Genomic DNA, 144,179 nt, shown 5'->3' on the forward strand with positions numbered 1-144,179 from the left:
TAAGTGAATGGTTAAGGAGACAGAAAAGGACCAATAATTTCCAAAGTATTTTATCTTGATATTTTTCCAGAAAAAAAATCATGAGTGATATTAACTTAATTAATGTAAAGATAGGTTCTTGAATCCATGTTACAAACCAATGAAGAGCAATTAGATTTGCAAAGCCATACACCTCAAACCCTTCTGAAATTGCTTGGAGTTCCAGATGCTTATTGTTTGCATGCCTGTACATGACAAAAGAAGACCATGAAAACTGGCAAAAGAAAATATCCAGAGCAACATTCATTTAAGTGAGCTTAAGGACTTGAAGAGCTAAATTTCTAACACTTTGATTCGAAAATTTTAGTTCTCGCAGTAAGTAGACAAAGCCAGCTTTTTCTTCATGTTGCTGATTCAAATTCAGTCTGTGTAGACTCTAGCAAAGTTTGTGTACCCTTTTCCATAACCTTAATGTATCAGTCAACACTTTACATACAGTCAGCTTTCCATTTTCATCCAGGGCAATAATTACAGGCCAGTTTGTTTTCAGCTTGGTTTTAGTCACCAGGAGAAGCTGAAGTAGGCAACAGATTTTTGTTTCAATAGCTTAAGATCATTCAGCTACAGTGGGAAAAAACCTTCTGCAACAAAGAACTCTAAAGCTATGAGTTTCTAAATGTTTCTCTCAAAAGTAATCTAACTATTTTTAACACAGAAATTCATTCAACTTGCACAGTGCAGTGTTTTAATTCAGAAATCAATTATTTCCAGAGGAAAAAACAGAAACAATAATAAAAGCAGGAAAGTACTGTGAACCATGAATCTTTATATTCCGCTGTATAAAAGATATATTTTCATTATATAAAGCTGCTTTTAACCCTGGACAATAAATATCCCATTACAAGCACAATCATCTTCTTTTCTACAAGAATATACTATTTTATGTAACTTGACATCTGAAATATTCAAGAAAAATTTTTAAGAACATTTTTTTAAAGGATACTTCCTTCTCTAATACTAAAAACTTACTGGGAGGCTGCAGGACAGAGGTGGTAAGAACTCAGGACTTTTGTCTTCTGAAGACTGATACTTATTTCCAGAAAATTAAGTTTGCAACAAAACAGAATGCAATCAAATTTTGGAATAAAGGTAAGGAGAGGGAACATTACAGATATAATTATTTCTCTTCTGAAAATTAAAAACCATAAAAAGAGTAAATTCAAAGTTCTGTATTTGCTCTCAGTTTAATACTTTATAGTACAAAATACACAGTTATATGGCATAAGATATCTCTATTCTGTTTTTCATCTTATCGAATTTATACTCAAGCCATTTTAACATCTGCATTACATTCCCTTTTATACTATTTGTATCTTATTTTCTTCCTTGGAGCATCAGAACTGCTTGAGCTACTCTCTCTAATTTGTTGCTAACACACATTAAAGCCCTATCAACATAACACTAAAGCACACACCAGCTGAGAACAGTCTCCTTCCCATCTATTTTATGTTATTGCATTGTACTAGCCAAACACTACCAAAGTAGTGCTGCTTAGGCCCAAGAGGGCAGTAAAGCAAGAGAAAAAAAGGCACTTGAGTAAGGGATTACCCTGGACTATGGCCCCAGTTTCACCAACAACAGCATAGCAAATATGTAGAGAACTCTGGGTCTCTGGGAAGCCCTACCAAATGAAGTCCTGCAACTGTTTATGTTCAAATTATTGTAAGACTATAAAATAAACCATAAAAAAGAGCAGAAATAATTAACTTGCTTTGTAAGAACAGATTTTTGTTAGGAGTTCACTCTATCACTCCACCAATTCACTATGCTAAGGAGAGTCAGAAGTTGTAATCTACGCACAGAACAATAAGGACCATTTCTTCAAACCATCCCTCTCCAAGAGTAACCCAAGGTTACTGAACAACTTCACAGTCTAGGATCAAAGAAATTAATAGCATAGTATAAATTAATACACAACTGTTTTTTAGATTTCAGTATGTCACATTTTTAGGAAGCTTAGAATTATCCATCACGTCTCCTGAATCCATGCAAACACTCTGATGCTGCAATACATGGAATGCAATAAAGTGATGCTCATGAAATCCCTAAAAACAACACAGAGCTTCTCCCTAACTACTCCATACCCTTGCAGTTATCCAGGGAGTTAGCTACTGTGGGTATATCTGTGTAACAGTACACTGCTATCACTTATTGTTTTAAGTGCTAAGGCTATTCATTTCATACATTTCAACTTTAAAAAAATCTACTTAAATCTCAAAACTTGGGATATAGGGAATATGTCCCCAGTTAAGCATACAATAGGCAAACCTGTTTCAAGTAAAAGCACAGTTCAAAACACAGTGCAAAGCCACAAACCCAAGAAATATTAAATAGGAAATGAAGACTCCATTCAAGCACAGTTTAACACATCAAAAAACTAAGCATTTTGAAAAAGCTGAAATTATCTTTCTTAAGTTACACATAAAACTGTGACTTATGACTACTGTTTTGTTGCATAAGTGTCAAAAAATACCTACACATTCTCTAGTTCTTCAGTCTTCCAGCCAAACTAATTTATTTCACAATTGTACCAAAGGTTCAGTATTTTCTACAATCCAAATATGTATCTATTAGCGCAAACAAAAACTAGAAACAGAACTAGCTGTATTTTTTCCACCCCAAGCAGAAATGCAAATGCATTATTCCTCGAGTACTTGCACAGACAGCAACTCTCCAAGACAGGAGGCCTGCAGCAGGCCTATTTAACTACAGGTGTATTAAGAGAATGGACATGGCATAAATATTACTGGCCTGTAGAAAAGAGGGGTTGGGCCCTCACAGAGAAAGGGCACAAGAATTTTTTAAGGGGAAGTCAGTTTCCCTGACTAAAGCATATTCTGCAATGAACTTCTTTAATGCAGTAACGCACTCCACAAGAAAAAAAACATTGTGTTCCAAACTAAGATGATTTTGAAAATATAGGAAGACAAAAATAAAAAGAGGCCACAAAGACGTACTCAAAGTACCCTCACATCACAGAAGCATCATCCTCTGCATCTCTCAAAACCCCGTTGTTTCGCAAAGGCTTTTTTCTTAAGCTAACGGGTTGGCATGGGGTAGTTGTTTTCTAAGAGAAGTTGGAACCATGAGGCAAAGAGAGTGTAAAAAGCAGTTCGAAGAACAATGAAAGCGAATAAAGTTTGCGGGTTTGGTAATGCTTTTCTTAAAGTCAAGTTCTTAAGTGGTGTCTGTCACAGAAAAGAGCCTCTCTCGCTCGCCCCTTCGGAAAGCCTTGGTGCAACCTCACCTCTCAACAACCCGGGGTTCCTTCACAGCACAAACCCCGGCACGGGCTGCCCAAATCGCCACCTCCGGACACCCGTCCCGCCGGAGACGGGGACGCACAAGCCTCAACTGAAGGCGGGTTTCACGGCGGGGTACAGGGAAATCAGCCCAATTCCGCCGCCCCCCATAATGGCACCAGCAGGCGCGGGGTGCATTCGGCCAGCGGCCCAGGCAAGCAGCACAGGAACCCGGCTGGCCCCGCTGCAGCGAATGGCGGGGGCGAGAGACTGCCCTGGACCCCCTCCTGTCACGGCGGGGGCTGGGCAGCGCCTCGCCGCCCCGGGCCCGGCACTCCTTCCCGCCCGCCCGCCTCGCAGGCCGCGCCGCGGCCCCGGTGCGTCCGCAGGGCCTGGCACCGCCGCGGGCTCGGGGAGCCCAGCAAACAAAGGGAGCGGAGGCCGGGGCCGCGGCTCGGGAAGAGGGCGGCGGGCAAGTAGCGAACAGGACCGGCCCCATCCACCGGTTCCGCCTGCACCGCACCAGCCCTCCGCGGCCAGCGGTGAAGGGAGAGGGGAGCCGGGCCGCAGTGCGCCCGCTGCCCCGGGGACGCTCACCCAGCGGAGGCCGCGGTGTCCCGCTCCCGGCGCGGGCCTCTTCCCGGGCACCTCAGCGCTGCGGCCCGGCCTGCGCCGGCGCCCGGGCTCGGCGGGGAGCAACCTCCGGGGGTGGCGGAGCGGCACTCACCGAGGAGGAGGAGAAGGAGGAGCTGGCTCTGCTGTTGCTTTCGCGGGGCCCGGCCCGGCTTCGGCTCTGGCTCCCTCCCTCGCCGAGCCGCCGCCTCCCTGTTCCTGGCGCCGCCGCCGCCGCCGATTCCTCCGCCTCCTCTGCCCCCACCCCTCCGTCCTCGGAGGGGCGCACGGGGGCGGCGAGCTCGCGATGGCCGCCTCCTGCAGCAGGCACGGCTACGGCTGCGGCGCCCGCACACAGCCCGGCGGCGGCAGGAGGGCCGCGGGCATCCCCGCTCCGTCCTCCGTCTGCCCGGCCGCCCCCGCCGCCCGGCGGACTCTACCAGCCCTCTGCGGCCCGTCTGCCCCGCAGCAGCCGGGCCCCCTCCCTTACTCGGGTCTGGGCGCCTCGCCCCGGGCCCGTTCCCTCTTGGCGGCCGCGGGAAACCCGCGGGGGGCGGCCGGGAGCCGCGCTGGAACGGAGGCAGGAAGGCGGTGTGGCTTTGTTAGCCCTGGCCCTTTGCTCGCTTCCCCGCGATCTCCGGTGTGTGACCGCCCCGCTGGGCTACAGGAGCTCATCGGCGAAGTTCAGGGGGAGCTACCTCCCGTCCTCGTTCCGGCGGGGGCAGCCCCTCCCTGGTAGCGCCCGGCCGGAGGGGTCCCTCAGCCTTCCCTCCCTGCCCCGCCGCCGGCCATGGGCGCTCCCCCCTCGGGCCGCGCTGCTCTGGAGAGGAAGCGAGAGAGGGAGAGAGGGGATTTCTCCTCCGCTTCACCTTCCCTCACACCTCCTTTTCCTTGGCGTGAAAGCGACGCGCCAGAACAGGCATTACTTTTGTGCTTAACTCTGCTTCACAGATCTCCCCGAGAAAAGTGACACTAAACTTCAGGCATATCAGCTGTGCTGCAGCAACTTCAGCCAAGCAGACTGCTTTGATTGCTTGTTCTCTGGTCTGTTTAAAAATAAAATGCTAACTCGAGAGCAAGAAAACAATTCTTAATTTAGGTAGGATGTGTGAGACTGATGGCAGCGACTGGCAGGGGACAAAGAATTAAAATTTGTGGACAATACAGCTCTTAAAAGTTGTCGCAAGTCATGTTTGCCGACTGATGTGGAGCTAGTAAAATACTATGTTTTTTTCCTGCTTCTGGTATATATAACTGATGTAAATCAACAACCCAATTTGCACAGATAAGCATAATTTGCTTACCTATGTAGTCGCATGACAGTCAGTAAATTATTCATATGACTTATTATGAAACTACTGATCTCAAGGTTAAAAAGAATCCGTTGAAACACAAGATTGTGAGAATGTTCATGCACATTCTGCTTGAATTCTTCTATGAGATCAGAGGTGTTTGTGAGTTGAAGTCAGTGACTTGTTTAATTGCCAAGGTTATTTGAGGTCAGACTGCCCTGATTGCATTCACATTCTTATATCTCAGGCATTTATATAGTTAAAGACTTTCCTTGAGTCTCATCCAAAGGTTGTATGCGTCCTTATGTATCTTATCAACCTCAGTTTCTGGCAGGCCAGGACCATTTCAGGAGATGATGACTCTAATCAGAATTGCAGAAAGAAATTTTTTTTTCAAATATAAAGTTTGACTTTTTCATTTATGTATATAATGACTTATGTTTTTGTTAAGTGATTTTAGATTAAAACTGTTTGTTTTACAATTATGATTACGTGTTATCAGTGGGATAACAAAGCTAAGAATCGCTTCAAGTGGATCACAAGAAACCTTATGGATTTTAACTTTTGTTTGCAAAACCAATGTTGTTGATATGAAAAATACAAATGACTTTCTAGGCTGGCAGTAGTGTTCAAAGAAAGAAAATTAAACAAGTAAAAAAAATATGTACTTTTTTTTTACAACATAGAGTGTTCCTTTTTTCCCTAGATGAACTGTTGTAAATTTAACAACCTAGTTAAAAAGGAGAATAAGAGAAAGCAAGAAAGACTCTGATTGAGAAAGTTTCAGTTTAATTTCTGTGCAGTTTTATCATTTTCTCAAACAAGGAGTTTTTCTTTGTGTGTGTATGTTCTTACCTTCTTTTCAGGCCTCCTCCTTTGGATACAAGCATTTGAACAAGTAATTATTTTCAGGATCTTGCTTTTGTTCATGCTTGACATACATACATAGTGTGAAGTTAAGCTGTGTTTTCAGCAGCAGCTGCAGGACAATAGCAGGTGTATGTGAAGAAGCCAACTGGATTTAAAATGCTTGTCCTTCATGTTGCTTTCAGGGTCCATTTACCATAGGCAACTTTTCCCATCATCTACATTGCATGTGAGACAATTTTTTTAAATTGTCTAAGAATTTTTATTCTTCGGTCTCCCAAACTATTAAAAAACAGTTTAATCTCGATGATGAGTTTTCAACAGCCCATGTGTTGACCAAAGTTTTCCACGTGTCTGAAACTGCCTCCTTGTCAGTTTTATGAATCAAAGGACTTAGTTTTTTTACAGCAATGGGACTGATAGACAACAGGAAGGTTGAAGAAAAGTAATGCAAAACACTTGGTGACTTTTTCCCCCCACGTCTTCCATACCTTAATTTTCTTCTCACTAGGGATGGTGTTAAATATGGCTTAAATTAGCATCACTATTCCAAGTACTCACCTTTCTCATTTTCTCTCCATCTCCTTCCCACCTCCTGCCCATGCACACCCTTCACTTTTTTCATGGTGGCTTCAGGCCTCATTGGTCCTCTCTAAGGCAGCTCTGATGGCAAAATCTCTTGGGGTTCATTTTCCTAACAATAAATCATGACATAAAGAAGAACCAGTGTTTTATTTCTCACATCACATTCTTTTCCATAGGCTACCAGTGTGCTTTCGGCTTGTCTTAGCCTAACATATAGCTTCAAATTTAGGATAGACATTTCCCATCAAAATGTGGCAGCTAACAGCTGTATCTTAGTGAGAGCAACAGTTTATCACCAAGTCTGAAATTATGTGTGCTACTGATGTTGCATCTTGGATGGCAGACAAGGAGAATGCAAACAGAATCACTCAGGTGAGGTTTTTTGGGGGTTTCAAAACACATATTGAACTAAATTGGGCTGTTTGTACTTTGAGGCATCTTGTTTTAATGTTCTCTGTATGTATCACCTATCAGACTTGTCTCACAGTTGCTAGCTTTTTTGAAATTATGAGAACTAGAAATTTGGTCCTAGTAGTAGAAAATCCAAATCTTTCATATCTGATTTCCTTATATTTGGGAGCTTCTAAAATCAGGAACTGATTAAAACCCCAGTTTTAATTACTTTTGGGTTACATGTTGATGTGCTCTCTATTTTGATATGTTTATATATTTTTTCTCATTATACTCAAAACTATAATTACAAACTATTTCATTATTTTTGAGATCAAAATATTGAGATCAAAATACAAATCTGTAGTTCAGAGGGACAGGTCAGAAACTTATGAACTCAAATTAATTCATTGGCAACAAAGCCAATGTTATGTCCACTATAACTATTTTTTTGTCATTGCTACCTGCCTGCCTCACTTAGGTTATCATCATCTTGTAACAACTTCCCCAGCCCTAGCTCTTTGGCCTGAATTGTGGTGGGAGGTTAGTGCCTTTGTCTTATTGCTCTTGCAGGCACATAACTGTGATTATATCTTAAGGACCCAGGTGCCTTCCTTTCCTGTTCTGTTCAGTAGATTTAAGAAAGGGAATTTGTTGTCATTTTGCTGGAATGTTCAAATTATTGTAATACTTTGCAGGAACTTGATCTTGTAAATGGTAAGTGTTCAGATGGCCTTGAAAAAACTTATGCTTGTAAGGAAAACCATATATACAAAATCACAAAATTGTTGGTAATTTTTTGTAACTGTGGACTAATTTTCTGATTTTTAATTCCTGGACTCCTTTTTTATTATATGCACTTTATGTATTCCTTTCTTTGTATTTTAAATAATACTATATTATCTATATATTATATTATTATATATCACATCATCACATATAGTTTTCAGACAGTGTAGGTTGTTCCATTTCATTTTCTCATAGAGTCTTGCATATTTTCTGTTGATAAATTCAATTTCTATTATAAAAGTTAACTTATGTAAATATTTTCAAAGTCTTTTTGTTGTTGTTGTTTTTGTTTTCTTTCCTTTTTTTGGAGGGACTTTCCCCTCCATCGAGTTTAATAGTATTGTTATGAAAAAAAAAAACCACCAAAATGAGGTGAAGTGTACAGGAAGTTCTTTCACACAGACAAACCTTTTGTCTCAGATTGGAGTTAATCATATTCTGACACTGCTGGAATTAGTTTAAGGTATAGATGGAATTAAGACCTCTTACAGTTATCAAAGAACTGTCACACATAAAAATAATGTGCTATATTTTAATCAGAGTACTGCTATTGCTTCTGCTTCATGCCATGGTTATGTCATGATACACTGTATCTCTAAAGATTATGTATAAAAACCAGTCCTTATTTACATGGGTATTTTTCTAAAATACACCTATTTTTGAATGCCAATCTCCCCTCTCAATTAATGTCATTTCAAGAGTAAATATACTTAAAAATTATTGATAAGTACTTCTGAAATTAAGATTCTTAATTTCATAGCAAAGTTTTCTACTGATGATAGGTGTTCTTTTTTTAGTAAGAGCACAGCTCAGTGTTTTCTTACATTGAAGTTTTCTAACAATTATATTCCAGTAGAAAACAGCATTAAGCAAAATGACATCTCTAGTAACAAATCACACCACAAGGTGACTAACTTCTAATCTGTTGAGTAATGGAGAAAAGGAGGAGTCATTTTAATTGTTTATGTATCAAAAACTGAATAGTCAGGAAAAATTTGGCCCCACAAATTGATTCCTTTTAAAGTCAAAGAAATAAAATACCGCTTTTCTTGTCGACAAAGATGCACAGTAAATCATGACTATAGCTGGCAGCAAATAGCACTATACAGTGAGGTTAGCTTATGTATCTTATTCATTGATCGTCCATATCGCCTGTACATTCACTTGTAATCTATTTCAGGTCTGCAGTGAGTCATGTAGATTTAGAGATTCAGAAAGATAGGCAAGGTGGAGAACTTGCCCCAGCTCAGACCTCATCTGTATAATCACTGTTAACACAGTCTGAACTTCTTGGCACAGAGGACTTTGACCTGGAGCAGGACATTGCTAACAAAGACAATATATATGAAGCCTATACTCTCAAAGCTAATGCATTGGTGCACATATGTTGTGTTTCATCTGTTTCCCCATACTAGTTCATCAAAATAATATATCTAGAAAGTTACAGTCATGTATTTTTCTTATAACAGTAATGCAGAAACTTCACAAGGACTTCCTTGTAGTGTTTCTTCCATTAAAAAGTAAGAATTTTTACACCTACTAGTGTCATGCTTTTTTTTTTTTTTTTAAAGAAAAAAGAATTACATTTGAACATTCTTCCCTGTATCTGGATTTATTATATTCAATATCTTAATTGTTTTCTACAATGCAGCTCATGAGTTTGGCTTTTTAGGCCTTACTTCAGTATTCACAGCTGGCACAAGGAGTTCACATAAAGACAATCATTTTGGAAAGCAAGTGCCAAAGACAAATAAAAACAAATCCAAATATCAGTTTACTAAAACATTCTGAGTTTTGGATCATGTTTTTGCCATAGCTCTGGAGGGTCAAATGAGATTTGTGGGATTTGACAGATTGTGTCAAGGGTGTGTTGTTCTGTTTTCTGGTTTCTCTGTCTGAGGAAGTGAAACTGGTCCAAAAAATACTGCGTTTGAACTGCTTTTTCAGAGTAGAGTTCACGAAATAAGTGTGCCCCAAAATTTTCAAATCTAAAACTGGAAATTTAAAAATAAACAATTTTATTTTTCAGATGATTATTGTCCTTAAGCAGAATACTTAAAAGGAAAAGAAGCTGTTGTTTATTTTGTTGTTTTAAGGGGACATATAGGAAGGAATAAAAAAGGAAATGTATTTAGATGACTTACTCTTTCCTTTTACAGGCATAAATATTTTTCAAAACTTATAATGTAATATTATTTTTATATTTTTTCTTCAGCTCGCTCCTGTTAGAGTTATATGAGGACTAAGCATACAGCTGTAGCTAGAATTTTATTGAAAAACCTATATATGAAAATTTGTTGACATTGAGAATCATACTTAATTCATTAGATCACATAAAAGGATGCCAAGTGTAGATGCCAGGTCAGAATGCTCACTGCAGAGGATTATAATAAATTTGAAAATGTCTGAAAACAGTAGTACAGGTGTGCATTGAAATTAATGTTCTACTTGCTGTGTAACAACTAATTGTTCCTTTTGGCTTTAAGTGTATGCAGCCATTTCCTTAGTTACGAAAAAGAAGGTCAAACAGGTTCTTTTCCATCCTCCTCTTAAGAATATCCTTTTAAAAACATGCATAAAAGCACAATAAATACTTAGTTCATTGGCAGAAGCATATTAAAAACCAAGAAACAGACAAGCCTGCCTCTCAAATAGAGGTGGGGTTGCAGGAAGTCATTTCACAATACCAGCTGAGCAGTTCTTGCCGAGCCCTGATTGTCCTTCCCTTCCAGTTCACAGAAAAGATCCACATTTACCCCAACACTGTAAGGCTCTGCCTGTGATGCCACAAGCAATTTCCCCTGATTTCTGAACTCCCTTTGACTTCAGTTAGATCCATCGCTCCTCCAGTATTCTCATTTCTCGTGTGCTTAACTTTGCACACTTAGCTAGATCAAGAATGACTCTGATATTCTTGTTTCTCAAGATCTTATCATTAGAGGGTATAACTGCAGCTGCTAGTTTTAATTGATCATAGTTTTTAAATAATTAAAATCCCTATTTTTTATATTTATAAAGTGCAAATAAAATAAATTTTAAAAGAAGACTTCAGGCTGTATCAATCAAGCAAAAAAATCCACAGCCTTCTGGAATAAAATTTACATTTGTTGAAGAAACAATGTTTAAATCTAGATGGCTTACAGAGGTACATATGGAACTTCTCACATTTAGGTCACAAGTTCAAACATGTTCTTCATTAGCTGCAAATTAAAACTATCAATAACTGACATCTGTTACATAGCCAAAAGGGAATGAGCTGCTTTCTGAAGTGGATAGCTCAGAAGGTATAATAGGCGAACTTGTTTCTAAATGCACTCTAAACATGCACATTTAAAGATGTTTGTTCTCAAAAATGAAAGATCTTATCTCTCAGAAAGAAGTCAGCAGTACCTGTCACCCAGAAAACTCAGTTTTTTGGTCTTGTTGACACAGTTTCTAAAGACTTTCCCAGGACAGTGACTGTAAACATAGATATGTATACATTCTTTCTGATACACAACTTTTGATGGACATCTCTCACAGCCAGTGCAGTTGGAAAGGTGTTAACCTGACTATCCAATCATTGGCCATGGTCAGAAACTTATAAATACTGAGAAAAGAAAATAAAGCTCTTTTTTCTTTCACCACACCTTGAGCTGTGTCTGTGTGACTCATTTCGTGTCCAGCAGCAACAGTACCAACCTCTACAACTTGGCACAACACATTTATTACTTTGGTAATTGCAATAAGTAATAAAATACTGATGTTAAGAGCTCTGTTGTACCTGCAACCTACTACTTTCCCAATGAAGTCAGAGTTTTCATTACAGTTATTTACATATATGCTGATGCTGATCTCTCAGTAGAGGTGAAGCTGACTGGTAACACAGAGTGGAAAAGCCCCTTGCCTGCACTAGGCATTTTCAATAGACCTTGGTCACAAGTCAGATCACTGTACAGTCCTGAAATGGCATTGTGTGCATTAGAGCCTACTGTGCCTTTACATACCATTTTCGAAAACATCCCAAGAATGTTTGTGAAGGTGACTATGCAAGTGTAGACCACACTGAGCCAGTTCACTCAATTTGGGTTGTTCTCCAGAAGTTTGTCAAATTAATCACATGAAACAAGATGAACATTTGAAAAATATGAGAATAAGATTCAGAAAAGGCAAAAAAATTTCATATGACGATTGGGTGTCTAGGTTGTTTTCAGTATGTAAAACAGTCAGCTGATCTGTCTGCAACTCGGTGATCCAAGACAGAGTTGCAGTAGTAAGTGTATGATCTTCTGTATAATCCTACTTCTTCCACAAAAGCTTTTTGGATTCCTTAAAGATATTGCTGGTTTTTATTTATGAAACAGTAAATTTTGTCACAATTGATTATAATGTAGCAAAACTTATTTTAGTCACACCATTCTGTTCTAGGTTTATGTAACTGGAGGCATCTTTTGGAAAACAATTGAAATAAAGACTCAGTTACTTCCACCTGGACATGCTGAAGATCATATAACAGCTCCCTTCCTTTCATGCAGGAACTTTATGAAAGAAAAGAACAGCACTGAATATGCAGCGTGTTCTTCCAAAGCTGGAAATTATTACTGATGTAAATAATGCTGCAGCATCTTCTTTTCACCAGATATGTTGTGTACTCAAATGTGTGTCTTCGTACACCACAAAAATCAACGTCGGTAAAGGCACCACAAAGAATGATATAATCCTAAACTCCAGGATTAAAGTATGTCAGCTGAAATTGATAAATAAGGCTATTCCTTAATAAAAAAAATTTAAAAAGAGAGATTAATATGTTTGCTAAATGTGCTCACACAGTGAATACACAAATGGAGTCTCTTTTGTGGACAAAAATCATATTTTAGCTGGATATCAAATTTTGCTGCAGAAAAGAAAATACTTTGATGGAAGCAATGGCATTCTACTAAATAGCATGCATTCAGGGCAGATTTTCAAAGACAGGGCACTTAGATACATCAGTTAGGTGGCTCATGGATCTTCATGCCTTTGAAAAACAATCCTCTCTTGTTCTGTTAGGATTTTCTTAATGTGGAATTTCTCTTCTTTTATGACTCATCTCTATCGTGTCTTTGCTGTAAATAAAACATATTCTTGGCTTTATAAATATGTTGATAGGCAGCACAGAAAACATTAATCATTGTAAAGCTGAAGGATACTTAGCAAAAGTGAAGTGCATGAATTGAGAAATGTTGATTTAAATAGTATTCAACAGCTACAAAAAGCTTTATGCAATCTCACTATTTTCATACCAGAAAGGCCATTTTATCATACAGGAAAAATAACAAAATTTCTATTTTTCTTGTCTAAAAGTAAAAAAGAAAAAGACAGTGAAACAAAGATATTTAAAAATATATTATTTAGCACTAACATTAAGAAGTTATAGAACACATTCCATTGACAAATGTAGAGTACTACCTTTTTCATAACGATACCCATTTTTCATAAAAATAAGAAAATGCTTAAATACTGGTAACATGTAAGTATATACCTTGTGGGAGCAATTTTCATATGTAGATAAGTAAAGATAGATGCTTACATATCAATCAGAATTTAATTTTTTTATTGGTGAAAATTTGAGACCGAGTTATTATTCTATGTAATCCTTAGTAAAATTGGTGTTCATTTCAGAATGGCTGTGGCGTCCCCACTCCTGTTTAAATGCTAAATAGAACAGCATTTTTACATGTACTGCCGAATTCTAAATCATTCCTGTAGCAATGAAAAGACAAAAGTAATGGGATTTCATTTTAAAACTTTCCACCTTCAGATTCAAAGGAAGTCAAACTACTTCTTTTTTATGTTATTAAAAACAAAATTAAAAATCAAAATTAGATAAATGGAATATTAATAGCAAATGAATGTAAATGGAAGTGACTGGTTTTGTTGTACTAGAAGAAGAAATTGCTCAAAATTGCTCTTGTAAAAATGTTCTATTTAATACTTTAAGTTTTTGAGAACTGTTTAACTATTATTGATCATTACATCAAGTTTTTGCTGGCTGTTTCTCATTCTTGGTTGTACTGGTACCCATAAATATGAATTGTACAATTCCACTTTTTTGTCCGCAGCATTCAGCTTCAACACTCTAAATGAAAAACTGCCCTTAAATATATAATTTCAATGGATTTAATATACTCATTATCACCACATTTTATTTTAAGTGTATTTAATCTTAATCAAGGACTTTTTTTTTAGATCAGTACTATTACATTAATATTATTTCACTTAGCAGGCAAACTTGAGACACAAAAAAAAGTTCAGTTGGTTTGATGAGACCTATGTGTCATTAAGATGTTTGGGAATTGACTACATTTCTCTCTTTTGAGTCTTCATTACCAAAACTCAGGCTAGTAATTTTCTACTTTTTTTTCCAGTCTTACTGAATACAGAGAGAAGCTCTATGCCTGATAAGACGCAGCATGTATGGCAGTCAGGAAGAGGAAACTTTTCAGTTTTCAGTTAGTGATGAAGGCAGAATTTTAGGATTATCTTTTAAGTGACATGAAATCTAATTTTTTTATATTTGACAAAAATACTACTCTAACTATGCCTGGGCGGTGTCTGTGATGTGAAGTCTGCAGTGCCTTCTTGAGCTTGCACTTGTCTAGCTGGGAGGAGGGCACCCTTCAGGAGATGTGGTTAATTTAACTTCCTGCCCAATCCATACTTTGTGTAATCAAATCCAAGACCCATCAGCAGGGCTGTAATTTTAGACTGCTGAGTGTGATTTGATTTGTCAAATATATTTCAATTGGCCAAATCCACAAACATCTCTTCATCCTCCTCTTCAGGTAGTATGTCCCTGACCTCCCCTTGCACTAAGCCTGAAGATTACGCGGCTGCAGGGGAGAATCAGCTCCCTGATTCATACTCAGGGCCTGCCAGAGAAGGAGGTGGGATAGTTTTCCAACGGTTTGACAAACTGATCCAGCTCATGTTGATGTATTTTCTAGGTCAAATACAAGGCTGGGAAGGAAAAGGCAGGTGCAGGACCACTGTGCCTCAAGAGTCCAGTCACACCAGGTGGGTGTGAGCTAAAACCACATCCTTAGTGCATGAAACCCTGCTTTACTGATACTACAATGTGAATAGATAGGTAAGACAACCAGAGGATGAGTGGAAGGCTTTGTGCTTTGACCAAAATTCAGTAGGACTGAGGCAGCAGCAGACAACTTTTCAAAGTATTTTTTTCAGCTGACTGTTGTTCTACTTCTTGAACTTATCTTCAGTTAAGAGCTCTAAAATATTTACGAGAAAAATCCTATAAAGATTCTAGAAGGAACCTCATTCATAAATATCAAAATAATTACTCTAGATGTCTCACTTTACGCCAGAGGAAGACACTTCTGGGAATGCTCAGTGATTTCAGATTTTCTAGTCTGCTTGTGGAGCTATGCTAAGTGGCTGATCTTCTACAAAAATGGATTAATTTCAGTGAAATTACAGTAATTGGTACTACAAATTTCTAGTCTGTTTCTAGCCAATCATTTACTAATTGCTCACTGGTGCAACAGAAAGTGAAAGTATGCCTTGCCATGAAAACTTTCAGGTTACCGTCACATAAGATAATCACTATGGTGACTTTATTTCTCTGTGGTAAGTCATACTGTTTTACATATCACTACCCTGTGAGTAACTAGGTTCTTTCATACCATATTGTGATTATTTATATGCAGAGAGTTCTCACCAGCTCTCTAAGGACCTCCTTCATATCAAAGTTTAATTTGTATATGATAATTCACCATTAGGTCTCTTAGCAAGATTGCCCTAAGCAAATAGGCAATGCATCTGAAAAGGGTCATTTTTCTCTGAGAAATTTAATAGAGCATTACTTACAATTTAACATTCATCTGATAATCAAAACATATTTCATTCTCCTTATTTTTAGATATCATTAATTCAAAGGAGAAACTTGGATGCTTTCTCCAGTCTGTAACTCTCTTACGCAGATTCAAAAGACAAAAGCTGTATTGTCTGCTTCCAAGGAAAAACTGCTGGAGGCACTTCTTTTGTTTTTCTAATGAACGCCATATGAAAACAGGCATAGAATAACTATTTACTTACACATAGTGGTCCGCTAGGGTCTCTTACATGGTCTACTTTCCTCATCATGACACTGGTCAGTCTATTTACAAGATTATTCTCTTTTTCCCTATTTTTTTTGCTATGCAGCAATTTGTTTATTATTTTGACCTGAATTTTTAATAATGCTGCTCTCCGTAAGGGTGAATGATACTATTGTATACAGTTTACCAGACTTGAACACATCAAAGAGCAATAATATTTAATAGTTTTAAATGTTACAGAGTCAGTCTTACTCATTTCCTTATTTCAAAGTTCAGATTTACTGTTCAATAACACCACAACTTTTATTGTTCCTCATCCTAGAAGTTTCTCATTTTTCTGGTTAAGGATGATTTGGAGGGCATGTTGGAAGAGGAATGGATGTTTTTATAGGCTTTCCGGTACTAAACATTGATGGCTGAATGTGGTTTTGGTGATCAGATATAATGATTTACACATTTGCTTTCCAGCCCAGCATTTTCTGCTGTATCAGTTCCATACCAGGCAGTTTGTGTGTTTTCCTGAGTCTATTGATATAACAGCACCAGCCACGTTGTGAAATCTTTTGGAGCTTGGTATCCACTCTTCTGCTGCCGAGCAGAGGTAAACAGTATCTGTATGCTAGGATACTGTTAGATGGGGCTTTTATCCCTTCACCTGTGTATGCTGATGCACACAATGAGGTGATACAGCACTCTAAAGAACAGCATTTCTTTGCAAACACAATACATGTACAGATATATATATATATATTTCTCTGTACAAGTTATTTTCTTCTTAATGCATCCCTAATTTTCATATAGAAAAATACCTGATCTACTCATATTAGTAATTTTTTTTTTTTTTTAATGAAGAGTAACTTTTCAAAAATTTTTGGCACATAAAATAGTTCCCTATATTAAACTTTACTTGAGAAATAAGAATACACAGTGCAGGACAGATAGGCTGAACAAAAGCAAAAGTATAGAAAATGACCTGCAATTTTCCAGTTTCTTTGAAAGTTTCAGAAAAACTAACCACTACTAAAGATATATAGCATTCATTCCGTGAAGAATGACCTGTAGAAAACGTGCATCAAAAGCCAATGAAGTGAGGCAATGATTTATGTGCATCCCAGTAACAAAAGTGACTTTCAAAGGTAAGAGAGGTGTTCTTAAAAAATTATTGCCCCTGATTGGAAAAAAAAAAAAACAACTTTCTATTGAACCCATTATATTAAAGTGAAATGGATAACAAATATATCTAAAAGTGATTGCATAAATATTCAGTTCAAAGAAATCATAGGTCACTGCTATGATCTGATGTGGTCAAAGGCTTTTTTCTTGTGAAAAGCTTGATAATTAAAAACATAGTTTGTGTGGGATAAATAGGCTACAGTTTTTCTCAACTATAAATTAGGTTAAATACTTAATTTCTGTTAAATAAAAATACTGAGACTCATCTAACACTATGAAATAAGAAATAGCATTTACACTGTTGGAAGAACATTGGCAGAAAAAACATTACACGAAGAGTTGTTTGAAGTGTTTCTTCTCCCTACTTATACCTATTCTGTCCAAGACTGTAACTAATGGTGTGACATCTGGCAACCATATTACCTCAGGCTGTGACCTTGTCAGTTCTTACAAAACTGTGGGAAAAGCTTCACAGTGTAGACCAAATCAGATTTGGATTTTTTTTTTAACTGTCTAGAAGCAAAGAATCAAATATAGATACAAGCTACTCAGCTCTTTCATTTCAAAATAGCTATACCTGCTTTCCTCACAACAGATTCTTTCAAGAGTTGCAGTTAGGTCTTTTGTAGGCAAAGAAATTGAGTGGTTGGCAGCTTTTGGTGCAGAGCAGTTCCTAAACCTTTGCAGGAAATCTACTTTATTCCTAATTAATTTATATAATCCATCTTAAAGAAATGAGAGCTGATTCTGCAAAACTGTAAAATATTATCACAAAAATTTGTAGACAGAAACTTTGCAAAGTTGTGTGTTTTTCCCATCTGTTTGAAAAGGATGCTGTTTTTGTTACAAAGGTGGTAATATTAAGAATTTAAATGCATTGTTATCTAATCATGTTCAAAATCATATTTTTAGTAATAATCATAAATATTTTCTTTTCCACCTGCTGTCATATAGTAATGAAAAGAAGATAAACCAACATCTTCAGTCTGCTTTCTGGCAGAGGTCACTTTCTGTTAGATGATGCTGTTGGAGAGTGAGTTTCTTTGTTCAGTCCCTGAGGAGTTTGCCACAGTATTTTCACATTGCACGGCAATGATCACTGCAGAGCAGTTTTTAGTTTCAGAGACCATGACGTTGCATTAAGCACTGTGGGGAGCAGAATCTGGAGAAAGTCCATCAGTGTAAAAAGGAAAGTAAGGAGGAACACTAGCATTAGACACAAGTACGAAATCAGTGGTGCCACAGAACAGAAAAGAAGTCTTGGCTGAGTTGGTAATCTCCAGTTACCCAGAGGCCATTTGCTTTCCCAGTTCATCAGCTGGTTATTTTATAGTTTTGGGTTGTTTTGTTGGGGTTTTTTTGGTTTGTTTTGTTTTTTTTTTTAAGAGAACTTCTCATGGCTTTTTCAAAATTTCCAGAGAAAATTGCTCTTTTGCTGAAGAAGCTTTCTTAATTTCTTTTTCACCCCACTGATGAAGTGCCTGAGGCACCAAGTGAGGATACAGCTTTGGAAGAATTTCAAGACAGGAACCATCAGTCATACAGGAGAAATCCTGTACCTCTATACTTGCTCCAGTGTTGAGAACACAGCATCATGCCTTTTCCTTCTGAAAATTTGTATAAGTTATGACTGTCTGTACTGTTTGTTCTTCGTCAAAGCCATCTAAATGTTTAATCCTTCTACTCACATCTTCACCAATTTTATTGAAAATTGCTGCCAAACACTGATACTTTCAGTACTCTTGTGGTTTTTTAAAATAAATTGGGTGAGACTAAACACTGAAACAAATAAAGCAATTCTCTCTGTTTCTTAGGATCACATATAAAGGAAAGATAGGTCTTGAACAGAATTTGCAATTCTCCATATTGAGAAAACCCACAGTTTCATCCATTTGGGTAATAACTTTAATGTTTGGAAGCTACCAAAACGCTTCCTGCATTTTTTGGTTTCTACCGGCCCATTTAAGCTCTGCATGCTATTTTTGCTGTAATCATAGGACTGGGTTAAGAAGCTGTACGCATAATGAAAGATGCAAGTTACTGAAATAATGTTAGTATTTTGAAAATATATACCACTTTCAGGTAATGCAAAAAACATCAGAAATATGTGTACCTGGAACCTGGGTATTTCCTCAGAAGACATGTATCTTAGCAAAGAAATTACCTTATATCTAGTAACTCTAATCCATTCCTGGTTTAGGAATCCCATCATCCCATCATCTGTGGGATGTTTGTACAAGATATACAGAGAAGTCTAGCACTGAGGTACTCCAAAGGAAAACTGCAATGGCAAAGTAATAACCAGCATTCCTGCAAGAAATAATTCTTAAATGAAAGTTAATCAGATGAATTACTGGGGATACAGACTTCTCTGACTGCCTGTGGTGACTTCACCTTGGCAGGCTGCTAGGTATCTCCTCACTCCCTCTCCTGGAGAGGACAGGAAGAGAGAATTACATGGAAAAGTTTGTGGGCTTGGGTAAATACAGAGAGATTGCTTGCCAATAATTACTATGAGCAAAACAAAAACAACTTGGATATTACTGCTTTATTTTTATTACCCTATAAGACTAGAGTAGAATTGTGAGAAACAAATTGGAAAATGTCCGCGTAGAAAGTAACTTATATAAAGTAGGTTGAGGGCAGAGTTTGGGGGCAAGGAATCAGTAAGAACTGGGGATTAGGAATATGTAAAATAATGCCCCAAATTCTAACCAATAACATAGAAATCATAGAATATTTTAGCAACATTTATATACAACTATTCAGGGGGAAGTGTGGGTAATATTTTGCACTTCATGACTGAGGGGATTTTTCCCATGGCCTTAAGACAAAGTTTTCATCAACCCCCCCAACACATACCCCTCCCCCTTTCTTCCCAGGTTCAACTCCTTGAGTCATCATTCTTCCCCTCTTGTCAGAGGGGAGGGAGGTCATCCATAACAGCTCCTCTGCTGCCCCTCCTTCCTCCCACTCTTTCCTATTCCAGCATGGGGACCCTTCCATCTGACATAGCCCTTCAGGAACTATGGCAGCATAGGTCCTCTCCACAGAATACAATCTTCAGGAAGATATTGCTCCGGCATGAGTCCCCCACCCCAGGCTACAGCTCCTGCTAGGAGCCTGCTCCTGTGTGGATTCTCTCAGCATCCTTCAGGGCATGGCTGTCTTCTGAAGGGGGAGATCAACCATGGGCTGCAGGAGGACAATCTGCATCATCATGGTCTTCTTGGACTGCAAGGAACCTCTGACCTGGCATTGGGGCACCTCTTCCCCCTCCTTTTCTGGCCTGGTTGTCTGCAGAGCTGGCTCTCTCACATTTTCTCTTATCTCTCTCACAGCTGCTGTACAGCATCTTTAACCTTTCCTAAATACACTTTCCCAGAGGAGCCACTATTGTGGCTGTGGGGCTGAGCCATGCCCTGCGGTGGGTGGGCTGCAGCCACCTGGAACTGTGTGTGTTGTGGGGCAGCCTCTGTTCTGTTCTCACAGAGGCCACCGCTGCAGCCCCCAGCTGCCAAAACCTGGACACCTACACCCAACACTCTGCTTCAGTGCTCCCTTAGCTGAAACCAAGCACAAACTGGGCCCTGATGCACAGGGGGGTCAGCAGCACACGAGTGAACAGATCAGCACTATGACTAAAGGAGCACAGCCATTGCTGGCATCAGCTCTACAGATCTCACACAAGTAATGAATGCACAGTATTTGATAAGGGACTCCTCAGTTTGGGCATGACCATCTTTGAATTCGCATAGTACTTGTGACCAGATTTTGAGGCACCCCTGAGCATTTCCATCCTCAGGTGAAGACAAGGGGAAGGATGTACAGATGTTCAACACCTGAAATTCAGACACAGGGAAAGTCAGGATAATCACTCAGACTCACTCCCATTTGAATGCGCTTATAAAAATGTTGCCTTGGAAGAGGTGCAAAACAGCAACAAGAAAAAGGCTCAAGTCATAATACCTGCATGTTTTCTGTAGGCCTGTTTGGGATGGCAGAGAAGCAGCCAAAGGCCCATTCAGTCCAAACTAGAGCATGAGCCAGCCTTTTGCCTTCAACCAGCTCGTTTGTCATTCTGTGTGTATGAAATAACTCATGTACCTCACCTGCCTCTCAGCACTCTGGAGCAACTTTAATAAAAAGGGCAGCAAATTCATGCGGTGTGTTACACCCCTCGCTATGATGCAAGTGCTCAAGTACCTGCTGGAAAACAGTGCCAAGGGAATCAGTGCCTGTGGTCTGGGTACCATTTCTGTTACTAAACACTGATTTACTTAATGTCAACATCAAATAGGCTGCTAGTAGCCAAAATTTGCCCAGTCATTTTTAGCATATTAAAAGGAGATAAGCTTCCCTGTTGTTATCCTTAAATCCAAAGGATTTATCCCATAAATTCAAAGTAAACTGAAAAGCTTCTTGGCAAAAGCAGCTTTCATATTGAGGGATTTAAATGCTGAATAGACTTGACAAGTCTTCTCTCTCTCTGTCCAATCTATATGCTCTGTAAGAAAACAGGAAAGTAAAGGAGTGTTCATGTACCCTAACACGCATAATAGAAAAAGCTAAATCAAAGACCCTGGTAAAATCTTTGTAGTAGTAATGTACAAAATAAAGTCCAGCACTATCCATATGAAACAGAGACATCTGTTATTATATTAAATCAAAGATGTAATCTATATAATCATACAGATGATAAGCAAAATGGTATTCTATTTCACTTATACAGAAAAAATAAGGACTAAATGAACCAAGTTAAAATAAAAACATGCAATTTTACAAGCCTTGTTATTAAAATTTATTTTTTTTTTTTATAACTGGTGATTCTTACCTAAAAATTAGAGTAATGGCCTGTAAAATCTTCAGGTTAAAACAAAAATTCTTGAAAAAAATCCACAAATTTCAAGATACCTTAAAGGCAATGTATGAAAATGAAACAACCTTTTTTTCTATCAGCAAATCAAGAACTATAAATTCAGTGCAGTTCACCAATAAACTTGCAAATGTTTAAAAATTCAAATAATCTTTAGATTTGTTCTGAGTTTTAAGTGACTCTCAATCAACTTTGGTGTTAAGTAGCTTAAAGTTAGCTTTGTAAAACTTGAAAAAAAATTTCTTTTTTTCAGTATTGATACACTTTGATAATTACAGTTATGTCACTGATTATGTCCTCTGATGTTCAAATTCTATAAACAATTCTTTAAACTGCAAATAGTTGGCTATGCTTTGAGTAATAGCATTTCGGTTAGTATCAATTCAAACTAAAAAGTATTTTCCCAAAGCTGGCCTGTATAAATTCCTCTAACAATTTTTCCCATTTTTTTCGTTGTTTTCTTTTTTTTTTGACTCTTGGTTAAGACAGAGGTTTCAAGTTGGAGCAGATCTTGGTTGCAATTTGCACCAATGTAACCAAGTTTTGAGAAAATGGCTTACAGAACAAACAAAGACATAAAGAATCAAGTGTTCTCCATGTAACAGCGGGCTAACAATAGTTTCACTTTATGTGTAGAGCTTTTGTTTCTGGATCTGGGAACAGCATATGGGCAATTCCTCTTACCCTCGGAGGTCAGATTCCATTATATCTGACCTCCACATTACAAATTAGCAAACAAAGCCATTTGTGAGCCTTCACTGCTTGTTACTGTTATTCATGCAAATCTGCTGCAATGTGCCATTTAGGAGAGTCCTTGTTGTAGCCTAACTACACCACTATCTATGCCAATGGCCAATAGACTGAGATAACAAAGAAAGAAACAAGAAGTTAGCATCGATTTTCCCATCTGTCCACACCTGCCAGCATTAATAGCAGAAGTATCTAAAAATAAATGGTGGAGGAATGAGAGTCTTGACCCCAAGAAAAAAACAGAGAGAAGCCTGCAGAGAAAAAGGAGGAAAAGGTGTGAATTCACTTTATCAGGAGACTCAGTGCTGTAAAAGCCCCAGGTGGGAGGCAAGAAAAGAAAAAAATAAAGGTTACATTGAGAAGTAGGTATATTTCAATTCAGCCTTCTTAGATGCTTATTCACATTTTATTTTTTTTCATACGGCATACTTAGAGACAATTAAATATGATTAAAATAACAGCATTGATTTATTTTGGTGTAGCATTTTATTCAGAGTATTTTTGGTTCAAATGCTGTAAAATCCCAGGTTCCTCAGAAAGGGTATGTGCTATGCCATGAAGATATCCATTTAAACTATATTAAATTGGGGGAAGCAGGTAGGAGGACACTAGTTGTTTTGGAGTTAACTTCAAATAGCAAAATTTTAAGGGCGATTGTTATATCCATTTAAATGCAAAATCTGTAGTAGGGGCAGTAAGACTACATTAACTCCTCTTTTTGAAGATAACCAAGTGGCCTGTACTAAAGACTGTAAAAAACAGTCATGTAACAGCCAAGAGAGGGCTGTTTGATCTCATAAATTCATTCTGCATATAATTTACATAATTTTCTGTGACTCAGCAGTTGTTTATAAAATAGCTTTCATTATATAAAACTTCTTGGATTCTGAGCCAAGCATCTTTGCAGCATTTATCCATTCAAGTCTGGCTTTAAATTATGGACATTTCCATGTAAAAGAAAAATTAATCTACTTTACGTTGTTAATCATAGAGGAAAAAAATCCAAAATTTGGTGTGTATGTGTGGGACATGGAGCACTTTTGCAAAAAAAATGAGTTACATAATGTGTAAGGAAACAAATAAAGATAACCGCATTTCCATTTTCCTTGTTCTTCCTGTCCCCAAGTTTCGATGTCTTTTCACTACATCTGTATGGGAATTAATATATGCAATATGTAGTGGAGTACAGGTAATAAGTCTCCACTGAAAGGCTTATAACCAGTTTCCTTACTACCAGTGTTTTTATGTCCCCTTCTCTTTTGCTGGAAAAAATTAAGGTGAAAATCAATGGGAACTTTTTCCTTTTTCAGTTATATAAATGTAGTTCAATATAGTAATTAGGATTTACTATTTAGGATCTTCTCATAGGTTTAGGATTTCTAATGGAGATTTTACAAACCATAAAATCACAGGAATTTTAGAGTATTAATTTCTATGTAAAAATTAGGAAAAGGAAGAAGAAATACTGGGACATTAGATTTTTTAAATATATTATATACAACTAATAATGAAATAAGTGTACTATAATAAATATGATTGACCATATTTTTATCTTCTTTTCCTCTTTCATAACAAGTTTAATGGCCAACCAGTGTCTCAAGTGTTTCAAGTCACAGCCCCAGGAATTTCAGTGATGCATGAGCATAAACCTGTGCACATAATTATAAATCTACCTCAGTATTTTGGTAATATATGAATCTATAAAAGTACTGTATTTTTTACCTTCACTGAGGGCCAAGGGTCAGACTTTCTTTAAAAATTTGACCTTCTTTAAAAATGTCATCTGCTCCTCTGTATGCAAATAAAATAGCAATGTAGGCATAGGCATTTTTTATCTGTTTTAGCTGTAATTAGATCACTCATAATTCCTAAGAGGATATTTATTTTTTTCTTTAATTGTTATAATGTTATAGCCAAACTACAAGTTACAGTTGTGTAACTTATTACTATAATATAGTAATCTGAAAATCCACAATACCTTGTTTTATCTTTCTAAATTTTACAAGAATTTTTTCCATGCCATTTGCCAGGAACAAGTACTAAAATGCATCCTGAAATGCTGCACTATTCATTGTAGCTGTTCTGATACACTGCTGAGTTTAAACTATCTCTAATATCAATACCTTTTATTTCCAAAACTAGTCACATCCGGGCACTTTAAGAGTGTTTACTTCATCTGGGCCAGTACTTTTTTTTTGAAGTTGTGAACAATTTTCTCAAACAAGGAAGTTCTATTAATATAAGTTTACAGGCAAGAAGCCCATGTCTACGTTCTTCTCTGACTCATCCGTTATCAAAAGAATGAACGTCAGCTTTAGAAAACTCTATTTTACAACTGCAGCCTGAAACTTCAAAACTGTTTAGAATCTTTCAAAGTCAAAAATTTACAATGTTAACATCTCAGATTAAAGAAAAAGTAACACAGAGAGAAAAATACACTAGCTTTTTTTGTGTCATGGAAAGGTACAAAGATGGGATTTATCATACCTGATCAACATCTGTGTGAACACCCTATCTAAACCTGGTAATCTATTTAAAGCTCTGCCCAGCGTGGGATGCTTCATCAAAAGAGGAAGTCTCGCTATTCTCTCAAATTCCAAGTTAATTGTGTAATGCTGTTGAAAGCTTAGGCGATGGAAGTATTTCCTAAATTGACCAAATACTAAGCTGAGCCCTTAAGGCTTCCTTAAAGCTCCGGATTCTGCCTGAGACCATAGCAAAGATGTGGTTCTCTGGCATCCCCGTCTGTACTTGCTCTGTGTCACACAGGCCAACAGCTGTATTCAACTCTTCTCAACCAGCTTAAAGCAGAGGAAACTACTAAAATGAGTCTTTAAAAAAAGTGAAAACTAGAGACAGGAGGCTTTTAATGAAAAGCCAAACTTAAGGCTGGAGGATAAGCAGTGTTGCTAGTTAAAAACACCTGTAACTCTGTGTCTGCACTGTCATTCCTGCAAGTTTTGCTTTAATATCTTTCACACTTGAGGACTGGGTCTCTTCTAGAAAGGGACATTTTAGTGCTGCTGAATGAGATAGCTTGCCGTGCTAACTATGAAAACTGTCACATCCTAGCAAATAACTTGTGATGAAATATTTAAGTAACAGGATCTTTTTGGATTTCTAGTGGCACTCTTTCAGAGAGCACACAAGCCTGAACAGATTATAGTCAGTGGAATTTCTTCAGTAGTGAATTACTGCTCATTTTTTCAGAAAGAATTATAAATGTAGCTGTATATTTTATTGTAATATACCATTTTATCTTAGAAGTAGCAGAACAGCTGGGGTTATCTCAGTGTCACCCTACTTATCTTCACTTTTTGAAGCTGGTAATTGCCAAACAATTTCAGCATGAATGTTTACCATGTAAGACCTCAGATCTGAAAAACATTCTTAAAATTAGTTATAAACTATTGATTAAATTATTTATGACTTGATCTGAATAAAATATAAACCAAAACAAATTTGGGACTGAGTTGTACCCTTGGTTCTGAGTCCTAGCATTTTGATATCAAGATATGACAGTTCTATTTTTCTGAAAGGCCAGAAAAATGTTAAAGAGGAAAACTAAGATCCTAAGAGTAAAAAAAATTGGTTCTTTTTGAAAAATAACCAATATACACCTTAGGCTGGTATGCAATTTGCAATGATGTCAGTGGGCTTGAATTTTTATGCACTACAGCTTGAAAATCACATTGATTAATCCTGAATTTCCTTAGAGACAGAAAAGCACTTAGAAACTGATGTTTTAAGACAATGAATAAAAATTAATACATATAGAAATTGCATAGGGGAAGAAGGCTTGAGACAAACAACATGCTACCCAGTGATAAATATATAGAGGATGTTAGAATCAGAGTCTATTGTCTGTCAGGAATGTAAGCATGTAAAATGGAATGCAGAGAAAAAGATTTATCTTTACTAAAAATATATAATTAAAAAAAAAAGTTCAGAATATTTACAGAAGTCAAACAGTTGAAATAGGCTAAATAAAACCTTCATAAATACTAGACAGTACATTTTTCTCTTTAATGCAAAAATGAGCTGGAAGACTTTCTATACTTTAATTCATTTGTAATTTCTAGATGTGGATATTGCAAAACTGCCTAGCAACACTGAATGTCCAGTCCCTTATTGTTAACAGGATTGAAATATTTAACTCTATTAGCTTCTTATGAAAACTCTGAGCCCTAATCTGTCATATTGTGTTTAAAAAGACGCTTTGTAAAAAATCTACAGACTTTGAGGAGTTAAAGGATGTTTCTATCCTCTCTTTTGTCAATGTTACAGGTCATGCATTGCTTTCTTTAGTACTTTGTCTTAGGACAAAGTTACTATACCAGTGATTTACTTCATTAAATTTTCTCCTTATATTTCTCAAGAGGACATGCAGGAAATTAATTTTCCTTCTTACTATGGTCTGGGAATAAATTCTATGCTGCTCTTTACTAGGTGTCCCAGGTTTTGCTACTTGCATCAGTGATGGCTGGGTGTAGAAGGAAAAGCAGGAGTCTGGAGTATGCATCAGGTATTTTGAAAAACTATTTTGAAACATTGCAGAATGAATGAACTAAAGACAATTGTTGGCTTAATAGATAAGAAAATTTTTTCAAGGGATAATGACCAGCTTCTTGGGGTTTGGGGTTTCTTTGTTGTTTTTTTCATTTTTCCCCTCCCCACTGAAGACAGTCAGTTGTACTAACATGCCTAGTGACCAAAAAGATGTTGATAACATTTCCTCTGTTTCTGAGAATCTTCTGATGTGACTGCTAAATCACACTTCCATCTTTGACACATCTGAGTCTTCCATTTTCGCAAGTTGTGCTTCTGCTGTACTTCAGTCCTCAAGGCAAAGAAAAGAAGTCTTGTCCTGCATTTCAAGTCCTTTGTGTAGTGGTTTGGCTGCCCAGAGGGGTCCCTTACATCTCTCCATTTTTAGAACATTACCTTTAAAAACATAACCAATGACACAAAGCAAAACAAAAAATTACAGATTTTTAATGAAAGCCCATTTTCATTAGTTGGCATGCACTGAAAACCATGTGTCAGCTAGTGAGTGTGTATAAACACACAGCAGTGAGGCTGCAGCTGGTCTTCAGACAGAAATATGCTGCTGCTAAAGCAGAGCAGGATCATGCCATTTTGGAGTGTACAACCCATCAAGCAGTGATTTGGGGCTAGATTGAAGTTTTGACCTCATGCTAGCAGTGAGAAAGATGAGCTGTATGCTAATAGCAGTTCCCAGTGCTGCTCCCTGTTGTGGGAGTGCACACAGAGCAGCTGCTGCTGCCCTCACCAGAGCTGTGAACACCCTGTCCCACACCAGCCCATCACCACTGACATCTGGGTACAAACAGCATCATTGCTTGAACTGTGTCAAGGCTGCTGCCTACCATTAATCAAGTTTCTCTCATCACTTTTGTCAGGTCCTGATGAAACAGATGAAGTTCTGAACAGAGCAAAATAAGGAAACAGAAGAATATGTTATTCTTCGTCATTCCTCTGAACACATTTAAGGAGAAATGCTAGCCAACAGCTTGTCATTTCACTGAGACATAGCTACGCAGTGATACAGCTTTCAGACAGTTAAATGAGTGGCTTGCAGCTAAAAGAGAAAGCTGGGAAGAACAATCTGAGACCAAATCTCTCACTTTGAAGCATCGCCACCTAAATGCTCTTTAATCCATAAGCAGCAAGGTGATATGAACTCACAGCCATCCTTCTACTAAAGTGAGAGCCAGTAATAGACCCCTGACCTTCGAGAATTACAAGACTGAGATCTAAGAAAGTGATTTGTGGCTCATATTGGACAAACAATTATCTAGCACTAGTCCCAAAAAATCTACATGCTGTTTTCTGAAAGGGTAATACAGCTCAAATGGATTCTTAGTGAAATTAGCTATTTTCTAATTGTAGAGCTAATTAAATTGTAAAGAGAGACCTGTTGGCATTGGAAACAGTATTCACATTCATCAGATACAGCCTTCTTATTAAAAGAGCTGTTAAACTACTTTAGGCTGGCTGAACCTTGCTACACCTGCCCAATCCAGGTTTCTTCCAGTATCTGTGGAGAATATTTGCCTAGTGGAAATGAGATAATTTTAAGGCATGTTTTTGTGACAAATGTCTCTCAGAGATAAGTATACATCTGCTTCCTTCAGGCAGTGAACAAAGCAATAGACAGATACTGGGACACTTTTTCATCTGCTCACGGCATTAGCAATGGGAAGGTATATATAGCTAGGTGGACCTTTTGCTACATCCTACATTTAACATACAGGATTTACATCACTAAAAAAATACAACCAAGAAAAAAATAAACCAAACCAAATCAAACAAAAAGAACTCTGAGATAAATAACCTTCAAAAATATCGTGTAAGGAAATGCAGATTTCTGTTCCATAAAAGGAAGAAGAGAAACATTGTCCAACAAAATAAGTGCTTGCTTTCCTAGCAGCCACCATTACCTTATTCATTAAAATGTCATTGTGTCCTTCTTCTCTAAATACAAGGGTTTGGAACATTTAAATACTACCTGTAAACAGAATGACTTTTCTGTGAAAAAGCAGAAGTTAAAACATCATATAGTTTTATCAATATCATCCAAATATGCATATTTTACCAGAAATTTGCTACTAGTTATAGATGAATGTGTGAATTAAGATGGTAAAGAATTCAGTACTGAATAAAAATATTTTTAGCCCAGCATGTGTCATATATCTTGTATCTTTAGGCTGCTATTAATAAAGTGTTCCTATATGAAACAAGAAAAGGCATTGGCAAGGATTGAAAAAATATAATTTTATGTCATTTCCACTTTGAAAACCAATTCATTGATAATAGCAGAAAGCTTTCCATATTTTCCTGTTCATGAATACTTCAGATTATTAAATCCCTTAAAAGTGCCTATATTTGAAAACAAATCCTTGGATAATGCATGCCATCAGACAATTCCTTCAATGCCACAACAACTCCTTCAGGCAGCCTTGGCAAAATTAAGAGTTAAAAGAAGGTAGAAATCAGAGACTAGTGAAGACAGACTTAGTTGAAATCTTATATTACTTATTGTAGTTCTTACTTCTTCCCCAAATGTCAATCAGTGCAATACCAGCACACTTATACAGATGTGTATACATGTATAATAATAAAATTAAAGTAAATAGATATATCAACCCATAATGCTGGTGAAACATAGGTGTTAGGTTGGTTTTGCCTTTTTAAGTAGCGTTGATAACGTTTCAATGTTCTAACATATGACTCTTCACTGAGTGAGACTGAAGTTGCTGTGGTTTCTATTTACCATGTTAACCTGGTGAAATTATGATCAGAAAAAAATAATAAAAGTGGCAGGTTGGCAGCTCTGCTGGGTGTCACTCTATCAATATCTCATTTATTCTCTCAGGCTACACATGCCAGTACATTAACAGAGTGCATTCAGCTACCTGCAAATGAGCTCATTTCCTCCCTGCTCTCTGTCATTCATTGCCCACTGCCACTGAAGACCGCAGAGATTTGATCTTGCTAATAATCAGCTCTGTTGTTAATTCTGGAGACAGAATACAGTTCATCCAGCTCACTGCTTGGCAGCTATTCTGACTTAGCAGTGTGACATTAGCTAAAACTTATTTTTCTTAGCTCACTAAGAAAATATCACTAGGTGAAGGCATACATATGGTTACATTTTCAAATTGACTTCTGAAAAATGTTCTCAGCATATTTGGAAACATGCCTGTTTTAAAGACAGAACTGAAGTTTAGTACAGAAAACAGGCTTTTCCATACACTATACAAGTGCTACAGGTGAACTTGAGTGTGGTGCTTTTAAAAAAGTGCTTACAGGTTCAAAAAAAAGAAATCTAAGAGTTGCCATTCAAAACACACCAGCAGACAGTCTTCAATTTTTAGCAATTCAAAGCGGGATATGAGGCTGAGTAGGAAAACGTGTAGGGAATAAAACAGAATGACAATTACATAAAACAAGTTAGATCAATTTGTACAATATAAAATAGATGAAATTATTAGCAACAAAAATCTTTAAGAACTGTAGTCATTAAAAGTACTTATTTTTCCAAGACTGTTTAATTGTCTTAACAAGCTCTGAAAGCTTGCCAAAAAATTGAGAAGTCTCACATTGTTCATGTTACTGTCCAAGAACATTCAAGCAATTACAGCTCTTGCAGATGTCATGATGTCAGATTTGTGGGCAATGACAAGCCACGTGATTTTCTGCTGCCTTCACAAACACCAACTGATCAATGTGCAGTACTAATCTCCAAAAGTTACTGTGGCAATATAAAACATGCAGTAACAAATGAAACAGCAACAGCAAAACTTAGCGGTCAAAGAATGGCATTGCAATATACCTGGAGTCCAAGATCAGTTCTAAAGCCTAGGAAAGTCACACGAGACACCGAGAAATCAAATCTGTGTTAGGGACAATATTTATAAGTATATAAAGTTATCAAAAATAAGTCTAAATCTGCAATCCATGCATATACCACTTCAAAACTGTGTTTAAGATAGAAATACAAATATACTTTTTAAGACCTTGATTACAGAAATTTTTTCCAGAATATTTCTTTTGAATTGATCATAAGATGGAGAGCATCTAACTCCACTGTCAAATATTTCAACATATGACTATTGTGTTTTCAACATTTTTTCAAAAGCTGAAAAAGTTGAGAACATAAAGTATATAATTCCAACTACATCTCCAATCAAATCACTGCTGTTCTAGTACTTCTTTTGAGAAATTGTGCCCTACTCAAGCCAGGACACAATTTACACAATAGTTGGTTCAGTAATTTTCTCCCGCTTGTCATTTCTGCCTGATGTGAATCTACAGCATTCAAAGCATGCAAGCCCCATGCATGAAGAGCAAGCCACATCTCTTCTGTATGGTGAGAACCATAATTTTGAGAAATGCGGTAGATTCTTCAAAAGACAAGGATCTTGGTTGGAAATAAAACATCATTTCCTGTTTCTTTGGCAACATTTTTGGTTATTTATTAATTCTAAAGGAAGAATAACATTGGGGAAAGGCAATAAATGTGAGGCACTAAACACTGGCTTCTTTTTCTTCTCAAGTTAAATAATGGCCAAACTTATGAAAATAACTAGGTGGCTGTGATGTGTAGGGTAATGATATGAGTTTGCAAAACTCACTTTCTGAAATAAAGAGTATCACTTAGCTTGCGGATACTATTATTACTAATTAACAGTGATAATATTCAAAATTATACTGAGCTTTATTAATGTCATCCAAAGTTTTTATGAGTCCATAAATTAATGATACAAAATGACTACTCCATCAGTATTTTAAGAAATTATTTCCTGTTTTGACTTAGTCTTGGTAATTTAATTACACTTACATCAGAATAAAAACAATATGTCATAATGTGGGCTAAAATGTGAATATCTTCCAAATCCAAAAACTTATTTCTTAAATGTTTTTATCCTTTGCAATGATGTACAGCATTAGTATTAAAGGGAAACCTCTTTGACAGTTTTAGAGTTCTCAAGAACACACTATTTCCCAGAAATGTAGAGCATCTTCAGGTGTTTCATATAATCCAAGCAATAAACTACAGAAGAAGGTCCCTTTAAAATCAACTGTCTTTATGAAGCAAGTGCAGTAAATCTTGTGGTAAATTATATAAAAGTAGTAGAGAAGCGCTCTGATACAAACTAAAATGCTAGATGTTTTAATAACATCAAAGATTTTATCAGTGGTTTATTAATTTTAAATGACATAACCATAAACTTGTTCATAAAAAGGAAAATATATGTGGCAATTATGTGTCCTGAGCCAAAACTCCTGTGCAGTACACTGTGCCTTCAAGTGAAGCAAAGCAGTTATGAACATTAGGCATTGCATTGCCAGCTCTTTCTGTGAAGTGGATGCAGATTCAATTCATGGCCATTTAATCCAGCCTTTTCATTTAGGAAAAGATAAAACAAAACAAATCCAAACCATGACAATATTTGGATTAATTTGGCATTATATTTCTGAGGGTAGAAGATGCTTACTACTTGTGAAAAGGTAATTAAAAAATCAGATCAGAGTAAGAAATGCCTTTCCAAGGGGCACTGATCTTGTTGCCCCCAAGTGATGACCAGAGCCACTGCGGGGGGGAGAGCTGTTTTCCCCTGTCCGAGTGCCCTGTCCTGCCCAGAGACCGCAGCCTTGGTGGCTCAGTGGGCACATCCCTGCCTGTGCTTCCAGCGTCTATGGGCCTGTTCCCCATTCATTTGCCTAACCCTTTTTTTTCTTGGGTTTTCTGGCACTGTCAGCATTGACAACCTCCTCTGCCAACAAATTCTGCAAGTTCATCACCTGTAAAAATGTGCTTTTACATGTTTTAAACAAACATCATGGAAGAAAGATTTTCTTACTTGGGTATCTTGAAGGCCTTTTGTTTTGCAGTTTATGGTAGACATTCATATTGATATTGACTGACTCACCAAATACAATAATCTGTAGAAAATTAAATTATCTTGCTATTATTTAGATGCAACTGTTTTTTCTGCACCACTCTATAAGTCAATTGCTTATCTGCATATGCAATTTAGCACAGAAGATAGATCCAGTTAAATGGAAAATTAAATAGGAAATTAGAGAAATTAGAAAGTCTCACTAGGGAAGAAAGTATAAACAATAAATTAATAATATCATAAATGAGCTTCCAAATTTACATCTGCTCTGCTGCAAATACAAACATTTGTAACCCATATTTCAGTTCGGTACTTCGTACCTGATTTAGAAGCAGTAAAATTCAGGAATTTACATTAAAACATCTGTTGAGATCATGTCATGAACTATAAAATAATGCAATAATTACATACTATTCCTGGATGCAGAAAGCACAAAGACAAAAAGGAAGATTTATACATGAGGCTTCACTGGCATTAAACTGAAAGGAAACCCTTACAAAACTGCTATCATCCTGCTGATTTAGAATATTAATTTCAGGAACTTGGTAGTCAGTTAAAGCAATAAACACACAGCTACTTGTGTATGTCCAGGTTATCTTTACTGTGCATGTACAATAGGTCCACTACAGACTGCATGCATTGGTAACCAAAAGCTGCGGGGTTTTTTGGTTTTTGTTTGTGTTTTTGTTGTTTTTTGGTTTTTTGGTTTTTTTTTTAAATTTAAGGTACTGATGTATTTTTTTCCAATACTAGTTACTGGAAAGGATGAGAAAGCTTGGGGTGAGACCAAGCAAGGAAGGCCTTCAGGGCCAGAAATGATACTTTTAAGTAGACTCTGAAACAAATTGAGAGGCAGATTGAGAAATAGATTAACATAGAATGATAATTTTCTTATGTGGGGAAGATCTCATCATAACTCTCTTGTCCGTTTCTGCTCCCTTCCATTTCCAATACTCTGATCTCTTTGCTTTCTCTCCTTTTGGCAATCCTCTTTCAGTTGGTACATCACAAGGTTAATTTTAACTAGAGCAGTCAGTGATATTTGGGCATTGTAGTCCCTATTTGCTGTTTCTATCAGAGAGGTACTGTGAATTTATTTTTTTTTTTGCATCTGACATGCCCTGATGTTTCCTTGTTTGGTTGCTACTCCTTGAGATAGGTGAAAAGCCAGACAGCAGGAAATTCCCAGAGAACTGGAAGTTGCAACAGTTAAGCTCAGAAGTACAATAAAGATATTATCACTAATGGTATCAAGTCCCTGTCAGATAGAGTCTTTGATATGTTGATCTTCAGAGAACTTTTGGAATGTAAAAGGACAGAAGTCAGAGCAGTAAAGAAGGAAAAAGAATGTTACAAATAGACAGCTTTGAAAATAGGATGCAGAGATAGTAAGACTTCATCCTGTAATGAATGAGTCACAGAAATAATAAATAAAAAGAAGATTTAAAACTCCTTAAAAAAACCTCAGAAAAAGTTTTTTCAAGATCCTCTCTCTGTATGACATTTGAAAGAAGGGAAATTTAAAATTACAGCGCATCCTATATTGAAAGCACTAAAAGATGGCTTTTGTAAAAGAACCTCTACAAAACTGTAAGAATTACAAAACCATCTTCATTTGTCCACCTGCAGTTACATGCTAAAATGTCATGCACATAGATGCACAGCAACATCCACTGCTTGTCCTTTCATCAGTTTATTAGAGTAGAACACAGAAGATATTAGGAAAAAAAAAAAAGTTATTTGAATTATAGAAAGCAAGCTTGTGAAGAGTCAGGAGTAGGCAGCTCTTTAAAGTTCATCTTATTCAGAGTGCAGTAAGGAAGGAACAAGGGACAATGTAAATGAGATCAGTGACTAATTTTCCCAGTGGTGGAACTCCTACACATTTTAACTGCAGATCAGTAAGAATATACTAGGAAGAAGAGATACCCATGTTAAATGATGCCAATGGAGAGGAAGAAGTCAAACTGGCTTCAGAAACAGTCATGGGAATATACAGGCTAAAGGGAACAAGCAGGCAAGAGGGAAAGCAGAGCTGCTAGTGTGAGTCCAAAACAGGAGATGCAGACAGAGGGAGTCAGTGCTCCCAATAACGAGGGACTAATCTTCCCCTATTTTGGTTGTCTTATAATGCCAACAATAATTATTGAGCCCATCCACCACTTCTTTTCATTATTAATGTCCAGTCAAGTTTTTTCTGTGTGTGTGGTGTTTTTAGTTACTATTTTATGGAAATATCCATTTTTCCCTTAATATATCACACATCTATTTGTAACAATAAAAATATTTAAATTGAATACCAGTCTTGAGCTATGATAGTGTAAAATGTATCAGCACCAGCTGATACAACATGCCCCTGGATCAGTTTTGGGTAAACAATAATCTCTTTTCTGGTCTAAAACAAGAGCAGCAAAACTGAAGCTGCTGTTCCAGGTTAGGAATATTTCTTAAAGTTTAACCTAATTAGAGCTTCATTTAAGAAAATATGACCAAAATGGCCAAAATTACAGTGTAGGAGTATATTGGCAATAAAGAGTGCATGTGTCTCCTTTATGAAATGCTTTTGTAGTCACTAACACCAACACTTAGGACACTGTAAGAAAACTTTTGTTCAATGTAGACTGACCATATTTAAAGATGTGAGAAGGACCTGGATTGAACACTCCTATAGTGGTGAATGATGTAGCTCTTCCTCCTGAAGATTTATTTTGGGAAATGCCTGATTCCTTATTTCCTTCTTTTTGCTGTAGAAAAAATAGATACAAATCCATTTTATTATTATCACAAGTGTCACATGGGGTCACATGAAGTTCCCACCAGTCCTATTTGGGGAAATGTGAATAGCCCAGTGTTCATCTGGTTAAAGCTCTTCATATTTCATTGAGCGAGCATACCATGCACAGCTAAAAGGAATTTTTACTCAGTAGGTGATGCTTCTCTTGTAATTGCTCTTGAAAAAGCACTGATGGATCCGTGTGAGTTCAGCCTCCCGTGCTAAACAAACCCTTGTTGCAGAAATCACATTTATAATACATTTATAATTAGCTTAATAAAGTCCATTTGTTATATTGTTCTACAGATAGGAATACTGCCCTGAAAAATGACAGACAGTTTTGAGTTGCAATTAAAAATTTAGTAAAATTTTGATAGAGCAGATGGAGGATATTAATATGAGTTTACTGTGAAAGAGTAGCACAGCGATGGCAACCACATGGAGAAACAATTAGCCATAAACTGAGAGAGCAGTGGCATATATCCTTTGGAAAGCATTTGCATTGCACCTTTACATTTTTGTTGGGTGCTGATAAAAATGCAGTTTCTCGAGCAATACATGGTATAACTCCACCCTCTCTGACTATTATAAGGCCATCTTGTTTTGTGCACCTGCAGTTATGTGCAAAAAAAAAAAAAAAATCAGGAGCAAATAAACACAACTTCTATCATTTGTCCACCTATCATCAATTTATTTTTTCCAATTATGATGGCAAGCACAAATTTTCAAAAATAAGATCAGCCCTCAGATGACCAACAATATACCATGCATCTTTTGTACATGTACTCCTTTGTGAAACCGCCTTGCATTATAGACAAAACAGTGTAGTCCTAGAGTCTAGGTTACACAAAAAAGAAAACCCAAACCCTCTAATGATTCACCTCCTACTTCACCCCCTCATCACTTTGCTTTACACCAGTCAGCAAGAGCTGTTTCTCGAGTGCTGTCAGACACATCCAAGTGTCATCAGCAAACACTCCATTGTTACTATAAATGTAAAATTGTACAGTGGTTTGGGTTGGAAGGGACCTTAAATATCATCTAGTTCCAACCTCTCTGCCATGGGCACGGCGCCTTCTACTAAAACAGGTTCCTCAAAGCCCAATCCAGCCTGTCCTTGAACACTTCTAGGGATGGGACATCCACAACACCTCTGGACAACCTGTTCCAGCATCCCTCCACCCTCACAGTAAAGAATTTCTTCCTAACGTTTGATCTAAATCCAACATCTATCAGTTTGAAGTCATTCTCCCTTGTCCGATCACTACACGCACTTGCAAAAAGTCCCTCGCCATCCTTCTAGTAGTCTCCCTTCCGTACAGGGATGAATAAATCATCTCCTGGTGTAATTTAAGGCTGTCCCCTCTCATCCTGTCACTGGTTAGCTGCCTGAGAGGAGAGGCGTCCGCCACCTGGCGACACGCTCCCCGCCGGTTCACACAGACGCTCGGAGCTTCAGGGGCCCCCGCCTCAGCCGGCCGGCGGGCTCCGCTCCCGCGGCGGGCGAGGAAGGGCCCGGCGCGGGGCCTCATGGGAACTGTAGTTCTCTGCGCTCCCGCCGGAGCGCCGCGGGGCGATGATTGCTCCCGGCGTGCTTCGCGCGCAGCGCCCGGCGGCGGGCCCGGGGCGGAGGCGGACAGACTACATTTCCCGATGTGCCCTGCGGCCGCCTCCAGGCGGGCGGGCGGCGGGTCCGCGCGGCGGTTGAATGCGGGCGGGCGGAGCGGCGCGATGGAGCTGTCGGCGCTCGTCAGGAAGCTGGGTAATGGCTCCTCTCCCTGCGGCCCCGCCGCCTGCGGGGCTGTGGGCAGCGGCAGCGTGCGGCCCGGCGCTGCTCCGCGGGAGCCCGGCCGCCCCTGCCCGGCCTCCGCCGCTCTTCTGCCTGCTGCTCTTCCACTCCGCTCCCCGTGGCAGGCGTGGAGGAGGCGGTGGCGCTCCCCTAGGGGGGCGTGCTTCCATTAGGAAATGCCAAAGGCTTCCCCTTCAGACACGGTGCCTTTCGGTTCAGTGGGCTTGGGTAGATTTTTGTCCGGTTGGTGAGTCCGAGGCAGCTTTCCGTACCCACAACACACTCTGCTCGAGGTTCCGGCACCAGGTTGTATCAGTAGTGGCGCGTTTGGCACCGGATTATATCAGTATATCTCATAATGTCTCACCGCTTTATAATCATGCAAACACACTTGATTAGGTTATTGCTGGTGAGTGTAATCGTATTTGTCTTCCTGGTAGGCATAATACTGGAAGTTTATAAGCCGGCTTTTTTTCACTGCATCTCTGGCAGTGTTTTGTTTCTCCAAATAAGAAAAAAGTTATGTTAAATAATTTTATGGGTTTCTTAATCCCCTTTTTTTGGGCAGGTCATGAACTGACAGAGATAAGAGAGCGATCTTTGAAGACTATTCTATTTAAACTGGACCACAACTTGATTTCCTATGCTGACTTGGTCCACGAAAAAGCACTTTTTCGTAACCTTTTGGAGTGGTTCAATTTCCCAGTCGTACCAATAAAAGAAGAAGTATTAAATTTTGTGAACAGTTTGATCAAGGTATGACATACTAACATTCGTTTATTTTAAAACTATATGTTTTTATAATGCTGAAGTTAAGTATTGCACCAGCTGGATATTACTTGATTTTGTAGCTCCATGTAACAAGATTTTTAGAGTGTTTTACAAAGACAGGAATAATAAAGCCACTGTGTTTAGACCAGAATTAAAACAATTTCAGTGACTTCAAAAGGTCAGAGAGATAGCCGAGAAAAATAGTATTTTCTGAGTTTCTACTTTAGTTTCTCTGCTTCTTCAGTTTCTCATTTAGTGCTTCATTTTTAACGTGGAGCATTATTTGCTGTTAAGCATTTGCATTGTTCCTGGAAAGCAAAGGTTTGAACATTGTTGCAACTAATTTGAGGAAATGTTACAGAAATTTCATCTAGCTCAGATTTTTACATTCTTGTGTTCTAATCACTAAACTGTAACTATGCAGAGTTAAAAAACAACCCATCCTTAATACTGATGGATGGATGTCATGTCAACCCCAACCCCACACAGCTGCTCGCTCAGTGGGACTGGGGAGGGAATCGGATTGGTAAAAAGGAGAAGACTCATGGGTTGAGACAAAGGCAGTTTCATAGGAAAAGCAAAAGCTGCATGCACGAGCAAAGCAAAACAAGGGATTAATTCACCTCTTCCCATGGGCAGGTGTCCAGCCATTTCCATGAGAGCGCAGCACCCTCACACGTAGTGGTGGCTTGAGAAGACAAATGCCATCACTCCCAATGTCTCCCAGTTCCTCTTTGTTTCACCTCCTTTATTGATTCAGCATGCTGTTGGAACTAGATGAGCTTTAAGGTCTCTTGCAACCCGGCCTTTTTGTGATTCTGTGATATGGAATATTCCTCTGATCAGCTGGGGTTACCAGTCCTGGCTGTGTCTCTTCCCAACCTCCCAGGTACTGCTAGATCCCTTTTCAGGATAGCAGAAAAGCCTTTGGTTCTGTGTAGGTCCTGCTTAGTAACAAAAATATCTGAACTTTGTGTTCAGTACAAATCCAAAACACATCCCCATGCCAGCTACTGGGACGAAAATGAACTAACTTTACCTCAGCACAATGGTCTAAATGAATAAAGGCAAAATATTACTTAAGAATTTAAGTTCTTTTCCTTCTTCCCCCTGCTGCTCTCTCTTCCCTGCTCCCATCCAAAGACCTTGAGACTCTTCAAACTAACTTTGTCAGTTATTTGTCTTAATATAGCATCCACCTGCTGCTCAGAAAATGATTGGAATTGGTGCAGTGGAATTCTTCTCTCAGCTTCGCTCTGACGTGGATCCAAACTTGCAGGCCATAATTGATGGGATTGTGGATGGACTGTTCTTTCTTCCTTCTGAACTCCCTTCTAGTTCTTCAGTATGTTATCAAGCTCAGTCTCAGCCTTCAGTAGATCAATCAGGTAAAATTACGTATTTTAAACTGTAATTTATTTTATATTAAAATAAAGCAAATGAAAAGGCTATTGAGAAGCTGATGTTTTCATGTATAGTAGGCAAATTATTCCTGAGAAATCAGTGAAGTGTGTGCTAATCAGATTTTGCCAGAGACAGTGTGACCTTAGCTAAATCAGCTGGTGGCATTCCTGTAATGGAATTCCCTATCAATTTCCTCGATGTATAATATCTGTTTTCTGTAATGTACAAAGAGCATGACATGACATAACTTGCAAGGAAAGCTTTATGGCAGCAAGTGTGTAGCAACTTCCAATAAATCTGTAATTTAGCCAGTATGCTTTGCTGCTGTGCTTTGTATAGTAGGCTTTAGTTTGGAAACCAATTCAAATCCTATGAGAAAAATATGGAAAAGAAAAAAACAGTAGTTAATCCTAATAGAATGATTTTTGAGACTATAGTAGTTGTATGCACTATCTAATTAGTATTGGATAAGTATTTGTCATAGAAAAATACATAAACTTTCTTAAAAATGTCACATTATGTGTGGAGTGCTATTGCTTGCATCTGTTACCTAGCTCATTATGTCTGTTGCAATGATTTACATTTCCTCCTAGATGCAATCTAACCCATTTAGTTCTCCTCTTCTGCCTTAAAAAAATTAGAACAGAATTTGGAGGAGAAAATTACATATTATGTTACATTACCTCGTGCTCATTGTGGGAAAGACATTGCAGTTACACAGTGCATGTAGCAGTAGTGACCACAGCTCTGTCATTCATACTGTGTAGTCACAGAGATAAAAGTAATTTTTTGGTGGTTTCAGCCACCTTTCTAATACTTGGAGATTTAGTTCACTAGAAATATGTGCCTGATGGTTAATTTTTAATTTCTATTTTCCTTCCTGTGCCCATATATGGGCATATTTTTACCTAATGTTTCTACTGTACGGAGAAGAATAACCTTCTGTATGTTCATTCTTAAATTATATTTTTCTGAAACTATTCAGTTGAGGTTATTTATACTGTAAATTGTATGCAAGTGTGGATGGAATAATCCTAATGCTTCCTAACAGGACTGTTTGTATTTTTCTTTCTGCTACTGGAAAAAATTGTAAACTAATAACCTGGCATTATCTAGTTTGATCCTTTGGACCAAGTATTATGGTCTGGAGAGGTTGCTTTTAGTGTTAACATTTCTTGTGTATATTTTTATACAGTTTGTATATGAATGACATCTAGCAACATACATATATACAAGAGGGGAACTTTTCAGGTGACCTCAGAAGACAGCAGTTTGGTAGAAAAAAGTTTTAAGTAATTAATTTGAAAAGTTAATTTTATTATTACAGATGTAGATTAAAAGAAAACCATTTATTTGGCTGACAGTCCTCCATCAGGCAATACATTTTGTGTAGCTGGTTTTGCTATTGTTTGTATGGTATGCAAGTTAGTGTAAAAAAAATGGAGAAAAATGCACCCTTTACAGTTGCAGAATATGACTATAAAAAAAATAAACATTGACACACTCTTTTTTACTTCGTTTTTCTGATCATCTGAGGCTATTTTAACGTATTAAGGAAACTGATTTAAAACTCAAGGGCAAGAGGGAAGAAGTTAAGGAGAAGCACAAAAATAAATTGAGCTTTTCTTTTCTGTGCATGTGCATTTTTTTAACTTACCCCTTTTTTTTATTTTAGTTCTGCCTCAGGAGGAATTATTCACTGGATATTTTTGTCAAAGTAGAAGTCATCTGCCGCAGTTAGAAATATCTCCCAAAAGAACAGTTGGTATGTGTAGTTATAAAAGAATATGTTAATTACAGAAAGAGCTTAGAGTTGTAATTTAGTTGGAATTCCATTACAAATGTGGATAGCAAAATTGGCTCTTCTTTTTCCTTTTGTTATTCTGTGAAAGCTAACACCACAGAAGCCACAATTATAATGCTTATAAAAATGACAGTCATCTTAATAGATATTTCTCTTTTCTAGTAAATAGTGTAACTCTTTGGAATCTCTAAAGTACATTAGAAAGTGCTGCAATTTAAAAAATTATTTAAATTGCCAGTATTTTCCAGATGATCTGTGTTTCATAAACAGAAGTTGTTTAAAGAATGAAGTACCTTTTATTTCAACAAAACTTAGTTTGAAGTATCTTTCTACTTTTTAGACAATTGGTTTAGGTGCCAGGGGAATCTTTGCTTGGTACTTAAATGAAAACCAGTGTTATGCTTTGTTTTGTTTTTTTTTGTCAAATTATACAAAGTGTTTCACTGACAAGCACAGATCTATAATATTTTGGCAAGTCTTTGCCTGTAGCAGTTCACAGGAAAGTGTCTTATTTAAAATACAGTATGAATCTGAGATCTAAATTTTAAAATACGACTTTCCAGTTACTGTAGGCAGATCACCAGTTGCATTTTTAGTAATCAACTGTTCTAGGAATTGCACAATAATTTTTATGAATTTTTAAGTTAAAAATAGCTTTAAAGTTATTTTCATTACAAATTTATTATGTGTCATAATTTTGTAAGAACAATAATTTCTACTGCTTTAAGAGTAAAACCATGAGGTGAATTTTCCATTTTTAGAGATCATACTAATGGATAAAATATTCTTTAGTAGCAGATAAAAATTAAAATTTGTTTAAAAGCATGATGTGACAGATTGAGTATTCTTCCACTAATGCTGTGTTTGTTATTTCCTAAAGCTTTCTTCAATAAACATATTTCATTTGGATTTGGTATGACCTTAGTGATGATTTGGTATTGCTGAAGACTCACATTAAAAGCATTTGAATTTTTGCAAGCCTATATTTACTAAAAGATATTTCTGTATAAGATAGTATATTGTTTATATGTTTTTTACTTTGCCTTGGATGTATACAACATAATATTTCTATAAAATGTATTTCAAGACATCCGCTCTGTTGTTGTTTTTTTTTGCAGTGAAATGCCTGAAATTTTCCACATTTCCTTGGCTAACTCTGACTTCAACAGATAGACATGTTCTTTCATCAAATGAGAGGTGCAGTAATAGAAACATTACAATTTCCTTGTAGTTTTTCTTTTCTATGAATAGCAGCTGTAAATTTCTGTCCTTCTGCATCATGAGGTTGTTCCTGTAAATAACCCAATGAGCTAATTTTTGATAAGTGGTTGTAAAAACTGGGCTGAAGCTGGGCAGTGCCACTCTCCATTTTTTGTGTTTAAATCAGGGTGTATTTGGGTCTTTTGTTCATGACACTTCAGCCTGTGCTTTAAATTTCTTAAGTGGATCAAAGATTTTTTTCAGCTAATAATAGAATAGGCTGGAAAAAAATCATTATTTGCTTTACTCCCATGACCAGCTGGTAGGAAAATCCCTACTTTCAGTAGTAGCTTAACTAAGTTTAGGCCACTAAGTTTAGGTACAGAGCCCTATCCAGGCATTGAGTCATTCAAACTGTCTTCCTGCAGTGACGTTTTGCTGTTTTTTTAAATTTAGAAAAAGTGTTTGAAGTGCCCCAAGGGAGTATTCTGTAGTTGGGATTCCTTATGAATTGTCACAGAGCTCTGATAGATTTCTAGCATAGTTGTTTTTTGGTTTTTTTTTTGTTTTTTGGGGTTTTTTAGTGTTTGTTTGTTTTTTTCCTTTTTAAAGATTTCTGAAGCTGGAGAACCTGTTTAATATTTAATTTCCTTTATGTCAGAGTATAGAAAAGGAACACAGATTTGTAACACTGGACTTATTTGATTTTTGATTTGATATGACAATAGAATTACAGGGATATTTTTCTTTAGATTCTTCAGTGTTGTGATTATAACTTTCTTGTAAAGACTTGATCAGGCTAATAATTACTGGTTGGTTTTCTTTTCATTTTAACACATATTTAAATGAACTTTTAGCTCTTTGGGAAGTAACAACCAAAGTTTAATTTGGAGTACCTGTGAGCTTCTTCAGGATGTGATTATGCAAGATTTTCCTGCAGAGATCTTCCTTCAAAGACCAAAGATTGTACAGGTAAGAATTCACCTAAAGTTTAAAGATTATAGTAGTATAAGCTTTGCTATTGGATGAATTGATGCAAATGATTCAATTTGGTTTTAAATTGAGTAGTTAAACAGAAGTACCTTTATGCTAACTCCAGGTGCCATAGGAAAGGGGACATTGGCTGTATATCCTGGTTTTAAAGTTTTTTGCTTGTAACAACGTACGTTGCTACTCAATAATGAAGTTCATTCTGAACTACTTTGTTTCTTCTGGATAAGATAAATTTGTGTGGTTGTTGTCTGCACACCCTCTAATGGGCTCCCATAATGAAAGTAGTGACTTTATGGGAAATACAATGTGAAACTTGTCTCCTTCCTTAGGCATGATAGTCTTGCATTCAGTCATAAAACAGTAGTTGAGCCTATTCTTTGCTGTGATTTTGAAAAACACTTGGAAATGTTTTTGAACTATATTTAGTGCAAGATTTGCTGGCATGGTTGTTCATGAAGGTGGTTAATGTTCAGGTCTCATTGTTGGTGGTTTTGTCTTTGCAGAGTCTTTTGTCTCTTCTAAACCTGGCTTTTGGAGGAGACGGAAGACACCAGTTGGCTTTGCAGGCTGTGTCATGCTTGCAACAGCTCTGCATCTTCTTGAGAAACAGACTTAACTTCCATAGAGATCCAAGTTTTAATTCCTCAGAGCATGGTAGGTATTTTTAAGTATGTGAGATACTGTTGTTTTTACTACACATAAAATTGTCTAAAATGACGGAAAAAAAACAAAACCTGAACGTTATAGAAAATGTAATCTTGTGAAACTGTTTTGCTAAAGGAATGGTGTTCAGTACTATAAATGTTAATTAAAAACTTTGAATACTTGCATCATTTTAATTTACTAATTCAGTTTTACTTTTCTGTGATTTCCCATTCATCAACTTCTCCCAATATCCAATTGTCTCTATGTCAGTAGGGAAGGGATTTTTAACTAAAACTAAATTAAATATGTAAAATAAAAGTGGGCAAAGTTTCAGAAAAGCTTTCAAACTATTAGTAGTTGACAATGTAGTTATTAATTTCATGGGATATGTGAACTTTTTTTTTTATGCTGATAGCTAAAAATAGTTCTATCATTGTTTTGAAGTCATGAGGGCTGCTTCACAATGTTCTTAATACTTAAATGTTGTGGCTTTAATGGTGTAGATTACTTATGATGGTTTCTTGTTTCCATCTTGTCACCTGAATTGAATCAAAACTTTGTTTCTGTAAATTTGTAGTCTGGTTCCCTTCATAAGATTGCCACTATATTTGGTGTCTTAATAAATGGTACTGGCTGCTAATTCAGTTATAACATCACCAAGTCCAATAGCCTTACCCAGACACTGTGTTTCTATTTTTACAATTCCAAATTTGTAGTTCTGTTGGAATCCTCAGTGGTTTTTGCCTTGGAATTTGGCTTCCAAACTCTGCTACTTGCCAGTGATCAGTTGTTCTAGGTCATCAGTATTTACGTGTTTTTTTGCCATATCCTACCTTAGTTACTTTTGCTGTTTACTATGTAGTATCTTTCAGAATAATGGCTACTTCTAAGGGAAAATATATTCTTTGTGTTGCATAAAGGCACAGCTTCCCAGAATTCATCTATATCTTACTGTCAAGAAGCAAGAGGTGCTCCTCGTTCTCAGAATCCATCACCTGGGGGTAGTAGTCCTCGGCCCTCTGTAATTGGACGGACAGTTCAGCGTCCTAGAGGAGATGGTCAAGATTGGGATGCAGTATCTTCTAGGTGAATGAAACAAAAAATAATTTATACCTCAGTTAAAAACATTTTAATATAGGATTATATTATCAGCTCCTTGTCAGTGTGTGGATTGATGCAATGTCTTTGGTCACTTGTGAAGGTTCAAACCATGTTTATGAATTAAACCATTCTTAAAGTGGTGTTCAGAATACTTAAAATCATTGCTACATTTTGTACCCAACTATCATTTTAAACAAAGTCTCTTCCTTTTAATTGTTATTGCTTATGTGCATGTATTTGTAAGATGCAGAAAAGCATTTATTCAGTCTATTTCTGGAAAGTCAGGGATTTTTCTTTTTTTCAGCAGATGACCTCATAAGTTCTTTTAAGTGGAATGGCCATCCTGTAGGTAACAGTATATAGTATTGTCAAAAATGCTATGCTGCATAAAGATTTCTATTGAAGTCTTTAAAATTTGTTGTTAAATGTGACAACAAATTTGAGTTCTATGACATGTAAATATTTGAATCTTATATGAAATTATAAATTGTCTGTATACCCTCCAAATGTAGAGGTTTTTGTGTGTGGTTTTGTTGCTTGTCTTGACACAACTTAAAGCTTCTGTTCAAGTACCAATGTCTTCTAGTATGTGGGATTTTAAAAGTCCTTGTAAATCTCTACTGTGTGCTTGTTAGTAGCTTTTTTGAGTCTCTGTGATGTGTGGGCTTAGGGATTGAGTACCTCCTAGGTATTCAAATAGATTGTAATGAGAATAGCTCAATTGTAAATACATCTTGACAGTCATATTAAAAACTTATTTAAGTGTAATATATTAATTTTTAGCATGTAACTAATATGGCACTATCAAAGAATTCCAGGCTTTATGTGTTCTGGGCCCTGGCCATTTTCCAGAGCTGAACAGTTAACAGTGTAATAGCAGCTGGTGTATATTGTGCAAGAGAATGATGGCCTGGCTGTCAGTCTAGAAATGAAAGCTGCATAAGAATAAGTACCAGTTCAGGCAGTGATGAGACTTCTAGAAACCAGGGAGTGCTAATGGGGTCAGTTTATGAGCTGTTCATGACTGCACACCTTTATCTTGCATCCTGTGTGCTGCTGTACACCTGCTCACTGTCCATGAATCTTTTCTTACAAAAATATAATTTAACTCAGAGGTAGCATAAAGAACAACGTGGTGTTGAATAGAAGGTGTGATAGAGGGAAATGACAGTTGTGTTGCTCTGACATTTCTGATTTTGATAAGGAAGAGCTGCTTTGAGTGAATCTTGTCTTTTTCTACACAAATTTAATGTAAATTTGTTTATTGCTATTCTATATGTAACTCTTCTTTTCCTTCTTCTTTAATCTTGAGATTCTTCAATCTATCTGTTTGTCTGTTTCAATTTCTGCCTGGAAACTTAACCTTTCCTCTTCTGAATTGTTTTTATGATTGATACCTCTCCTTCCTTTTCCCCTGGTAAGTATAGAAAAACCCCAACTACTTATTGGTGAACTCTTCTATGTAACACATAATGTAACACAGTCATGCCACAATTCAGTTTCTTCGGCTAATTTAATTATAAAAAAGGGAACCAATCAAAACCCAGTTATAAGTCATACAGGTTTTTAAAGCAAATCAAGATTGCTAAACATTGTTTGGGATAAGAAAACATAAAAATTATGTTCTGATTTTTATGAATTATAATGCTTACAGTAGAATTAGGTTATTATTGAAAACAGTTGAAAACTAATACAGTTATGAACTATATATTGCTCATAATTTATGAACCATATCTACTATATTTAATGATGTATTCATGTATCACAGATAAAATATTTAATAATTAAAGATACATCTATAATTTAATAACATTCTTTATACTTTGTAATATATATTTGGTTACATTTAAAGCTTTCTTGGACAAGGGAATAGTTCCTGTTTTATAGTGGACAAGGTAGTCCTAAGGAGTGAACATAGCTCATGCTTCTTAATTTTCTTCTAAGGATTTTTGTGGCTAGCTATATAGAATGGTTTTAATACAGTAAGTATAATTCAGGCTGAAATTTGATTTAGTAAATGGTCTTGCTTCAAGCAACTGATAAATTTTGTTCATAAAAAAAAAAAAGAATTTCCAATCAACTGATATTTCTCATACAGTATTGTATTCATTGCATGTGCAATGTTTCTTACAGTACACAGTGCTAAGTGATTTAGATGATGAGTGCTGAGACATCAGGCATTCACTTGTGATGTACCTGTTCTGACATTTAAAAAAAAACAACCAACCAAAATCCCCCTCTTCCTGCAACACTGGTAGATAGCAGAGAAAGATTGGGATGGGAGGAGGGATATGTTTAAGACAGGAGTCCTGAAAATACTTGATGCTATTTTTAACATCTGTACATATGTGTTTTCTCTTTGCAGGAGCTAACTATGTTGCTTTATTGAAAATTTTTGTTTGCTTTTTGTTTTAAGTGGAAACAGTACTCAAGCAAATGCACACTCCAGAATCTCTCTGCATTCCCCATTTGACGCAGGACATATTGACCTACCAGATACTGAAAATGAGGACACTTTGGAATTACAGATGAAGCAGCTTAGCCTTCCTCAGTTCTGTGTTTCCATCTTGGAAAATGCAATACCTCTACTAAGAACAGGTGAGAAAGTTTTGAGTTAAATACTTAACTTATATATCTTTCCCATCCTTAATACAAGATACTCTAAAGAATAGTTAGTCAATGAGGTGAGTACCTCAAATAAATAAGATACAGATGATTACTGATGTATTGTGGCTAGTTGCAACAGATCTTTTCTAGGCACTTTGTTCAGGTTACAAAACTTGAATCTTCTGATTGATTTTCAGAATTGCTGCAGAAATTTTAAGTGCTTTTTACGGACAGTGGCAGGAAGTGAGTGTATGGTAGAAAAATGGTGTGGCAGGATAAAATGTCCTTCAGGAAGATGAAAAAATAACCACTCTTAACCAAAGATGTTCTCTAAAGGATCTCTTTAAGCATAGAGTTTTCCTCCTGTTCAAGAAATAATAAACGAAAATTCTTGTGAAAGGCTTATTTTTGTTCTGACAAATGCAGTTAGAAATGGTTTAAGGAACATAAGTATGATAGTCTAATTGCAAATGTTAATTTACAGAGGTTCTAAATTAACAAGCCCTTTTGGAGGATAGTCTTTTTGCTCTTAGGCTGTCTAAAATGGTATTTGGCTGTAAAATGTAATGCAATTCAAAACAGGTATTGGTAATTGTCAGAGTTTCAAGTGCAGGAGCTGGAAATGTACATCTATCTATGACTAGGATACTAGAAGTTAGAGACTTCAACTCAAAAATTCTATGAAATGTGTATGAAAATTATTCAGATTTTTTTTTGTTATAAAACAACTAAAATGAATTAAAGTGTTTTTTTTTTTTTTTCTTTTTCAGAATAGTGGTATTTAAATATTAATTAGTCACAAGCATGTTCATGACTTCTAGCATCTTTTATTTATAATGTAAAATTGCAAGAAGTGTATTTTCTATCTTTTCCATTTCTGGTGCCTGTCACTTCAAATCTGCAGAGTTAAAAGACAGTTTTTCCTATGTTTCAAGGTTCTTTCTTTCAGATGGACCTGTCTTTGACTCTTCCCCTTAGGTTTTTTATGCTTTTTAAACTCTCCTTGGTGATATTTCTTCATTCTTCCACTGTGGTGTGATGAGACACAGATTGTAAGGAAACTAATATTTTTATCCTGTTCCTGTTGATCTGAAAGCCTGTGATCTGACGGCACACTGTGAGACAGTGTGATATTGTGAGACAGTAACACACAGTTTCTCATGTGGTTATATTTTGGGTTGTTATCTTTAGTAAAATCAACAGGCATTTTTATGAACATTATTATCAACATATAGGGTATAGAGTAGGTTTTATTCTAGATGGTTAAATTTTACTGGGTAAAGGAAAAAACAGTAAGCTTATTGCAAAATTTTCTGCCTCTTATTTTGAAATATGATCTGTATTTTAGTTAAGCTTAAATTCTGTTTCTAGTGGAGATGTTAATTGGAACTTTTCCTCCTTTGTGCTAACTTGCCTTGTGAACAAAGTCATGGAAGAAATCATTAGTGCTGTGGGCTTGTTTTGGTTTTGTGAGGGTTGTTTTGGGTTTTGTTTTCTTTTGTAAAAATGGAGAAATTTCTTTAGTTAAATTGGTCTAAAATCAATGGAAAACAGTACTTCTGTGAGACAGGTAAAAACAAGGTTTCAGAAAGGCCTTGTGACAGATTCTCTGTCATTTCTCACCCAAAGCAGATCACTGAAGCTGCAAATTGCAGAAGCTATGGTCATTATCACTATATATCTAGTCACATACAGAGATAAAAAAATTTTCCTCAAGCATATCAACAAGGCTTCTGCAATGTGTAAAATTCACAAGAGATAGAGAAAACCATAAAGCACTTAATGTTTAATTACAATGAACAAGTAGATCTTCATCTTTTTTAAACAGATTTTGTTTTGAGGATTTTGAAGGATGCAGAATTTTTATCTTAGTTAAAAGATATATTGAAAATTCAATGGTATTGTGTGAAATCCATCTATGATTTTAAATAGAAACATACCATCAACAAGTAACTAAGCCAACTGTTGCACTACATTGAATATTTAAGGGAAACTGTCACCGTATGGTTCCTTAGGATGTCAGACAGTTTTGGCATTCTCACTTGTGTGAGGCTGAAAATATTTGGTCTGGCTCCAGATACTCTGCCTTGTTCTTCGTGAAACCTAACTCCTGTGTTTTCTCATTATCTGGAGACATTAGGAGGAGGTTTATATTCGTAGTAAATGTAGGCTGTAGATTTCTAAGCTCAGACCAAGTTTCTTTGTGGCCACATATTCAAGCTTAAAATTGTACAAAGGATGAAAGTGACTAATAGACTGGATTAGCTTTGTTATTAAGGGACACTCTGAAGAAGAAATGAAAATTAATAAATACCAGCCTAAAAGCAAAGTGAAAACTGTTATGGAGAACTGTGCAAGTAGCTCAAGGGTATTCATCTCTTTGTCTTTTAAAAGATGTCAAACATAATAATATGTGAAGAAAGACACTCCTATATCAAAAATGCAGATTAGGGGGAATAGGTAATATATACAGAAGATTTGTAACACAGCTGTCTAGACAGGAGAAATTAGTGACTTTATTATGAACTTTAAAAAGGTTCAGTAATCAGATTTACAGTTGTAGTAAAGTTCACAGTTATTTTCTTAAATAATTTTTCTATAGTTTTAAGGAAATTAATATTTTTTTTCTAAGCCTACAATTGCTTTAATCTGTTGTGACTTTGGTTGTTGTCTCCTCTGATTCAGAGCTATTAGTGGTTGAGGACAGTTAGCCTTAGTTTTGTAGAAGCATATAGGAAAATACCGGCATTTCATATGAGGAATAGTCCCTTGTTTATAGTGGTGTCTTCTGAATATCAAAATATAATGTTTTGTCTATTTGAATTTATCCTCTCATTTGTGTTTGTAGGCAGTAGGAGAGTAACAATGGAAGTTCTTAAGTTGCTTGTTGAAGATCTGTCCCTTATTGGTGATGCTATTTCTGAAAATGTTTGGGAAGATGACAGCCTTTTTGCATTGGAATTGGTAAGGTTCTTCAGGTTTTCATCAGATATTTGTCTCCTTTTATAAGCTTCTGACATTTTCTGCAGTGATTCATATATCTAAGCTTCTGCTGAGCTGTGCTTTTGAAAATTTTAAGTTGTTTATTATTAGTTTTGTTGATGGCACCTTTTAAAATGTAAGTTATTTTACCAGACAATACTTGAAGTTTCACCTTAAGAAAATAAGCAGCAATTGAGAGAAACACATGTAGGGAGAGGAATTTTAGGGAAACAAACTGACTATAAATGCTGGACACCAATTTGATGTCCATAACAACTTACCCTTTCTTTACTCCTTATAAACAATCTATCTAAAAGTAGGGAGATAACTGTTCAGGTCCAGGACTGGAATTCTAAGATACATACATGCTATCCATTTCCTACCCTGCACAAATTTCTTAACAATGTTGCTTAGCTGGGAAAGAAAGGAGAGGCCTTTCTGGACCAGCAGAGATTTAAAGCATTAAGGTGCTGTTGACCAAATAATTTAAATTGCTCAGCACAATTGAGAGTTGTTATATACATGAATTATACAATTAGTGAATAACAGATAAAATGATTGACTTGCTTTTTTGAAAACTAAGTGAAAGCTGAAGCATAAGCTGGCGTGGCTCAGGCATGTAACAAACATACCGGAGCTGCAGACTGAAACTTGTCTAAGGATTTGAATTAAGTGTAATCTTAAATGCACCTGGCTTGAGTTGGAATTTGTGAAAATACTACTGAATATGAAACAATAACAGCTACAATATTAATTAATTAATTAAAATATTGCTTTAGGCTTTCCTATTCCTTATTTTATAAATGTTAGTACTTATATTTATAGGATCTATTAGCGAATGAGAACTTTTTCTTTGAATTTAGTCTACCAATCTGTGGAAATCTGTTATAATTGATCAATATCACATCAGTGCTGAACATTCAAACTCAAAAGCTTACTATCTCTTTGTCTACTTGTTTTATGATCTGGATCAGTGTATTTCGTTGTTAAAATGAATGAATTTCATTGTTAAAATGTTAGAATATGTCTGTTAAACTACAGTAGAATATAACGTGTACCATACTGATTATTATTAATAGGATGTTTTTTTCTAGGCTACTAACAAACAAACCTTTGCAAATAAGCTGGGTAATGGTATACAGTAATATTTATTTTTTTTTAAATAGGGAGAGGAAGAAAAAAGTTTTGTGGTTTCCTTTGAGAATCAATAGGGATAAAAACTCTTTGATGTTTTCAAATTTACTGTGAATTGGTTTGGGAAGGCTTTTTTAAATTACTTTTTTAATTTAAGGTAAAGCTTTATTAGCAGGTTCAAACCAGGTCTTAATATTTCCTTATTAAGACTGAACTTCAAAATAGATAAAATTTCAGAAGTTCAAAAGTGTAGTGTGTTGAAAGTAAGGTTGTGGGGGAAGAGACAAAAGTAGGAGAGGGAAGGGGAGGGAGCAACCAGGAATGGGTAATTATTGAGCAAAGTATTCAGAACTAATAGTGAAAACAGACTGAGATCTAGGACTAATGCATAGGTGACAAACACAATGCTATGTATTTTGTACCATTTATGCAATTTTAATTTATGTGGCATAACTGTGCTAATGATACTGCAGGTGCTGTGTAAACACTGTAAATATGTAGTGATGTTTCATTTTTTTCTAATTATTGTATTTCTGGTTTTGTTTTCAGAAAGACAAATTGCTTCTAGTCTTGGGTTTGCTTGGAGAGACTATATTATATCACAAAAGCAATATAAGTGCAGAACAGCCCAAGGTGATGCTGGTGCATCACAGAATGGCATTTATTAGCATTTCACTCTTCACTGTTAGATTGCTCCAAATACTTCTCCCTGTAGAAAAGGTATGTCATCACTAATTATAAGGGATTTTCTCTTGGTTTTGCATTTTAAAAGGGCAGTAAGAGATACCTTCTTCAGGGATTAATGCTGAGAAAATAGCCCCTTGGACAGAGAAATTAATCTGATTTGTATTGGGTGCTGTATGCTGTATACAGATGGCAACTTTGTCCATTCTTCAGTTACCAGTGTATTCTGCAGATTACAAATCTTAAAAAAAAAGATACAGTTTTTAAATAGATTTTTGAAATGCAGTGTTCTTTTTTTCTGATATGATATATGGTTTGCAAAACTCTGCTGCCCCCTGCTCGTTTATAATACACATGCAAGTAAGAGTAGAACTATGTAACATGTAAAATTATCATTTAATCTGATGGAATGTAGTAAGCAATTATGTTTTGTAAATTGGAGTGATTTTAATTGTTCTTTGCTTCCAGTGCTCTTTAAAAGAAATTCTGTAGTTGTTCTTGGGGTTGGTATTTTTCTGTTGGTTTGTTTTTTTAGGGTAACTTTTTTTTTTATTATTTCAGCTGGAAAGGTCTGATGAATTTTTTGTATGATAAGAAAGTATTAGATGTTTAAACCTGAATGGGTTTTAATTTTTTGAACCAATTTTAAGTGGAATGTAACTTTCCCTAGACATTAATCAATCGTAGTAGAAGATTTTCAGTTTTTGTCACAAATGTTAAGTCTTGTTCCTGAAAATAAGTGTAGACATACTAATCTAATGACTTTTCATAATTTTTGTCTTTAATGGTCTTTTCTACATAATGCCAAGTTTCCATTCCATGTATAACAGTTGGAACAGTTCACCTGTTTGAGGTCAAAATTTAAGTTGAAAGAATGTGTACTTGCAATTAAAAATAAAAGAAAAACTCAAAACAACAAGAAAAATATCCAGTCCTTAGTTTGCAATATGACCACGTGGAATTGTAGACAGCTTTTTTAAATACAGAAATAATTATGGTTTGTGTATTCTCTGCCATCTCGTGGTCAGACAGTGAATTGACTCCGGCCAGCAGTGTTTGTGCCGTGCAAGGATCACGCGCAACTTTTGTGTGTGTTTGCAGGTCTGATGTTAGGAGTGACATCTAATTAACTATCACTGTTAATGAAAAAGAAACCAAACACTTCTTCATGTAGAACTCATTTAATGAAATGTGTTTCTCTTTCAAGTAGCAGCAACAGTGGTTGCATTTGTTGAATGACTGCAAATGCTATTGGTGGTTTTTACTGTATTTTCAGGCTGTTATTCTGACAGTTGTTTTTTTTTTCAAAGGCAAGTAAAGTTACACCAAAGAGTTTGCTGAATGCTTTGTTCCTTCTCTCGCTGGATATGTCCTTCTCCTTGGAATACCCAAGCATGCATGAATCTGTTGCAGCCTATCTGGAGCAGATGAGTACTGAGAACTACAGTATTTATAAGCAAGTTTCAGAAGCTGCGTATTCGATTGAATGCACTTGTAGCTTTATGGCTGAAGTTCATAAGGAGGTGTGAAACTTTGTCATATCATATATTTCCTGTAGGCAAATTTCTTTCCTCACTTTGTTTTCTCTCTGGTAAAAAATTAAAGTCTAGCAAAGAAGAGGAAGATTCTCAAGTATGAGTATTCTGTATGATCCAAAGTGTACTTACTTTATATGTTTTTGTTAATGCTGGTCATGATGTTGGTAAAAAAAAACTTAATATTAAGTAAAAGCAAAGAAATAAACAATTTAAAATTGGAAGGATGCACAGGACCTTTTATGGTCAAAGAAAGAAGAAGCAGCAAATACTCTGCTTATTCATGCAAACATATACATGTATATAAAAATATGTCTTTATATATAATATTTATACATTTATATAATACACTATTTATTTTATATCTATTAAAATATATAGTGTAGGTGTATGTGTGCTGTCCAGGAGCTAAATATGTTGTTCAGAAAATTTTAAATCCCAAGTACTTTAGCAATTGCAGCTTTGATAAACAACTACTAGACTGGCTGAGATTTGTGTTTCACTTTGTTATGAAGATAACCGCTTTATTAGTTAAGAGATTCTAGCACAGTACTGAAATGTTCTTCTCCATTATGCTAATGGATAAGCAATTTTGCACAATACTGGTTCTATTGATACTAACATAAATTAATAACATACAGAATATAAATATAGTGCTGTCTTAAATCAGAGTTAATCTAGCCTTTGTCTAGGCAGGTTCTGAAGTTAATAAAAGCAATATTTTGCTCATAAAATGCTCTTTACAATTAAGTTAACTCCATCAAATTTAAATGGTTCATGTTTAATGTATTTGGTAACCAAATATGATGAAGACATGTGTACTTAAATTTAAAAAAAAAATCTAACTTGCTCTTTAATAGTGATATGTTAAGTTTAATAGTTAAATCTTTTATTATACTCCTCTCACATAAAATGCATATCGATAAAAACATAGTAATTTGAATAGTGTTATAGTGTTCATGCTGTGAAATGTTAGACATACATTATTCCTGCTGAGTTTAATGGAAGTTTATTTAAACTCGGCATCTGAAGGCCTTTCAGCTCCCCCGAACAGGTTCTAATTTATTTTTTTTTGTTGAAATGTATTGAATTAGTTAATTATAAATTTCTCTGTAAAATACTGAACAAAATACTGCTTAGTATTCAATATGATAAATTTGGAAAGATTATGCAGTAATACTGGATACTGTTAATTTTACTAATTTTGTTAGTTTCATTGTTTCTCTTCATTTTACTTTACAGGGGGACAAGAATCTACCTGAATTACTAGAATTGGCAGATCAGGCTTTGAGTAGTCTACCCTTCCACCTACACTTTCCCTTGCTTCAAGAATGCATTTACATATGTTCAAATATGTAAGTACTGTACTATTTAAAACTCTGCTTGAGAAAACATGGTTTTTTAATTTTTTTTTTTTTTTGTGGATAAGGTTTCTCAAATAGGAGCTCACGTCTTTATTCCATGTAGGAACAATTATTGCGTTTTAGCCATTGAACAGTCTCTTCTAACTGATTTTGTGCCATTCTGTGGTGGTGGATTTCTTAAAAACTAAATTTCAGTTGCTAAAAGCTTCATGTTATAGTCTATTTACAAACTTTTATGATTTTGTATGTAAAGTATGTGATTTACAAGGACATAGTCTTAGACTATGAAAGACTTTGACTTGTCTTTCAGACTTCTTGAAAATCCTTTGCCCTGAGCATATTTGTATAACTTACTTTTATTTTACTTTCAGAAATTCTAAAGGACTTCATTGTAGATGATTTATATTACAATATGGCATCTCATTTATTCAACAGCGTATTTTTATTGCTTTTGTGATTTTTCCATGTCTCTAGTTAGAGAATGAGTTGCCTTATCGTGCCTGGAAAAGTTCTTAAACAAAAAAAAATTAATTTTATACTGGCTCAGAACTTGAATTTAGGGTTTTTTTCAAGGGAGGCTGCATTTAAGAGCTGTCCAGTAAATGATTTTAAATTATGAAATGTCAAAATGTTTTTCAATGTTCTAATGCTTTTAGAATTAATTATTGTTTGGTTACTGTTTCAGGCAATAGGAAATTCAATTTTTTAACTACCATCAGTTCATGATAGTGATATGGTCTTTAATCTCTATAATGAAAACATTCTAAAAGCACAAGTGTTTTTTATAAACATATATATGATCAATGAAGGTAAATAGAATTTTATATTTTCAGATGAACATCAGTGTTTGTCAAGCTCTTAATTTTGATGAGAGAGTTTTGATAAAGTATGATCTTTGATTATCTACATGTTTAAAAGAATAAATATATACAAACACAAAGATTGATACCTTGATCTTGGCAAATATGTTGTGATCTCTGAACTTTTTACTGTTTTTCAGAATGTATACCATTGCAGGAAGTATTTTTCAGAGATTGTCCTGAAATTTAACAAAAAAAAATTTCTAGGCATTGTTAGGTACTGTAAAATAAATTAATTAACTGTTTTCCATTTTCAGTTGGAAGTCTGCTGAGGCCAACTCATTGCTTCAGGTGGAGGGTCAGAAGCTGCTTCTCCGTCTGTTGTCTCATCCTTTGTTGAATATAAAAGCTGAAGCCTATCGCTGCTGTTTGGGAGTGGTTAAGGTTTGAATTAATGCTTGCTTAACACTCTTGGTGTTGCACTCAATAATGCATGCTATATAGTTTTGTCATTAGAAGCATTTGTGTAGCAGTGCAAAACCAGCACAATTTGTAATACAAATTCTTTTTAGTGTTACATGTTGAAAATTCAGCCTGGGATTGCTGTTTGCTGTTACATTCTTGGTATTACATCTACTTGGTTAGGTTAGACTTCAGGTACTGCACTCAAAAATGATATATAAAGACCATGTAAATCCTTTTATGTATTCCTAATGTTTGTTGTTTGTTTTCTTTGGGTTTTTTTCCCTGTTTTGGAGCCATATTGTGTGTGTCTTTTTTTTTTTACATAGGTGTTTTGTCACTGCCTTAGTTTTTTGTAATGATAGGCCAAGGGATAAAGGGCATCAGCTTCTTAAAAGTATAGCTGTAGTGTTTGCTGGGAGTGGTGATAGCATATTTATTGGGTCATTTTAGGTATTCAGTAATATTGGCTCACAAAATAAAAATATTTTTTGTATTTTGATATAATACTTGATTGAAACTTTTATTTTCTATAATGGACATAATCTGTACCTAGTGTGCTTGTAGCACAATCCTCTAATGTATAAATATGCTGGAGCCTGTCTCTATGAAAAAAAATCCTATCTTCACTGAATGTCACTTGTCTCTTTTTGTGAAATTTTTACCAGCCTGTTTTAGGTTTTTCTTATTTTAATGTAATGCCAAACATTGTCTTATTTACTGTAATGCCAAGCAACATATACAGGTTTTCAAATTTATTCTCACAATTATTCAAAATAAAACCAAAATGATTTTCTATTTCTTAGTCCTGTGTAGTAACAGGAGTTCTCAATCACTAGTCCAAGCAGATTGTGTTTCTTCCAGGACTGTCATGTTTAGCTTTCAGAACTAGTCTTCCAGAGTGCGTGGAGAAAGTCTTTTACTGCATGACAACTTCAGGCTGTCTATAAAACAAGAGGTGGTAGTGGAGACTGTCTTGAATTTTTAAACTAACCAACTTTATTTTTACTGAAGGACTGTTTAGGTATTCATAATGCTGCGAAGCCTGTGCCTTCAATCTGCCAGGGAATACATTTTCTTCTACACCCGAAAGTGTTATATGAAATCTGTACATTCGGCCTTCAGGAAGATAAGAATGAGGTACTGTGTTTACCAGCTGTGTTTGTAAGTTGGTGTGCACACAGAGGAGGTGTTGATATTCTCCGTAGTGGTGTAATGCTTACCTGGAGTTTGACTAAAAATGGTTTCTTGCATACACAAAAGCTATGCAAGTAGTACAAGTAGTAAGGTTGTAGTAAATGGAAGTATTTTTTTTTTACAATGAATTCAGAGACAAGATAACATTATGTGCGTAGGATGCTACTAACTGTAATAAAGACCAATGAAAAATGAAATAAGATATGCTTTTTACTTTTTCCTGCAATATATTCAGCCCTAGTAAAATGTGTGTATGAGGAAAATGTATGGTACTTTACATTTATGGGAAACATGAACTTTTAAGTCTCAAATCTTTTTATAAGTGGGGTAACCTTTGAAATGGTTGAGGAACAAAAAGACACTTTCAATCTGCAGATTTTTGCTATAAAATTATATTTCACCACCACAAACATCTGTGTTTACATATAGTTGTCTGAGTATTATAAAAGTGCTTTATAACATTACAGAATAGGACCAAATTTCCACTGGGTTCATTTATATGCATGACTGCTTAACATATGTCCACTATTTCCTAGACTACAGAGATAAGTAGGGAGTTGTGAGAGGAAGATAAAGTTACTTATGTTCTTCATAAAAGCTCCTTTATAACTGATCTATAACATCCATACATTCATACAGAACACTGACTAACAAGTTATTTATATATTTTTTGCTTCCCTTCTAGAATGAGATTTTTTAAAATTTAATATTATGCACAGTTCTATTTAGAAGTTTTCATTTTAAAGAGAGAAGTAAAATATCTTTGAGAATGTGCTATATGTTTATGCTTTGTATGTAATTTATCTTTTGCAAGGAAAGAATTTATTTTGTCTACTCCATTGGATATGTTATTAAAAAAAAGACTCACAGTTTTTTCTATTAGTGATTGGTCAAGCAAAAGAAATAGATTTCAATTGATGCTGAATTTAAAAAATCAATGCCTATTTACAAATTTGTCATATTTTGTTCTCTACCTTATAATGTATTTTTATTATGCATCTAACAAAATAGATAATGAACATCATATTCAATATTTTTTTAATTTATTTTGCTTCTTGCCATATAACTGCTGCTTAAGTTGTTATATAGCATCTATTTAATCATTTAGGCTTCTGACAATGAGAAAAAAAATTGAGAACCTTATATTTCAAGGTTAGGCTTGATATTGGCCATATGATTTTATAAGGACTGTCTTTTTCTAAAGATAGATTGGAGTGATATTATTAAAGGCTGTCCTTGTTGCCTGGGGTGAGAGGATTTTTAGCTCTGGTATAAAATGCAGGGTTTCAGCTGAGGAAGGCAGGTGGTTTTACACTATGTAAGAAAGAGTTAATTCTGATAAGCTGGGATTTTTTCCTATGTTCCCACGGCACTAATAATTTTAGTTTGTAAATACTCAAATATTGTGTATTATGTAGATTATGTATTGGATACATTAATGCAGTATAAATGCTGTATCATAACTTTTTTGGTTTTGATAGAGAGCTTCAGATGAATTGTGATACAGTTTGAAATATTTGGTAGCTTTCTTAGTTTGACTCTTTGCCTCAGGAAAGTGAAATGTCCACCTAACAGGCTTTAAGTCTCTTGCCTTCCTGTATTTTCAAAAGTGTATCATAGACTGGGAATAAAATGCCCCAGAAGGTCAAGGTCAGGAAAGAAAAGAAACAGAAATTGTTTTACCTGCAAGATGGAGGGACCAATAGGTGTAGTAGTTTAAGTAATGATTTATTTTATTTCAGAAAAGACAAATCTATGGAGAAAATGATTGAGTGCTGTTTAGCCAGAATTATTTGTGTGTTTTCTCTTGGAGGTTTTTCTAGCAACTTAATATTTGGTTTAACTGACAATTTAAATGAAGCATTCTGCAGTAACAACATTTTGTTTTTGTATAACATTTCCAATTACAGCATTGACAAACAGACATCAGTGGTTGCATGAGTGGATTGGTTTTTTTTGTTGTTGAGCAGGTGAACTCTATAGCCAAGGCCATCCTGATACATCTGTTGCAAGGACGGTTAATGATGGAAGTATTGACTTGGAGCAAGTTTATTGAGGCACTCTGTCCTGTCATTCCTGTTTTACAGGTACTTTTAAGTGCTTTAATTTGAATTTGATATATGGAATCATGTATATCAGGTTAAATAACACAAGTAGCAGATGGAAAATAGATTAACGGTAGTATACCTACAGACTTTTTCTATCAGATGTCAAATGGAGAAATGTTTTATAGGGGTCCCACTATCAGTAAAAGTTAGTGCATTGAATTTGTAGACAGATTCTAGCTTGGTATTACTTGTGCATGAAATTTGAAATGTTGCAGTACAAATGAGCCAATACTGACTGGGGCTGAAAAGGTTTGTAGGTATGGGTGAATGATACAAGTACAGATTAAAGCATTCGTTATTTTTAAAATTCATTAATAATTAGTAGAATGTCCTCCAGGTCTTAAATTTGAAAACTGTAGTTCTTCTGTGATAATAGTTTTCTGATCAAATGCACACTTGAAAAATAGCAGTCAGCATAAACTATATTTTTAGTATATTTAGATACTTGCTTTTTGGTGGATTTGTTTCTAATATTATAGAAGTATCCCTTAAGCCTTAGTCTTCATGTTTCCAACAATGTACAAGTATAATTTTCATTATTTTTACTCTCATCTTGATCTAAATGGAACTTTTGTCTTCCTCAGTCAGATTTTCAGCCTAATTGCTCCATCTGGGTTCTTTACAGTTTTTTCACTAGTACTTAAAATTTCCTTTTTGTGGTCTGCCTGTGGTCTTCTAGATTGGATATTTTGCTGCATTTGCCTGCTATCTGTTTTTTTGCCTTGTTTCTCTCTTAGCTAAGAAATTCAAGTATACATTTGGTCTTAATTTTCTCCAAAAAATATCACTCCTATTAATTATACCAACTTACTTGTTTCCCTGCTATATGTTCATTAATTGCCTTCACCTCAGTATTGCCATAAGTTGAAAGGGCCAAAAGGCAGCTTATATAACTTTACTCAGTATGCAAACTGCACAAAAATCAAGGCAAAAATGGGGAGAAATTGCAAATAAGATGAGCTCAGACATAAAAATATGTAGAGAAAATACACTGAGAACTTGAAAGAGGTGGGAGAAGGGTTATTTCAGAGCTTTCTCAACCAGTCATTAGAGCTTTTTTGTGTTACCTGCATATATATCTTACATGTGATTGACCTTTGAGATTAAATAGTTGGGGATTTAATACAGGCTGTAGGCTAAACATGTGAGAAATTTTTATGAGTAGAATTTCCCTCCATTCTGTATCCTGTAGTGGCTTTGTACAGTTGATACCAAAGTAGGGTATACCAGAGGTCTGTGTTTACCTGATGCATGGAAAAAGATTGTATTTTGTTCCACTTTTAAAATGCTTGCAGTATCATTACTTGACATAACTGATTCCCTTTTGTCTGTGTGCTAAAACACTTTGATGAAGACCTGAATGTAGGTAGAATTTAATGTTTTAAAATAATTTTCTTGTAGGTACTAAATTTAATTTATTGAAACGGAAACTGGCCTAACAGAGCAGCATCATATTAAGAGACTGAAGGGTGAAGCTTTGTGTCAAAGTACCTCTGGGTCCTGTGAAGAAATCTTTACTTTTATTTGGATATAGGATCATTTATTAATTTTTCAAATTATTTTCACAGAGGAATATTAATTTGCAGACTCTGAATGTTTTCTTAAAAATAACTGTGTTGTTTTTTGGGTCTTTTATGCTGCTCCTTCTGCACTCTCCCTTAACCCTTAAAAAGGGGATTAATTACCTTTTCTGATTTGCTAAATTAGTAAGCAGATTTTTATAATTTTGGAAATTTTTGGTTTTTGTTTGTTTCTCTAAGGGTTATGCTGACACAAAAGATACTTTAGGTAAATGCATTCTCTCTTTGAGTGAAACAACCTCTGACAAAGGAGAGGGCATTCTCCTGAGAACTCCCAGACTACAGGCTGCTCTGCGCCTTCTCTTCTCAAAAAAGCAGCTGTAAGTAATGCTCTGCATCATTTCAGCACATCTCATGTTGATGACAGCCATGTCTTTTCCTAAATATTATGCTGTGTCTTGATTTGAAAGGTTGATTAATCAATACTGAGTGTCAAAATTCCACCCCATATTTTAAACTAATTAATTTTTAACTATACAGCTACAATTTTCCAGTGTGAGGGCTTTATATATTTATTTTAAATATTTGTTCCTTTAGGGTTCGTTCTGTAGCAGCTAAACATTTAGCATTCCATCTTCTGAATGAAGAAGGGGCAAACTTGAAACGTCCATGTCTGGATGGCAATGTCCTGTCCAGCATTTCAAACTTATTTCTTATAGAAGGAGCTATGGAGCTAAAACTGGATGATAAAATGAACTCAATAATTAAGGTTAGTAAACTCTGTCTAAATTTTGCTCTTCTACCTGTCCAGTCTCTGAAGTTTCCATTTTCAGAAGGTTGCAGTATTTCATACAAATTGACTTGCTTCATAAAAAGACATCTGTTGATATATTCTTTCTGTGTGCACTGAAACAGTAGTTCTTATACTACCATTTGCAACACTGAGGAAAAAATCCTCCCTTTTTTTTCTTCTCTGCAGAAAAGATTTAAGTGCAGAGAACACAGGCCTGTTCTGTTCATAACAATTTCATTCTGCGTGGATAGAGTCTGATTTTTTTCTCATATTTTTCCCCACTAAAGCAATTTTTACTAAATCAGGCACAAATAATTTTTAATATGAAATGCTTTAAAATGGATTGCAGACTTAAACTTGTGTTTGCTTAATATTGCTGCTGTTGCAAAGTGTAAAGCAAATCATGAGTGTATGACTCCAGGGAATACATTTCTTTTTTTTTTTTTATTTCTGTTTTCTCATCTCCCCTCTCCATTCTCCTTTCTTCCTCCCCCTCAATACTTTCAGATTAACAATATGATAAGCAAATTCTTAGATGCTTGACCCTATTGCTATTAAAAATAAGACCCCTTTACAGACTTAAAGCGTGTTTTAGCATTTTGGTGTAGTGTTAAGATTTCTGTAGTCCTACATAAATTAGGTACTATTAGAATTCTGCAGCTGTGATGCACAAGAAGCTGTTTAGTTTTCATATTCCACAGACATTATTAGACATTTGTTGCAAAAAGATTATAACCTTATCCATTCCTCTCATATCTGTGTGGGCTCTAATCACATACACTCTAATAAGGAATTAAGATATTTTTGCTTTCTACTACCTATTAGGAAATTTGACTGATTACCTTATTCCATGATAGCATACTGGATGCAAATATAATATTGTTTTACTTCTAGGAAGAAACAGTTGAAAAGCTGTACGATATCTTGACTTCTGATGCTGTTGACCTAGTTTTACGGAAGTCTGCAGCTGAGCAGCTGGTTGTCATTTTAGAAGGTAAAATTCTTCAGAAAATTTGTATTCATATGTTGGTCATTTGTGAGCTTGAAGTTTTGCTGGTTGTCTGTATGCTTGTGCTAAGGGTGCCCTTTGTAATTTTTATTTTATGAATTTTGGTATAAGCAGAAGCAATCGAATTACTGTTCAAGTCAGCCAGCTAAGAAAGAGCATTATTTCACTTAGGGCATAACTGTAGAGTTTCAAACCCTGATGTTTTTCCTCTATATATTTAAACTCTGATTCAGTAATGTTTCTTCAAGGAATTTGAATTCTAATGAGAGAACATAAGTTCTTTGCCACGGGAAGGTAAAATCTTAGATAATATTAAAAATACTATCAGAAAAATTACCACAAAAATGAGGAAGTGTATCTACTTTGTCTCAAGATACATTTAGTTATGACTGCAAAAGTTTTCAGATGTTTCAAAATTAAAACAAAACATAGGATGACATTGTAAAGGAAAAAAATGCATTTTTATCAGGACAAATTACATATGAAGGATCACTTTTTAATTATTTAAAAACAAACAAATCAACCCAACCAATTCAAATTACATACTTTTTTGTTGTTTATGTTGTTGAATATACGTAAACCAGATACTCTAAAGGGTGATATCAGTGGAAGATATACTCATGGTGATTAAGTAAATACCATTTTCAATTGTATATTCAAGCTATCAGCAATTGAGAGATGGGGACATCAGAGTCGAGGTCAGAAGCCAATTTTATTGAGCATACAAGGCTCAATAGGGTATATAGGGTTTTACTTGTGTGGCACTTATATAGGGCTCTCTCTTTTTGGCAACAATTTCCCATTGGTTACACATTCTTCATGCCATCAGTTACCTGGTAATCATTACAAAGTTCCCTAACATCTCTCTTGCTCACTTCTACCCCAGGGAGTAGTTATCTGTGTCTGTCTCTCCCATGGTTTCTGTTTGATTAGGCTGAGGATACTAGGTTCCTTTATCAGTTCCATTGTGCTACTTTATTACTCATATTAAACTTAAAATATTTAAAAATATTAGAAGTGACCTCCTTGTTTGAGTAAAATTGCACTGGGATTACTGTAATTCTACAATGTAAAATTCTTGTGGGAATTTGTGTAATGTATTTAAGAATCTGGTGTTCAAAAGGCTACTATAGTCAGATAAAAATACTTTGAGGTGGCTTGCCTTGCTAGAGATCTGTACTGCTGATTGATTGGCAATATTAGAAGCTTATTCTAGACAGCAAGAGTTTGTAATCTTAGAAAAGGTTTAATATTAAATTTGTGCAGAACCAGTTGGTCTTACTATCTTTTGCTTTTCTTACAGATACCAAAATGCATGGCATTGTGAAAAAGTTGGGTGGGATAGAAAAGATACTGGCTTACCTTAATGAGTGTGTACATGTGGATGGCAAGGTAAAAGTGTTGTTAGATGTTCTTCTGCAAGCATTGCACACAGCATGACAGTGTTGCTTTTTTCTGAACTTGCCACACTGGTCTTTATGCATTAATGCTGCACTGAATTGTGAACACTGAGCAAGTGTTTATGTAACAGTTATAGTTGAAATGTGTATTTGGTCTAGTTTTGATAATGCTGAGATGCTCTTAATGGGAGAAGACTGGTTTGCCTACCTATGAGAAGAGTTAGCCAGAGAATTGTGGATAGTGAGGTTCTGTAATGTACCAAAACTCCCCTGAATGCTTCTCAGTAGAGAACAAAAACCATTTTAACATCCTTAAAAAGAATGTGTTATGTATAATAGTCCCTAAATTTAAATTATGAAGCAAATTATAACTGAAAATGAGGTGTAATTGTATGATATGTTATTGTAAATGTGTCAGATTGAATTTCAGGTATAAAGAATTTTCTCACCAATAGAAGATCACTTTACCAGGGAGGGTCTCTAGTTGTAAATGATGGAGCTTTTAATTTTTGTAATATGGGTAATCTGATGCTTGATTTTTTTTGGAATTAATTATTTGAAATAATTTCATGCAAGCATGTTTAGGCTACAAGGTGCTCAATGCAGTGGCTAAAGTTTTTTTGGCTTTTTTGCATAGTATTGTTACTGCATTCCACCTGTCCAAACCTTGAGTAAATTTAAGAAATAATGAGAATTTTTATTTAGTAATTACTTTTTTCCCAAAAGTGTGCAAGAGAAAAGTACTGCTTTATACTTAGTAGAATTCCTTTTTTCTGTCAAACTAGTAAAAATTACATTCTTCTTCAGTAATGGAAGTTTTTTCCTCAGATTATCAGTATCTAAGATTATTTTATCTCTGTAGCATTAAAGAATGTCTTGTTCAGTTTATGATTGCTTGTATAGAAGTACTTCAATAAACTGTTCTAATACAGCTGAAGAAATTGAAATATTAGGTTCCTCAGGCTTTTAAATGTGGTTTGTTTTTTTTTAATGTCAGTTTTATAGTATCTTACCTTCTTTAGAGAGAAATTAATGCAGCTGTTTGGTTTGGGTAGTGAGTAGATATTGCTCAATAATACAGAAGGACAAGCATGAAGAATAAATTGCCTAAGCAGATCCTTCATAGTCAAGTAAGAGTCTAGGATGAACTTTAAAATAATATTTTGAGCCCTTTATAAAGTTTAGCCTAATCTTGGGAGGGCTCAGGCAGCAACTCTCTAGGGACTGTGACATAAGGACACTATCCTGAGGGAATCTAGTCCAGATTCTCAGTTCTTCCCTTGAATGACTTTTTTTATTTCATCATAAAATCAGTAGCAAAGAAAAATGAACAAAAAATCTTAAATGTTCTTAGAAAAATGGCTACTGAGAAAAGAAAATAAAAGAAGTAGTAGGAAATAAAAAATCAACATTGAAATAAGGCTTTGTATATGACTGTGCAAAAGATTCCATACTAAATAAGTAGGGCTTTTGTATGAAACTAAAATGTATTTGCTGATGCTGTTTACAAATTTTACAGATTTTAAAGGCAGAAACTCATAGGCAAAGTAATGATACTGTGAAAGAAATACTCGCTTCTTAGGAGCTTTGACTTTGGTTGTATATTGGGCCATTCACTGATACTTTAACTTTTAGCAAATTGCTTTCCATTCTCATGATCTGACAGGCTGGGACTCAGAAAAATAATGTGATATAATAGACTATTAATAGCTTATTAATTTTTAAAAATGAATAAACTTATGTGATTATAAATACTTGGTGTTTTTTTAAAATCCTTCAGCTCACATATATCCTTACCATATAATATGAAAGCAAATGTTATAATTCTGTTATGAAAGAAGAGACAAATACAATTACCATCAATTAATAATAAAATTAATCAAAAAGTAAATAAATACTTTTTCATGAATGTGCCGTTGTTGTCTGGCTGAAAGGTGCTTGTTTAAGGAAGCCATCTTTTACAAATGATGAAATATATTGCTTAAAAGTGTGACAGTCTGTGTTGAGTTTATCATACTGAATTATACTGATAGTTATCTTTATTTAATCTTTTTTTCTGTTCCTGCAGCTTATGGAGTCCATAGTGGTACCATGTCTGACACTCCTACGCAAAATTGCATGTGCTGACCCAAGTGTTCGCCTGTCCCTAGCACAGCAACCTTCTTTACTGCTTTTGCTATTCAGAGGTGAGAACTGTATTTCCACTATAGTGCTCCTGTCAAAAGATGTTTAACCAAGTGTCTTCTTAAGAACTTTGGATCAGTTCATGATATCAGATTCTGATTTTTAAGATACAAATCACTGTGTGCTAGTTTTCCTGTGTTGTAGCATGTGTTGAAGATGGTGGGAAACTGTGGGAAGCAGTTGCTTTTATCTAGTGTCCTTCTATGTATTATTAGGTAACAGTTGTTTCCTAACACATTTTTAAATATCTTTATTTTATTCAGTTTCCTTGATACTCCAAAGTGATCGTGCTGTTTTAACTGAAACTACAGTATTGCTTTGTCTTCTGTTGTTTGATGAAGTAGCAAGAACAGAAACATGGTATGAAAATCCACTTATTTAATAGCATATTCTCTAGACAAATCTTAAGATTTTAATAGAAATAAATCTTTGTATATCTCCAGAAAAGTTATACCCCAAACGTTTATACATCCAAAATTGCATATTTCTAGTCCTTATTGTTTTGATAATTGGGTTACATGCTCTGGAGGCCTACATGGCATATTTTTGCACTATGAGTACCTTAGTGTTAATTTTAAGTTTATTTTTCAAAAAACCTTGATTGGTCTGTAATCCATTTTTTCAATGAGTAGAAACTACACAAATCAAATAGCTAGCTGTAGACACGTTTTTTTAACTTAAATAGAATTCTTCTATTTACTTTGGCTTTTAAGTGTAGCAGGTGTCTTTAAAGCAGCACAACTCAGTTTATGGTATTTCATTACTTAAAAGCTGCATATGCATGAAAAAGTATGCTTTTAGAATTCACACACATTAAATATACTGAAAATACTTATAATGTGTGGTTTTTCTTTAATAGAAAAACAGGAAACAAGTATACAAGGGTTTTTAATGTACAGTGCATCTGCAATAAGTATTCCATATGTGTGATTTAAGAAATATCTTAATATTGCATAATCATGAAGACACATTGTTTATTAATACAAATTATTCATCAATGGGTTATTGAAGACCTAGCTAATGGGAGAAATACATCTATAGCCAAATAATAAGGAAATAACATGTGTAGCATTAGGAGAAAATCAAATCTTAAAATAGAGCAAAATAACTATGACTTAATCTTTTGCAGGGCTGATTGCATAACCAGTAATAGTACTGAAGTACCTGCCTTCAGTTTACCTGTTGCTGTTGTTAGAAGGTACGTGTGGATGCTGACTGGTTGCTTGGTTCATTGGTTTTGATTGTTTTACAGTTAACTGCTGATCTCCATTTGCTGTCCTTCCTGAAGTATGGAACTGGCAGAATGAAGGGAAAACCTTGATCAAAGCATTTTTATGATGATGAAATGAGTATTTTTAAATAGGTAGTTTTTTCTCCATGTCTTTGTTCTCTGTAAAAGAGTTTCAAAAGCTTTATTTGCAAATTTACAACCTGGTTGTAATAGAGCATTTAATTTAAAAATGAGCAAACAAAAAAACTCTCACCAATCACTTTTAAAAACTGTTATTGTTATTTGTGTATTTTTAGGTATCATCTCCCAGTCAGGATCACTGCTCATCATGTAGTTAGCCCTAATACTGTTGTGGTGCCGTTGTCTTCTGAGTACTTGGCTATGAAACCCGTGTCAGATATGCTTAAGACAGCTTGGAATCTGTCATGGTACCATGGGATTGAAAACCTACTGCAGCTGATAGATTATGAGAAGGAAGCAGAAACGTGAGCTATTTTTTCTTTCATTTTAAGTCACAATATATCTCAATTTAATTAGTGTTTCCTGAAGTTTAAATAGGTTTTCAACTTCAAACAGCAGTTCAAACTGTTACTTATTTGAGAATGCTGTTATTTAAATATAAAGGATCACATCCCAAAAGGATGAAGGTATGTTGTCACAGCTCATGTTTTACCTAAATTGCATTTATACATGAAATCTAGAGCTTGATCTAACTTTTATTGATGGTTGGGCTAATCCCAAACAAATTTAAATGGGCTCAGTGGCTGTTTTTCTTTATAGTCATTGTGGTTTCGTAGGGAACTGATTCTTTTTTCCTCATGTAGACCCCAGCTATAAAGTTGCATGAGTTTTACTTGGTTTGCTTGAAGGTTTAAATTTCAAATAAATATTCTTCTTAATGGTAATGCTAAGTATTTAGGTAACATTTTGCCAATGAACTCAAAACACCTCATGATTTACATGTGTTGTTGTTGTTTTTGGTTTTTAGGTTTTTTATTTGGTTTGGTTTTTTTGAAGGGTTAGTGAAGGGAGAATTGCCTAAGAAAAATAATGTTTAAGGCAATTTCTGTTTTATCTTCTCAATAAAGCAGGAAGGGGAAGAAGTCGACACTCTCTGAAACAGTTTGTAAAGATACTGACTGTTAATTTTTCTCTATGCCTTTTCAGATTTTTGGACTCTCTAAAACTTTCCTCAGAAGACATTCTTATATTAAAAATAACTCACACAAACTATGGACTGCAGGACTGTCTTAGTTTGATCGTTCAGGCAGCATCCCACAGGGATGTTAGAACTGCTCTCATTAGGCTTAGCTTCTATGTCCTGAATGACAGACTTGCATTAAAATGCGGTTCTGGGCCTTGTGGAACCACTTTGAAAAGCTTTGTTTGGCAGAAAGCAATGAACAGGTAAGCATACTGACTACAGGAATCCATTAAAGATTATTATACTAACATGGTAACATTTCTACTTTTCCTATTTTAAATTTAGGGAAATGATTGTCAATGCATCTCTGATTCTGATACATATATACACATCTATTTATACACACATATATCTATGTATCTGTATATCTATATATCTGGGCTGACAGGAACCTTAGGCAGTTCAACAAGGGGAAGTGCAGAGTCCTGCACCTGGGGAGGAGCAAGTCCATGCCTCTGGGGTGAATCAAGCTGGAATGCAACTTTTCAGAAAAGGACCTGAGGGTCCTGGTGGGACACAAAGGTGAAAATGAATCAGCAGATTGTCCTTGCAGTAAAAAAGGCAAATGTTATACTGGGCTGCTTTGGGAGGAGTGTTGGCAGCAAGTTGAGGTAGGTGATTCTTCCCTACCATGCAGCACTGGTCTGGAGCTCAGGGTCCAGTTTTGGATTTGACAGTATAAGAGAGAATCATATGGGGCACCAATACTGGAGAGAATGTGGTGCTTCTATTGGAGCACCACAAAGGTGATGAAAGACTGGAATAACTTTCCTTTGAGTAAAGGATGAGAGACCTGGGACTGATAAATGTGGAGGAAAGAAGACTCACGGTGCAGATCTTATCCATGTGTACGAGTACTAGAAGAGGAGGTGGGGCCAGGCCCTTTCTAGTGGGGCCAGTCAGAGAAGCAATGGCCACTCAAACACAAGAGGATCCCTGTGAATGTCAGGAAACACTTCTGCTGTGAAGGTGACCAAAGACAGACGCAGATTGCCCAGAGAGGCTGTAGCATCTCTAGCCTTGGAGTTACTCAGAAGCTTCCTGGACATAGTCCTGAGCAACCAGCTGCACGTGTCCCTTAATAAGCAGGGTGGCATGACCAGGTGACCCCTGAAAATCCCTTCTAATCTCAAAGGTTATGTGATCTTGCAACTTACATACACAAAACAATCAAATATTTAAAATTATAGATTTAAAAAAAGAGCTATTTGAAATGCATAGATAAGCTTTTCTATTATTATCAAATGCTAATATTTAATAAGTAATTAACTTTTATTTCCTGTCTGTGACCCTGCTCAGCTTTCTCTACATTTTACTGAAGAGAATTCCATGTTTACCATATGCAAATATATTTTAAATATACATAACTATTTTTCATAATAATAACAATAGCAATGTTAACAGGGTATTATATATTGTGTGCTATTATAAGTATATTAAATTAGCTAAATGCTGTATTTTCCATATGTGAATAAGTGTAATATACATATTTGCTCCATATAATTATATATTTTCAGGTGATTCCAGTCCTATTAGCCTGAGATTTTAAATGCTCTTTTTAAGTGTTACAAGTATGAAAGTTCTTATTTGTATTGCAGGTTTTTACAAGTGCTTCCAGCTTCTGTGGAGGATGAAAAGCTTTTGGTAGATGTCCTAAGATTTTTAAACAAATTGCTTAGAGAGCAGAAATCAAATCTGGAGTCTGACCATCTAAAGTGGATCTTGAAATCACTGCTTAAAAATGTAAGAATGGGGCTGTTGCACACACTTACATGATTTGATTGACCATATAACTGCAATTGCACACGCGTGTGCAGACCTGCAGAGCTGCATGAGGGTGTGCTTAGCTACATAGTTGCAAATGTATACCAATGTAACATGCAAGAGCATCCATTGTCTTACAAAGGGTTCTACTCTCTTACTATGTTAAATACAGTCTGTGTGCACGTACATTTTCCCATTTGCAAATGCAGTCTAAGCATTTAGGGAAAAATGCTAGTAGACTTAATTTCAATTACTTATAGACTACAGGTACTTCAGTTTATATCGCTGCCTGAGAAGCCTATAAATTTTTTAAAGTATGGCCCATTCAATACATTAATATAAAACCTTAAAGTCATTTGATAGGAAGTCTTTCAAGCAGCTGAGATGTCCAAAATGCAACTTGACCTAATTTTGTTACTATGTGTTTTCTGCTTTTTTGTGATCCATTTTTTATTGCAGGTTATTGCTGTATTACTTTGAGTTTTCTTTCGTGCTTCAAAATACACTGTCTTCTTAATGGCAGGATATTTTAAAGGACTTATCAGTATATTTTTTATGGTATTTAATAGATTTGAGATTCAAGTTACTGGTAATATAGGAATTTTTCACTGTGCTTTTTGTAGTTACTTCTTAGTTAAGTAATCATGGAATTCTGATTTATAATGTGGGTGATTTGCAAGTTTTCAACAGAAAAATGGCTTTACTGAAGGTATTAAAAGAGGATTTAAACAATGCTTTATGTGACTGTATTTTTATTCTTTTCTTTTAGCAGCCAAAATCCCTTATGGGTCTTGTGGTGCGACCAGAATCCCAAGTGCAGGATGAAATGGATGAAACACAGGCTGCTGTCAGGCAACGACTGGATAAAGAACTCATTCATCTTTTCAACATGTTGTTAGTTTGTTCCATGTCAGTGACTGACAGGTACAGTGCAAATGGACCTGCCTCTGTCATTCTGACTGGGCATCATAACATCTATTGTTGCTGAATTTAAAAGTCGTTACATCATGGCTCAATTGCTCTGAACTGTGAAAATTGAATATACACTCTTGAAATGAAAATCAATATAAGATATTCCTGTTCACAGTAAAATTAGGAAATTAGCCAGGAAACTTGAAAGAGAATGTGCTAGTGGTCACTTAGCAAATGGATAATTAAATTGATTGCATGGAGAAGATGGTCTATTTCTTTTTCACTACTGCAAATTTGCATGAACAAATGGTAACTTCATTGATTTTGTAGCATGTATTTATAGCAAAGTAAAACATTGAAATATTTGAAATAGCAATAAATGTTTATTTACATTTAATTCCTTTTTAGCCTATTTGGGACAGCTACTTTTAAGCATGAAGCAGTGACCTTTTTCTGTTAGTTGAGCAAACACAGAAATTAATTTACGTAATTTTTTATTCTAAAACCTTTCCCACAAATGGATCCTAAGAGCTACTAAAATTGCAGATTAATATATTTGTTTATCTAGTGTCACAATATAATTCTGTGAAAATATTTTCAAACTGTTAACCTTTTCCATTATTTCCACTTGGTTACTTTCTAAAGATTTTGACAGTGGGAAAAGGGGCATATTGTAGAAATCCCTGCTAGTTATGTATCCCACATATTTTTTATCTAATTAATTCTAGATTTATTGTCTTTTGGAGGAAATATTTTTAAGCTTATCTCTTGAACAAGAACAAACATAAGTATACCAGGCCATGCATTTAACAGTTGGACTTGATAATCGTTGTTGGTCCCATCCAAATTAGAGTATTCTAGATCCTGTGTGGTTGTGGAGCTTCTGAGCTTTGCAGCTCTTCTCATTGTCCTCAGTCTCTCTTGCTCTTTATTTAGCATGCTCCTTAATAATGAGTTATATCTCATTTGTCTTTTTTTAGTTAAGCAACTTTGTTGTAATCAGATGCAATATTGTATTTTCAGAACCTGGGTGAAGCTAGATGTCAAATTTAATTTCATGTTACTCTTTGCATAATGCATAATTAAGTAATTGAGATGCTGAGCCTCACAGACTAACTAGCTGTTAGAAGAATGAAGCATTGGCCTTTTTCAAAATGATTCTTTGTAACAGCTTTATATTGATGTTTCATCTCATGTTGTTTCTTACAATAAACCAGAGAGGGCTTGGAACTTGCTGGCTCATTCAGAACAGAGCTGGCTCTGAAGCTGCTTCAGTGCTTAAGGCTAACAGATGCACCACATTTTTATGGACTTCCTTCACTGGAGAGAACATTACAAGGAATGGTTCATGTTACTGCACTTCCAGGCTGGAGTACCTATTCTGCTGCGGTTGAACCTGTCACAATTTGTAAGAAATATTTAACAGGTCTTCTTGAGGTGAGTAGTTTATGTTTTTACTAAGCTTTTGGGTTGAGTGCTGGTACAGAGCTGTGTAGCTAATGACGCTATGCTTTTTACTGTGTACTTTTAGTGAATGTCATCAGTAGCAGTAGGTGTGGGAAGGGTGCTTTTCCCTGCTAAGTAAATAGGAATGATATGGAGACTAGACTGAGTGATGTGTATCTGTAGTTGTGGAGACTGGCTGTATTGCATGTGCTTTCATTATTGGTTTAAGAGGTAGTACAAAGTGACTGTAGTTTTAATTAAGCAGGAAAAAAGTATATGTAATGTTTTTAATAACTGAAACTCCTAGAGGAAAAACCCAAGATAACTTTCCCCAGGCAAAATCCACATATAAAAGATGGTCTGGGAGAAGATTAGCTTGTTGTGTAGGTTGTTAACACAGAGAAAGCAGAAAAGAGGTAATTCAAGATGCTGCAGTTGTTGAAAAGACAAAATTTCATTCGTATTTTCAGTGTTCTTAATGTTTGCTAAGTCTGTGGACGTGGTGGCTAAAACGTTAGCTCTTGCTCCTAAAATTATATCTTTTGAAAACTCCAATCTTCTTTAAACTTAAAAGGAAAAGCATAGTTCTGACTTTCTGTTTAACACATATTCAGTAATACACTTTTAGAAGTTTTTAGTTTCAAATACCAATACGTGTGATGAAAAAAAGATACAGTGTTTTAGGGGTCTTACCCTGCCAAGATTTCTTGAGTAGAAAGAAATAAACATTTTAGACCTGTTTGATTAGATGCGCTCTGCCAGTTGAAGTCTAGACTAAAAATGGCACCAAGGTTTTAGATGTTGTCATGCCAAAGGAAGATTATTACTGGAAAAAATAATAATATATATTATGGCATGAAATCAGCTTATGATGCATAAGCTTTTGTTCAGAAGAATTAGGCAGTTTTACTTGGTCTAAATATGAAAGTAAGTGTAGGTTTCTTTTGGAGAGGAATGGAGAAAGTGGGTTCAAAAAACTTCTGTAGGCTGGGGCACTGACAGAAAGAACAACAGCAAAAATGCAGAGGCTTAGATCACCATGTTTTGTGGAGGAAAATAAATCTGGAACTGTATCTTCTAAGATTATTATTTTTTAGAAAGTATTTTGGGGCATGTTTTGTTGAAAGCAGCATGCCTTTTAATGTGCATGGTTACATATTTGGTCAGACCAAAATTTGGTTAGTTTATGTTGTGATCCAGTGACTTTATTTCTATTTATTACTATTTGATGTAGAAAGCTGACAATTTATTAAAATCACAATAGAATATATGAATGATTCTTTCTCTTGAACACTGAATTTTGAAAAGAAATTTTAATTCCAGACATAGAAAAAGAAACCCAGGGTACAATAAATGAACTGTCAGGTCCATGAAAAGAAATTTTTGGGTTTCTATTCAGCTTAGACCTTACTATTAAACTTTACTGTATTCTTCATTTGAATAAAAATATAGAAACCACAGATGTTCAGAACTTGAAATGTATAGGAAACAATCACATGACCAAATGACTCAGAAAAAAAGAAATTCTTACAATTCATCTAGAAATCTATCATCTCTTTATGAGTTAAAATTATTATTTAGTGTGTAAGACAGTTTGTACCCAGTGTACTGTTTACAGTAAAGCTTTTATGAACTTGTACCCCCACTCTTAGGTCATCTCATCGTTTTATGTTGAATGGGGGGGAAATGCCATGTCCTTCATGGGAAAAGGTGTTACAAAAAGCACAGTCCTTTGCTTGCTTCACTTGTCTCACGAAATGATGGTTCAAGCCAAGGATATGGTGAGTGCATTACAGTTGTCCTTATCTCGTCACTGGTGGGGGCTGTGCAGAGAGATTTTAACTGCTGAAGTTCAGTGATAACTTTGTCATGGTTTAGGAATGGCACTCTCCAACTAAGTAGTCTTGCTAAAGCCACACTACTGCTTATTCTTCCTTCCCCTCCAGCTGGAAGCACAAAAGGCAAAGAAGCCCCACTTTGGTCTCATTTGGTCTATAATCTTGGGTGAACGTACAGGATAGAGTATAGTATACAAAAAAGCTGAAAAATCAGTTCTAGCCATACTGAAATTGCTTTGTAAATAATTATGTGGATTTTGAAAGGCCTTCTTTCAGAATAAGTATAATTTTCTTTCTATAAAAAAGAATCAGAATTCTTTTGAATTTATATTTATTCTTATGAATAAATATATTTATCCTATTTTTATTTATCCTATATTTATCCTATATTTATCCTATATTTATTCTTATGAATAAATATAGGATTTTATAACATTATTTCTTCAGCCTCACAGACAACAGGCTTTCTAGCATATGTTTAAGCATTCATGTGTGTAGGGTTTCACAGTTGTGTATATATATGTATATGAGAATATATATACATATATGGAAAAAGGATTGTCAGATAAAAGGATCTATCATTACATATTAGCAAAATTCGTACTGTGCTTTGCATTCATGTCCATCTTGGAGAGCTTAGTAAAAAGAACCTTTATCCTGATACAGTTGAAGCAAATTCAACAATTAAGCATTATTTTAGAGAATTAAAATCCACTCTTACTAATAATATCTGTGATAGCCACAAAAAATCTCCATTTATTATGATCAAGCATGCATATAACTAGAAAATATATTGTATATGCAGTATGCCTACTTCTCCGAATTCCAGGTATCTCTTTCTTCAGTTTTCTACTCCTTTTCCAAAATATTAAGTGCTAGAAGAGTTTATTAAGTTTGGGAGGGGACAGTTTTAAGTACACTGCAGGGAGGTAGCAACCTCCAGAGACTTAGACCGTAAATGTGTAGGTGAAAGTGTGGATTCGATTTTTTTAGTATCATTGTTACAGAGTAATAGGTATAGTAGTATAATGGTAAGTATAATTGTGTTTCTAAATCATAATTTGTGCTTATGATAGTGTTACTGTTTAGACTGTACTAATAATTCTTGGTCTCAAAGAAATTTTAAAACCTGGCTGTTGTTTACAGTCATGTGATTTGGTGTCAAATTCTTATGGAAAGAGAAATAGAGAATTACCCTTCCTCCATGCAATCAGTGTTATACAAAGCTGTTTTAGTAGTTGGTAGCTCACACTGCTAGTACATTGGCATGGATTGAAAAATTTATAAAATAATTTCTTAATTTGTTTTCTTTTTGCTAATCAGGACTGGATATCTCTTTGGTCTTTGCCGTATGATAATGGTGAAGAACAAGTTCTGTCTCATCTAGGTCTGGCATGGCTGGTTCCTTTATGGGTAGATAGAGATCCTGAGGTTTGTTACTGTGATATTAACTTCACATCTTATTTTGACCCTTAAGCACTTGAAAATTTTTGGTTCATTAATATATTTAATAGTAGAACTGCTGTTTTGAGTCATTTAAAATGTTACTGACTATATCCTAAATAGCAGTAATAATACAGTAGGGAGAGTGTTTCCATGTAAACATCATCTAAGAAATCCTTCCTTATATCTTCTGTATTCTATGCTTTCATTAGTCACTCACTATCATGATTCATAGGCAGTTTTCCTTCTCATTGCTGTAACTTAGCTGCAAAGCAGAAATATTTACATGAACTAAAAAAATCAGAGAAAATGCATTTAATACAAATCTGTTAAATTATGTAAGTTTTCTAGATGGACCTATTTTCAAGTGGTAAAATGTGAAGAATATTAAAGACTATCTTGCTTATTTTTGATTACTTAAAAATAATGTTTTTTCACTTAGTTGTGATTATGAGTGGAGAGCAAGAGAAGTACAGGAAAAGAGGTTGTTACTTTTGAAATTATTCCCTTAAGATTCAGTTGATACAAGTTAATAATAATAAAAAAATATATTGCTAATTACTGTAAGAAATTCCACTTTCTGTTATGCTTGTATGTACTAGGTCAGATTTACAGCACTTGGAATAGGATCAGCTCTTACATCTCTTGAAATAGGATGTATTACTTTAGCAGAAAGCTGCCAGAATATTTCAGGAGGCCTGTGGGGAACAGTGATAAACATCCTTCTGGATCAATCTGAATGTAGCATGGTACGCAGGGAGGTATGTTTCTTGTGTCCTTCTGCTGTTGTAGATTGTCAAGTTCTTTTTGTTTATGGAGGAAAAAAATTGTATTTTTTATTGTATATATCTATAATCTGATGCTGCACAACACCTGCTGCTTTGTAAGTTAAACACTACCTGATTATTATGAATGTTTAGCTGACTATTTAGGAATTGCATAAGAAGGAACAAATTCAGGTTACTTATTTCTAAAGAGAAATAATATAAACAGTACAAGGGAACTCATAAAAAACTCCTAAGCCTTATTCAGTTAGATAAATAGGTTGCTAAAGCATAACTAGTTAGCTTGATTTTGATTGCTTCTTTGTAACATTTATGAATGCTTTGGTACAAACTCATCACCTGATCTGCAGTAAATATCTGTTCATTGCAGACACGAGGTAATGGAATTTGTCTAGGCACTAAGGTTTACTGGTGAGAACTGAAAGTCTGTACTATCATAGAAAAACACATAGAATTATATATTGATGAATTTAAGCTCTGTACACTTTATTTTCAATTTTTTGTGGTTCTAGTTGTAAGGTTTCCCTTCTGTTCCACTCAGTAAGAAATAAAAATCTGACACTCAGTGACTTGTATTTTCCCATCTTAACTGCTTAACTAATTTTATTTTCCAAAGTAATATTTGAAATTATATCTCAAAATGCCTTTGATAATGTGTTCTTCATTATTTTATTTAACTCCAAATTATTGTGTCTTAATTATAGTCTCTAAAGATTCACGTCATTGACAAAAGATTGACGATATATAAAAAAGGAATTTCAATCCATGCACAGACATGTGAAGTGTCTGTAAGATAAATTAGGAAAAAAAGAATGCCATATATTTTTAAAGGAAAATATTTGAAACATGTCTCTGTCCTAATGTGTTCACCACTTTGTCCCAATTATTTTATATAATAATTAAAAAACCCCAAAACATACGGACAATAGAGTGGTCATAACCAGTTATCTAGGCTTTTCTCTTCAGGAATATTTTTCCCCTGGTACTTGCTGTACTTGAAATGCTTATTCTGTAGGTTTGACTGTACTGGAACAGTGATGAAAGTGTTTTATAGACAAATAAATTTGTTTCTTTGTGATTTCTATCCCATCTTTTCCTTGTCTTTTTTTATATACCAGCCTGCTCTTATTCCATGCTCTGATGACATCTCTTGTCAGTCAAGCTTAAGGGCTTTGAAGTTATATCCTTCTAATTATTTTTTCCTAACATGAACATTAGAATTCTGTGTATTTCAGCATACACTGAAAACAGTAGAATAATATGTAGACTGTGCTATTCAATCTGATGTGGTTTTTTGAACTGTGATGGCTAGATGGCAATATTGATGCTTTAATTTTTTTCAGGCTGCTTTTATTCTACAAAATCTACTTGTGATTCCAATCCCTACAGAAGACACAAAGGATTGCATTTGGCAAGTGAGTGACTATTACATTTGATGACAAAAGTCATAGTGTAGCAGAGAGAAGTCATTTGATGTGAAAAGTTGTGTCAGAATAAACTTGAAAAATTACATTTCTAAGGTTGCATTTTGGAAAGAAAAATAAATAAATAGACAGACTTCTCTCAAACTTCTGGGAAGCTTGATAAAACAACCAAATTTAGATTACATATATGTTGCATTTCATTAATGCAGTACCTTTGGGTTCCTAGGAAACTTGCTTACTTATATCGTATATCATTAACATTTTAGTATAGAAATTGATAATTTATTTTACCCACACTTGGAATGCAAGTAAAACATGACTTGAGGTGCATGAGGAAGAAGAAATTCTGCCAATGTGATGTTTATAAAATGTTTTGAATGAAGGATGAAGCAGTTTGTCGCTTAGGTCAGTTTAAATGCTTCTTGAAGACAGACACTTGCTCAAAGCAAGGTGAAAAGACCAGGTTGCTCAGGGCTGTTTTCAGCTGGATTTTGATTTTCTCCAAGAATGGAAACTCCACAATCTCTCTGAGCAACTTGTTCTAATCTTTGACTACCCTCAGACAGAAACGTTTTTCTTAGGTTTCAGTAGAATTTCTTGTATTCTAGTTTTTGCTCAATGCCTTTTCTTCTGTCACTGGATACCAATGAGAGAAAGTCTGTCTCCCTTTACCTTCTCTCAGATATTTATCAAACTGATAAGATCCCCTGGAGAGTCTTCCACTTCTGCTCTAGATTCAGTCATCTTATTTTAGTTTCAGCAAGTCTGGTTCATTGTACATCAGGATATTTGGATCTTAGCTTTCCATTTTTAAATTTTTTTGTGACCTTGGTATCTGTTTTTAATGTCTATCTTGCTTCTTTCAGTGTGTGATATTGTACCTGTAGGGAACAGTGTATATTAGTTTTTGAAGAAATTTGCAGATGAAACAATGTCATTTTTAATCTGTTCCTTTCTGCAAAAGATCAAGTTAGTGCTGAAAGGCATTTCAGCTGTTTTACTAGGATAAGTTATCTGTGATTCAGCTGCACCCAAAATCACTTACGCTATTTCTTGAAGAGTTAAACTGTGCAGAATGTCTCATCTTTTCTTTGCATGTACATAAAGGAAGATGTGGAAGCAGTTTTAAAATCTGTCCCGTTTTTCAGTCTTACTACTTCTAATTTATAAATATAAATAGTGATTGTTTAAATTCATAATAGTAGGAGGTTACAAAAGGGCAGCCATTGTGACTTGTCTTTATAGATTTTATTAGAAGTTGCTTTTTAGTATTTTTTTTAAATTTTTAATGACTATGGTGAAGTGACAAAAATTGAATCTAGTTGCACAATTCTGGATGAATTACAGTGCAATTAAAAGAAGCTTTGAGTCAACATGATTCTTATTAAGAACTGCAATTTAATGGAAATTGCTCATCACTTAATAAGTGTTCATGCTGAAAGATATTATCAAACAACACTTTATGGTTACTGGTAAATTAAAACTGTTCAAAATAAAAACAGCAATTAACAGTAAGATAGCACCAGGATCAAATTTGATATTTCAGAGTAATTTTTTTCCCTTGCACTGAATAAGGTGATTTGTCTGTTTCCCTTGATGCCAGGATGAAAAGGAGGGCTATTAAGTGGATCTTGGTGAATAGTAGGAATACTATGCCATCCAAATTAGAACATTACCATTTTATCCCTTAGGCAAATAGAACTGGAAAAGGAAATATGAATAGAGTTGGTAGGCCAGTATCTTCATGAGAATGTTTCTTGTGTTAATGTTGTCTAGTTGATCTGTTTTATGATATTTTGTTTTGCTGTACCACTTAAAAAATTTCCTATTCGACTCCCTAGTCATGAGTAAAGTCAGCCTGTGTAAAGCACTCTAAGAGTGCAGCAGACTGTGTTGTATTGCTGAAGTCAGAGCACTCTGTCAATGTAATTGATGGGTAACTCTTTCAAGGCCCTCTTTTGTACAATAAAGTATCTGGCATGACTTTTGAAACTGTCAAAGACAATCTTGGAGAGTAAAATTTGGACTGAATTTATCAGTATTTCCTAAGTTAGACTGTATTGACTGTGGCAAGTACAAAGTCTGTTGCTGACAGTGTATGAATAGAGTTTTATAATTTGTCATAAGTAGTTTACTTGAAATCCTACTTTCTGCTTCAAACTGTTCATAATATCTCATTCTCCCCTAGTTAGTGTAAAAGGCAAATAGTGAAAATAGATTCTGTATTACAGAAATAAAAAGAATGAGAGTAACCATCTAAAATTTTGGTGGTAACTTATCTTGTAATACAAAATAGTTTTATTGCTTCTACTGCATCTGCTTTTATTTTTTGTTTTGTTTTATTGGGAAAAAAACTTGTATTCAGTGTAAATGAAGGGATTGGGGGGGGGAGCCTTTTGGGGATACTTAGTGTTTTCAAATTACTTATTTTCAGTTGATCCAGCTCTGCTCTCTTTTGACTGCCAAAGAAAGTTTCTAATTAGCACTGAAAGTTCTTCTTTCCATAATTTTAACTAGTTTATTTTTGAACTACTGCAGGATGCCCTCTAAAACTGCCTTTCTGAATGTGTAATTGGTTTGAATTTTTCTGAGTTCTTCTTCCTTCTTTGCACTTCTAATATTTATGGTCAGTCTAAACCAGATTATGTGTAGCTTAATAAAACCTTTTGTTTTTTTGTGTTAACGTGGAAAAAACACTGAAGAAACATTTAACAAAGACAGTCAACTTAAACTGTTTATTTGAAATACAACTAGAATCCATCATCTTAAAGTATAAATCCGCTGTTCTAGGAAGTTTTCCCTGATGTCAGTATTTAAAAAGAATTAATTAAAAATCATACTTCAAAGTGAATTTTTTTTTGTTTATGCCTTGTTTTCTAAAGAAATCTTTTCTCATGGAAGATTGATGTAGCTAGATGTAGTATAATGACAGTATACTTTAGAGTAGGATGTCTTTTTGAGGATATTTAGTCTTATCTGAGTATAGGTGTATTTTTGCCAAGAGAAAAGTTTTTCCTTGCTTGATATCTGTAAGTAGAATTAAATGAGACATTAAGATTGTAAAGTCAGCTGACACATTTACTGTCTTGAAGCTACTCATTTACAGCTTTCCATGAGTTTCTACTTAACTGTTAGCACACTTCTCAGGAGATAAATAGCTGTTTGATTTTGCTGAGTCATTAAAGCTTTTGTAAAATACTATGATTTAGCTCACTGTTAAAATCTGCATTTCATTTTTGGAATTTATTAGTTACAGCCTGTAAACCAGTGTGCACACACATACATAGCATTAGCCTTACTTTGGGTGGATTTTTCTTACATTTTATTCTATGTAAAACATTTCTTTAAAGTAATGATGTCTGTGAATTTCATGTCTTCAGGGTCCTTGTGTACATGATGAGGAGTCTGGCCTCTCTCAGACTGGAATACCTGCGCTTAAAGCCCTTTTGTATCACTGCCAGTTCTATGAACATGTCAATCAGATGGTGAAACACTGTTACCTAGGATGTTACATGTTTGATTTGAATTCTTACAAGGAAGACAAGCTGAACATAGAAAAAGATGGTGTAACTGGTAAGTGATGTTGATGTAAACTTCTGGTATTTGAAACCTACTTAAATGAACTGTAGTTTTGAATAACTTGCCTCTAATAATTCTTAATAAAAAGGGAATGAAAAATATATAAAACCTGCACTTAAATATGTTGTGAAGTCAAAATATTGCTGTGAGGATTTAAGTAGATAAGTCACTAGTTTAACATAGCTCAGAAAAAGTTCTGAGCTGTTAATTACATCTTCAGAAAGTTGCAAATGGAAAAGATGTAATTGGTTCTGCAGTATATTTTCTTGCAAAATATTGGGGGTAAAATACTTTGAACAATTTCCACTTTGACATCCAGTAAGCTTTCATACAAGGAAAATTTGGAAAAAGAAATACATGAACTATTTTTAAGAGTTCTGTTTCTTGATTCTGTTCAAGTTTACAAGAATAGGAATGGACTCTAATAATCTGATTAAGTTGCATTCTAAGACATCCAGATATAATTTAATTCATAGAATGATGAAATATAATACTCAGGTTAGATTTATTTGCTTATTTTTAACCTGTATACCCTTCGAATATCTCAGATCTAACTTTCATAGTGACTAATTGAACAATATTTCTAAGACTCTCTATGTTGCATTGTGAGAACACACTTTCTTGTCCAAAGAAATCTGATGATCATAAGCTTAGAAAGCTAGGGGATTTTTCAGAGATCAGTTAATGAAAGATTTAATGGGCAGAAAATTAATGAGGTGTTTTTTTTTTTTTTTTTCTTTTCTTACCTTTTCTGTGGGCCTAAGTTTCCAGATTTCCATCTTTTAAGGCTGCTGAACTAAATAGTTCTTTTTAACTCTGTGTCATGGATGTAGTAAGAACTTCAAAGTTATTTAGAGAAGCCCTTCCACTGAATCACAAGGTGCAGAAAGGACCCCCTTGCTCTCTACATGCCTTCTCCTGCAGCTGGGTTCAGTCCTAGACCCAGACTTTTTCAGTGGTTTAAATCTAAGGAATTACAGAGGGGTGTTTGAAACCTTGTCTAACTTTAATCTGTGGAATGATGACAATCCAGGTAAAGTTATATAAAAATGAATGATTTACTGTGATAAATGACTAGATAAAAAAATCCTAATCAGAATTATTTATTACAGAGTATAGAAGCTAAAACTGCTAGTGTAGTATAGAGTACTGTATCAAAGCAATTATATTAAAGCAACTATATTAAAGCTGTCAAAAAAGAAGCAATTAAGTAGAGATTGATGTTACTCACCCATACCAATGACCCTGGACAAATCTCTTTCGTTCAGCCTGGAGTGACCTTGAGGGGCATCCCCACCCCAGGGAGGAATCTCCACACACCCTCTAAGGGGTATTTTAGAAAAATCTGCTGTTTGAAAGTGGAATGGGGTTTCCAAAGTTTAAAGTGATTGACTGTCAGTTATATATCTCAGGCCAGCTGGACCTTAGAATTTTTAGATAAAAAGTAAATGAAGTATCCTTGAACTCACTATCAAGCTGTTTAACTTTCAGGGTTGATGAGTCAGACTAGTTTAGTGTAATTCAACACTAAAAGCAGCATGACACCCCCTCTCCATTTGCCACTAATAATTTTGCAAAATAAAGTTTTGTTTGAGTTGTTTGCCCATTCCAGGCTGAGCATCCTGCTGGATTCTGCATTTGTCAAACCTGTTCCAGAGGCATGAACAAAAGAGGAATGTTACTACCCCAGCTAAGTTATGACTTCATGACAGACACGAGGAAAGGAAGCATTCTTGGTTAGCTCACTGAGAGAAATACCTCAGCAGTACACAAAATTCCAGTCATAAAATCCCCAATTTCTTCAGTGACTGCTCTTTTTTTTTTTAATCTATAAGTGTGATTTTTCAATCCAATGCATTTTACTGCTCCCAGGGTCCTCTTATTTGTGCCTTTTAGATCTGTTAGTTGATGCAATATCGTATCCAAGAGTAACTCAAGATGTATAATGGTACAACTTTTCAGTGAGCACTTGAGATACATTTTATCAGTCATTGCAAAGAAAAGCCAGAAAATACAGCATTTCAGGAATAAGAAACAATTTTATTGTTTCTTTAAATAGGGGAGAACAGGACTTAAACCCTGCTGGGCCTTTTCCCTGTATCGTTTTCTCACATTTTTCAAGAATATAAAAAACTCATCTGCAGTGTTATGTTAGAAATAAAATAGTTCAATTTAGTAATTAATGAGGATATATACTGGACATCTACTTTTTGGGGTTTGCACTCACAAATCGTGTAGTCTAGCTTTATACTTTGTTATTTTCTTTTCTAAATATATGACAGCTTCAAAAGTGTTACTGACAGATTTGTGCTATAATTTTTTGGCACTTTTTATTCTGAAACAGATTTACAAACTAATTCTGCCTTCATTATATATATGAATATGGGTCCTCTTGGAACTACTTCTCTTAAAATGCAAATTTGAAGTTTTTTGAAGACATCTGTTTATTATGTGTGTTCTTTGAGACCATGGTATGTTACTTCAATACTTTTGTGCTTTTGCATTTTAACTGAAACTAAATCTGATCTGTTTGAAATTACTGAAGGCTATGCAACTGCAGTTTGAGCCAAGTGTAGCTTTTTCTAGACTACTTTATGTCACATGGAATTTTTATTTCTGTTTATTTGGGGAATATGATGTGTAAGACTTCATAGGTACAATGTGTGAAAACCTACGTTCTCAGATCTTCAGAAGGATACCTTTGGTTGGCTACTTTTTCACTGAAACAATTCTTTAAAAAGCTTGTTATGCTCTCTACTGATCTTACAGTAATTTTGATTCTTATTTTTGTTGCCCTACAGATTTTGATGATTCTCTCAATCTTTGGAAGGCTCCACCTAGTCAGAGCAAATCTTCACATTCTCACTCAACATCTGAAACTATGGTAACTTCCAAAGTAATCTATTCATTTTAAACATAAAGTTGTTTGTGAACTGCTTTCAAAAAAATTAACACTCTTAAAATTGCTAAAAAAATTCCAGCATAACAAAAAAACCTAAAATCAATAAGAAACTAGCTGTGAAATGAAGTTGAAATTTACTCCAATGTACCTTTAATATGCTGAAAAAGCCCTTTTGTGATTCTTAACCTTGAGCAAAAATAAATAAGGCAGCTTGCCTTGACTAGCTAAATGCATAAGGCAGTGCTGAATTCTATAGCTTCCCACAGCAAGACATATTCTCTAGAGATTACTCTGTAATTTGCTTTATTGACAAAATGCGGTCGTCTCCATTTCTGGTTGTCACTTCTGTTGCTTTTATCTAAATTGTCTGTTCAGAGTGAACCTGTATTTACACAACACAGCTACAGAACTGGATCAATCAAAGCCACATAAATACGTTGGGTATTCTGTGCCGTAATAACTCTGGATTCTGAAAATGCTTTTTTAGAATTTAAAAGTGGCACAAGTGTTTGCACATGGAAAACAGAAAGCAGGTGGCTGCTTGAAAAATTTGTTTCTGGCTAGGGTGACTGTGGCAATGAAAAGCTGTACACAAGTGCTGTCTTTCAAGATGGCAAATGGCACAGGAGGAGAAATTGGAAGATTCTTTCAGTTCTAGAGTAGATTTGCAATATCAATTCATCAACATTCATTAGTTACCTGATAAAAATCATGTATTTTTCAAAGACTGCAGTATAAATCAAAGAAAACTCTGACATGTTGCACTGAAATCCATTTTTTAGTTTCATATTCAAAATTTTTTCATTTTTTCATTTATGAATGACCATCTAATTTGTTACTGAAGCCAGAATATCATTGTTTAGAAGTTTCTTTTTCTCTTAATCAGATGCATGTGTTGATATGACAAAGGCTGATAAATCATAAGATTCTATATTTTTTACTGACTAAAATTTCTGTGCTTAATTTTGCTGTGGAACATGGTAAAAATAGAAACAGAAAAAACTATTGAAATTTTGTCTTAAAGCATTGCACAAGTATAATTTCCTTGCTCTTCTGATTCTCTTTTATGAATTTATTATTGTCTAGTACTGATAATGTTACTTGCATGTTTTTAATAATTGAGGAAAAAGTTCACTTGTAAACTGATTTCTCATTTTCAGAAATTTTATTAATTAATTTGATTTTCATTAACCAAGAACAAAAAACCCCCCAGCCCCTTAGGGTTATTTCAAATACAAATTTTCAAATTTGAAGATTAAAACTAAAATAAATGAAAGTGCATGTAAATCAGGAAATACATACGGTCATGATTGCTCCATAAAAAACATTTACGTAAGAATCTCAGATTTTTTAAAAGCAGTTGTTCTCAGATCACTCTTTACTGAATAAATTTAGTCACTTACTTAGAGGAATGAAAGTTGTACAAATTTAATCTTGTTTTGCTGATGTTACTTGAAGACAATTAAATTGCAGCAATTTTTATCAGAGCTGGGCATCTAATCTAAAAATTGTGCTTGAGTTTTTATGAAGAATTGGACAAGTTCATTACATTAGATTTCTTCAGCTTCAGTAATTTTAAATAAAAGCAAAAAGGAAAAAATAATTTAGAATCTACTAGATCAAATTAATGTATCATATTTATATATGTAAACTGGCATCAAAGTTTAACAGACATGGCTCTACTATTCCATTAAATAGATAGACAACTGATTATTAACAGTGGAAAGTACAGTGTAATGCCAAGCTACACCAATTTATATCAGTCTTCCACATATTGTAAACTTCATACTTGCTAAGATTATGCTCTTACAGCTAACCATGGGAGTTTTATTGCTGTTTGTGTTTTGTTTTGTTTTCCTTCTTTTCCTGATATGTGGGAAGATGTGACACTGAGACTTTGATTGCCATTTCTGGAAGTTAGTTTAATTTCCATTTATCCTTCATGGATATTTTTAGCAGCTGTAAATGTTATTTATTTATTTTTTGTTAACTAAGTTTCTTACCTTTAAAAACATGTGAGTTCTGACATATTGGAAATTTCCAAGCTGCAAGATGTAGTGGTCTGATGTTCCAATACCACTGTTAGTTAGGAGAGAAAAGATGGATGAACGTAACTTAAATGGAGGCTGATTGCAAAGAGAAGGCAATTACCTGAAGTGTGTATCTAGTGAAATTAGGAAATACTTCTGAAAATTCAAACTTGTTCTGAAATGTCAGGTGTTTTTAATTTATTCCTATATAACTTCAAATTTTTTGGGTCACGGTTTGGCCCAATTTCTGATGGATGCGTAAAGAAATATATTTATGAAGCCATTACAAAAAGTTGGTAGAAGTTTGTTGCTAAGTGTTGGACATCAGTGGTGCCAGGGAAGATATTGTTATTCCAAGCCCACGAGATGGCGTGCTTTCCCCATCAGAGATGGAAAGGAATCTGCAGGTCTCACTGAAGGGAGAAACGTGCTTTAGGTGCGTGGCACAGATTTGATGAAAACCCCCACAAATACTTAAGAGCGAGCAATCAAACCAAGTAGAATTGTTTCTACTGGGAACTCTTCTCTGATGTTTTAATAACATTTAAAAAAAAATAAATAAAATCTAGGTATGTCCATATCAATTCCTATTCCTAACAACCTATTACTTTTCTCTGCTTCCACATTTCATGTAACCAGTACTTGAGCTGTATGCTATCGTGAGCTGATTTCACTCAGAGTTATATGACCATAACTGAAAGTTGCAACTAAATTACTTTTTGGCTTCATCTTCTTTTCTCCATCCCTAATTATTTTCCCCAAATTTGCAGAAAGAAAAATTGAGAAAAGTAAAAAGAGAGTCAGAAATTTTGCCAAGACCATAAGTAAAATTTTACTCATTTTATAGAATAAGGGATAGTCATGTGGGTATGAAATCAATGATTCAGTGTAATAGGAAAAGACAGCAGAACTGGATTTTCTGTACTGCGTTAACTCACACACTGTATTTTGTGTCTTTAAGGTCCCAGTGGAATACAGATTTTTGTCAAATTTATCTTTATTTTTCTGTGAACTGGAATGTGGATAATGCAAAAGGCCAGTTCTGAGATGATTAATAATCTTGGTCTTTTATAGAATAAATAGCTTAAACGTTAACTCAGGTTCTCATTAGAGAAGACAGATCCTTACTCTTGTTTTAACCAATATGTTTGGTTTGTGTTTAGTACATATGATAAGCGATTGCCAGTCTTCATGGAGATACCAACTTGCTTTACACTGCATAAATATGCTAGGGCTATTCTGTGTCCAGGACATCTTAGCAAAATGAGCATTTATTTTAAAGCTTGGGCTAAAATTTATGTGAGCTAAAGATCCAGAGACATCTCCCAGACAGCTTTAAGTCATGGCCATTCTTTCCTATGAAATCTTCTTGCTATTTTTTATAAAAATATGTGCTTTATTTTCTGGAACCGTGGTTAGCAGGGTGTTATGCAGTTAAGTGATTTAAACCTTTGAAAAGGGAACTGAATAGAATTAATCACTGCAAGCCTATTAAAGCAATGCCAGAGGGATTTTTGTACTAGAGGTTAAGAAAAGACCTTTTATTCCTATCTAGTAGATAAATGGCAAAACCCTCACATTTTTCCCTTATTTCCACTCTGACAATTTTTGTATTCTTTTGAATTAGTTCTAATCTGCAGTTGTCATCTCCCTCTCCACACACACAGAACCTTTTCCCCTTTTACACCCCCTTCCAAAGTTTCACTGTTAAGCAACACAATGCTTCATTGCTCCCAGGAACAATATGGTGGCAGTAGTAAATATCCTTTACTAAATATTCTGTCCCAGACTTCCAGTTCATCCTTATCAAAGGTGATTTATAAAAGTGGTTGTTGTTTAGTTTTGTTTTTTTTTCCTCCAGGGCACAATGGTGTGGAAACAACTTTATTGTGTTACTATATGTTTTCTGTTAGGACAGCAGAAAATTTTGGGGCTTAACCTATTTCCCACTGTGAAGCAATTATCAATAAAAGTTTCATCAGTGCAGGAAGATGACATTTTTCTAACCAGTTAAAGATTTTGTTGATTTTTTTTTTAAATTTATTTTTTTAACATAACTGAGAAATTGTTTTTATTTTCTTTCCCAGAGTATTTAGATAGTTGCAGATGATAAAGAACAGTTGTATGAGGTAGCTGATACTGTTTACTAATATGTGAAAGGTTGTATAATTCATAATAATATCCATAAGATTACTCTTAGTATAGTTGAAGTACTTTTGGGGTCTTACTTGTTTTAGAAGAACCATATGGACTGTTAGAAGTTACCTTTTGAATCTGTACTATGTAAGGAAAAGTGTTATGGGTTTTTCTCACCTATTATAATGCTTGGAATTGAAGTATAGAGCTGAATAAGTGCAGAATTTGCCATGTATCAAGATAGATTTGTTTAATAGAATTAATGGATTTTAGTAATTATTTAAATTAGTAAGCACAGAACTTCAAGTAACTTATTTTAATTGGAAAGTACGCTATTTAGTTCTGCAATCAAAATAGAATTTGAATTTCAATCACTCAGTACAGCTTGGTGCTGCAATTTGCTAATAAGAAAATAATTTAGCCAGGCATTGTCCTAGTGTTTATATGATCCAAGCTCTATATGAATCCTTTGTTTTGGACACACCCCCAGATCTTACTGTATTTGTTTTCTGTGTTATAATCCTCTGACTTTCCTTGAGGAACAACTGAGCAGGCTTAAGAAGAAAGACTCATCATTGCAGGGTGAACAATAGTGGGAGACCAGAGGAGAGTGCAGGAGAAAAGGAAGTTACAAGGAGGAACTTGCAAGGATACAATAGCTAGGAACAAAGTGATCTGTGATTTCCTTCCCTTCAGACTCTTTTTGTCTGTTAAGTCACTTTTAACATTTTCTTGGGTAAAAATACAGTCCAACTGTTATTCTAATAGAGTTTTTAAAAAAACCCAAACCTTTGAGATATTTCAGTCTTCCTTAGAAAGCTCACTGTGAGGAAAATTCTAATAACACCCTTCTTCAAGTTGTAATTCTGCTGGGATTTAGTTGGATTCTCCAACATCCTATATTCTTTGCTTTGTCTAGTGACACTCTTGAGGAAAATTGTCTGATGTGAATTTTCCATCTAGAAAATAAAAACCAGAAGTGAAAGAGTGACTTGACATGGTAGATACTTGTCCTGTGCTCTGAAACAGGTTGCAGGTCTTTTCATGTCACAAAAGCACAACATTTAGCTGGATTCTGAGTCTTCTGATCTCAGACTTGTGGTTTTTAAGCAATAGCAAGAGTATTAGGAAATTTTGAAAACACACAAAATTCATCATGCAAATAATGCAAAATTGTGGAGGAGCATGGTATTATGTCAGTAAAGTTATCTACTGTCATTTAAACATCTCATATCTTCACTATGAAATGAATACATTTAAGGATCACAGGATTAAGGTTAAGAGAAGTACCCAGAGTTCAAAAGACTCAGGGACGTCAGCTTTGACTGATGACAAATTCACTTGTGATATTTTTATCTGAGTATGTTCTGGTACAAAGGGACAAGTGCTCATGTTCTCAGTAGAGCAAATAGTCCATGAAAAATTTGAGTTTAAATGCTTCAGTAATGTCTTTCTATCTTTATCCAAATGTAGGTTGAGTCAATTATATGGATGAAAAAGAAGGATGAAGAGAAGGAATTTCCAGTAACATGGGCATTGATCAGTTTTAAACTGAAATGTTTCAGACTGTTCATATTTCCCCTCTTTTAATAGTTTCAATTATTGATTTTTTTATCATATATATGCACTCATAGTGGACAAAATGTAATCAAATTGATTTTGAACAGTAATATTTACATTGTATTTGATTTTGTTGGTTGTGATGGGTTGTTCCCCCTTCCTAACCAGAATATAAACAAAAGACTAGTCTGTAAAAGCTGGAATCAACTAGTTTCTTTTTTATGGCTTTCTAGATTCTGTCTGCATCACCATCACTGGGGAGTGTTACTGAGCTTCAGGCAACAGTTCCAAGTTCAGCCAGTTTTATTCCGGAAACTGTGGCTGATCGGCTTAAGGCACAAGGTAAGTCAAGCTTGAGACTTGTACCTGATGCTAAATACAGTGTATCCACCTGCCCATATTTCACTCTTTGTCCATGCTGTACACCCTACAGCTTGCATGTTGCTGGAGCAGTTGATGCTTTTAGTGCTTGTTTTAGAGGACAAACATTAAACACTTCCTTTAATTTGACAGAAGGAAGTGCAAATGGTACTGCTTGAAACGTAACTCAAGACTTGAGTTCTCTTCTTGGCATCTACTCGTGCTTTCAACATATCAGTCATGGTAGAGCTGTCATATACATACATGCCCACAGGAGTGTGTATGCACACACATACACATAGATGTATACATGTAGATATATATAAAATTCTCTTTATATGTAGAAAGATAAAGACTAGTAAATATTGAAAATATATTTATAATCATGTATGTAGAGAGAGCTGTTTTTAATAAAATAAATATATGTTAATAAATTATTATTAAATAATTATAATTATTATTAATAATTTTTATTTTTTTTTAAAAGAAAATACTGTGAATCTGTAACTTTCCAAATTTGCTACTTATCTTTATTGAATGTCTGGTAGAAGGAGCATTTTATTTTCAAACTTAATTCCTGTATCTGATTTAATTTTTTTTTCCTTCCCATTCATTCCTGAATATACAGTTTAAACATAGAGAGGACTTGATTGTTTTATGAAAAATACAAATAAACTTTATTTATGTATCTGCTGTAATTTAATCTCTTGGTTGTTTTGGACTTTTGTTTTTATTTAACTCACTCTAGGTCAAAGTGATACAACCATTACAGAATCTCCAAGTCAGCATGATTCTCCCATGTCTGCTGCTCTGTCTAAACAGCGTGCTGTAGTCACACCTGCCCTTTTGTCAGCTGTTTGCAGCCTTCTGCAAAATCTGCTGGTTGTCATGCCAAAAGATACTGGAATTGCTCTTCAACAAACACATTTGCTAACAACTCTCAGCAGGTATGAGATCGATAACTGTTGAACTACAAACAAGGTGTAGCAATAGATGTTTAAAAAATCTTTGAATGAGATCTACCCATGTTTCTTACTAAAACTGTTAAACATATTGATCACTTCTTGCTCTTGAAGTGTTCAATTTTTTTATTTATAAAAAAATGCAATCAATTGAGGAAAATAATCAGAATTTTTTTTTTTTTTCCTCAAAGAATAGGTAATCATATTGGTGATTCCATTTGTGGTGTATGTCTTACACAGGACTACTGTGTTCCTCTCACAATGTTTTAGGGTTTTGTCAGGTACTTGGAACTGTAGATCATTTCAGCTCATTTTATGGTTTTCTTCCTTGAGCTGTATGAAATATTTTAAAGATGAGCCAAGGATTCTTACACTAGAAGAGAGTAAATAAAACTTGCCAAATTTGGGTGATTGATCTTAGTGTTTTACTTCCTTTTAAAAGAAGGAACCACTTCGAAGAAGTCTTCAGATAGTATGCCATGTTTCCATTTCCATTGTAGCCAATTCTTTTGTCTGTAAAAATGTTTGGAAGTCCTGAAGTGCAGCATGAAAAATTAGTTCATTTTTTGGTAAAAGTTTTCAAGAGCATTCGTAGTTGCTCTTCATAGTGCAATTAATGGAAACACAGACAAACAAACATAAGACCCCAGCTACCCTGATGTGAATACAGCTTATATTATTGCAGAACTGTTTATTCTTCTAGAGGAAAGAAAATAAGAAATCAAATAGAAAAAATTGATTTTTGCCAGTGCAGTAGCAGCTATTGGAATTTATATTAGTCTAGCTATTTTGAAACAACATACTTCTACTATAGTTGCATTTGCACTAGACTTTCTTAAAATAGTGGGGTTTCGCAGTAAGTGCATCTTACTTTATTTTTACTCTGTTTACTTATATTATTCTCTTCTATGGAACGTTAAGTTGATAGAATGTTTAATTATTTAACTACATTTCTAACCAATATGTTTTGTTTTAGTCTTATAAGTGCTAATCTGGTTGAAAGATGCATCTTGGAACTGAAAGCTCCATTGGGTCATCGGTGTGATATAGAACATATAAAAGCTCAGGTTAGAGAAGCATTTGTTACTTCCTAATTTTTTTTTTAGCAATTAATTTAATTATGTTAGCATAATTTATATTCATTCATATAGTCCAGACACACTGCTATAGGCTATATTTGTGTGAGTCTTGATGCTTTTGACAAAGCTTAAGTGAAAATAAACCATTTTATTCAACATAGGAGAATTAATTTCTGTGTTAGGACTATAATTAGAATGACCAAACTGAAAATGAATTGTCTTTTAAAAGTATAAGTTAAATTTAGCCATTGAAGAAATTATGTAATAGAATTTTTTGTATGTTACTGAAGTATGAGCTAGATATAGCTACTGACACATTGGATATTTATTGTCTGGAACAAACCTGGCTGCTTTGCTTTGCCTCTGATCCTGCAGACACTTACATAGTTCTCAAGTAATTTTGATTTATGCAAAACATTTAGGGTTACTGCAGATAGAACTACCTTTTAATCAAATTTAACTCTGTATATACAATGTATATACAATGTATAGAACATGATGTTTCATGACACAGAGCTAATTCATAGCTTCTGCTGCTCTGCATTCAGATTTACTTTGAATAAAATTACTTCTCTAATTAAAGAAACATTTTTCTGCAGAAAACCTATGAGAATAAATAAAATATTTCAGCTTCTGTTTTTAGGAAGACGAATGTATTCCTCAGTATTAATGACCATTTTATGTTTCCCTTTGTGACCTCTCTACATTCTCTACATGCAGCAAGAGTCATGACCTTCTCACAAGGAACTTTTGCTTTGGTACTAGAAAATTGCACACCTGTTTCCAGACTAGGCATGATGTTTCATCTTCTACAGTAAAAATTAAGAGAAACATTTTAATGTCCTATCACTTACTTTAAGTGGTGTATATTCATTGAAAATGTTATGAATCAGTTGACATAATGTGATTAAATTTAAAATAATGTGGAAGGAGTAAATATATGGCTTTATTTCATATCTCTTTACAAATATTTTACAGGTCTTGTTACTACTTCAGTACTTGTCATCTGTGTCCAGGCTTCTAAAATCATGTTTATTGGTCGACTCTGATCTTGTAAGTCAGGATGAACTGTTGAAACCTCTTTTGGGGAGTACCTTCAGGATTCTCACCATACGGCCCAAAGATGGCTTAGGTAATGAAGTACTTGTTTCCTTTACAACCAGACAGAGGCAGGTCTTTATTAGGTATCATCTTGATGTAAATGGACAGGTGTGGTCAGGCTCAGCTTTCCAGGTTTGTGCATATTTGTAAACAGTTTGATTTTTTCCTGTGTTATCTTTGCAGATACCGAGTTAACATCTGCACTTCACGAAACATGGGTAGACTCTTTCAGCCTTCTAGCTACATTACTGTGGAAAAGTGGCCAGATATCTTTTCCATCTGTGACAGCAGCCTTTGCAAATCACTGTACAGCAATAATTGGTAAAGACTATTCCTGGATGTTTTTCTCCTAGCAACTAATAAACAAATAGAAAAGAGTGTCATTCCTCTTTAGATGCTATTAAGTAATTACTAATGAGATACCCACAATGAAAACTAATGTGTCCAGAGCTTGACTGACTTGTTTTGTTTTCTTCACATGTGTGGATGAGTGATTTTAGTTGTAAACCTTAACCAAATGTGGCATTTGTGAAATGATCCATTAGCACTTCATTTTGTTTCCCTTCTTTCTTAAATATCTTGCAGAAAAGAAAAGCAAAGTTTTGAGGGGAAATGAGAGACATAGAAATCCAAGGTTATTATACAGGAGTTTATTCATTGTATTTTAATTATTGTTACATTAGTTACTTTGCATAGTTAGGCAAGTTTCTGTGATGTGCTTCAATACTGAAGTATGAACATAGACCAGACAAGCTTGTGCATGTTAAGAGATCTAGTGAATCCAAATCTAATTGCAAATAAAGCAGCTAATGGCTACTGTTGGTTTTATAATGTTAAATGATAAAATTGATAAAATGAGGAGAGTTCAAAAAATTGCTGGACAAATGAGTGATTTGAGTGAAGTGGAGATTGCTTTTTTGTTTTTTAGTCAATGAATGTAGAGCAATTAATTCATTCAACCCTTATAAAACTCAGACTTTTCTTTCTTAGATATTTTTTTTAAAGACTTATAAGATATATAAAATTTGTAGAATTCCCTGGGCAATGCACATTATAACTGCTTCCAGATTCACATGCTTTCTTTGATAAGTCTTTGTGTTCTAAAGTATACTTGAGCTTTTTTCGTAATGAAATATGAAATATTTAATTTTTTTGTTTAACCTTCTAGATACTATTTCCGATTGTATTCATCTGTCTACCACATATCCTGCTTTGTATATGGCTAGTTTACAGTTCCTTTCTGTCCTTTTGAATGAGGAAGGAAGAAAACAGCTCCAGGATAAACAGAGTGTATGTCAGAATCCAACTATTAGCTTTCTTCTGGATCACACTGAAGAATGCCAGGCACCAGTAACTCAACTTACTGCATTAATTATTCAGGTATTTAAAATTCCACAATATGATTGGAAGATATTTTTGCATTTTTGATTATTTTGCTTTCTTTATATTTAATCCTTCCCTCATTTACAGGTTGGTAGTAGTAAGTGAAATTATATGTGAAATTTGTGTCTTATTTGTTTTCCCTCACAACTTAGTTCTTTTATCTATATACTTATTTTCCTTCTTTAATTTATGTGCAGTTTGTCACTGTAACAATCACAGTGATCTATGATTAGAAGTGTAGTGTTTTTTCTGAATGATGCACCTTATATAAAATGTAACTTATGATTTCTATTGTTCTGAAGTCATTGTCTTGTAACTATTTTTTTAATAAGTATCCTAAGATACTATTTTGCTATGTAAAGCATATAATGTTGACATGTATTGGTCATATACTGGATGGTGTGACCAAAAGAATGCTCACTTAATATTCATCTCCTCTCTTTGTATGGATGCTGAATTCTTGTAGAATAAATAACCTTACTACTACAAAGACTCGTCCTGGTATCTGTCACAAACAACTGTATTTCTTTGCTGCTCTGTGCGTCACTGTGGCTCTATCATATCTATTCAGATGTGGTATTTTGTCCACTGAGAACCTGCTGTCCTCCAGGGAGGAAAAAACTTCCCAATAGGATCTTTCTTGGTCACTCTACAGACCACTGAAACCAGAATTGTCTGTCTTTGGCAACTAATTTCAGATAACTCAGAGCACAGCATTTTCGTGTAAGGACGTGATTTTCAGGGACTCAAGCAAAATAGGGGCACTTTGTTAAAATCCCATGGTTTGCTAATATCCTGTTAGGTTTTTGTATTAATGCTTGCATATGTGCCTGAAACGAAACTCCTTGGCTCTGGCACAAAAAGTATGGTTGCATGAGAGTCTGTCTGATAAAGACATGTTGTAACATTCCTCTGTTTTCATACAAGTGTAGCTGCTTATCAGTCTGTGCTTATCAGTTTGCACCAGCAAAAAGGGACAATTCTTACGGAGAGAGCAGAAAAACTGATACCATGAAGAATGAACTACTGCCAGGTCAATTAAAGGACATTAGACATAGTTTGAGTATTGTAAGAGACATCAGCTTTTAACATGCTTTTTAACTGTTCAGAGATGTAGACAGACATTGCATTTTCTTCATAAAAGGGTTCAAAAGATAGCCTGTGCTCTCTGGGTCCTTACTGGGCTGCTGTGATCTCCCCAAAAGGATAACAGAATTAGGAAAGAAAGAGCTTCAGTTTTTTAGATCATGTATTTATTTACACCCCGTCACAGTGGTCATTGACAGGACAGTGGAATGAGTCCATGGGATGGAAAATAACCTATAAATAAAACAAACACCTAAACAAAACCACCATTAAAAATGAAAAATCAACCCAGAAGATTTAGGACTTCCTTCAGGAGAAGCACTCTTAAAGAGAAGCAGTCAAGCAAATAATTGGCTAACATAGAAAAGGATGGGAGACTTTTCAAACAAGCAGTCATCACCATTAATCATCCTAAATACATAAAATCTACATAATACCTGATATATATAGTGGCAAATACTAATTTAGTACCCAGTGTGCAGGTATGAATATTAGTAGACCAGGTCTCAAATTGGAATTCATTATCACATATAAGAAATCTATTAAGTGCACATGCTGACTTTGAAAGGCATTGGATGTTTTGTGTACGTAAATGTTAATCCTTGTGTACACATGCTTAAGATTAGAAATAAAATTAAGAAGGAAATCATCATCTATACATAAACTCTCAAATTTTGGCTCTAAGTTTTTTTATAGATATAAAGCTTACAATATTTTAGAAAGACTGTGAACTCCCCTTCAGCTAACAGTAGGTGCAGACTAACATAGCCAGATCTCCTGTGGATTTATTGGACATCTTAAATTTATTATGCAGCATAATTTCAAAAAAGAATTAAGTATCCATTCTCACTTTAATACTTTTAGAATAGTTTAAAACTATAGAATCTGTTGGCACAAGGCACTATAAATTTCTAGAGTTATTTTTTCCATTCAACTAGTAGTTAATCATTAATTAATTCTTAATTACTTTTGCTCCCTATGCTTGACATAAATTTTCTTTTTTTATTATGAGCTGCAGTTCTTGATGGCAGAGTAAGGAAAAAATGCATAAAAGAGCATGCTTTAAGAAAGACTGGAATTTTGCTAGTGTTCAAGATAAAATTTAGAAAATAGTAAGATAAAATTAAAACTTTTGAAAAAGATACAGGTATAAGACAACTCACCTTAATTATTGGGTCAGTTCGAGTCTGCCACATAATACTTATAGAAAAATACCCAAGGGGTTGATAGGAAAATATGGTTTTTATTGCTAAAATATTCATGAATATTAAGAAAATGTAAAAACATCTAGCAATTTAATAGAGAAAAAGCCTTTGAGTGGATAAGTCACAAAACCTACATCTTAGGCTATGCAGGATTGATGGAACTCAACAATTTTTTCTTTCCTGGCTTGTGTCAATTAGTTTAAGCTTTTAAGTACTTAAACAAACATCTAAATTTTTTAATTTGAAAAGAAACCGTCACCTGTCAGAACAGAAAAAGAGTTAATTTACTTTGAAGATTCCTGTGTTGCTGTTAGATTTAAGATTTCACACCAGATCTAATAAAAACAGTTGTAGTCTAAATGTAAAGTTCTTTTTTGTTGGTTATAAACACAGAACCCAGTCCATGCTTCGATACTTTGATTTGGTGTCAGTTGTCCTTATCAATGAGGTTGTTGGGTTTTTCTAGTTATTAACTTACTATTTATTATTTGACCTCCTCACCCCTGGTTACAGTGAACACTTCAATAAATTATCACTTTAGGGCATGCATTGACATTTTATTGCATAGGAAAATTTGAAAAAAATTAAAAAATTGTTCATTAATACATGGTGTATGTAGAATTAAAATCTATGAGATACCATGGACAGGTACTCATGAGATTTCTGTCTAAAGTATTAAGATTTTCTTAAGATGTTGGATTTTTGGCTAACTTCAAACTTGTTTCTCTTTTTACTATGATCCAGTTTCTCTTTTTACTATGATCCAGTAACTGTTCTTATTTTCCTGTATTTTTCTGATTGTAATGAATGCTGTTTTCTGTTATCTTGGATGTCAGAAGTGGCATGATGTTTTAGGGAAAATTTCTAGATAGACAAAATTCTCTAGTGGATAATATATGAAGCACAGACTGCTCCTTGTCTTTGCACTGTCTTGTTATATGACTCTAAATAAATATTCCTTCAAAAACACACAGATTATACTTAGATTTTTAGAAATGTGGCGATGCTCACAAAGGCCTCACAAAACTAAGACAAGCTACCATTTTTCACTGTTAAGAGTATCTAAAATAATTATCGGTGATTTTTTTAAAAGAATTTCACTGTATTTAATCTCATCATCATTGTGTAAAAGGGAAGTGAGATTGCACTAAAGGCATGTCAATGAGATGTCTGCAATACCAAGCCTATTCCTGAATATTAGGAAAAGTATGGAATGCCAGGATTTGGAATCTAGGCCTTAGAAAAGTAGCATGTTGAGAAAAGAATAAGAGAAGTGGGCTTTAGAGCAAAAGAAGAAAGATTTAATTAAAAAAAAAAATAGTTCCAGAAAAACCTGAAACACTTCAATGCAGACTGACTCTAAACATGAATGTAGAGAGGGAGAATTCTATATAGGAATGCAGTGATAAGTCACCCAAATGAAAACATAGACTCTGACAACCTATTTATGAATATGAATACTACTGTTAATATGGTCACTTTTCCATTTCAGTAATGAAATTGCATTTTTGTAGGTCTGTGAAAGAAAGTCTTCAAAGGATGTGCTGAAAGAAGTTGCTACAAATGCACTGCTGTCTCTGTTAGCTGTCAGTAAAAATGCCCAGAAGTGTGCTTTGGAAGGTGAGCATTTAAAAATATATGTTAAATGATTTAAAAATCAAATGCTTGCAGGTGTTTTGTGTATTACCTCTAAATTGTAACTTTTTTTTTCAAAGCAGAAGACCTAGGTTTCAGTGGCAGGTTTTTTTTTCAGATTTTCACTAAGAAATCTTATTAATAATTAACGTTTTCAGCTGCAAATGAAATATTATGTTGTAGCCAGTTTAAAACCCTGTGGTGAAGTCACAGCTCTGTGTTGGAGTAAGAGGAGACCTGTTACCTTTTTACCAGTAATGGCATATTAATCCATTAGAAACTGGAGATTTTGCACTGGCAATATCTTCATACTTCTGTAGGTGAGAGTATGCCCTGTGTTTCAGTTCTGGCTGTACCTGGACAAGAGGAGACTTTTTCAGCTTTGCTCTTCCCTGACTCTGTTTCTTTGGTACCATTTTACAGTTTAAGTAGGACTTTCTGTCTTTCACAGTAGTAAACTACTAATCAAAGGCTTCTTGTGCCCTCTAGAACACAGGGGAGAATGGTGAATTTGCATTTCTTATGTATCGTGTGTTTTACACCTTTTGATCTGTCCAAGTGCAGTTTGTCTTGGGTGCTTTCCTGTAATTTACATCTCTGTTTTTTCCACTTTGTAAACCTACACTACATTGAAATACATAGTTTAGACAGATCTGCTCAGTGCGTGGTCCTTATAGTGGCAGAAACTGAACTTCAAATTTTATACTTTCTGCTCTTTCCCAGTGTACTGGTTCTGTACTCAGCCCTTACTTCAGTCAGGGTTCTTCTTCTGTTGATGGCTTACTAGGTCATCTAAGTTCCTGCTTCCTGTGAAGGCACTTCCACTGCAGGAAATGCATCATTCTGTGCTAGAGCAGCCTTCAAGTCATCCCTACAACACAAACCTTAGAAAAGAGAAAGAGGACTTCTGGGGTTCAAGGCAGTGTTCTAAAGATACCTGTCGCTCTAGCATCATCTGTTCAGCTCTTCAGGGCTACTTTAAGTTAAAAACACCAAGTTCTGCACCTCAAAAGGGACAAGCCCTTACAGCAGTAGAGGCTGACTGGAGAGCTGAAAAGGGCCTGGTAGGCAGCAAGTGTGAGAAGGCTAACAGCATCCTGGAAACATCCTGAACACAGGAACACAGCCATTAGATCAAGAGGAATCTTCTACTTACCACTTGTTGGACTAAATCTAGAATACTGCATCCAGTTTTGTCCCAGTACAACAAATGTCAACAAACTGGAGCAAGTTCACTAGAGGGCCATCAGGGTGGTTGTGTTCAGTTGTCATTAGAGAAGAAGCTGTGGGAGCTGACTTACATTCATTCAGCTCATTCAGGAAAAAAGAAGGTTTTGGTAGGACCTATGAGATTCTGATGAAGTTGGAGACACATTTGTTACAGCAGTGAATGGTATAGGAGGATGGAAAGAATGGGCATAAATTGAAACATGAGCGTCAAACTGCCTATAAATAAACATTTACCTTTTGAAGGCAGTAAAGCAGTGCTAGACATACAGTGCTGTCTCTGTCTTTGGGCATTTTCAAGATCCAGCAGGATAAAGCTGCAGGTAAACCCTGCCTGCTTAGAGCTTGTTCTGCTTTGAGCAGAAAGTTGGTTATATGACCTCTGGCCATCTCTTCCAACTCAAATGACTCCATTATCATGAAATCATAGAATGTATTGGAAAGGGCTTTTAAAGGCTATCCAGACCAACCCCCCTGCAATAATCAGGGACAACTTCAACTCTGTCAGTTACTCAGAGCCCTATCCAACCTGTTTCCAGTGGCTGGGCATCCACCACCTCTCTGGACAACCTGATCCAGTGTTCCACTGTCCTCATTGTAAAAAATGTCTTGCTCTTATCTAGTCTAAATTTGTCCTCTTTTAGTTTAAAACCATTACCCCTTTTGCAATAGGCCCTGCTAAAAAGTTAGTCCCCAGCTTTCTTAATTTTTTTTAAGTGGAAGGCCGCAACCAGGTCTTCCTGGAGCATTTTCTTCTCCATGCTGAACAATCTCAACTCTCAGCCTCTCCTCACAGATGTATTAGATCCCTCTCAGGATTGTTGTGATCCGTCTCTGCACTCGCCTCAACAGGTCTTTTCTGTGCTTCTTTTCTGCTACCCTCTAGGTGTAACCATCTAACCAATTCCTCATCCACCATCCAGTCCATTTGTTAATTGCATAACTCTCCAATTTTGAAGGAGGTTGTGGAGGACTGCATGAAAATCCTTACAGAAGTCCAGACAGATGATATCTGTAGCTCTTACCTTATTCACTTACATAATCACTCCATCATCTTACAGTGGCTTCAAGACTCTAGATCCAAAGAAAAGAGCCTAACTCAAAATTTTTCTCTTTAAGTCAGCTGAGTGGTTGCTTTGATTTGTCTCACCACAGATGCAGCAAATCTGCTGTAGTTAGGGAAAGCTGGGTAAAATAAATGGATGCCCTAATCTCATGAAGTTTCACGCTTCTAAGCAGAATTGTTGAAGATACCCTGAAGAATTATGAGTTACTATCCTCTCCACACAATTCATCTTCCCCTCTCAATCTTTACAGTCCTTCCTTTGGGCATTCCTCTCATGGGACTTTGTTGCAAGAGGACTCAAATGTATTCTTGCTTCTTGAGAGCATTCAGCTAGATGCAGTTTATCTCAGGAACTGTTTGCTTCTTCCTGATATCAAGAAGATAACAACAAGATCATTGCCAGAAAGATAGTTTGGTTTTTAATAAAGCATTTTTGATTGTGAATGTAATTATAAACGGTACTGTTTTTTTTCTTCCAGCTGACCTGATAGACAGATGTATAGAAAACATGAAGCACATTCATGCGCAGCTGAATTTGGATTCCCTAAAGCCTGGAAAAGCACAGAGAAAAAAGGTACCTATAAAAAACAACACTGATAGCGTAAGGTGATTCCCAGCTTTCTTTTGTTTGTTTTTTTTCTTGAGGCAGATACTGTTTATGTGTCACAGATGGGACAAAGTAAATAGCAGCTTGTAGTGCATCCAGATACTGGAGCTTCTTTAAGATTCAATGATTTTAGAGCTTTTACTAACTTAATTATCTCACATACTCTTCCACCCAGCAGTATCATTATGTTTCAACTACCTTTTCCAACACAGGACTGCTATTTCAGCAATGTCAGGCAGAAAATCACATCTATTCATACTTTGCAGTCATGGGTGTTCACTGGACAAAGCCCCTGGGCATGTCCTGCCATATTTTTCTATGCATCTCTGGTCCTCAGGATCTTCTCCCATTTGCCAGATTGTTCCTTCATCCAGGATATTGGCATTCTTCTTTTTGGGCCCATTTCTTTTTGTCAGGGACTGTCTTTCTGACAGGGATTTCTTTTCAGGAATCCTTCAATCCTTCTTTTTTCTGCTGACTTTTCTTTCCAGAGCTCCAAGCTTCTGTTTGCCTAAGCTCAATAGTCTACATGCAAAGTATAATACATGATCAGCCTCTGAGTTACTGGTTTTGTCTCATTTCTTTTCATTAATTGGAGGATTCAGGACTCCCATTTCTAGTCCAGGCTATTAGCAACTAGTCCATCCTGGCTGAAAGCAGCAAATAGCAGGCTGATTGAGAGTTCAAAGTTCACGTTCAGACATCCACTCACATACAATTCTCATCTTTTTGTAATCTGTCATGCTTGTAATTTATGATATTTCTCTTATAGCAATATCACAGTATTGTTTTCAAACATGGTTGGGCTTTCAGTCTTGATTTTATGGCCCTATCTAATCCAGATAATTTTTTTTCCATCTTGTTTCCACAGTATTTTTTATTTTTCTTAATTTTTTTTTCAGTATCTTTCAACCAGTGCTAGCTTTTTTGTTTTTGTCTATTCTTCTATCAGTCAATCTCCTGTCCCAAAGCTAGTTCCATTCTGCTTGTGCATGTAAATCATAGTTCTCCTGTTATCTGGCTTTCAGTTGTTTTGGTTTTTTTCCTCTTCTCCCTCAAACTTGGTCAGGACATCTCAGTTTCTTGTCATCAGACTCAATTGTCTGTGGGTTTTTTAATTTCTTGTCAGTTTTGTGTTTTTTTAGCCTCATACTTGTGGTCCTTCCACTGCCTGCATTCCCAGTGGCTTCTGTCCATTCACAGTTTATTTATTTAGCCTTTTTTTTTCCAACCTCCCTTCCAGTTCTTCCAGACTCTCATGTCACTCTACTCTTCTTTACCACATTTAGATATCAGTTGTCTTATCATCATACAACAATTTCATAAGATTTTTGTTGCTATCTCCTTGTTCTCCACCACTTTTCATCTAAGAGAATTAATAAAATACATGCAGTAACCTCTGCTGTCAAGTTTGATATCTTTTCTATTCCCACATAAAGCAGAAATTGCAGAAAACACCTTCCTGTAGGGTATTTCTGCATTGCTTCAGCTAAATAGTATTTTTCTCTGAAGTTTTGATAATAACATTGGGCTTGATTTGTGAGAGTATGGGACTGTGTTTTATAACAATGAACTCTTAAAAAAAATTGAGTTTGACCCTGACATTTGAAGGCTATAATATTTCTTCTTGAGATCTCCTAAACACATTAATTTTCCTTTTTCAAGTGTTGGAGACTGAAAGGTGTCCTGCCCTAGTTATGTCCTGAAAGGCTGAAATCAGATGGTCCTTTGTAGTTTTTGGGTTGAGGAGGAATTTAAAACTTGAAAGAAATTGGAGGAAATGAGCCTCTGAGAAAGTTCAGAAAAACTGTTTATGTTTAATTGAAAATTCTTTGAAAGATTTGCAAAATACTTTGTGGCAGATTTCCCTGCTGAGCTGGGACAGTAGATTGCTGCAACATATTAAAGCGTGCTGTGCATCATATGTGGTACATAATGACAGTTTCATGTGAGGGACACTGAGATGTTGCTTTCATTGTAGATTTAGATAGGTATTCACAAAACTGCCCCTTCACCCACTTCAAGGCACAACTCCCAAAGGAAAGTCATGAAAGCTTATTTTCTTTTTTCCTTGTTCTGACTCTTCTAATTATTGGGAAAAATGTGTTTGACCTAATTCATTCTCAGGTGTTTTACTCAATATTCCTTTTCTTTCACAATAATTAGTGTGATGCTAATAAAGAGCATGAGAAGTATTTACAAGTAGCCAGCCTTCCAAATGTCACATCAAAATATTGTCTTAGTAAAAAGCAAGATATCCTAAAATAAATAAATACAAACAGTGTTATCAATGCAATCCATAACTTTTTCAGCCTCCTAGAAGTTCGCATATTGAGTTGAAGCTTGTGGCATTTTAAAGCTATTTTGCTTATTAACTAAATTAATACAAACAGAATTCCTTGAAAGAATTCTTGTCTTAAAGTTATCATTTTATTTGGCTAGAAGTGAGACAAACCATTATAAAATCTATTTGTAATAATGACTTGTATGTTTCTTCTTGATCTACTGCACCTGGCTTTCATTGACCTTTTTGGAGTAGACTGTTACTTCATCTCTAAATGTCATCAGATACATGATTTATGATATATAAAGCACATTATGATCTTTAAGCATGCATTGTTTCTTCACCTTTTCTGAGATTAAGTATGAATCCTATTTTACATTTTTGTTCCTTTATGCTTGATAAGACAGAAATAGTATCCCGTGAACAAGCTTGCTGGAATTTGGTAATCTTTCAGAAGTGGTTTCGTGTGTCACCCTTAGAGGAGTTAGGTCAGCCATCACTGCCCTGTGGTGTCACAGCTCTGTCTTGAAGATAGACTTTTTGTTCACTTGTAACTTGAATCTCTGTGTAGCACCTCAGTGTCCAAAGGTCTGTATTTATTTTTGTAATATTCTTATTGAGTTGGAAGTTATTTATAGCTTCTATATTTATAGTTAAGGATAGGAAATTAAGTTCCTGGGGATATAAGGATGTATTGACCTGCCCAGCTGTAGAGATCACAGAATATTCTGAGTTGAAAGGGACTCCCAAGGATCATCAAATCCAGTTCTTAAGTGAATAGTCCATATAGCGGTCAAGCCTACAACCTTGACATTATTAGCCCCATGCTCCAACTGAGCTTATCTCAGGGTCTAAAAGACAGAGCTAATTTAACCATGTTTTTATCCAAGGAAGAAAAAGAAATGCTTCTAGGGAGTGATTAATTTGACTTGTTTTAGATGCGTGCTTTAGGATGGAACAAATACTCAGAAAGTTCCCACCCATTCTTTATTAGTTGTAAGAGAAATGGAGCTCAACATTACAGATTTCTGCATTTGATCAGATTGCTGTCCCTAGAAATAGTATCTGTGGGTAATAAAGAGAGATAGGGATAATAAGTTACTGGTTATAAATGTCTTTAGTAAACATGCTTGAAGCTAGCTAAGATGAATTCTACCTGAAATCAGAAGAAAACTGCTGAACAAATGTGACCTAAACATTGATACCTTAGATTTACACTTCTTCTTTTGAAATATCTTTCCTCCTTGTAGAAAATTCGTTCTGGTCTTACACTGATGATCTTGAATTGTTTTTCTCTGGATAGGAGGATAACCTTATCAAGGAGTTAAGGTGTTCTATGCAGCTCCTTAGAAACTGCCTCTTTCAAAATGAAGAATGCAAAGTAAGTATTCTTATATTGAAGTAATATGAACACATTTAGTTACTAAATGAAGATAATTTTTTTTTTTTTACTTCAAAGTTACTTTCAAGCTGGCTAAATTTAAGTTTGATATTAATGGCAAGGAATACTTCATATTTCATTATTATTCCCACTTTCTAAGAATATTTCACACATCTATTAGGAACTTAGAATTCTTATTGAAGCATCATCTCCCAGTGGCTGTTATCTTTTATATGTGCTTCTGCTTTGAGTAAGTCAGTAATTCTACATTACTTGTTTTCACGTTTTCCTGTGTTCTTCCTTTCTGATCACTGCTCTTCCTCTTTCTTATTGATGATACCATTCACACATTTATTTCCAGTTTCACAGTTTAATATTTCTTGGCATTGTATTACTTGTGCTGTTTATGTAACTTGGGCCACTTTAAGCAAACACAGTGGTGGAACTACAATATTTCTTGACTTTTCAGGCCTACCTCTTTTCCAGGGCATATATTAACATCCTTTTTGTATGCAGAACACTTGGGGCTGAATAAGACATCTGATTATTCTGGAAGTCCCATAACTTGATTGTGCTGTAATCTCAGCTAAGATTATTGTAGAATGTTTTTCTTTTTTTGATCAGGATCTGCAGAAAGAATTGCTTGGAAGATTGAAGGAGGTTGCTGTTGCTAACTGAAGATTTCTATCATTTATTCTGTATACAACTTGCATTCTTGTATTTCCATGCTTTTTGAGTTCAAATAATTACTTTAGAAGAAGTTGAATAAAACTTTAGAGAGGTCCCAAACAAGAACAGTTGGAATGAATAAGTTTTTAGTTTTGTTTGCATGTGTTTCAGTAATTAAGATATGTGCTATTTTTGACTGGTGTAGAGTTAAATTCACTGATGGTTGAAATGATGGTGTCAGTTCTCCATACAGTCTTTTAAACCATAAGATAAACCATAAGATTAAAAATATGGTTTTCTAATTCTGTATTTCATTTTCAAAGGGTTGATAGCATTTTAAATTCTTCCTCACGTTGTTGTAGATGGCAGCACTCAAAGCTCATCTTGTTCCTGTTGTGCATTCTCTATGGCCATGGTTTTTGGCAGATGATTCCTCAATGCAAATAGCTCTGCATTTGCTCTGTGTCTACACTGCAAACTATCCTGCAGGTATGAAAGTCACTCTGTGGTGGAATACATCAAAATATTTTACCAGAATAATTAAGACAGAAAAACATAATAAAGGGAAAAGAATGTTTATTGCTACCGTAAGAGGAAAGTGTAAAAGCACTGGTCCATCAAAGTCTATCAAGAATTTTGATTTTAATACATTCAAGACTTTTGTTCAGATCTGGTTTCAAGCTGTTGGGATTTAGCAAGAGTGCAATTGTACTAAAGGATTAAATAGCATTTAATTGAAACCATTACGTTTGAAGGTTATGCTAAATGTCCTGCTAAGCTGAGTAGTATATTATAGAAGTACTATTCTAGGAATTCTTTAATAGAGAACAGTGTATCAGTACTTTATATGGGTTGTACTTCAGTCCTGATTGAGAACATTCTGGTTTTGAAATAGTCAATCAAATTCAATTTTGTATTAAATTTCTTCAATTTATTTAGGCTGTGGACTCAGCAGCTTGCATTTGTATATTTTTCATGAGGAATCTCCTTTTCATTTGAGGAAACCTTTTATTTTCATTGATAATTATCCCTACTATTAGAAGCCTGAACTTCTTTCCAGCGTGCATTTTTTTCTTTCCATATCATGGTTATTTAGATTTAGCAAATCATAGATAATGATTTGCAAGTAGCTTGAAGAGACACAAACGTGCCCCTTTCTCCCTGTCAAGATACCATAAAAGAGTTAGCATGGTTAAAACATTACTCTTTTTATAAGTTAATGTCTCCAGACCTTAAATGAGCTTGCAATGGCTTTTTTTCATAAATAATTTTTTTTAATGTGGGCCAAAGAAAGATGTGTATTAGTCAGCTACAGAGTATAATATAAAGTGTCCTGTCCACGTGCAAGAAATCAAGCTGAAGTGACTCTAGGCTGCATTTTTACTTTGCTTGCTGGTAAGAGCAAGTGCTTTCTGATCAATCATGTTTTTTTCTTTCTGTCTTATGAGGTGTCACAAATTTACCTACTCTGAGCTGGTTAACCACTCCTCCTCAGTCTAGTCAGAGAAATGCGTGTAAATATTTGTTTACAGTTGAACATGGTCTTATTTTTGTTTATGTTGTTTACTTTTGCCATAGAAGAAATTAACTATGTCCTCTAGAAAAAAGACATATATCTATATTTGTGCAGAAGGCATTTATCTATATTACGTTGGTAACACAGTTTTTCCCTGCTGCTGTATTAATTCAAACTTGTAGCTCTGTAGCACAGGATTGTGCATTCTTCTGTTGTACAATGTAATGACAGCTGCAGACACTGCTTATATTTCTCAGAAAAAATATTCCAAGGAATTTATATTAATCCTTTCAAATTATACAGAGACCTCTTTTCTGAACCAGTTTCAGAGGATGCCTTCAGATTCAACTGCCAAATAATTGTATAATTAGATATATGTTCTGGTTTTTAAGGAGACTTTCTGAGATGCAGCAATGGCTTCTATTTAACAGCAGAATTGCCTTTTACATTATAGAACAATAGAACAGTAGATGCCTATTCCAGTTAAGTGTCACATTCAGGCACATTTCTGTTCAAAGCATGTCTGAATTGGGGTTCGAAGAAAAGATACCTAACAAATATTTTGAAAAATTCTATCTCAATATTTGAGCAGTTGCACTGCTCTTTCTATAGATTTTTATTTTAAATACTTATCTGCATTTCTAATATGATAAATGTCTCATTGCTTTAAGGTTGTGCTTCACTTTGTTGGGTCAGTGGTGGACAGTCATCACTTCCATCTGCACGAAGTGCAGCTGGCAATTCATTAATGCATTACATCTTGAAGTTGGCTTCCCATGTGTCAAATGATAACAGCCCAGTTCAGCAGGTGGTCTTTTGTCTAATATCTAACCTTGCTCTGTCTCATGACTGTAAAGGCATTATTCAGAAGGTAAGTGAATGGTACCCTGTATTTTAGCAATGGATGCTGTTTCCTTTTTGATTAACCCTCCTATTTTGATATGGAGTGTCTTGTGATTATATAGAAATGCTACTGTGGGAAGCAAATCCATTGTGTCTTCTGTTAGCTGTGTTATTGTTCCCCAATAGCAGAGTGTAATTCAGTTATATTCATAGTCGGGACAACTTTTGCTAGAGCTTTTGTAACCTCTCTGTTTCAGTGGTTTGTAACATTTTTAATACCCATATATATTGATAACAATCACTAGAGGATCATGAAAGGAGTATGTTGTAGAACAAAACTGCATGTGAATGAACAAGAAATTAAACATTGTGTAAATCATTAGGTATACTGTGGCAAACATAACTTTGTGAAAGTTTTAGGAAAAAAAGCAATGATTGGATGTTAGATAAAAATCTAGTCTAATTATACAAATGTATGTAATGTCTTTTTCCTTTTTATATTTTGTATATAGGATGATTCTTAGTCTGTTTCATCAAATATGCTTTGAAAAATCTGTTTCCCTTAAACTTTGACCCTTTAAATAAATTCAGACCTTGAAAGAAGAAGACAGACCATGTAGAAAGTCAACTGTAGTAGTGACATGATAAGCCAACACAACCAAAATGATAAAAAGCGTGTTTCTTTCTAGCATCTTTTATAGTAATTTATTAATTGCAAAAAATTATTTTGATCTCCATTAGCAATGCTCTGTTCTTGGACCTAATTACCTGTTAGTAATGCAGGGGAAAGTAGATCTTTTTTGTGATGGTAATTATGCAAAGCATAGTCATACCATTACAAAGTGGCTAAGACTAAAACTTTGTTAATAGAAACAAAGACTTTGAGATCTCTTCCACAGTAGCTGTTACTTGTTTTTGCTTTTAGAATCTTCACAGTTTCACTCTAGTGTGATAGTACTTCCTTCTCTCTCGGGCTCTGCTTTCATAAGTGTAAGCAATACTGAATAACCAATTCCCTCTGTGAGAATTAAATTACCAATGTTATATTCACATGAAGAAAACCACAATGAGTTTGTGTGCTGGGTTGCTTGCTTTCAACCAGATGCTTGTATATGTTGTCAAGATTCAGTGAGGCTGGGAATATTTAGTCAAGGGCTTTTTCCTTAGAGGAATTTATGTTAGAACACCTCCCTTTTGCAGCAAGGGAATAGATCTTCATGTTCTCAGAATCTCCTTAAAGTGGAAGCAAACCCTGAGATGGTATATGTCATATCAGTGCACAGTTCTTTTTCTTCAAAGCTTACAAAAATAGAGGACATTCCTCTGGCTGTCAGTGAAGGGAGGAGTGGTGCTGTAGGTTCTTAAGAGTCGCTTCCAACTCAAGGCATTCTGTGATACCTTTAACATTTTTTAATAGCATGCAATAATAAGTAAGGAATTGAGAATACATTATCTAAGTAGTGCATTGATTCACTTAAAATGTTGCTAGCTTATTTTTGAGTAGAAACATTGAGTGCAAAGCAAAAAGCTTATGTAGTGGTGGGAATTAGCCTTTAAAGAAATATATTGTGTTGGATCAACTTTTATGTATCTACACTGCATAAATTATTTTGCAAGAGAATGTATGTTATATTAACTTCTTAAACATGCAGTAAATTATTTTTCATATGTAATTTTTTTCAAAAATCGCTGACTAATAATGGGTTGCCTGCAATGTGTAAATTAAGCAATAGTAGTGTTTGGTCAAGTACATAGATTGGAAGGTCAAACAACAGCAAACAAGCCATGGAATACTATAAATTCTAAAACCCTTTTTCTTCCTTCTAACAGAGTAACTTCCTGCAGAACTTTTTATCTTTTTCATTGCCAAAGGGAAATAATAAAAATTCTGGTAATGTGTCTACTCTCTGGCTAAAGCTGCTGCTCAACATATCTTTTGGAGAAGATGGACAACAGATGGTCATGAAGATAAATGGGTTTTTAGACCAGATCATTGAAATGTGTAAATACAAGCACAAGACCAGCCAACATCTAGCACTTCTTATTCTACATAACATGTGTTTTAGTCCAGCTAATAAACCAAAGATATTAGGTAATGGTAAGTATCTGAAGGGTATGCAAACTGTTGTTCTCTGAAAATATCATGGCTTCCAGAAGACTATATCTTCATGGCAGTTTGGGTTACTGACCAAGAAGGCAATGTTGTATTTTAGAAAAGCATTTTTATAAAAGATAATTTTTTAGAAGTAATTACGGAATACATATTTTGGCAGAGAGACAATTACAATAATATATAATAAAAGTAAAAGCAAATAAATAGTTTTAAAAAGAAAATCAAGATTCATAGTTAGGCAGGTCATTTGGATATAATAACACGTTATGCATGAAAGGATTTTTGCAGTTTTCTCAAAGAGCTAGTTTTTCAGTGAGGGTTGAAGGATTCTTTGTGTCAGTCAGTTTAAAATAACTGAAGTTCCTATCTTTCTTTTCTTATCTTGTGTAAATCATGAATGTTGAGACAAACTGTTCTATGTCCTATCATGTACAGAAAATGTTTATGGTAGTGATAAAGTTATGCCATGGCATATCTATTTAATGTAATAATGTGTTCAGAACTTTTTTCTTGGTTGTTTATAGAAGGCATGTTTCTTTCCCTCATTTAATTGCAGAGAGCATGCTCCTGTCTTTGTTTTAGGTTCTCAGCAGGTTTTCTATAGTATCCATGCTTTTTATTTTTCCTAAGATGTGGATTTACTGCCTTAATTAAATATACATTATTCAGTTACATAATCTATGATTTATTTTTTTTTGTGAAGTGAACAAGCAAAGTTGAAGAGAATGGCTTCGGAGCAATGCTAGAAAATTAAGGCACCTACAGTGGGGTGGAAAATATTTCTCATTGGTTGCAAATCATCTGCATAATAAGTATGAAAGAAAATAGAAACATCTTAATATCCATCCTGATGTGGCTCTAATTGTGGCTGCTGGGAGTTATAAAACAGTTTCACAGCTTACTCAGTCCCTAAGCATGGCTGATAGCTATACATAATGTTCATGTTTTATCACTTGTGTCTTAACTTCTTAGAATTACTTGGTTTTGTTTTGCTTTATTGTTTTTAACACTTCTTTCAATGTACTGTGCTGATTTTATGAGCATATTGAAATTTAATCGATAATAAAGGTTCTGTAATTCCTCTGCCTTACGAGTACAGGTCATAAAAATAAGTATTCTCCAAGCATCAATCTACTGAGGCATGTAAATATATTTACGTTGCTCTTGATTATATTTTCTAGATGCATTTGGTTTCATTTTTATCTTTTATTTGTCTCATTAGATGAAGCAATTGCAGTACTGTCTGCCTGTTTGGAAAGTAACAGTCCTGCTGTTCAGAGAATAGGAGCAGCTTCGCTTTGGGCTTTGCTTCACAACTATCAGAAGGTTAGTATTTGAGAATTTTGTAAAAAAACTGCAATGTTATACTTTTGTGCTGTAAACAATACAGTAATCTCTAAGTAAATAATAATAAAGTTTACAATAGTCATTCTGTTTTATTTTAATTGTGTAGCTGATGATGCTGGGAGATTAAACAACATGGTATAGAAGCAGCTTGTCCTTTGTAATTTGTGACTGCTCATATAAATGCAGTCTATGTGATGATACAGTCATGTTAATTCTAAAAGTTTCTGCATCTCACGCTCTGATGAATGATTGTAACTTGTAAGCTTCGTTGTTGTGATCATGTGGACAAGAAAGCTCATAGTGTTTTGTGTGTTTGTGTGTCCTACAGGCAAAAGTGACTTTGAAGAATCCATCCATAAGGAGAAGAATAGATGAGGCTTATTCTTTAGTGAAGAAAAGTAGGTCTTACTTCTACCTAATGCCAATTCTTAATTTTTCCATCATTAAAGCATTTCAATTTATATTACCACAGTAAGTTTTTGTTGTGCTACAAGTTTTTGAAAGGATACTTTTGTCCCTAAAAGCACAATGTGGCTTATGGTTAGTCATCTTATAGAGATGGAGAAAAATATACCTTAGGTAATTGCCAAGTTTAGTTTTGAAGCACAGATCTGATCATGCTTGCATAAAAATCCTATTCACAGTACAGTTCTGTGAATCTTTACACCTTAAATTTAGTGATAAGAAAAATAGTTCTTTAGCATTGACTTTGTCTGTGTTCAGCCTCAGAATGCTGAGCCACATAGAGAAGGGATCAGAACAGAGCATTGTTCCAGCATTAAAATACTGTGCCACAGGTTAGTGATATTCTGAAAGCTTGAGATTTTTGCTCAAGTAACTGAACATAACTAAATGACTTCAATACAATAGCTTAAATTGAAGAACATTCATTATGAAAAGTGTTTGAACACTGATCTGTAGGTGGAGCTTCAGTAACTAATAATGGGTTTATTGGTTGTTAGCTACATCAAGTTAGTCTAATCTTGAAAAGACATGATGATGTCTCATTTTAAGCTAATGAGCTTTCTTACTAATTTAAATTGTTCTATGGATGTACTCAAATAGGTTTATTGATTGAGTGGCTTATAATATCCAGGTTTTCATATGTTTGCATAACAGATTTGCCGCAAACTTTCTGACTGCGTTGACCATTGTTGGTATCCTAATAAGGAGGAGATGTATTTTTGATAGAACATCTCATGATAATTTTTCCTGCACTCAGTCAAATTCATTCATTTTGGGAATGTACTGTAGTTTCAAACTCAGCCTAAGACAATCATTAAACATAATACAATGTTTCACATACTGATAATATACTAATAAATTGATAATATCAATTATCAATTATTGATATCCTTATACCAGAACTACTGCTGATCAGAATATCAGCACTTGTCAAAATAACACGTTGAATCAACAAGGTAGAAATATGTACCTTCTACAGACTAGCACCTCATAACATTAATCCCCATTTATTTGTGTACTGCTATAGAACATGAAGTCCCAGACTGAACTATTGATTTTTTAATACAATAAACATTTGCATATAAAAATCAGGAGTATAAAAGATTTTATGCAACTGTCATTGTTACAGTTTACAGTTGTGTAATGTGTCATCAATATTGATATTAAAATATTCCTGCATTAAGGGTCTCAACTAGTCTGCACTTGTAAAGCTATGATCACTTAACAATGATAATTGGGTTAATATAGTAGATTTTTATTCTGAGTATACATGGGGAAATTTTTCAACGTGGCTGTTGTTATTTTACATTTCCTGCTTTGTCGTACCCAAGGGAAAAACCAGAACAGACTTTGCAACATAAAGTATTAGTATTTGATTTGCTACTCATTAATACAGAGGTTAAGGTCATAAACCAGCATGAATTCTTGCAAGGCATTTAATACAATCTTTGAAAAGGTAATTTTATATTAAGACTCAGCTAGAAATTCAAATCTTTGGGTTTTTTCCCTTTCAGGTTCTCCCCAGCCAGAAGAAAATGAACTACATGCCTACCATGTAAAATGCTTAGAGAATATAGTGCAGCTTCTTGATTGTTAATGGCCATCAGTCGACTTCTCATGTTGAAATTGAACAGCTTGTTCAATGAGAGCTTGAAATTTGAAGAAAGCACTTCTGATTCACACTTCTGTGGCAGCAGCATATCTGCTGTGGAAGAAATTTATGAAATCTTTGAGGAAGGAGTTCATCACTTTGAACCAAAGAAATTGCACTATATCTGGTTCAAACTATTAGTACTGTAATCCCAATGGGAAATTATAATTATGCTACTATGTAAACTATGTACGCAGAAGAAGGAATGTACAGGGGAAAGGATTTGAAAAATGAGTAATTTTCTTAAATTATGCATTGAAGTTGTTACTGTAAAGTATTAGAATTTCTAGTTTGGATTGTTCTTAATAAAGGGGTTTTTTAACTGAGATCAGCATTTGCTTTGAGTGAAGTGGAATTTTTAAGATTGCAGGTATGTGCAGCGTATGCTCAGGTTCAAGAACTGAAAATGTTGGTAATTGTGGTGTCTACATATATTAGATGCAGAACAGCAAGGTGCATGTAGTTTTGAAGACTACAGTCTCAGTTTCAGTTCAAATTTCTACATGTTTTTAAGATGCTAACAATTGAGAAAGAGCTCTCAATTTCTGATATTAGAGGTGACAGTTGTGTTAACGTAGCAGGTTACTCAGGATATGGGGTATGTGCATTCATTTTAGTTACATTGCAATAATGTGGAGAATATTTGAGTCAAAATCTGTTGGTTTCTAAAGACTTTTAGTCTTTTGCTTGGGGCAAACTTCCCCCTCCCCATTCCCCCATTATCTGGGCTTGTGTTGTCTTTAAAGTGCTACTATGTAACTATTGTTATAAGTTTTTCAGTATTCTATGCTGAAGGAGTTTAAGAGAAAAATACATTGGTGTCTGAGCACAACAGTTTTTCTGGGCATGCTTCTGGAGTATCTAATAAAACAGGGTGTTTTAATTTCCCTCAACAAATAAAGCTTTTATGTCAGAGTCAGATAGAAATGAGCTAATTCAAAGCAAAACCTGAATAATATCTCTAAGAATTATATCAAGGCTATGTCTACCTGTAATTAGTCTTTTCTTCTTAACTAGGTGATGAAAGTATTTTCTGCTGACAGAGGGGATTTTGGTTTATTTGTTTAGCAGTGCTTGTACATTATGTGTGACTTGATATAATCCATCTGACCATAAGTGTGATGCCTATGGCTGGGCTAAGTCATTACTAGAAATGTAATTATTGGCTGATCTCTCACCTCTCCACCAAAACAAAGAGCAAGGATGGACCACCAAAACTTGATTCTTTCCAATTACTAAGTTGTGTAATTACTGTATTTTGCAAAGGAGTTGTTAAATGCTGTCTGTGCTCATCCCAGGGGTTGCAGAATACTCAGCTGCAGGGCAGAAGAAAGCTCTGCAAGTCAGCATTTGCTGACTGGGTTTGGGTAGTGTCAGGTCTCTTCCCTCAGACTACCAAGTGCTGAGTCTCTTCAGAGACTTATATTTCAGCATACTCACCCCAATGATCTTTCTCGTAAATCAGTCACTAAATCAAAATGCAGATTGCCATTTTTTCTGTTTCACAAAGACAAAAAATGAGAGCACTCAAATTAATTATAATGGAAATAACCACTCCTGCAAGGATGGCAAGAGCTCATTCAAAGCATAGAAATACACATGAATCTCATGAGGGGAATGAGGGCTGCAGTTGCATGACTTCATGAAGTGCAAGTACAATATAATAGGGCCGTAGAAGATGCTTGTTTTCTACTAAACATTTCTATTTTACTAAGCTGTGCTTGTTCTTGAAGAAACTATGTGTATTGAATAATCTGAGCAAATTGCTAATACATTTGTTGTTGCAGTAAACCTTAGTGCTATGTTTATCCCAAAATGAGCTATTTTCTCAGTATTCTGCAACAATTTACAGTTGTGGGAAGCAATTGTAGCAATGTCATAAGTAAATACTTATGTTTGGTGTTGCTATTCTGAAAAATCAAAACAAATTTTAAACTCTGAGGGCTAAAATCTATATCCACATTGTGAATAAGTTTTCCTCCTTCAAGATTAAGGATAGAGCTTGATGTATTTATTTCAAGGACAGCACTTCCTTCCATCACATTTTCTCTTGAAAACTGGGGACATAGAGTGGCTGCATCCTGCCTTCCTGCCTGTTAACAAAGTGAGTTATAAAACATAAATGATCCTATATTTCCTGTTCACTGGTACTTAGGCTACCATAAATAGCCTCACAATAACCTTTAGTCTTAATAGCTTTCATGAAAAAATATTTACATATTTATAATTTGTTCACAGTTAATTTCCAAATTTTGGAGATCCATCTATCTTGAGGGATGAGGTATTTGTCATGATTGTGTTATCAGAGAAAATTAAACCCTAAAATACCTTCAAATTCTAAGAGCTGTAAAATAATTTTTTACCTTACCGAGGAAGGTGCAATTAAAGTGGAGATGGATTTCCTGAATAAGCTACAGAATTTAAAAGGTAATATTCAACTTTCATCTAGTTTCCCTAATAAAAGGCACGGCCATGCAAGCTAGGAGTCTCTTGAAAATCCTTATCCAGGAGAATTCAATTACCATTTGCACTAACTGCAGATATATCATGCTCTTACTTGGTTGCTTTATCTTTTATGATAAGCTTGTAATCAAGAAAGAAGTTATTAAATTCAAAAGAGGTAAGTGCATAAAATCCACTAAAAATGAGGCTTTCAGATTCTTTTTAAAGATGGATGTGTCATCTAGTGCATGCTCAAAACTTTCACAGAAATAATTTTCACTTAAGTGGGATAAAATTGTAGATTAAGTTTAAATAATCTCATTTTGATTGTGTGTGTTCATGCAAATAGAGACATTTAGTCATGACTTACTGATGAAGTTTTCAAACCTTTGAGTAATAGGTTTTCAAGCCTACTTGAAAATCCTCAGGAAAAATACTTCATTTATGAGAAAGACACTATTTTTTGCTCTTCCAGCAATTTGGACTTAAGGATTCTCCTCGCTCAGCAACTACACATCCCTGGATTATGTTTTTCATTGATTCCCCTCCATACCACATTTGCAAATTACAGCAATTATGGGCTTGTGGCAGCAGTTCTGGCCAGACTGGGGAGGGGAGTTTTCTATACTGAGACTTCAGCCCAGCTTTTCTTACGGATTTCCCTTCACAGTAAAGTAGAAGCCGCTGTGACAGCTTCTCAAATCTGCTTTTCCTTCAGAGAAATGTTTAAATGTCTTACAAGGGAGGAAAAAAATGGTTAGCAGCCACACAATGATTGCTGTCCACTGGGGAGTTTGGGGGCACTCCACTTGAGGTTTCTTCTGGCTGCACAAAAAAAAAAAGTGATTCCTTCAACTCTCTCCAAGATGTCTCCTGGAGTAATGACTTACATCTCCACTGCTGAGATAGCTGTCATGCTGCCATTGCTTCAGGATAGAGAAGGAGTTGTGGTAAATACAATTTCACAACATTGCAGTCTTTGTAGGCTTCTCTCTTGGCTCCTGGAATGCACTGTGGAAGATGTGCATTCTACATTTATCACCTCATCATCATCATCATCCTTTTCTGACTACCTAACCTTATTCAGGAATTCTGTGTGGCCTCTGAGCATTCCTAAGACCTGGTTAGTCTCCCTGTGTTGTAACCCATAAGGGTTTGGCCCCATGATTGAAGGCCTTTGTGTGCCCTCTGGCCTCATTTCCAGTTGTTCCTGGGCCCATGTTATTTTTGTAACTGCTATTTTAGGTGCTGAACATTAGCAGTAGGGATTTTACAATTAAGTTTGGTATTCAGTGTGTGTACCCCTCCAGTCCTCTTCCAATCCTATCTCAAGCCACCACAACCTTTTCCAAAAAAAAAAAAAAGGAAAAACTGGTTGCATTTTCACTAGAAGAGGAGAATTCTTACAGCATCTGTTTTCATGAATCCAAAATAGAGTGTCATTTTGTGTTGAATTTACAACAAACCTATAGCCTTGGGTTCACAAATGTCCTCATTCCTCATAAAACAGATGGACCTGTTTTGAATGGTCAGTCTGGATGTTATGTCATCATTCCAGATTCTTGATTGCTTGCCAACAGGCCTATTATACAAATTTGTATGTTTTTAGATCCCAGTCCTTAACATTTACTATGTACATGTAAGTCTTTGCTGAGCAGAACACAGGATGGCAATTCCCAGTGCTTCACATACAGTAGGTAATACATGATTTAGTTCACATATGTGACTTGTAAATTTCCACTGATGTTGCACATCCTTCTTTAAAAACTCAGCTTTAGTAATGCTTCTTAGTTGAGAATATCTTCAGAATACTGACCTGGAGTTAAAACACAAATGGGAATGCTTTTAAACCCAAATATTCTCCCCCACCAAAATATCCTTCACTAACCCTAAGTGGCAGTGCAGAGCTTCACAGAGACAGAGAAGAGCAGGAGATGGGGGGATGTCCTCAGCCTGTGGCCCTGTATCTTAAACATAATAGGAGTTATAGGATCACCTGTGCCTGCATTTTAGATCCAGAGGGTAATTAAATGCATGTTATTAATAATTTTCTGACCAATCTAGATATGTCTGTTGAGTTTAACAAGAAGATAATAGATCCTCAGTTTATTTTCTGTATTATGCTGCATCACCGGCTGTCACTGACTTCAGACACCAGTTAGTTATCTGAACAAAAAAATCCCAACAAAACAAACAAATGAACCCAAAAATAATTCTTTTGAGAGAATACAGTTGTCATCTGTATTGACACCTAGGTGAGTTGAGAAAAATGCACCTCAACTGGGGCAACACTAATCAACGTGCAAGCGTCAGCATAGTAGTGCTCATCACATAAATGCAAGTTTAAAGTCTTTTAGACAAGCTCAAAGTGATTACACTTCTGAGGTGGATTTCACCAAATCAGGATAGGAAAAATTGTCTTCTTGGTTTCCATTCTAGGACTCTGTAACTGAGGATTTACAGAAGAACTTTCTTGCAGTGCTGTGGCGGCTGGAGAGTGACTCACTCCTCCTCAGAGTTTTTCTTGCCCATTAGGATATTTTTCCAGGAAGATATTTTTCACAGTTGAGTAACAGTACCTGAATAAAAACTTTTAGTCGCTTCCAATTAAAACTACTCTATCTAAACTTCAGAGCCTTCCTGAATCTCAAGTTTGGTGAACAGAAGTTGGACTACATGATCTTCAGAGGTCTCTTCCAACCCTAACAATTTCATGATTCTGTGAGTCCTGTAGATCTACTAACAGGCTTTAGTGCCTATATGATGAAATGCTGTGGAGTTTCAAAGCTTTTCATAGATGGCAAATAACTGTGAAGCTTCAAGGGCTAACACAAGCTGCTCCTGCAGGTAACAGCAGTGTCACTGAAATTCTCATATTTTTCTGAAAGTTTTGGTGTGATTTTTCATCTGTTTATGTAAATTAAGACATCAGATGCTCATTAGTCCACAGCTCAGGAGACTGTTCCTTAGAACCTCTGGTGTAGTTGCTTCATGCCTGCAAGATGTACAGTTTCCAGCATTAAAAATAAGTTTAAAAAAGGAATATTAAATTCACCTGCGTGCTGGTTTCTGACCTAATAACTGCTGCTCTGGAGTGAAAAATCTTGCATTGTCCAAAATTATTCTTCAATAATTAAAGGTTTGCAAAACATCCCTGGAAAAAATGTGTATTAATACAAGAGAAGGAGTGGAGCCATACAGCAGGAGGTTGCCAGCAGCTAGCACAGCCTGTGGGAAGTTTTGGGAGTTCTGTGCAGCCTGTGGCTGCCTCCCTGTCTCAGGAGATTTATAGGAGAAAAATTCTGCTCACTTTGGGTGTTTGTTGACAGTAATTTGCTATGGTATTGTTTCCATTTTTTACATTTATCATGTAATGACAGCAATCCTCCCTCTCCATTTTGAATAAAGCAAACATTTTTACACAGTTTTATAGGGCAATATGATTGAGGAGTCACAAAAATACCTTTAAATGATGTTTTTAGAGCTAACTTGCTTAATAACAGGAAGCTTGCAGCCTGCAAAAATAAAATGAGAAAAAAAATTTAGCACAATGAATTATAAGGATTTGTATTATTTTATGAGTATTAATGAGTCTCTATGTGGCTAAACATGCAGTTTAACATTGTGGGATTTCTGCAAGATGTTTTTCAAAATACAGTATGACAAACAGTGAGCATGGCAATTTTTTATTTTTATTTTTTGGAAGTATAAACAACTGCTTGTAAGAAGCAAATGACCATAAAAATCAATAGAAAAATCTAATTTTAGGTGGTGTTCGACTAGATCCCAGTGGGGGAAACATTATTGTATGGACAAAGTCACTAGGGAATATAGCAGGAATTGAGGTCAAAATGTAATCACCCAGAACACAGCTCTTCGGGGTGGATTATTTTATTCTCTCTCTGAACTGAAATACCTTTTAATGGTAACAAATCTCCTTATCCTGTGCTGGGAGTGTATTTGCCATAATGTATTAGAAGAAAGATTCTTAACAGCCTACGCACTTTTTCATGTGATTCTCTAAAATGTTCTGTGCTTTCTCTCCCAACATGCTGGAATAACTTTATTTTCAGTTAGAGATAAAATGGCCACTTGGAAGGAATGGTAGGTGGTAAGTGCAAAACTAAGGGTTTGAAATCTAAGTAAAACTGAACATATAAAGAAATAGAAAAGAAGAAGTCAGAGAGACAAAGAGATGAAAATAAACATTAAAGCAGGTACAATAGCCTGGTACTGTAGAAAATCAGTTCAAAGAATCATAGATATAAACACCTGTGAAAACAGTAGCTCACTGTGCCATCACTGTTTGTTTGAATTTTAATGATTTAATCTTTATTTCCTTTTTCTGTTTTTTCCTTTTTTTTTTGTTGTGTTTGTTGTGTCTCTCACCTAAGAGATGTTCCATTGCTGCTGTTCTAGAAACTTCTGTTGGCTCTTACTTTAAGAATGGCAATTTTGTGGCAACCACTTGAACATTACATCTTTTTATGCCAATTACAGTAGGTTAAGGGTTTTTGGGGTTTTTTTAATAGTAGTGTAACATTATTAATAGCGACAGTCTTACAAATGTAGCACAAAGGGGTGACTTGTGTGTTCACCTTCTCATACACGAATGAAACAATAAGCCAGGCTGGCCCCTCATGGCCGCTTCTCTCTTGCCATCAGTGCATGTTATTGCTGCATTCCAAAGGAGTTCATTTCTTCACACAGAAATCCCCCCTCCCCAACCAGAAGAAGTATAATCTATGTTTTGGTGAAGTCATTCGAAATTCTTTTAATGTTAAGGATAAGATTTGTTTAGTTTCATTTAATTTCAGTTCCTGGTGTTTTCCTTGCATATATCAGCACACCAAGCATGACAGCTTTTTTCACATGCAGCAGAAGGTCATGTAAGTGTCAGAAATTTCTGTTAGCAGAAGTAATTAATACTGTCAAAATTTTTTCAGATAAGCAAACTGTGAACTATTTAAGTTGCTTTTAATGCTACACATTCTGTACAAAGAATGACTAATATCAGAATGCCAGAAAATTGTATCTTTGTTCTCAGAAGTATTTACTCACCATTTGATGAATTCATTCAGTGGCCATCTTCTTTATTTTATTTTATATGTATATATTTGAAGTGATAGAATTTCTACTTTAATGAAAAGGGTACACATATGTATTTGTATCAGGCTTGGTAAAAAATGTAGTTGATTCAATTGTATAAAAAAAGTCCAGAGAGACTGAGAAATAATGTCCAGGAAATATAATTTACTGTTATCTACAACAAAAACAACAGAAAACAACACACAAAGCTTTCAATCCCAGGAATCCAGGGGCAAAATACAACTATAGCAATACACTGTATCTTTCATTTTATGTTTTGAAAAATAATAAAACAAAATAGTAATTCTATATAACCACATTTTCTATTACAAAATAGATATGGTCTGCAGTGGATACAAACACTGATGCAAGTAAGCCGAAAAATGCAAATTTGACCTTGGACCTCTGGATCCAGGATGTTTGTGTGAATAAACCAAAACTTGAATTTATATATGTGACAGTCCACCTTGTGCATGAAGAGCCTGCTCCCATTAGATCTTTAGGAATTAACTGCCTGCTAAGTCAAGGTCTCTGGTTATTTCTGATCAACCTAAATGCAGAGAATCAGCTCTTTAAGCAAGGTTTACCTCAGATTATCTGTTGAAATTCCTGCCTGCCTAATGCATCAGATTATTCTGGTAAGCCTTTGAACACTCTTACATCATAAATTCTTATCACAACCTTTCCAAAAAATCTCACTTCAACAAAATTAACAAAAAAATCCACTAAAAATAGAAAGACAAAATTGTACAAAAAGAAATATATGCAATTTTTCCACTTTGAGTGATTCAAAATCACAGACAGGATTAGTACCTCCAAACCATCAAGTCCAACCTCTGACCGATCCTGTCAATTAGACCACGGCAGTAAGTGCCATGTCCAGCTAGCTCTTGAACACTTCCAGAGATGGTGACTCCACCACCTCCCTAGGCAGTCTGTTCCAATGCTTAACAAGCTTTTCAATTAAGAAATTATTCCTGATCTCCAACCTGAAACTCCCCCAGTGCCATTTGAGGCCATGTCCTCTCATCCTGTCCCTGGTTGCCTGGAAGAAGGGGCTGACCCCCACTTGGCTGCACCCTCCTTTTGGCAGATGTAGAGAGCAGTGAGTTCTCACCCTGAGCCTTCTTTTCTCCAGGCTAGATATGCCCAGCTCCCTCAGCCACTCCTTGTTTGGCTTAGTCTCTAAAAGTTGTATGTGTTGTATTTAAACTGACAGGGACTTTCGCACATGATTTTGACTAAGGGGAGTTGAATTCAATCATCAAAATAAGAACAAAATGTATTTGACTGATGGCAGCATCAATATGTTAGGACAGTTATGTTGGGATAGTTGCTAAGCATCTTTTGAGCAGATATGCTGCTTCACAGGCATTTTATGATTCCTATGGATCATACATGTAATTAAAAAAAATCTGTCACAGATCAGTCAGTGCCTCTTGTTATGAATATACTAATGAAACAAATGATCTATGCAGGAACAATAATTCAATTTTGAAGTTAAATCTGCCTAAAATAACTTGTGATGATTTTTCAAGGGGTGCTCTAAAGCCATATAGATGTAATTAAACTTTCAGCTTCTTAGAAATCAGTGAGCAAAATATAAGAATATGACTCACCACAGCTTTATGTCAGTATAAATATCATTGATTTCTTTGGAACTCCATTAGCATAAAACAGATGTAATATGTTGGAGTGGATCAGGCAGGAGTTTATGGCACAATTATGCTACTTCTACTAAAACAAATGATTGCAGCAGATATTGTTTGGCTCCATTTATTCACAGTTGACTGTGATACCTTTCTTGTAAAAGCTCTATTGTTTTGTTTGGCTTTGTATAAACACATGAAGTTCTGCAAAGCAATAACGTACCCAAGAAATATCTGTTCTGAATTTTAGTAGGAAAGGGAATTTTACTTGAAGATTGTCATTTAGCAGTGAATTTGGGGTGGAAAGGTAAAAAAAAAAATCCCAAACTAATGCCAAAAATATTCAGTTTAAGTCATTAGAATATAACAAAATTTTATTTATTTCTTTAGATTTTGTCTATTTTTTCATTTCATTCCATATGTAAAGATTTTATAAGACTTAGTTGTTTTTTCATACTTTCTGTGCCATTCTTAAACCCTTTCCAAGGTTTAGAGTGGGCAGCATTTAGTTCATGATTCATTCAAAAGTTTGCAAGCAAATTATTTTTTTGTTCTATTTTGAATCTCTCTAAGCAGGGCAGTTTTAGGGGAAGAGTTCACTTGCTTGTTCTAAGGAATACATCTTTCAAGAGTCAGTTTGAGTGGTTGGTTTTGTACCTCTCCCAACATTCAAAGCCAGTCCAAGATCAAAAATTGGAAAAGAAAGAACTGGCCATGCATTCTGCCAAGGCATTTGTCTGGAAACCAGGATATTTGCTTTTGGAATTTGGAATTTGGGGTGGTCTTATTTGCTTTTAATTTTCTCTTTGTGTGTGTGTGTATAGGGGAGATTTTAGATAGCACTGTCTGCTTGAGTTATCTTGTAGGAGAGGTGTGCACTATCAGAAAATGATTTACTGTCACTTTGCTGTTTACCAAGCTTTTTCCCAGTAAAGGTCTACAAAAAGGGCTTAAAAAAGAAGATGCATGAGATAACTTTGCTAGAAACATAACCCATCAGGTCCTGGATGCATCAACAAAAAAGGTTAAGGAAAGATGCATTGTTTGCCCTCTTTAATTTTCTGCCTGGAATTTGAAGGCCATTTAAAAAGTCATAAGCTTCTTTGCCTTATAAAAGTTAGAGGTCTTTTTGGAGAAATTTCTGAGCTGGCAACATCCTATAATTAAAGGTAGCCTCAACCTTAAGTGAGCTGCCTCTGCAGGAAGTTTTCACATCCAGGCTGTATTTGAGGGCATTGTTTAGGAGACAGCTCTGTAAGCCTATACCAGAAAGAGAAAAAAAATCCAGCACCATTCATTTCCTTAAACAGACTTTTAACATGGTTTATTTAGCAGCATGATGGACGTAAAAAGAAGAGCTGAACTTGGAAAAGGATAATTCAGGAAAAATAATAGGTGTATGAGGATGGCTGTACTCTGAAACAGAAAGTTCCATTTCCTGTCTCAAAAAAAGGTTTTTGTGAGAACCTTGAAGCCTTTCTGCTTCGATTTTTCTTTCATTATAATGAAACTTTCATGTTTCTGCAAAAAACATCACTTTCTGCAAACTAATAAAAATCAGAGTTTTCAGCAGGAATACAAAAATTTAACTGAAAGAAATAATCATAGTCAACTATGCAGGATTAGTACATTACATACTTTGAGAGCCAAATGTACTTTATTACTTTCTTTCATGAATTAGGTTTTTTCATATCTTTCATGTTATTACTAGATAGAAATGCATAGACTATTTGTCAACAGATTTTGAATACAAATCAAGTACTATCTTCCTATTACAAAAATAGAAGAATTCACAACATATTTCTAAGGAAATTTCTGATACCTTATTGACCTAATCAGTAGCAGGCATTTACAGCCAAGATCACTGAACAGAAAAGTCTTAGATTGAAGAAAAATGTGTGGTGATAATTTTTATAACTGAGCAATCATGTAATTAAAAATATAAACCAAATAAATTAAATGGATATTTTATTTGGTTAACTTGTTGGGGGTTTCTCTTACTTTTCTAAGTACATTAACTTGGGTTTTTTAATTGTCTTCACTAGTATCTTTACTTTTCCATCTTATTTTTCACTTCTGTTTTATATAAATGCAGAGGAATAATCTGAATGGCTGCTTTAAGGGTTTCCCCTCCGTACTTTGGCACATGAACTTCCCTCAAGTTCGACAAGTCCTCACAGAAAGACACTCCAGCCATGAACACATCAAAGGAATGTTACTTACACATTGAATTTGAAAATTCCACTAACTTTCTTATCTCCTACCAACACACCTTTCACTTGAGAATCGTAGTCTTTCATGGTGCTCAAAAACTGCTCAGCAGTGGTGCTTCTTCTGCTGCTCAAATTGGGCGTTTATACCTTAGTACACCTCGCTGTTAGCCATCTGTGACCAAATGTGTCTCTCACAGGATCAGATGATCCTTACACACGTGTCACCTCCCTGAAAAAGCTGGGAAAGGGTTAGGGTTTGGAGCCCTCTGACCTTGACTTAAGGTCACTTACGCTACACCCCCTGAATATCCCTCCAGGTGTGTTCAGATATCCGGGGACACCTGGAACTCTGCCTGGGAGTTTCACTGCTGTGACAGGAACTCGAGGTAAGGTAAAGGTGCTGCTGTTGTCTGAGTGCTCCCCCAGACCTAGGGGGAGGTGTACTGGGGAGCATTTGCATGTGAATTGCTCACCTCTCTTGTACACTTTTGCTATTAATATTACTGCTACTGTTTGCTTTCTTACCTCGTTGCTGTTTCCAGTAAACTGTTCTTGCCTCAACCCCTGATCTTTACCTTTTGTGCCTCCAATTCTCCTCTCTAGCCAGGGAAAGGAAGAATGAGAACACTAAATTGGAGAGTACATTCCTAAACCACAACACCGACACATTTAGGTATTCAGTGTTATGTTAGGATGAATAGCCAAAAATATAAGTAATTTTCCAGTTCCAAAAATGCAGAAACATTGAAATTTATTTAAGATTCCTGAATTCATATCCTCTTGCAATTTTTTTTTTGGTTGAAGCACGTTATCATTAAACTATGATTTATATAATATTACCTCTTGCAGGCCAAGATGTTTAAGAATAAAAAATTATTCAGATGTGGAGCAGGTAGACAATATTTACTTTTCTACATTTGGAAGTCTTTTAGATTAAATTTTTTCCCTCTCTGAATCATCTTTATCAAGATATCCTCAAAATGTGACTATATTTAGTTTACAAACATTTTCTTTCTCTTTGTTGGAATGTTTAATGTCCATTTAACTTCTCCGTTGAGGTTAAATAATACATACAGAAGAATCCCATCCCTTATGTTACTGAATAAGGCATGCCTATAGATCAATCCAGTTTGGGATGCTTGGTTGGGCAATTAAATTAGATGCAGAATAGGAAAAAGCAAATTGAATTATTGGGCCTTTATCCATCTGTACCACTCAGCCATCCCACTTAAAGAAACAGAGAATGGTGCATGGAAAAGAGGCATTTTTATTTTGATGGTGAACCCTCATCCATAGAGAAAAAGGGACATGCCTTCTCGGTGAATTTTGTTCAGGATTATTTAACCTGGCTTCTACAGGGTTAGAGCCAAACTACAGGGGTGCTCACAGCAGCTGTGAAATTGTTAAAACCTCCCTCCTCCCAGCCCACTTGCTTCATTACCTTCCCTGAAAAGTCATAGAAACTAGAGAGCCTCTTTGTCCTGGCCATTTTCCAGTTGGTCATATTTGAAGGTAAAGATGTGGTAGCTGGGGTGGTTCCCCTTCTGGCTGTCCCCTGCTTCACTGCACTGCCACACTGGAGGCCCTACTTTCTGGTGGTAACAGCCTTCTGCAAGAATATTTACCATTCTATCTGCATTATTGCTACAGGCCTATCTGTTAAATCTTAAATACTAATGAATCATTAAAAAGGGTATTAACATATTTGCTGGCCCTATATGTGTGTCTTATTCTTCACAGTTTTATAGCAATTTCTATTAAAAACCTCATTACAGAGATTATTGTGACATGCTTTGAAACAGCAGCACTCATTACATGTTATCTATGTATTGGAATTTGGGAAATTAATGCACCAGGAAATGAAATGACTCACCCAGGGTCTCTGAAGATGTATGTTCAACTCATGATTAAAATCCAAGATGTAGATCTGCACTGTGTTTGCTGCACAATCTTTTTTGCTGTTTTTCTTTTTGTCTTTAAACCACATCAGTTTTACATTAAGCTGGAAAATTCCACTATGCTGCTTTTGTTGTCAAACTGTAATTGGCATTTAGCCAATTACTTCAGCTAAATGCAGCTTGTTTGTGAGCGTTCCCTCCCTTTACTTTGGGGTTCAAAGCATAGAGAGAAACTGAGATAACTGGGAAACACGAACCAGGCTGTGGGGAAGGATGGGCAGAGAAATGGAGATGCAAAGACCAAAGAGCTGCTTGTGATGGAGTGACTGTGAGATGTGCTGCTGCTGCTGCTGCTCTGAGTCTTGTATCCACAAATGGTCAGAGTTACATGGATTTTCCAGCCTTTCAGTGTGGGTGGGGTAGGGAGAAAAGAGGGTTAGAGGTAAGGGAGGAATGAGGAGAGGCTGTGAGGGAGCTGCACATTGGGCTTTTCCTTACATTACCTGCTCTGGGATGTTCACTGCCCGGGTGGGTAGTGTGGAGATGGTTACATCTTCTGTAAAAATATGGTGTTTTATGTGTCTGCTTCCAAATTGTATGAGTGGAATCAACCTTCACAGTACCTACAGCTTTTTTGATTTAAGTCTTGCAGATGTGTTGCCCCTGTCTCTAAAGGAATTGTATTGGTGTCCAGAGGAGACTTCAGTTGCAGCCTTTACTGGGGAGACCCAGCAGTTCCCTGGTCACAGGGTATTTTTTTAGCAGGTATGATGAGGGATCCTGTCCTTGGGGCCAGCTTCCCAAGAATTCTTGACATTTGTAGTAAATTTCTCTGTTGTGGAACAAATAAATGTCCTTAGACATCAACGTATCATCCATACTTAGTCATCATAAGGGGTTAGAAATTTATTTCTTAACTCCTGTTTTTCTTTCAGTGCCAGATGGAGGATAAATGAACAAGAAATTCAGAGCAATAAACTTGCAATTTATCTATATAGACAGATAAGTGAAAAATAATTTTCATTTAAGGGAATATGTCTTCATTTTGGAGACATCCTGAATATATCTTAGCTTTAGTTTCAGAAAACAGATGTGTGAAATAATCCATTTGTTATAATAATAGTAAAGAAATTAACATGTGTTTATATTTTTCATTCCACTTTAGATTTTGTGGAACACCACTCATCTGTAACCTACTATATGCACATGTATTATTATATAAAGAAAAGTATTTTAATTTAGAGATGTACTTTCTTTTTTTGCCTCTTCTGCAACTGCGGTCTGAGAACTGCCAGGCAGAAGGTTGAAGATTTAAATATGGGACCCATATAGTTCCAATGTAGAAGATTTAAAGTCTGTAATGCCACAAAGCATTCAGGAATCTGACCAATTTGACTCATAATTCCTTTCAAATACAAAATCTGCAGTATAGTATCTGAATATTCCCATTTCCTGTTTTTTTCTTATCAGTAATGCTTCTGTGCTTCCTGAGACAAGCAAAATGTAAGTCAATCTTTTGATCTGTTTGAAAAGATAACTTTGTCATGCAAACAAAATGAGGCTCAGTCTCCAGTTCAATTCTCTTCCATTTAAATTTTTATACTGAGCATCAGAGGGAATAGTGACTATCCAGGTGTACCTTGTGAATCCAGATTTTGCATTGTCCATGACAGTTTCAACTGCTCAATTAACATGTAAATAAGTAATTCTCTTAGGAAATATGAAGCTGCTTAAAAAACCTGTGTCCTGTTGTAAGACTTTTTTAATCCTCAAAGCCTGCACTTCTGTGAAGTTCCAGTACTAGAGGAAATTTCCAGAATACTGAAGTAACTGGAATCAAAACAATACACAAATGAAGAAACAAAACAATTTTAATGAGGAGACAGTTGTGTTAAAAATAATTTGGAAAACTAAGCTCAGTCTTTTGAGCAAATATTTTGCATAAAATATTTTTCTATATTTTAAGATTTTTTTTTATTTGTAATGTATCTGGTAAATTTGTGAGTGTGTTGAGGCACAAGAGTAATTTTCCCTGAAAAGCTGTGCATATCCCATTCCTGTAAGTGCTCAAAGACAGGTTGGATGGGGCACCTGCTCTAGTGTCCCTGCCATGGCAAGAGGGTTGGAACTAAATGGTCTTTAAGGTCCCTTCCAGCCCAAATCATTGTATGATTCTGTGATTCTATGAATTCAAAGCATACCACTTCCTCACTAAACAAAAGCTCAGTCCCGTTTAGAAGAATAGAGTATCTGCAACAATTTCACTTATCTGTAACTGTGAACATGATTTCCCACACAGGAAAAAATAGGAAATCACTTGTAAAAGCAAAAAAAGTCACAAGGAAAGAAAAAGGCAAAAAAATAGTCAAGGTTCATTGACATCTCTCACTGAAACTCAGGTTTCTCCTTTCCCAAAGAATCATTCTCCATAGGAAAATAAATAAAATACTTGAAATGTCAGTGAAAATTGTTGTAGAAAACAGGAACACAAGAATCACGTCAATTTAAGAGATTGAGAAGAGTAACCTTTATAAGTTTTTTCTAAATTTTTCCAAAAAGACACATTACTAATCACATATGTATAGAAATATTTTAGCTTGTATTGGTTTCTAAAAGTAAGTATATTCAGGTAGTACAGCTTTTTGAGTTAAAAAGCTGTATAGAGTAGAATTTCTTTATTCAATTTGGTGGATTCTCTTTGTTGTTAAGATGAAATAGAAATATGTGTTACTGTAAAAATGTGGAATTACAGAGGCAAAATAGAGAAATTTGAAACATTGAAAATTATAGAATCATTAAAATTGGAAAAAGAACTGTATGTTGTATTATCCTAAAAGATGTCTAGTGCTATACAGATAAATATATGCAGATTCTGATTTCCAGTCAGGTTGTTGCATTGTGGAAGGTGTTTTAAGCAGCTCTGATGCAGAGTCCTTCTCAAGCTTGTGCAGGCTATTACTCACCTGAAATATTAATTTTCATTGTCAGCTTTTGTTCAAATTACACTTATTTATTCATTAGAGAATTTTAATGGATTGATTCAAGCTTACTTTTGACTTTAAATTAGTCATATTGTTCCAATTTCAAGCAGCTCCATAAAAATATGGTTTGCCAAAGTACAAAATTGCTTGCAGTTGTCCCAAGAAAAATCCATTAAAAATGTAAGAGTGAGTCTTGTTTTGACAAATTTCAACATGAGTCATGAATACTCAGGATTCTTACACCTTTGAACAAGAATTTTCAAGCTGCATAATTTTGATCCCAAAATAATACCTCATGATATATTATCACAAATAAATCCTCAGACCTTAAGATGTTACTTTTTATAACTAGTCACCTACTTGTGACCTATAGAAACTGTCTTACCTTCTCTTTAGGTTTTTTAATCCCTGGATGATAGATAAATGTTGAACCATGGTGTCTTAAAAAAACAGCTCATTTTGGATACATAGCATGGAAAAATTCTGTTTTCTCCTTGTGATGAACCCTGAAGATGCCTTGCACATTGATAGAGTTTCATGCACATTGCTAGAGTTTCATTGGTAATGAAAACTTTATTCTGAGGCTGATTTTGCAGGGAATTTAGACAATTTCTGATGCAACTGCACTGAGGCCTCCAATTTGCTGTTTCCCAGAATGTGAAAGTAAAAAGAACATGGTGTTTTTCATATTCCAAAAATGAAAATATCCTGTTGGGGGGCACTAGATGTGCAGAGATTGAATACAATCATGTCACACTGTAGTCACTGATGCCATGTTCTTTGAAAGGAACTACACAGTTCTTTTAATTATTGGCCTCCAGCTTTTTGGAAGCAAGGTTGCTTTCTTATTCCTAGCTAGAATCTTTTGGCTTTTTATCATACCACAGCTGACATAATCACAATTCACTAGTGGGGCTCGGAAAAATTTTAGCAGCTCAGAAACTTTCACAAATTACAAGTAATAATAATTTGGAGGTCTTGGGTTTTTTTTCAGCAAATTATTCTTTGCAGTGTTTTGCTTGTAGTGTGACCGAAGTTTTTTTATGGGTTTCTCTATGAATTTAATTTTCAGTTATGTTAATACTGAAACTGAATTTCTGTGTGTGCTCTAGCCAACATGGAAGCATAGTTTGCAGATTCATCTGCAAAGCTTACTGAGAAAGTGAAACTGCAGTGCATATATGAAAGGAAAAAAAAAAAAGCTGTGATAATCCAGACATCCTGGATGAAACTTAATGTAACTCATAAGGAAAATACAGCTGTCTTGCATCCAATCTGTGGCATACATATCAAAGGCAAATACAATAGAAGGATTTATTTTTGAAGTAAGGACAAGTCCTTATACTTCATCAAAGGCACTTTGGAAGATGAGGGTCTCCATGATAACTAACTTTTTCTCCATTGTAATTAACCCAGATGGAATTTTTAAAAAGGTAATAGAAATTACTCAGGTCATTAAATATTTCATTTTTTAAAAAAATTCAGATATATGCAAGACAGAAATCTATGCAAATTCAGGGAGCAACTTTTTATTTAAAAGAAAACTTTTTTAAAAAAGGAGAAGGGTAGAAGGAGAGCTTTGCCCTTGAACTTTCTGTGTAGCTATCCACGTACTTTCCAAAAACTCTGCAATAACCTGACTACTCATCCCATTTCATTTCCCTTTCAGCCCTATGACTAAGAGGAGAAAGAACTCTTTTCTAGTAATTTTCCATGCATGCTTATTCAACATGGGTCAACTGAAAACTGAAAGTTTAGAAGAATCATTATGTACATATGACAGAATAGCCTCCAAAAGATAAGCAGTTGGTCTTATTGTTTTGTTGATTTGTTAGTCCCAATGTAGAAAGATTATACTCCTCTTCCCCATTCTCCAGAGTGAAAATAGATGCCATTCAACACTTGATTGTATTTCCCAGCTAGAAAATAAAAGATCAAAAGGAAATTTCAGTTCCTAGCATTTGAAAGACAGGCAAAACCTCTCTTATTTGGTTCAATCCCACCTGACTTCCAGTACAAATCCCTTATCCACAATGGGTTCATTTTCTATGTAATTCTGAATGTTAGATGCAGTACAGATCTGGAAGCTCACTCAATCCTTTTTCTGGCCAAGGCAGCACTGATACCAGCTGTTTGTTCCTGGATGTCTCTGCTAGAGTTAATCTGAAATGATGCAAAGAAACAAGGCAGTCACCCTCCTGTGGGACGTTCCTCTTCAGTCCAACACCTGTATTAGGCAATCACAGATTTGAGTACCCTGTAAACCACACAAAAAGTGGATTTGGTACCTGAGGTAAGTTTTTTAAATGATTCTGCAGGGTTCAGTATTCTCAGCATGTGGGATTTCTCTCTTGATTTGAGCACACTAAAAATGAAACCTTAATCAGCAGCAAACCCTTCATGTTTCAAGTATGTCTATTTAAATCAACTACAAAGGTAGATAATAACTTTGAATAGAAATTAATCCTTTTCCATTTAAAGAATCAAGATTTCTGAGAAAATCCTGTTCAACTCCTGGTAGATTTGTATAAGCATGATCTGATCTGAGGAGAATGAATTGTGCCACCAGTAAAGATAAATATTGCAGCTTCAATCTACACTGCAAATTAAATATGTTATTAAAACCAGACTCTAGAGAATGTATTTATTTATGAAGTAGTCATAGTAGAATTGTTGTCAGTCAGGCTTTATCTTACTTTACCTTTGTCACTACCAAGTATTTTAACTCCTGGATGACATGTTGCTGTGATTAAACAAACAGTAAACTTTAAATTCACATCCATGTAGACAGTATTTTAGCTTGCTGCTGACACCAGACACATATTTTTTCTTGTCTTCCAAACTGTAAAATTAGGACATTGATGTACATCTTCAAAGTGTTTGTTTTTTTTTCTACACCAGGGTAAGAGTAATAAGGAAGCTGAGTGTTAGTCTCATATTTTTCTGTATATGGATCTTGTTCTAAAAGATTAACATGAGAAATAATTGGGGTCCTGGTATATTAAATACTTTTTAAGGTATCTTTTTTGATGGAATAAAGAAATCTGGCCAATGATCACTTTATAGGTAATTAAACTTTTTTTCCAATTACAATGTGGGTTTTTTTGTTAGGATTTATAAGTTATTGATTCCGAACAGACATTACTTTACTAAAAGCATTAATTTATCTATAGTCCACCAGACAAATAAACAACTCACTCCAAAATCCATTTCTTCTTCAGTTAATCAACAAAAATTTAATAGACTATTTTTTTCCTTGTGTTTTGCATGGTGTCTAATGCTTTGTAATTCATGCTTTTAGTTTTAAATATTGATTGTCTGAGCTAAAGTTGTGAAGTGTGTGCCTATGAAAGAATGCAACTTTGTGGACACATATATTCAAAATGAAACTTAAGCTTGCTCTGTGAATTGGCACAGTGAAGTTAAGTAGGTATTATTCGGGGTTTTGTGTCAATCAAAATGGAAGCCTGGTTTATAATTTAAATCATGCCACCAATGCACTGAAAATTGTCAGGATTTATCTATAATGACCTGTTACTGTTGGACAGAGACACTCCTGCACCAGCTTTAGCAGGTAACTATGCCATTGAGAAATCTGCAGTGCATATTTCAATGAAAGATGACAGCAGAATATAGATGTAGAATATATGATTGGCTTTCAAAATTTCCATTGAAAGGAAATAGCAGAAATAAATGGAAATAATGCCATATGGCATTATGCTCATGATGGAGATTTCTTAACTAGACTAAATGTGAAATGTTCTTCACATGTCAATCATATCTGCTGGCATTTACATAAATTTGAATAAAGTATCTTGGATTAATTTTAGCTGTCTTGCAAAACAATAAATGTTTCTGCACTCAATCTGTTCAAAGTTGCTCTGATGCTTCATTCCTGGTAATCAACAGAGGTTGTGAGTCTGATTCTGCTTTCCCATATTCTTTGTATAGTTTTTAAAAGTACAAAGAAAAAGTGAGTAAATTTAGTGTGATTCTGATCTGCACAGTTTGAATCCTTGAGTGCTGATGCTTAAATAAGTAAAGGAGTATCTAATGGTGACAGCAGTGTCACTAGATCCAGAAACTCAAGTGGTAACAAAGTCCTGACACTGCAAGATCAAGATGTTAAAAAAGGTTGGAGATCATGGCTTGATTTTAAAAGCAAAATCAGAATGAGAAGAAATAAATCAGGTATTTGAAAGACATTAAGCATGTTTTTCTTAGTATTTGACAATATCTCTTCCTTTCAACTAAAGGTATCTTTATAAAAATAATGTCTATGGTGGCTGTACTCTTTCATATGTGGTAAATATGCTATTGAATGAATAAGAGATCACAACAGATTTATAATGTCTGTGTCAAAATAATACTGGAGAAACTCTATTTAGGAGTCTTCTCATGGCACAGTCTCTGGTCATAGAACAGCAATTCACCCCACTGTGGTCTGGGTGGGGTGAACACAGCACTTTTTCAATCAGGGACTTTCAAATCAATTATTTTTTCCTCAAAAAGTAAAGGAAACAAAAAGATGGCTGAGCTGGCATAAGGAGCTGAGATCCTAGGAGACACAGGAGACTATAATTGTCATTACAGAGAACTTCTCTTGGTGTACTGTCCTCCTTGTTGGTAGATGGACGACCCTAGAATTGGTGTTAAATCATCAGTTATATAAATTTTTGATGCAATCATTCTAGTAATTGCTTTTTCTTTTTTGACTATATGTGGTCTTAACTTAGTCCTGGAGATTAATGAGAATATATAATAAAAACCTTAGACATATATTGCTCCTTTTGCCATGAATTTTGGCTGAAGGTTTCCTACGGAATTTGTGAAACGGGTGAGAGAGAACACTTGAAGACTGACAATGTTATCCATGCTTTCTTTATGGCCAGTGGCTGAAACAGTTACTGAAACTGACAGAAAAGAAATAATATCCAGGATATTATATCAGAAACTTCACATATCATGTAGCTACAGGATATTCTTACATGTGGATGCAGTGCTGAAATCCTACACCATAATTGCAAGGAACTTGAGAGTTTGTGCTGCCTGTTTTACACATGAATGTATGGGTAAGGAACACTCTAGTTATCCCACAGGAAGATATTTGCCAGCTGGGTGAATCTGAGGCTTCTTTTTCTTTTTTCTTCCTGCAGAGTGAGCATATATCCAACAGTTTTCAAAACTGAATTCAAGGGACTTTTTTTTTATCCTCAATGTTCCCACATTATATGAGTCACAAATCCTCCTGCACTAAGCAGACAAAACTCATACTTTCAGAGAAAAAATTCTTTGTGTATTTTCAAAGATACACTGATTATGTAAGAATAGTCAGTGTCTTTATTCCATCATTCTTAATGAACAGTTTAAAAGTAATCTGTAGTTTCATATGTACAATACTTAGGGATGTATGTCTGAAGACTGATTTTAAGTTCAGTATAAAATGTGAGGATCAGAGATTGAAGTCATTATTAATAGAAGAAGCATTAGATTGGAGATGTCACACAGGAATTGCTGATCATTGAAAAGGTGTTAATTCATGCACTTGCTGACTGGAAGAAAAGGTACTTGAAGCTGCAGCTGTTGAAACTTTAATTTCTAAAGGAAGAGTGAGAGAACGTGGTGCACTGGGACAGTCCATTGGACAGGGCTGTATGGAGGTGCATCTTTCACTTTTCATCCAAGGTGACCACTCAAAACATGTTAAACCACTGAGACATTTCACCAATTGCCAGCCATGTATCTAACAGCAGCAAAGCAGCAGCAGGAATTCTTGCAATCATTCTTTCTTTTGTTTTTAACTATTAACTTTTGCAAAGAAATGTATACAGAGAAAGGATTTGTTTATAGTCTTTATCACATCAAAAGGAAAAACTGAATGAGTTTATTTTATAAAGGTGTTAGAAGAGGTATTGGAAAACTCCTTTTTTCTTCATATGATGTGCATTGTGTTTTTCTGGTTTATCTGGGTATTTGTTAACCTTTGGCTGCTTGAGGTATGGATATATTTATTTAATTCATCCTTTTCCAGACCTGTCTTTAGTCCTTTGGTTCTTTTCTGGTCTGTTAGAGCCATCAGTACAAAAGTTACTCATCTGTTGTGGGATTTTTTTAAAGTATTAATAAAATATCAATTTACAGAAAAAGAATTTAAGGAGCTATTCTGGCCAGGAAGTTCAGGTTTTGTCATCTACATACCTGCCATAAAATTCTTAGTCTGTTGTTTTTCAGTCATACTTGACTCCATCAAGCACTATAATGAAGGTGCATAAAACAGAAAAGCTAAGACAAGGTCAACAAATATTGGGTTTAAAATATGATTTCCATTAATATCTGTACATCTACAACTCAAGACTTCTCAAATCTGAAGTGTATTCCTGTCTTGTTCCCAATCTGGCAAAATAAATCACTGATAATTTACATGCAAAATGTCTTCCAGGTCCAGGACTCTGTTGAATTTAACAGATATATTTTAAGCTCCCTGTACAGACACTACACAAAACTTTCTTCCTATGTGATGATACATGATGTACCATTATTACTTGGTTAGAACTTTCTATTGTCATTGTCCATAATGACAGTCTAACCATTTTCTGTCTTGCCCTTATTGAAAGTATGAAGAATTTCTTCGTCAGCTGCTGTTCAGTGCAATAATTTTCCCATTTCCAGACCACCGTATTAAAGCCTCCTACACAACCACAAACTATCCTCTGACTCATGCTGTATTGAGAAGTACTGATAAGTTCATCTGGCTTCAAGTGCTTCACACATCCTTCCAAAACCACTTGGCCTTGTTAATAGTTAGCTCTCCAGGCTGCATTGCTTCAAAATGCAGTAGTCCCTGAGTTAAGAGTTTTAATGTTTTCATTGAAATGGAATAAGAATGTTGATTATTTCAAATTTAACAGAAGCAGAAATGATTGAACAATTTGTGAAGAGCTTTGTGATGCAGAACTCAATCAGCTAAAATTGGACGAGAAATCATAAAATGGATGATGAGCAAATTTACAATGCAAATTTAACTTAAAATATAAAGTACAATAAACATCATTAGAAGGATCATAAACTGATATTGATCTACTATGCACCATGCCTTTGCTACACATCTAGATAGAAAGCTGAAAGTCTTCAGCAGTGAAGAACTATATGATATAAAAACAATTTAATTAAAAACTGGCCTTTATGGCAGAACAGTGTTGTATGTTTATTTACACTAAGAACAAATGAAATTATAATTACCTGGAATATTTTTGTCCTGTGTTTGCCTTTTAAGAACTGTTTTATTAAGAATCTAACAGGAATCTTTAACAAGAATTTCTATATATTTGGAAAACTATTTATTTTCTCAGGAATTTGATTTCAGTTAGGTTTTAAAATAGTGTTAGTTTGACTTTGAAATTTCCATGCTATGCTCTGAGTAGAATGGAAAGAATATTATTTTGATGTAGTGACTTTTATATCCACAATGTGAATTACTCAGATTTACAGAATTCGTTGGGGTTTTTTGTTGGTTTTGGGGACCTGGAGGTGTGGGGTCTCCCTTTATTTTTATTTTTTTTCCTGTTTTTTAATTGGGAATTGTGGGGTTTGGGGTTTTGGCTTTGTATTATAATTTGTGGGTAGATCATTATTTCTTTCAATCAGTGACAGTGGCCCATTTTTTCAGGGGATATGTTTTGCTAGGAAGGCAGAGTAAGAATGGAAGTACTTTAATAGAGTATTTAATTGCCAGATGTACCATGAAGTACTCCTAGTTTTTAAATAGAGTGATCAACCTCTTCTGTGATAGCAGAGACAGTGCTTTTCTATTCCTGGCTAGTGTGATGATATCCATGCCACTCAGCACTTACTTCTATATTAATGCTCTTCTGCCTGCCAAAAGCAGCACATTGCATAGCTTTTTTCAAGTCCCCATTCACCTGAAATAACTTGCTTTCTATTTATCTCTGTCTCAGATTAGAATGTGATTCATAGGTCTACAGTGAAAAATTATCAGACTTTTAAAACACACAGAAGCAAGAACTAATCCTGTGGGACCTTCATTCTTTGGCTCTTAGATGCTGAGCTCCCCAGAGCCAGAATTATCTCTGTATCTTACACGGTGTCAGCCACATTGTCAGCACCTAATTAGAAAGCAAGAAGATGGAGACAAGTGAAGATGCCTTTTTCACACTTCTGCTGTGATTACTGACCTGTTAAATGCTGCTTTTCTTACTTTTTATCTCTTATGATGAACTAAAGATTGGATGCCCCCTCAGTATAAAACACTAAAAGGAAAGAAACTAAACCAGCCCTGTTGGGAGTACAAGTGATATCTTCTCTTCCCTTCTGAAGGTAAATCTTAGATCAAAAGGAGTTATTGAATTGTGGGAAATTCAGGCTGGAAGAGACATTCCAAATTCATCTCACCCACCTCTGCCTTCTGAGGCAGGAGAAGCATGTCCTTAATGCGTTTGAGAAATTCCCATGTTGGAAATGCATGCATAAAACTCTCATCAGGTCATACTACACCACATAACCAGCCTTAAAAGGAGATTTTTTTTCCCCCCATTATATCTAACCTAGATATAACTTGGTTAATATTGACTTTAATAATTGTAGTCCTCTAAATATAAAGAGAAAGAAAATGTCATGTTGCCAGCCTTTATCCTTAATTTTTTTGCCCAGAGAAGTTGTGGATGTTCCATCTCTGAAAACGTTCAACGTCAGGCTGGATGGAACTCTAAGCAACTTGTTTCAGTGGAATTTGTGTCTGCCTACTGCAAGGGGGTTGGAATTAAACCATCTTTAAGGTCCCTTCCTACCCAAGACATTTATGATTCTGTGCTTCTGGGATACCTCTGCGCTAAACAAACACAGTCCTCTTAACTTTTCTTCTCAGTTCTTGATTCTAGATTAAATCAGTTCTTGTTCTCATCTGAATTTTCTCCCATTTGTGTAAAATATTATTTTAGTAAGATAAATAGTATGAAGTCATAATCCACCTTAGATCTTACCATTGCTAAAGGAAGCAGAAAAACACCTCCTTTATCTTGTATATAACTCTCTGTTGACATACCTGAGAAAATTTGTCTTTTGGAAACAGACAATGTGATAACATTTTCAATTTTATTTGGCTAGCAGTCAGAGAATCCAGATCCTTTTATTCATCTCTGGAGAGTTGTTTTTACTTCTTTTTACTCTTTTCTTCCTTTTAATACTTAAAATTTTGAATGTTCAGTTATTTAATAAGAATAATAATGCTATTAGGTACTCTTGGTTACTTTTTTTGCATTGGAATGTACTATGTTAAGGAAAAAATTGTAATATTCAGTACCCATGAGGACTGCTGTGCTTTCACCAAAGTAAGATAAAATTAAAAGGCATGTTTTATATGTTCTGTATGAACACTGCTTTGAGGAACACGTGTCAGATGGCTACTATAGCTATTACCTGACCCCACATGTGAGTGAGGAAAGGGACTGGGCTGACAAGCAAAAGATGTGCAATTATATGGACAGGAAACACCCTGAAAACAAGAAAACAGGGCACAAGGGTGGCCATTCCAATTATGCCTACACACATAGGGAAATGTTAAGGGGGCACAAGTGGAATCTAATATTTTTTTTTGAGGGCAAGTATTCTGCTACTTCTATAAGCCAAAAATACTTCCTCTTCTCAGCTACTCTTCCATAATTTTATGCCATTGTAGCCACCACATAGAAGTTCAATTTCAATAAAGAATGGAATTACCTCTACTATCGAACATAACTGCAGGGACCCCCAGTAGTTAAATCCATATCCAAGAGTTTTGTAACTTTGTTTTTTGTTTCCCACATTGTAAATGTGATGGATGAAATTTTGAGATAATGGAATTTGGAAATCATCACAGGATACAATTGCATAGGAAAATAGAAAGTCGACAGTGACAGCTGTAAATATTCACAATTGAGGAGATAGCTTTGTCTAGGACAGACAGAATAATATTTTGTTTGGGGAAATACAACTTGTGGAATGAACAGAGGCAGATGAAAAACAGGATAAAAAGAATTACAGATTCAGATATTTAAACCTTCAAATGCTCTAAAGGAATTCATCAACAGGTGATTACTATTTAAGGTCTGAAATGTTCCTATCTGCAAAAGCTTCTTCTGCTGCATATATTTCTAATTATGAACTTTTCTTTCAGCTGGCCTATAAGACAGGAATATAATTTATAACTTAATAAGAACAAAAAGAAATGGGAAGAAAATGTTTGGTAAAACATACTGATGATATATTGATTTCTTCTGTTTTCCTACCTGGTACCAAGCTGCATAACAAACTTATTAAGAAACAAATTAGGTATTTACTTCTTCTCCGCTATCTTTTCAGCCCATAAAACAATCCATTCAAAGGACCTGAGAAACAAGAAAGCAAATTCCCCATAGTGAATCCTCGTGCTATACTCCTGGGTGTTATATGACTTGTGGGACTGGGTAGCTTGGTTTGTACCCTATCCATTGCCTTGGCACCCATGGCTTTCACTCTTGAGAAACACTGGTTCCAATAGTCATCCTCAGGATCCAGCCTGATTTTTCACAGCCCTTCCCTTCCCCTGTCCCCTCTTGTTTTCTTCTCTGTGGCTTCAGCTGTGATATCCTCTGCTCTGCCTGTTGTGCACCCCTGAAGAGCCGTGTGGAAGGTGTGAGTAGCTGGGCACAAATGCACACACACACAGGCAAGCTGTGACATGCAGTGTCTCAGCACAGCAACCTTCTCCCTTTTTCCACTGTGAGATGGCACAGGTCATCAACAGCAGGTGAAGGCTGAGCACAGTATCCTGTGTTACTCCTGTCTGCTCATTGAATTCCTATTGCTGGTAAAATTCTCTTCATCCTGAACCAATGAAATTCCTGGACGGGATGAAAGTCTGGAAATCTGATCTCTCAGATCTTCAAGAGTGTTCTGCAGGTAAATCTTAAATCTTGCCTTAGTGCATTATATTATTTTAACTGATGACTTTCCCAGCAACCAAATTCTCCTTGCTGGAAGTTCATGAGTGTTTATAGCTGAAGAGAGAATGATTTTCTCATCCTTATTAGAACTGTACTCTTTCTCTCTTCTTCTCTCTGACTTCTCCCTTTTCTTGCACTCTAAGCAACTAAAGTTCAGCTTACAACAGGAAAAAACCCCAAAGAGTAATAGAATATATACAAACAAACTGGAATTGGTAGGTGAATTACAGTTGAGAGCTAAATGTTTAGTGTATAATGCAGAATTAATAATTTGTACATACACTTACCCAATTTTTCACCATATAATTTATTATATATTTAATGGGATATTTTAAGGGTATAGGAGTATAAATACTTTCATTTTAACTGTCATGGTCTGAAAAGCTGCTATTAGTAAAATGCATTTTTCAAACACAATAGTACTGCTGGTTTCTGGTCCAGATGTAGAACTGGTATCAGTAACTCATTAAAACTGAAAAAAGAGGCAAACCTGTGTTTTTAGAAACTCAACGAGATCATGTGTTATGTGCTAATACAGTTGGAAGACATTAGTTTAGGAACTTATATGTAATGCCTTAATATATTAATTAATTATAAATATAATGCCCTATTTAGTCTATTCAGGAAGGGTGAAGGGGTCACTCAAAATATTTTCTTTTCTGAAAATTGATTTTCTCAGTGAAAAGAAGAGCCCCAGTGAAAGTTTGTCTTCCTAAAACTTTAATCCTCCTTTTCATGTGCAATTATTTATTTATTTATTTATTTTTGTCACTGATTATTACAAGCAGAGGAAGAAAACTCTATTTTGTGTGTGAAGATTCAGTAAACTAAGTGGGACCTGAGAACCTGTCTCTGCTGTAGAGCTGAGTTAGCTTTGCAGTTTTGAAAAGTTTGCTATGGTCATTAGTTATTTCTGATAGAGAGCATTATTTTCTAAGGGAATAAAAACAATCTCTGAAGAAAGAGTATCAACTAAAACTATTGGAAGCCAAAAGAACAAATAAAAACCACACACAAAAAAAACCCCAAAATACCCCAAAACAAAACTCCAAACCAAACTAAAATGAAGTGGACATGAAAAAAAAGGAAGAAGTTTGAAAATCTCTACCAATGAATGTGGACCGACCTTTCACATAAGAGTTATTTTGAATTCTGAGTGCTTGTAGCAAGGGCAGGAGGGGATGGGGGGAAAATGATATCATTATTTTATTATTCCTTCAAAAGATTTTTTCAACTTCAACTATTTCACTGCTTCAGAATTTTACTTTAGTTGCTTGATATTTTAAATCCTGGAGAGTTCATTTACACACTTTTAT

The 144,179-nt window shown here is 35.3% G+C and overlaps 3 protein-coding genes across 7 annotated transcripts in view; 2 read left to right on the forward strand and 1 right to left on the reverse strand.

The window, feature by feature from the left end:
• The window catches only part of SOCS6 (suppressor of cytokine signaling 6), a 29,746-nt gene extending 25,648 nt beyond the window's left edge, over window positions 1–4,098 (reverse strand). The window contains exon 1 of one of the 2 annotated variants that reach the window (XM_015619406.3): window positions 4,009–4,098. The gene's annotated coding sequence lies outside the window, so the exon portion shown is untranslated. Of the gene's footprint in view, window positions 1–3,878; window positions 3,976–4,008 lie in introns of those variants that run through there. The other variant, XM_015619409.3, reaches the window with a different exon arrangement.
• A 33,467-nt stretch (window positions 4,099–37,565) lies between these two features.
• Window positions 37,566–115,944, forward strand: RTTN (rotatin). Of its 4 annotated transcripts, none has more exons than XM_015619250.2 (49): window positions 37,566–37,658; window positions 38,254–38,441; window positions 39,649–39,844; window positions 41,536–41,625; window positions 42,783–42,861; window positions 43,722–43,836; window positions 44,361–44,511; window positions 45,423–45,588; window positions 48,020–48,201; window positions 51,059–51,174; window positions 52,876–53,046; window positions 54,321–54,533; window positions 55,788–55,900; window positions 57,027–57,153; window positions 58,186–58,311; window positions 60,339–60,455; window positions 62,237–62,376; window positions 62,594–62,765; window positions 63,684–63,783; window positions 65,102–65,190; window positions 67,267–67,384; window positions 67,646–67,742; window positions 68,512–68,580; window positions 68,910–69,098; window positions 69,781–70,020; window positions 71,416–71,560; window positions 72,351–72,505; window positions 73,711–73,930; window positions 75,592–75,720; window positions 77,101–77,208; window positions 77,823–77,981; window positions 79,349–79,420; window positions 82,810–83,002; window positions 85,810–85,892; window positions 91,870–91,978; window positions 92,745–92,943; window positions 93,935–94,025; window positions 95,016–95,169; window positions 95,322–95,459; window positions 96,307–96,518; window positions 100,327–100,432; window positions 103,220–103,314; window positions 106,935–107,012; window positions 108,044–108,170; window positions 109,869–110,068; window positions 111,871–112,138; window positions 113,376–113,479; window positions 113,829–113,898; window positions 115,480–115,944. In XM_015619250.2, exons 1-49 carry the CDS (start codon window positions 37,628–37,630, stop codon window positions 115,560–115,562), a joined length of 6,693 nt encoding a protein of 2,230 aa, XP_015474736.1. In that variant the 5' UTR covers window positions 37,566–37,627; the 3' UTR covers window positions 115,563–115,944. The 4 variants fall into 4 exon arrangements, with proteins under 4 accessions (XP_015474736.1, XP_015474738.1, XP_015474737.1 ...); XM_015619252.2 differs by having other exon boundaries at window positions 111,958–112,138; XM_015619251.2 differs by having other exon boundaries at window positions 72,354–72,505; window positions 115,480–115,927.
• Window positions 115,945–133,004: 17,060 nt separating this feature from the next.
• CD226 (CD226 molecule) overlaps window positions 133,005–144,179 on the forward strand; it is a 24,669-nt gene continuing 13,494 nt past the window's right edge. The window contains 3 exon segments of the mRNA XM_033519380.1: window positions 133,005–133,268; window positions 133,270–133,338; window positions 138,502–138,619. Of these exon segments, the coding sequence (XP_033375271.1) occupies window positions 133,005–133,268; window positions 133,270–133,338; window positions 138,502–138,619 (451 nt within the window).

Source organism: Parus major, chromosome 2, assembly GCF_001522545.3.
Source record: "Parus major isolate Abel chromosome 2, Parus_major1.1, whole genome shotgun sequence".
In the NCBI taxonomy this organism is placed as follows: domain Eukaryota; kingdom Metazoa; phylum Chordata; class Aves; order Passeriformes; family Paridae; genus Parus; species Parus major.

Bases quoted from the DNA above. Each gene is read 5' to 3' on its own strand.
- RTTN (XM_015619250.2), top strand. From the start codon at position 37,628: ATGGAGCTGTCGGCGCTCGTCAGGAAGCTGG. The intron at 95,460-96,306 runs GTAAAGACTATT...TTAACCTTCTAG, and splicing joins TCACTGTACAGCAATAATTG to ATACTATTTCCGATTGTATT. The intron at 103,315-106,934 runs GTACCTATAAAA...TTCTCTGGATAG, and splicing joins GAAAAGCACAGAGAAAAAAG to GAGGATAACCTTATCAAGGA.